Here is a 141,334-nt window from a genome sequence, read left to right on the forward strand (position 1 = left end):
CGTACCTTCCTCCAATGTGTCACAAGGAGTAAATTAATTGTAGCATTTGGCATGACCAGGAAATTATTAACATTGGCCTTGGAATCTCAGAAAGAAGAGAAGCTACATAAAAAGGACCTAGTGAACTACGGTGACCAATGGGAGAATGACAATTTTTTAAGTTTCATGGTTTTAAGAGATTGTTTTGAGCTAGAGCTTCCGGGAGAGGGAGCATGGACAGTCATAGCCAGGAGGATAGCTCAACAAAGGGAGACACTCCCCACCTCCTCCCAGTGGCTGAAGGAAGAGGAATGGGTGGGCATTTTCTCGGATGAAACTACCAAGACTCCCTTGGTGGTCTTGCAGAACTTCGCTGCATACGTTGTTAACTTACTTTCCACAGAGTTTTGGATCCCACCCCAGGTCCGATTATATAAACCAGGTGGAGGAACACTCACCTCATTCGAGCTCAAACTAGGGTGGAGGCACTGCACTGCATGGCAGCAAACGGAGTCGACAGCGGAACATATATCACAAGCAGACTGAAGAGGGTATGAATTATCCCAATTACGAACGGGCAAAACAAAAAGACAACATACTTATGCTACGGCAGAATTGACCGTCTAGGATGGGACCCAGGACGGTATCAGTGGACCGGTCAAATCCCATTCATGCAATTTATTGCACAGCTGGGCCGAGCATTGCTTAAAAAACAGGCATGTGTTTCCCAATGTAATTTCGCAAAAATGGGGCGACATTCTTCCACAAGGGAGCCAGATTGAGGTGGGCTAATGTATGGGACGCGAAGAGAGCCAGAAAAGAGGCAGGGCTCATGTGGTTGACATGACACAGAGCGGTAGCGGTGAATGCTTGGAGGGGGCGAGTAAACCGAGATGTTGACCAGTGTTGTCTTGTCTGCCTGGAAGGAATTCGCAAAACAGTGCTTCATTCGTTCCGGGAGTGTAACTCCGCAACCCGAGCATGGGGGTGGGGTACTCACCTTCTTCATCTCCTAACCCCAGAGATCGAACAAAGAACGAGACGAGGACAGGGGGGCAGTGGTAACACAACTAATACGGCCTACATGGGTGGTCGGTAGCGATTACGAGTTGTCACACAGGGTGGTAATATGCAGGGAATCAGACTTATGCAATTCACACCGTCGTGGATTCACTGCGTCTTCGCATATAGGATACCTAGGCGATACAAGAAGGTGAGTCGAATTTTGCTATTAATTCGAGGAATAGTCATGTGGGTGCTCTGGATTGAAAGGAACGACACCGCGTTCAACGTCATCTTCTGGCCACAAGAACAAGTATTTCATCGCATGTAGTTGCAACTGGTAGACAATGGGAGGAACGCTTGGTTCAAACCACAAGAAAACATGAAACGAAGACCGCTCCAGGCAGTAGATTACGTTGAACAGTTTCGCCAGATATGGTGTACGAACCACATGTTAGCAGCATGGAGAGTAAACAAACCTGAGTGGAAGTTATCTTGGCCTAGGAACAGTGTAGTAAGTAGTTAATGTATGTAAACTAATATACCTGACCGGACCTGGTTGGAGATATGTACCTTTTACTTACCTGCAATAGAGCAATAACTCTATTTGTGTCAAAAAAATAAAATCAAATCAAATCAAAAATAAAATAAATCACACCAGAATCTCTCTTTGCTAATCCACCCAAAGACCACCACGCGATTGCAAAACCTCAAGCTTATCTAATCAGATCCTTCAGTAGAAACTGAGTGTAGTCATTCCTCATATTTTCAAAGGCCAGACCGATTTAATACTCATGGCCTATACCTCTGAAACAAATCTACAGTGTCAGAATGCACAAGAATGAATGAAACCCAGTTAATAGAACACCACTTCCCCGAAACAAACGCTCAACCCTCCTACAGAATTCAGTTACGGGAGTGCATTAAATGAGGCTGTAATCTAACCGGATTTAAGACAGCACCTACATACCTCAAGGTTTAGGAATGGCGGTGAGATGAGAGCCTCACCGAGAAGTCGGTGGAAACGTTCGGGTCAGCGCGAGCACTAACTAGAAGTCAGTCCTCCAATAACGCTTTTTTCTTGTGGAGCCCGTCAAAGCGAATACCCGCCATTGGTCGCGGCGGGTTGCATATCCGCCTTGTAACCAACCACCCGCCCAGGGACGGTCTTGGATAAAATAGACTTGCCGGCCGGGCAGATCGGGTAGCCAGGTCAACATGGCAGAAGAAGAAACACTGGTGGGGGGGGGGGGGGTCGTAAGTGGTGAGTGCGGGGAATTTTTTGAAGGGGTAGACCGCTCGATGGACTGCGCGTGTTGGTGTTAGGACGCGGGGTTGCAGGGGAGGACAATTTGATGTTTCGAAGGAACGAGGTGTAGCGAGGAAGCGCGCGTCGCGTGGTAAGAGAGGGAGTACTGGGTGAGTGAGTGTGAGGGGTGTGCGGGAAGCGAGGGTTATGATCGGATTCTCCATTGGGGTGAATTTTGCGTCTGCAACTGGAGGTGGGTGTGGACTCGGTTGCGCGTTGAAGAAGACTGGCAAGTCAGAGGTTAGATGTTTTTGTTGTACCTCGACGGTAGATGGCTACATTTCTGCGCCTGTGGTCTTTCCGGTGTTGTTTTCGAGCTGTAGAGTGAGCCCAAGGCCATTCGCATTGCGGGTGCCGAGGACATGGAACTCACATGTGAACTGGTATTGCCGAAGTAGTTCGACTTGGTTAGAAGACGAGCGGGCTCGTGGTGAAGTTGAAAACCACCCCGTGGTTGTATGGCGACTGTTCCACGGACATTTCTTGGCGCTTGTGTCTTTCGTAGACGCAAAGGAGGTTGTGACGGGATTGTTATGCGGAGGTAGAGGTCGTGGACGCAGGTCACAACTTTCCAGTGTGGAGCTGATGTGGCAGAGGTGTGTGTCGGCATTGGAAAACCTGAGGTGTGGTTGGAGCATGCTGCGTCTTCGTGTGTGTCGATTGTGTCGGGGGTGCTGGTGAGCGGTATCGATTGCGATTCGGTCCTGTATGTGTCAGAGGCCTCGGATCCGGTGGGTGTCAGATGCTTGAAGAATGTCAGCGACGCAAATGGTGTGTGTTTGACGGCTTAAGTGTGCATCAGAAGCATTTGGCCCGATTCTGGGTTTGGATACGGGACCCGTGGACGCGCGATGCAGAGACTTGACCGTCGGGATCGAACTTGCGGAGCAGGGTCGTACTGGCCTTGCTGCGAGGGGAGTTTGGGAGGGCCGACTGAGTGTATGACGTTAGAGATCTGTGGGCGGGTCCTGCAGGTAACAAGCTTTCACAATTAAGCAGGGGCTGTGAGCGTGCTATTTGTTCCTTTTCGCTCTTGTGTTTAGCGGCAGAGTGTGTACTGCGTTCCAGCAAGAGTTTTCGACGGTAACGTTCAGTCCTCAAATGACGCTTCTGGTGCTTGGCGACGGCGTGCCGTGGCGTGTCCAAAAGAGGATATAAGCGATGTAATGTTTGCGAGGGTGTGTTGACTGGGACGGTTGTGTAACGGAATGAACGAAGGTTCGCGGAGGTTTTGGCGGGGTTTTCACGTTGGAGCAGGGGTTATTGCGGGAGGTTGATTTCGTAACACCTCTTAAGATCTTGGCTGTGTTGTGCGATTTGCGTTACCGATGCAGTTTGGTAACATGTGTCGACTGAGCCTAAAAAACTTGTTACAAAGTGCTTTACACCTTACTGACTGACGCCACAGCTAGGTCCATGTCGGGGTTTTAGTGGACTAGTCCTCATTCGAAAGGCGTTCGCCAACCTCGTGTAAACTTTCCCGATCGGTTTAATTTACAAAAACCACGCAAAAGCGCAGAAGTAAGACTCGATTCGAGACGACCGCCGTGTAAAGGTGTGCCGAATTACAGAAGAAACGATCAGTGAGGCGTGAATGTGTTGGCGGGAGAAGCTCGCATGAGTGGCGTCGGGTTTGCGTTCGCTTCGTGCGTTGGACTTTCTACAGTTACTCCGGACATTCGAGGTCCCGAGAATGCTCAGGGTGACCTCAATGTGGAGGTTGGTTGCGTATCGAAGGGAACTTGGAGAGTTGAGGGCCGATCTTAGGATGCGCAGGCTGTGGATCGAGGCGAGAGTGTAATGGTGCAGGGTGTCGTCGAGAGGTGGAATACGGATACGCATACGCTAGATTACAGAAGCTTGGCAGTAGAGGGACGAGGATCCATCGTAACCTCCCTGGGCGGTGATGATGTGAGGGTTCGGTTGTGGACTGGGCAGAGGGTCGTCCCCGAAGTCCATGGTGGAATGATGGAGTGGAGGACAGTTGATTGCGTGCGTGCCGTGGTAGCGTCGGACGCTGTGATGCTGTGGTGCGATGGAGTGTGGTTGTTAGCGGAGGGCTGAGGAACGTTGAGGGGCGATGAGCGTGATTGCAGAGTGTTGGTCGATGCGGAAAGCGCGCGAATTGTGTGGTAGGTGTGTGGAACATTGTGGCCGAGGGTGGGCGGCATGAGTTGGACCTGCGCATGGGATGGTGAAACGAGATGGGGGTGGAATGCCGAGTCAGGCGTGTTGTTGCAAGTCGCGGACAGGGTTTGAGGGATGTCCGAGTGAGTGGACGACAGGAGTGGTGTGCATGTGTTGGAGGGATGGCGAAGAAGTTCCGACGAGGTCCAGAATAGAGGAGGGGTTTGATATGGTGGCGAGTTGGCGTGGGGGGCGGTTGAGGCGTAGGATAAGGAATGGTTGTGTGACATGATTGTTGTGCGTGGGTTTGCAGGGAACGAGAGTGGTGTGTGGTTGAGAAGCAAGTGAAACCTGTAAAGATTTTGGTAGGGGACGTGGAATCGATGCAGCGCCTGGTTGGGAAACGGAAGAGTTTGAGGATGGGTGGTGTATGAGGGTGGTGCGAGCAAGAATGGAGGCTCGGATTCGAAGAGTTGGTGGTGGCTTTCCCGGATACGATGGACCTGCGCTGCCGCGGGGTCTGCGGTCGCAGCGGGTACGATGGTTTGGTCGCGGTCGGATGGAAGGAGTGCATGCTGAGTAGTATGTGGATGGTTTGTGTGTCGCAGAAGAAATGGTTGGGACGTGTTACGACGTGGTTACATGGAGCGGGCGAGTGGATGTAGGATTCTGACGTGATGTGATTTGGTGGAACAGCAGGGGCGAGGGGGCGACGCTGCGAAGCGGGAGGCCAAGACCCTGGGTCGCGGCGGGGTGTTCGAACTGTTGGCCACCGTGGCGGGGCAGATCCTGCAAGGAGCGGGAGGGGAGGATGGTAGCAGGACGAATCGGGGTGACAGGGAAGGTGCGAAGGGAGAGTTGGAGGTTGGCGTGGATTGTGTGAGGGCGAGTTTGGAGAGCAGGAAACGATCGACGTCGGGAGGTAAACCCCGGTCAAGTGGAGACGGGAGGGCGAAAGGCGAGGGTGTGGCGCATGTGGGATGGATTGGGGATGTGTGTGGCGAAGGGTGCAACGATGTGGAAAGCACGAGTGGTGTGGTGCGGACCCCGTCGCAGGAGGAGGAGCGGACGAGCTCGGTGAAGGATGTGGCGGTGGACGAGAGCAATGCGACGGCAGCGCGGATGGATGCGTCAGCAATGGAAGACGTGGTAAGCATGGTGATTATGTTGTCGGTGAGGGGTAGGGGGTGGTTGTGTCGGTTTGGCACCCCGCAGCCCATGTGTGCTGGAAGTGGTGGATGTGGACGATGCGTGCTGATGGCAGAGTTGGCGTTGTGGCGCAGGTCATGAGTCCGCTGTTGGGTGGTGACATGTCAGCGGCGCAGGGTGGAGGTGGATCGGGGTCCCCATCGTTGGAGGCGAAGGAGACGGGGGTGGTTTGGGAAACGGACGGGGGAAGGAGGGACGTGGAACGGGTGGTGGTGGAGGAGGGTTGTGAAGGTGGGAAGCGCGAGGAGTTGGTTTTGGAGGTTCGCGATGGAGCGAGGAAGGCAGCGGAGGCGGAGATGGTGGGAGACGCGGCGGTGGTTGCAATGCAAGCGTCGTCGAACTCGTGCGAGGTGTCATGCGAGGAGTTGGAAGAGTGGAAGAATGCGTTGGCGTGCTGCAAGGCGATGGAGGCAGAGGGCAGATGCGGGCAAGTGGAAGAGGGTGTGTGTGAGGCGTCGAAGATGTCGTGGAACTCGAGTGCGGAGGTTCGCGTGCAGTGCAAGATGTCGGAGAGCGGAGAGTACGGAGAGTCGGCAGAGGTGACGGAGGGAGGGGAAGCAATGGACGATGGAACGGCGAGGAGGGGAATGGAGAAGAAGGGTGTGGGGGTGTCCGTGAGGGAGAAGGGTGCGGGAGGTTATGACGTGGGAAGTCCCGGGGCAGCGGAGTGCAAGAGCAGGAGGCCGATGGTGAAGAGGGTGATGAGCAGAGTGGAGGGGAAGTTGTTGAAGCGGGAGTACGGGTTCCGGTCGGCTCAACGGCTGGACCCGGAGACGATGACGAAGAAGCTGGAGTCGTACAGTAGGAGCTTGAAGGTGCGGAGGGCGGTGAAGGTGGCGAAACGCAACCACGTGGGCGGAACGAGGGCGAAACGGCAGCACGCAGACATGGAGTCGACAGATTCGGGTTCCGGCGAAGGTAGTAGCAGTGGGTGGTGGTTTGGTGCGGTGATTGCGGTGGCCGGTGGTGTGCGGAGCGGGTGAGGAGGATAAGTGAGGGGGGAAGCGAATTGTGCATAAGTGCATTGGTTTGATAGTGAGTGACGAGATTGGTGATGGGGGGGGGGGGGGGCAGACGTTGGCGGGGTAGAGCTGGGGAGGAGAGTATGTGGTTGTGGAGGGATGGTGATGGTTGGGAGTGGGGGGGTTGTGTGAGGCGTGCGGTGGGGTAGGTAAGGAGGTGTGTACTGAGGTGCGTGGTTGCGTGTTGTTGTGGTAGAGTGTGAGTACGGGAGGAAGTCGTACTTCGGCGGCAGCGGTGCATACACTCGGCAGCGGACGACGCGCGGGTTGAGCAGCAAGAGGAGGAAGGTGGCGGATGGTAGCCCCAGGACCGGTGCGAGTTTGCATTTGAAGAGCAGTGATTTGATGGGAGTAGAATACGAGTGTGTAGATGGTGGGCCTCCTGCGGGTGCGGCCAAGCTACGGAGTGGTACGTTTGCGCTGCTTAAGCTGGAGTTGGTGGAGTTGAGTGTGTTTATGGGGAGTGGTGCGGGTGACGAGCGAGGAGGGGCGGATGGTTGTAGGGTGGGAAGGAGTGAGAGAGTTGGGGTGCGAAAGAGGCGTGAGTGGATATGGGTTTGAAGTGGGTTGCTGTGGAGAGTGGATGGTGAGGTGCGTGAGTGGGTTAGGGGTTGAGGGTTGACAGGAGCGGGATCGGAGTCGGGGAGGGGCGATATTGACGTGGTGTAGTGTGGGTTGATGCAGCGAAATCAGCGAGCGTGGCGTCTTCTCCGACGTCGAGGTCGGCTAGATCGGGTGCGAGGAAGTCAGTGGAGCCGCACGGTACGTGGGCGAAATGTAGGAGAAGCAGTGGGTTGGGTTGATGGTTGGGGAGGGTGGGGGTTGAGCGTGAGCTAAAACGGGGACGTGGTTGTGTGTGTGGGGGGGGGGGGTGCGGATTGTGCAGTGAAGCTGAGCATAAAGTCGTTCACGGTACCGGAGCTTTTCGTGGACTTACCGGAGACGGCAAGTGTGGCAAGTTTGAAGGTAGGGTCCCTAACCGTGGGCGGGCGCCCGGTGTTGGAGGTGAGGTAGAGGAGGAGTTGGGAGATGATGGTGGGAACGGGGCTGGACGGATGCGGTTGGATGCGTAGTGGGAGGGGTTGCGATGCAGTGGAGGTTGACGGTTGTTGGGTGGCGGTGTTCAGAGAGCGGTGATGGATGCAGCGATGAGCTTGCTGGGAGGCGGGCTTCGAGTGCGAGTGCTGATGCAAGGGAAGAAGGTTCCGGACGAGGGTGCGACGCTGGCGCAGATGGGGATTTCCCAGAACGCGAAGGCGGAGTCGCTGGGGTTCATGCTGGAGCCGAGCCCCGCGCTGACTTCGAGCTTCGCGACGGTGGAGGATCCTTTGCTGGTTCTGTCTCGAGCTGCGAATCAGCCAGCACCCAGGTACGCACGTGTTTGGATCCGGGGAGAAGTGTGAGCGAGTGGATGGTTGCGGAAGGGTGGCGATCGGGAATGGGGACGCGGGATGCGAGGGGGCGTGGTGGAGGTGCGAGGACGGAGAGGTTGGGCGTGTGGAGCGGAGGGTAGAGAGTGGCGATCGGCGGGATTGGTTGTGGTTGTGACGGAGGAGCGGGTTTGGATGCGTGCAGGTATGGCGCGTACGGAGTGGGCGACGGGGGAGTCCGGTGCGGGATGAAAGGGCGGTCGAGCAAGTCGGGTGGGGCGGTGGTGGATCCAGATCCATCGTTCGTGGCAGCGTGCGTGTCGAGGGAGGAAGAAGGGTACGCGGATGGGAAGCGCAGCGGGGTGACATTCTCGGGCGCGGCGGAGGAAGGCGCGAAGAGCAACAAGCAACATGGGAGCGAGCGAATGGCGATGTTTCCTCATCCGACCCGTGTGGCTGCAGCAGGGGCACTGGCGGCGATACGGGCGCAGGCGGATGCGAGCAGGCGTGGGTGGAAAGAGGCGGATTCAGGATGCGGGTCGCCACGGAGTTGTTGTCAGGAATCTGTGGTGGCGGGATCCGGGGCCATGATCGTGCATCCCGGCGTGGGGACGGGAGACAACGCGGGTGGGATGGCACTGGTGCCGATGCGGAACAAGATGTCGCGCGCGTTGGACAACGGGAAACGACGAGTGCGGCGTCCTTTCAGCGTGTCGGAGGTGGAGGCTCTAGTGCACGCGGTGGAGAAGCTTGGAACCGGGAGGTAAGGGATGAAACGGATTGGGCAGTGGCGGAAGGGTGAGAGACATGCGGGCAGAGTGGTGGTTGGGAAGTGGTAGGTGGCGGCAGATGGGAGTGGGATAAAGCGGGCATGGTTGACGCGAGGTGGTGCGTGGGAGATGGTGGTGGTGGGAACAGGGTGGAGAGGTTGTGAGTGTGATGGAAAGATGACGGGCGATGAGAGAGTGGGTTGGAGAGGTGGAGGCAAAGTGGGTGTTTGGTGTTTTGGTGTTTTGGTGTTTGGAGGAATGTGGATGAAGGCGAAGCGGTTGTGGGGTGTGGGCGCAGGTGGCGCGACGTGAAGCTGCGGGCTTTCGAACAAGCGAAGCACAGGACATACGTGGATTTGAAGGTAGGCAGAATTGGTTTCTGTGGAGGTGGATGATGTGATGAGGAGGCAGGTGTGGTGGCAATGTTGTGTTAAGTGGCGTTGGTGATGGTGGAGCTGACGCGGTGCGAGTTGTGGGTTTGCAGGATAAGTGGAAGACGTTGGTTCACACTGCCCGCATCGCCCCGCATCAGCGGAGAGGAGAACCCGTTCCTCAGGAGCTGCTGGAGAGAGTGACCCGTGCGCATGCGTTTTGGACTGCGCATGCAGCCAAGCAGCAGGCGGAGCTGGACTTGTGAGTGCAGCGCCGGTGTGAGGGCTCGGGGCGCGGGGATCGGGGCGCGGGTGGGGAGGATGAGAGGATTCCGTGTGGATTCGTGGGTGTAATGGTGTGGGTTCCAGCCCGAGTTGGGCAAGGGAGACGTCGGATGACGTGGTGCGGTGCGATATTCGGTCGGGCAGGGCGAGACGATTGGTGACGAGGAGGGGTGGGCGTGTGTGGGAGGGGAGGATGGGAGTGGGTGCGATGGCAGGCAGGGTGGTGTGTAAAGTGTAAGTATGAAGAGGCGAGTGATGAGATCGTAGGTTTGCGCGTGTACCATCGATTGGAAAGCCGGTAGGAGTAGGTTAGGTGCGACAATTGTGAATGTTCATTCTTGGCGTGGAGAGGTCGCAATAAGAAGTGCGCGAGTGTGGAGGACCGAGGCGTGCACCCGGAAGCACGGGAGATGGTCCGCGAGGAACCGAAGATGGCACCACATGCGTGGCATGATGTTCGGTAGTAGTCGGGGAAGGTTGGAGCAGTTGGAGTTGGTCGGGGCCGAGCTCAGCTGCGGTAGAACGCAGAGAAGGGCGGTTGGCATGGAGGGCGCGGATGGGTAACGAAGTTGATGCCGTGGACGTGGATAATGAGTCGGGCGCTCCGCGTGCAGGTTAGACCGTAGGTTGTATGTTTGCATTCAGTAGACACCGAATTTGCCGACACCACAGGTGCGCACTGGCGTCCGGCATGGCCCCACTGCAGGCGCAGTCCAGTAAGTCTGGGAAGGGAGCTGTGCGGATGCGGTGCACCTCGCTAACCCTTGTACAGGGGGTCGAACCCCAGGGATAATATAATTGAGCTTTTATGTTTCTGCGCATGGTTGGCACTTGGTACTGAGTCGTGTCATGGTCTGGGAAGCGGGCATGGTGAGATGGCATGAGCAGTGTGCCACTGTCGTATCGGGGGTTGCCTCGGTCCTGCGAGTGGCTGCCATCGCCACCGAGGTTGTTAAATGATGTGGGTGTTGGGGTGGACCTCGGTTGCCTGAATTCTGCTTCTCACAGCACGAGACTGGAGGTGAGTAAAGGCGATGCAGAACCAACGTTGCGAAGTCGGTGGAATGGGCTTTGAGCAGCCCAGATGGCGGACAGATAGGGATGTGGAGTATGCATGGCGATGTGAAGGTGCTGAGAATTACGTGAAGTGTACAGAGGAAACGTAAGAAATAAGGGAGACATGGGAACAATTTTAGGAATTTATATCAACACTGAATGGTGGTGTCAGGTGGGGAATGATGTGAGCATGATTTACAATTTTGTTTCGATTCGATTGCGTGGAAATTAGTGGACTAATTAAGTCTATATTGCAAGACATGTTCGTCTTTTGCAAAATTTCGACTATCCTTAAATTAGGAACTAAGGTAGTTTCTTATATAATGGCACAAAAAAACATTTTTGAGCCTTTGGCTTGTGGAAGCTTATGTTGTAAACATTTAAGTAGTAGGTGTTTTTACAAGTGATGATCTTTTTTAGGAATTGTTTTAGGAATTGTTTTAGTATCAAGGATAGTACAAATATCATATTGATTTTTTAACCAACACAAAATAAGACTTTGATTACAAGAAATAGTTTTACAGATTCCTAATGTTGTTGGATTGCATTTACTTGGGACAAATTATTTGCTTCCTAGTTTGATATTAAAACTCTTGTTTTGATAACCAAATTCTTGTTGCACTAAACTACATAAGAATTTGAAGATATATTTTGTTATTGAGTATATAATTGTAGATGGAGGATCTTTTGGTATTTTCTATTTCTATTGGTTCATTCATGACTCCTTAAGCAATAAAACTAAAAATTGTAAAACTTAACAACTACCTTGCATCTATAAATAAAAAAAAACCATTATTTAAGTTACAAATATGCTAATAATAAGATTGAAAAAGTTATAAATATCTATTTTTAAAGTGCAACTTTGTTGAAAAAAGAAAGGAAAGCAATAAAAATCTAAATTTTAACAATTTAGTGGAGGCAGATTTCTTGTATTCTATCAAGTTTATTTACATTCAATATTATTTAAAAGAAGTAAAATAATATGAATTTTTAAGATTATAATTAGTTGATAGTAATATATTCATTGATGGGTATGTAATATATTGTTGAATATGAAAAACATAAATAATAGTATTAATATGATTGTTAAATATCAAAGAATATTTTAAGATGCATAAAGTTTCTTTTTTTCTTTTTTTCTTTTGTATACCATATTATTTGAATTTATGTTTTATTATTCAAATATGTATGTACATATATAAATATATGTGTTACTCTACTATAAAAAAAAAAAACCATAACTAAATATATCATCTATTTATAAGAATAAATAAGAGGAATTCATTTTTTATATGATTTTTTTTTTCTTTCTAAAAATTTTATTTTGCATTTCAAATTTTATTTTGGTAATTTAAGATTATTAAAAACCTTATTTGATTTATGACGAATTCTTGGACTTGTTTACATAACACAATGCTTTTAAATCATACAATGCAATAGAATCACTATATAATACAACTTTTAAGTCTTGCTCATAATTTTTTGATGGTTTAGGATTTAGTGTTAATTCAAAAAATTAGGATTAATATTTTTTGAGTTAAATTTTGCAAAATTTTGTAGCATTTTGATTTTTGTCTTTATTATTCTAAAGTCGTATTTAGAACATATCTATATATATTTATATGTAGAAAAATTAAATATTTATAAATATATATATATATATATATATATATAAGTTTATCTATGGTCTTTTAAAAATACCTATATCTGTTTTATTTTATTTTTTGTACTTTTAAAGTCTAATGTACTACATGTTTTATCTCTTTAAGACATCAAGTCATAAATCCAACATACCAGCTTATTTGAATTCATATATTGTATAGTATATTATTTAATAAAAACAGCCTACTATTGTCTAAATAAGTCCTGCCATTAAACAATGTAATATTTGTTAAATTTTAACTCTAAAATTTATTTCCTATTTATACCTTTAATTGCTTTATTTTTATATTTTTTATGTATTAGTTTTTTAGTAAAATTATAAAATTGAATAGTAAATTTTAGTATATTATATATAACTAATTATATTTTTATTAATATAAATCTATATATCTATCGGTTTTATGAAATAGTTTTAATAAAAATACATAAAATAATGGATGCATTTAGAATTGTTTTGTAATTCTGATTTTAAAATACTACGAGGTTTTAAGTTACACTTCTTAAATTATGTTATTGATTGAATATTTTATAAATTTTTGCAATAAATCTTATATTATTTTAATTGAATTTTATGCTTAATAATACATATATTTGTTAACTAAAATGAAATAAATACAAAATTTGACAAATTAACTTGACTCTTATTAAATTTGACAAGATTTAACTCTTATTAAATCTTAATATGCATGAAATGTAAGCTTCTAAAGTTCTCTTTAATCCGTATTTTTACCATTCATTGGAGCTTAGCATGAAAATAAACCTTCAAATTTAATCTATCTTTTTAGAAGAATTTGTATTGAATAAAATCTAAACCTAGTATCTACTTAAATATAGGTGTAATTCACCCTAACTAGACAACTTTGATTCTAAATCTAATCTAAAAGAAAGCCCTACTCTTGAAAAAATATTAAATTCTAAACAAATCTTATAGTTTAATAATTTCTAATCTAATTACAATTTGATTTTAGAATTTTTTAAGAGATTTATGAAAAAATATTTATTCGTAAAAAATATATAAATATTTAATTTTTTAAAATTATTAATCCTAATTTTAATTTAGTGCTTTAAAAAATATCCTTAAAAAAATCTTAAATTAAATAAATTCTATATCTTAGCATTAAAAAAATCTCAAAATTTAGAAATTTTCTAATTATAAATTTTGATTAAAAATATTATTATACTAGTCAATTTGATACTTTTGTAATCATCTATTAAACCAAAATTTGAATAAAAGTTACTTGATCAAATTAAAACCATAAAAATCTAGAATATTGTTTAAGGAAATAAAATTGATTTATAAACCTTATTTTTAATTTAGATTAGTTAGAAACATTTATTTAAATTATAAATAGAAGAAAATTTTGCTATAAGAGTTTATCAAATTTATTCTTAAAAATTTAAGAATTTATTTATAAATGAGTATTATTGAATAAAATATTATGTATAGAACATTGAGTTTAAAAAGAATTTTTTTAAATTATATATTTTTTATATTAAAAAAAATTGTATTAAAAAAAATTGTGAGCATGGTAAATATGATTCTTTATAACTAAAAAGTATTAGATTTAAAATTATGTAGAAGTACATGATTTAGTATATTTCATGCATTAATTAGACCAACTTTATGACATTATGCTCAAACTTTGCGTTTCTCTTGTGTTACCTTTTTTTAGATTATTCTCATCATTCATTGGCTATCAATTTAAATAGGTATACTTAAAATATTTAAAAATGCTAAAAATCTTAATTTAAATGAATATCAATTTTAAATATTTATATTCTTTAATTTTAAAATTAAAAACTAATTCTCAATGGAATTAAAAGCAGTTGTTATCTACCTACAATAATCACAGCCTATTACAAAGATATTACCCGCATTACATTGAGAACAATGATGTGTATTGTCTTTTGAATTCATTTAGCAAGATTGGTTTCAAAATTTGATTAAGCTGCTTTCATGATAAGGTGTTCTTGTTCTATTTGTTGAGTCTTTTGCTCTAATTCCTTAGCCATCATCTCTCTTCATTCTTTAGCTTTACATATCTTTTGACATAATTGGGCATTGTAATGAGAAGTTTGTTGTGGTGTTGTTTAGTGATTTCATTGGCTATTTCAAATGTTGTGACTTATTAGTATATGATATAGAAGGTAGCCTTGTGAGCTGCAATTGTACCTTAGGCTACTTTAAGCTCATTTCTAGTAGATGTTAAAATAGTCTCATAAACTACAACCATACCTTTGGCCACTTTGGACTTGTATTTATTACATATTAAAGCATATTGAAGTTCTCCAATGGTATTTTCTTAGTAGTCAATGATGTACTTTTAATCTTCAATTTTTGCCTGTAATGTGGAGGATTTTAAAGTACAATCTACTATGCCATGTATACATTGCTCTATAATCTTGTTGGTTGTTATGAGCTAGGTTGTGTGGTCTTTGTTATTATTAGCAAAAGAATGAAGATTGGTTGTTGTTTGGAATCACTTTATCAAGCATTTTTAAATGAATTCTTAAAAGGAATAAAATAATTTGAATGTTGGCTTATTGTAGACTACTAAAACTTAGATTATATATATATATATATATATATATAATTTGCATTGAATTAATCCAATGTTTTTGCCTCTTGCTTGCATGATTTGAGGATTAAGCATGTTTCTTTGTATTGCTTTGATGGCTATGTGGCTCTCTTGCATTGATTGTAGTATTAATATAATTCTTGTATTTATACAATGAACTTTAGTCAAGATAGTACATTGTGTTTACAGTAATAGGCTAGATAGTAATAGATGTATAAGCTGAAGAATAGACCAATGGAATTGTTAGCATGTAGATTGCAATTGAAATGATGCAATTCAATATAAAGACATTTGTTTAGAATCATGCCCTAATTGATGTATTTTTTATTGCATATCAACAAGTATATTTGCAGTCAATCTTCTTAAATTTATTTACAATTATTGCAAAAATAAATAGTGATTAATATATTGCAAAGTCAAATAAATATGGACTCTAAATTTTGTTGTCCAAGCTTGAAGGTGTTAGATCCATAGTTTTTATGGTGCACTCTTTTTGTAAAGTATTCAATGTCTAGGTAGAAATGCTTATAAGTAGTTTTGTTCCATGCAATGACATCTTTAAAGTTCCAATCAAAAACAAATTCAAATATTGAGTTGAATATTTGATCTTGATTTTCTTGATAACACCTATAGGATATTTTTTATCAAGAGTTATAGTTCAAATGAATTTGTTGCACTATTGGAGATTGATCTTCTTCTAAAAGTAATTGTAATACTTTAACAAATTTGCCTTCTTAGTCTAGGTTGTATTAGATTACAACTTCTATTGAATCCATGCCTTGTGGATATAAAACTTTGGCATTGGCTTGGTGGACAAATATGCCATCCTCTTTAAATCATCTACTATATGATAAACAAAAGAAGAAAAAGAACTATAAGGCATTACAATAAGTATTTGAAATTCTATTGCTATACTAGTATTTCAAATACTTATTTCAATTTTTATTTCAAAACAACTTCTAATGAGTTAATTACTAATATTAATATTGGAATTCGTTTCCCAATTTCAAATGATTATTATAGAGAATCTAAAAAATAAGCACATATTCAATATATGGATTAAAAATTAATAGATGTGTCAAATAAATATAAGAAATCACAAAGAATTAAAGTAGATGTTCAATTGACTAATAAAAAGGTGATTAAAATATAAGACATTAGTCATAGAATATTGTGATTTTTTTTTTATTCTTATAAAAACTTCAAATGTATCTTTCTAAAAGTAATTCAATATTATGTGTTGTCATGTTCAATGCCAATTAGGTAAAATGAGAAGAAAATAAATATCAAATTATACTTGACAATAAACACAAAGTTTTAAAATTTATTACAAATAGAATTTATCTAACTATACGGTATCATTGATTGGATCTCATCTATGGTCTTGATAAAGAAGAAGAATGGAAAACTTTGGATCCATATTCATTATAAAAAATTCAAAAAGTGCATATAAAAAAGACCACTTTCTATTATCTTTTATTAACATAATTCTTGATGATGTAATAAGCTATAAATTAAATATATTTATAGATAGATATTTAAGTAATAATGAGATTTTTATAGTACCTAAGGATTACCATAAGTATGCCTTTATTGCACTTTAGGATGCCTTCATCAATATAGTAATATGTTTTAGACTTTATAATGATCTTATAACATTTTAAAAGATCATGACTTATATATTCTTTGACTTATTTTACAAATCAATGACTATATTTGTTGATGATTTAGCATCTAACCTACTAAAGAAACATACTTTAATTATAAAAGAAAGAACTTTTGGCACTGTAGAAAGGCAAAAATTGCACTCAATTCTAATAAAATCTTTTTAGTAGTTAAAAGAGAGTTTTACTTAAACATATAGTATTAGATAAGGACAAAGAATCAAATATATAAAAGATAAAGATCATTATATACTTGGTACTACCTTCAAATATAAAAGATGTAGAAAAGACCTTAGGCCATATAAATTGGTATTTAAAAGTTATACATAATTATGCTACTAATTCTATGCCTATCATCAAACTTTAATAAAAGGTTCTGAAGTTTGAATGGATCACTAAATGTGAATGAGCCTTCAATATACTTCAAAAAAAAATTAAGAACTTATCTAATTTTAAGACCACCAAATTGATTTTTTTTTTTTTCATATGTATTATGATGCTTCTTTTGTAGGAATAAGTAGTATAATATGTCAATCTATATGTGGTTATGGCAAAGACTATCCAATAACATTTGATAGTAAACAATTTAATATGGTAGAGAAGAACTATACCATTATTGAAAAATAATATTCTTAATTAAGAAGTTTAAAAATTACATTTTCTTTGTAGATTTCATGGCAATCAAGTACCTTGTAAATAAAACCAATTTTAGTGATAGACTTGTTAGGTGGATCCTTCTTTTAGAAATATTTGACTACATTGTTGAATGTAAACATGAAAAGATGTATAAACAAGCAATTTATCTTTTTTAATTGTTAAAGATAACCAAGGTTGTTTTTATTAATAATTCTTTGATTAATGAGAATTTATTTAATATTGCATATTCTCTTATTTTCTACGAATTCATTACAAAGTTTTTAATCAGACAAGGCCTACTTCCAAACTTGTTAAAAATGAGCATAGAAAAAATTGCATCAATAACAAACGTTTTATCACAATTGGATGCAAATTATACCATTACAAAGTAGATAGAATATTGAAGAGATATGTCATAGGTTTGAAGATTCCATCCATTATTTCTATATATTATAATAATATATATAGAACCTACTTTTTTAATACTTTGACAGGCCAAAAAGTACTGAAGATTAGTTACTATTGGCTTAAATTATTTTAAGATGCTTATAAATATATCAAAAAATATAATGCAAGTAAAAAATATGCTAAGAATGACCTTCAAATATATCAACCTCTTCAATTGTTATTACCTTTAGTTCTATTTGAAAAATAGAAAATTGATTGTATAAAAAAAACAATTCTTTTAATAGAATAAGATATATTATAGTAGCTACTAAATACCTCATTAAGTAAATCGAGGCTAAGTTAGTCAAAACCAATGATGTTATTTATGCTATTATTTTTTTGTTCAATCATATCATCATCTAATTTGAATGTCCAAAGAGCTTCATTCGTGATAGAAGCAAATACTTCTTAAATCAAGTAATAAAAGATATAATATTACAATTTAGAATTAACCACTATTATAGTATTGTAATACAATGTGAATTAAAAAAAACTTCTATTAATTTGAAGTCTATCCCAATTTAATAACTGTAAAAATTATTATTATTTAATCAATATCTAATAAATCCTATAACTTCTCAATTATGAACTAAACAAATCTGTTTAGTGGAAAATTTATTCTAATTCACAACTATGAATTAACTTATGAATTAATTATATAAAATGACCTTTTACTTATTAAAACCTTTAATTCACTAACTAGTTAAAATTCACACTTACACATCTGTAACAACGTAAGCTACTTAACAATATAAAAACCATACACTTGAAAGAAATTTTTTTTATTATTTTATTTTATTTTAGTTTAATTTTTTTTCTTTTTTTATCTAATAATAATAATCATCTAAGTTTAAAATTTCATCCAAGAATAATTTCTCATTTGCAAATGAGTTTTCATCCACAAATGGTTTTCATCCATGAATGAAAATTCATCCCCTTTTAACCGAGTTCATCCATCAAGTTTCATCCCATTCAACCTAACTTCATCCTAGCCATCTCATCTATCATACGACCTAGGCTCACCACGGTTCAATGTTGATTGATCAAACATTCAATTATAAAAAAATTGTGCTCTAAGCAGTTGATCTGAAAATTCTCATAGAATGCAAAGGTGTCAATAACAAGTCTAGACAAGGAAGAGAAGCCTATCCGGACTTGATTCATTCCGAAGCTTCATTGTGGCTAACCTTCCATGATTGACGATGGCATATTACTGAAGTTCTTGTTATTTCCGATGTCTGCTTGGCAACAATGCTCTCCTGCTATTGCTTAAATTACACCACAAAATGGTGCAAACAAGCTCGCAATCATCAACTAATCCAATTCTATCCTACAAACGAAATGAATACAGGGTGTTGAGAGATGGTACCTCAGAATTCCTACTTTATATGGCTCTCCAAATGTACTCAATGGAGATCTCAGCTTTTGTCGTTGATACTTCTGCACTGAATCTCAAAAATCAAATGTGTTAGATGCATTAGATACACCAAATATTAGAGCACTCTAAGCCCCATTCCTTAATAGTTGGATTACTTGACCAGATATTGAATTGCCAAAAAAAGAAAAAAAAAAAAAAAAAAAATGATGATGATCTAAGCCGTAGTGACTGATGATGGTGGAACAAAGTTGAAGTCACATGAGTGGAAATTCAAGGAGGCAAGTTTAAGCCAACCAAAGGTGCATAATTAGTTGTTGACTGGCTTGCTCAATTGGTCATACTCGTATCACCTTCTACTTGAAGAATTTCCTTTTTGTGTTCTTAATAATTTTCCGCCAACGGTGATAGAAGAATCTCTTGAAGAGAAACCAAAGGAAGAACAGACCACTTTGTCTTCTGATATAAAAAGTACTTCCTACTATTTTTAAGGCAAGGCCGCTAAGGCCAAACTTAAGCAATCAAGTTTGAAACGGAACAAGGAGCGCCACTGAACTCTTTGTCGCACCAAAACAACCTAGTACCGGGAGATTCCACCATCGTTGAAGCGATTGGCATTAGGGGTCCCCCGCTCGATCGAATTCTCCCTCTTCTTTTCCTTGTGTTTTTTCATTCATGATTTTTGAACTCCGCATTTTTTGGCGGTTTGCGCCTCTCTCTGCTCCCTAGGTTTTGTGCGTGCGGCAATTCTAGGAGGGCTGTGGTTCCTCTGGCTTTGTTGCTGTGGTGGCAGAGGCTCAACTTCAGCCATAATTTTTTTTCTTCTTCATGTTTTTTTTGCTTCTCTTTCGTCGGTGGCAGTATTAGTGGTTCGTGCTGTAGTGAAGCTACAACCTTGTCAAGGCCTTGCCTCCTTGTAGTTTTACAAGGCTGCGTTGGTGCCTTTGTTTTCTATTTTGAGGAGTCGACTCTCCCTCGACAATCCATTGCGACATTCCAAAGAATCACAACTTGCCTTGTGACGATCCATCTTACTGTGGGGTTGTTGGTGTTAATGAAGTGTGACCAGAACGTGCTCCTAAATGACATGTAGTAATTGAGGAGCGTCAAAGATGATGCACACTCGGGTTTAGTATGTAAGCTTGGACAATGTGGCTTGTTTTGGTAGCTCCACAAGTTGTGGGTGATGCAGCTGTTGAGCTCCGCACTTTTCTTGCGGTTACATATCGCAACCAATGGCATTGTTTGTCTCTGTATTTGAAGTGAGCTTGTTATTGAGGAAGTTGGTGGCTATTGGATGGGTGGTTGGTACAAAGAGAAGCTTAGTCTTTTTTTAGGCGGGTTTACTAGACTTTCCAACAAGATCGATAAGGCAGTACTGGAATTGCAACAACGGGTTAAAGGTTGTCGGTGGCATTGGTTCAAAATACGAAAATTTAATTGTTAGGGGAACTAGTCTTCAAGCGACATTCTTACGTTGTCTTTTAGATTTCTTTTTAAGCTGTAATAGAGCGGTTTTTCTCTTGGTCCTGTAGTTGAAATGTGGTGTGACAAAGGAATTTAGATTTGAGTGCTAGTGGTGCGACGGTTGGCTTGATTTTATTTTATCCGACGGTCGAGTTGCAGCGGTACTTGAAGGCAAAACACTTGTCGGTGGTTGCTGACTCTGATTTTTGATCAAAACTTGCTCAAAACCTGCCACTAGATAATCCTTGTTACTCAGTATATAACTGACAACGTATCCAATACAATACGTCAACCTATGGTTGATTCCAACTTGCTTAACTTTCACACAAAACAAACAACAAATTGACACCATCTACAATATGCACAATCTCATTGATATGGCTCTACTCCATACTTCAAGCCATATTTGGTTGCATGAAATGGTGTGTTAGGTGCCTCGGTCATTGCAACTAATCCAAAAAAAAATGAGGAGCAGTTAGCATGACAAAACACCACATGCATTGTGTATGCCAATATTAGTTTAGGTCATTCATGAGAGCTTAATGGAGGGTCGCTGAGATGTTCTGTTGTAGGACTCATGGGCAAAATTATCGATTTGCCTTATATAATAGTGGCCTGGTGATGCCACGCTCTCAGGATCCTCCGCCAGATCCAAGTTCGGCAAGGTGCTGCAGGATACGTGGCGTTGTTGCTCAAGTTCTAATGTCGTCTCGAGACTTCTCGCTGGCTTCGGTTTCTGCCTCTGCGAAGTCTTCCCTATCAACATCGTTAATTGTGGAGCTAGATTGATAAGCGGAGGAGGGAGAGGTAGCAACTTTGCGTTGGTGATGCAGTAGTTGGAATTTTACCAGGATTACTTAGTGATGATCAGTGTTGAAGCAGCGAGATTGACCGTTGGAATTACGGCTGATATCTTGTACGAATTGCAGGCGAAACTTTTCCAAGATCCGGAAGAAAGACAGACCTTGTTTGCCATCCCAGGTCATTAGATTTCAATAATTTTAAGTTTAAATTTGTGGCGGGGTGCATCACACTTGAGCTTGGCAGTGGTGGGTTGGGAAGTCTCAAAGTATATTTATTACTAAGAGTCTGGCGCGCTCATGTGCATCAACTGCCAGGGTAAAGGTACACAGACTCGCAACCTCGACCACTTGGAGTGCAAGGACGACGAGTAAAGTGAAGATAAGGAATTGGACACTTGTATCATGTTTGGACCAGGAGCTTGTCAGCTGAATTATTGACACCAGTCGACTAGAGTAAATCGTGACAATTTGCATACGGTTAGGGTGGAGGTATGAAAGTTTTGGAAGTTTGGGATAAATTGTTCCGAGGCTGTCAGTGTTTTGCGATATTTTAATAAGATGCTCTTATCTCGATTTTGAAGCTTAATGGAGTTCAATCTATTTGAAGACACTGTACTTGAATAAACCTACCAATGGAAAGCTACAAATGGACAATCTTAAGGTGGCTCATTAGTGGCTTTTGTGGTAGTTCAATCATCATTGCACAGAAACATGCATAAGAAAGCACAGCTTACAATGCAAGTACCGAGAGCTGTTGTGGTTCTTGGAAAAGGTTTCTCTAATTGAAATTTTAATTTACACCGAAATTGATCTTGCTTGTATAGGTGACCCAGCCTCGAGCACGGGACTCACACAACCAATCACATTCGCAAGGTGTTGAATTCTTACTGACCTTGAATGAACTATCAACTTGGCGGAATCAACAGCCAGGATGCAGAAGTACTCGCCTTTCTGCTTGTGTACTTAGAGATGACTTTTCCCATTCAGAACCTAATGAAAGGCAGAGCCCTAACAACAGGAACTTAAGTACAAGGTGCAGCGTGCTCAGATTTTGGATTTTTGTTCGAAATTCTAGCATTTGTTTTGCAAGTAGCACCACTCATGTACATTCCTTTCTTGTCAATTCTATCAGTTCTCAACATCTCAGTACTTTGCGTATTACACGAAGATCATTCCTCGCGCCGGTCACCTTCTCTCTCTCTCTCTCTCTCTCCCCATCCCTCAGGCTTCCAATGTGTTTTGATACACCTCCAGTCCGTATACAATGTTGCTCTGTTCTCGATTCGTTCTGAAGCTTCCGCAGTTAAACGTACATGACGGTACTGCACTCGTCTCTTCGACCATGAGAAGCCGCTTGGTTTGTTCGCAGATTTTTTTCGTATTCTCGGTATTCTTTCGAAGATCTCCACGACGTTGAGCATCGCACTGCAGCTGTTCCATCGCCCTGCTCTGGCCTTGAAAGGACTATCAGACAGGTCAATGAACTCGCCGGTTTTTAGTAGCCACTAGCGATGTCAAAGTAAATAGAAAACCAGCTAACATTAGGAGTAAATGAAATTGAGATTGGTGTGCTGCACGTGTCCTGTCTCTCCCCACGATCGCTGCCTGCTCTAACCGTTGCTAGCGAACTATCGAACTGTTCAAGTTAGTCACGAAACCCACATGTCTCAAGTGCAGAATACATGAGAACCCAATTTCAATTTCCTATAAAAGTGCTATAGTAAATTAGAGGTTCAGGGGAGGTACTGGGCGCCCGTGAGGAGCGGATCGCCTCAAGAGTGGCTCCATCGAAGTATCAAACGCGACGATGCCACATTGTGAAGACAACGTGCCCGTTTTGGACCATCCCCTCTTCAAGCTCTGGCGCGGGTACCTCACTTCATCAAAGACACTGGTTATGTTTGCTACGTGCCGAGCATCAGTTAATTCGTCGAGGACACCCAAGGCTGGAATATTGTACGTGCACCAAGCGTAGCCTTGATATCATTCCCATGATGGATAGCAAAGATTCAAGAGGTAGAGTAATGAGTTAGCTAGCCATGAGAGCACACACATGAACTTTTGAACTTAACCAGCACAAACTTCGCCCAATTGGAAATTACTAACAAGCACCCTCCAGCCAAAACCCTGAACCCAAGTTTCTGCGGTTTATTTGAAATAGTTCGCAGTTCTACAATTCACGAATTCCCACTAGGTTAAATATTTGATACACCATCACATCTGGGATGGTTCACTCACATTTGCTGATTTGTTATCAGCCACTGATGCATGGTTTGCCGTGGACAGAAACTGCGAATTGGACCACAACCAGGCCTGACTGATGAGGCAAGACAGATTAGTCATCATTTGTGTAGGAAGCATGTTAATTTACGTGTGATGTCTGAGAAGATGCTTTTTAAGCTGCCATCTGTGCGAGCAGTGGGCTTCACCAGAGGATGATGAGAAATAGTCAATTCTCTGGTGTACCATCACTGAGGCAGATATTATCCAGGTCACTTTTCTTTTCTTTTCTTTTCTCAGGCGTTGCCATTTGTCTGTCAACAAATCTGACCCAGTCTAGCGAAGAAGATGGCGTTTCCAGCACTCAACTACAGTTGCCGTCAGTCAATTTTTCGCTCGGTACATGCACTGCCAATGCTCACGATCCTATGCCTGGCTAGTGATCAGTTGCCTGCCTATGCTAACGATCCTCTGCCTGCCGTTTCCTGCGGCCCAACTTCGTCGTGACCTTGGTTTCCAGATAAAATTCTCGAGATCCTACATGGTTCGTCTGCGAGTTGTGTGCATCACCCGTTGGAAGCATTATCTGTGCCGTTTTGCAACCCAGAGCCCAGAACAATCATGGTCAGCTGCAGTTGAGGGTGGTGCCACTGGAGAGGGATACACTAGGAATCTACAATGTGATCCGCCGTTATATACTCTGCAACATTTGAGCAGTGTAGAGATATCAGTTTAGTATTCGATAGAGTAGCTTTTTCCCGTTGGATCCAGAGATACCGCATGGGTTGCCGTGGGATTACAGTCTGTGGGGCCGAAGACTCAGGCCACTTGAAAATGTGACGATAGAGACGAAATTCCTGTGACGGCTCCTGTCAGTGAAATAACAGTCATTTTCGCGAAACCAATTCGAAGATCTATTAGGGGATCAAGCGAGAACATTGTGGCGGAGCCCTAGCGTTTCATGTGAAATGCACCACCGCTGACTCTGTATATTCCAGGCTAAAGACCGTTAGTTGAGATCATAGTGTGAAACGTCAACATCCTCAATTAGGGCTTCTCCCCAGGTTACGCTAGATGGACATAGGCGCTCTGCAACTTCTGTGGCGGATCTTCAATTTTGGCTCTCGCCCTAGAATTGTGCAAGCTCGAAAAACTGTCCTGACTCGGTGATTTAATTAACCGACAGACAACGCACCAACAAACCTGGCACGCCTGCCCGCATCCCATGCAACCATTACAGGAAGGAGCTGGAGAAATGGCTCCATGGGTTTTCCTATAACGAATCATTTCCTTAAGTAATAATATTCTTCTCTGAGATTGTTCCCGTCGTCTTTCTTTTCGAAGTATGCCCTGAATCCTGTCCAGAACATTAATTGGGGTGATAAAGTTCTGATTTGTTTACATGAGGAATTACGGGTTAAGCAACAGAGTGTCTTCTAATAAATTTCCGCTCGAGTTTACTTTACAGTTGTGTGGTTCTCATGGTCAGCACCCTTGGTAAAAATAACTTGAACTATGCACGAAGTCACCATACATCCGAGATCACGGCACCCGTCCGAGTGGAGATTCACACCAATTCTGCCTCCCAACGGTACCGTTGCGACAGAATTGCTCTCATCAGGACGTGTTTTTGGGAGATCCAATCGAACCCAGAAGCTTCGGGTCGATTGAAACTAAACAATCGGTTTGCCATGCCTGAGCGATGAACTGGTTTTTGAAGTGCTGAACATAGTTATTTACCGCGGGGTACAGCTAGATAGATGAGAGCAAGCGGCCGCGATCTGCTCAGACGTCGCACTCATTTTCTGCACTGCAGGCGTAGTCTGGTCAGACTTTGGAGTAGAGCCACTGTAATTAGCTGGCGATAGTCTGCATCTTTCGTTCATCTTCTCAAGTTCCACACTTTTTAATGTACGAAGGGCAGTAGCAGCATCCTAAGCTACCACTGTGGACCCATTCCTCTTCCTCCTTCTCCTGCTCTGCTGCTCCTCCATCGCTTTCTAGTGTATCGCCTGCCGTCCCCTTCTACCCTCTTTCCTTGAAAGCATTCAAAGCGTGTCCCGGATCCTATTCTCCCATTTCTGTCACAACTCCTTGCATCGCGGCTGCTCGAAGGACTGGAGGTTTTGTTAATCTGATCCCAATCGGCGACATCGGGGCTGTAACATTGTCTTTATTCTCTGTGTAGGCGGACGATTTTGTCAACAACCCACCTGAGCCGAGCTGTATCAGGCTTTAGCGATTCAGTTCTGGACTTTCAGAATATTCACTGTGGTGCGGCTTGAGATTTGCGTGCACATCACAAGCTGGTGGAAAAAATAACCGGGTGATGGGAAGGGGAGTGGACTTCGAACTTTAGTCATTCTTCCGCATGCTCTTGTAAACATAGCTCAGGCGAATTGTGAGCTCAACGTGGATTCGCGGCCGATGGCAAGGGTAGTGATGATGAATCCATGTGTTGTCGCTCTGTTCGCTCTCCTATTCCCCCCGCTTCTCCTAGGTACATCTCTCTCTCTCGCTTTCTCTCTTCTGGAGGGTTTCTCTATTCTAAATTGTAAGTCGATTATCATTCAAGTGGGTTAAGTGTTTGCACATTGGCTCCTCAATAGAAGGTATCAATGCAAACTGTTGCCAATTAGCAGAATTCTCATATCACAGAGAATCACAAGTATTGAAGAAGTTGAAGTCAGTGTACGTTGTCAGAGATGTCGCGTGCTTGCTTGATTAACCAATTGTTCTTGACAATTATATAGTAGGTGCTAGCAACTTGACTAACAGCAGTTAACATAGCTTGTCAGACTCAGCGTAGCCCTTGGGTTCGTCGGGAAGGGATACACCTCAATGGCAGTTAATTGCTACATGCTTGGTCCAGATTGAAGAAACTGAAAGCCATTGATCAACTAATCAACATGTTCGTTCTGGGGATTCTTCCCCCAATCTAATCTCGTGTGATCTTCTTCTTCTGATCCAGGAGTAGTAGGGGATAGCTCCGTAACACATGCCAGTCTCGACTACGGTCCAATGATTACACTAGACCAGAAGTTATATGAAAGCGGCAGGCCTCGAGGACGGAAACTTGCCACCGCGATGGTATGGTGCATCGCGAAGTCGAACGTCTCCTCCACAGACTTGCAAGGAGCTTTGGACTGGGTTTGCGGACCTTTACCTACTCAAGGTCAGGTCAATTGCGGTCTAATCAATGACGGCGGGAGCTGCTACCAACCGAACGACGTGCAAAGCCACGCTAGTTGGGCGTTCAATGTCTATTTCTCCACTCACAATGCCACCAATGATGCTTGTGACTTCCAAGGAACTGCTCAGCAAGTAACAGTCGACCCAAGTAAGACGCTGGCTACCAACTTCTCAGTACTCAATTTGTTTAGGTTTCACGTGCAATCCTTTGTGTTTTGCTCACAGCACTAATCGATCAATTAATCTGTCTCCATTGGCAACAGGTACCGCGACTTGTGTATACACAGGAACAATGAAAGAGTAAGTTGTCTGAATCCTTCTTATTGTTTTAGGGTTTTTTGTTTTTCCGAATGCACTCTAAGATGCTGAAATTAGACAAGAGCGGTTACGTGAAATAATCTTGAGGCTGATGTCCACGGGTTCTCTATTTTTCTCTCGCAGAGTGAACGGAACGATTGGTGGCAATGGGACAATTATTCCAAGCCCTCCTGGATTCCAGAATACAGCATCAATTGGATATGAGCCACACTTCCTCTTCCGCATGTCAACTGCAGCGGTACTCATGACATACCTCTTGGTATGACAATCAGTTTGTGAAGTCGTAAAGAGCTGCGATTGATTCAGACGCCAACGGAAATGCTCCCCTCTCCACTCCAAGCTCCTTTGGCCCTGGTTGAAGGTGCAATCGTTTCCCCTTTTTTGTTGCTGATTTGGAGCTTTAACGCTTATACCCAACAATTTTGCTCGAGTTGTATCGAAAGTGGCATCATCCGGCCGTCCCGCTTCCTAAGCCAGAGGGCAGCTCAGGGGAATGCTCCCATTACTGACATCAAGTGGAGATTGCTTTGCATTGCTTAGCTTGGCTGTCTTCAGATGCATTTAGGTTGCAATGGCGGAGAATAGAACTCATTTCAGATCGTTTTTACAGATTTCTCGGAATTGCCTCGCAGAGCAGTGCCCTCAGCGCGCAGCATTGAGGGCACCCATTCTACCTTAAACCATATCCTCAATCGTACTAGGCATTTACTACACTGGATTAACCATGGTCAAGCTTGTTCCCCGACATACATTCTTTAGTAAATGATCCATAACTCTCTCACACCCACTTGTCCAAGTAGTGCATCACTTTCTAGCAATGCTGCATCTCCGAGTTCTTCACGTCGAAGTTTGGCTATCTCATGAGGGCGATGTGCTCCAGTCTTCGCTTTTTTGGAGTAGGGCCCGCTTATGGTCTCATTTGTGAAGATTGCTTGCAGCTTTTGTGGTTTTTGTGTTCCGTATCTGAGACACTTTGAAAGGGTTTATGTTTTCAAGTTACATGGAATGCTTTCACTACAAATTTGATGAGTAGTAGCATTTAATAAAATGACATGATTCCACTATTTATATTCTTGCGCCTGAACGCCATTGATCACGTGTTTGTTCAGGTTCATTAGATTCTTCCGCTCCCATTGATTACATCCTGTCGTAATTCAATTAGAGTCACTTTGGACAAATCCTCTGATGGGAAGTTTATCATAGAACTTCAGGCGTTATAGACGTGAAAGCTGTCGATTCCAATCCGAGTCGAAGTTGAAGTAGAAATACTGATAAATGTGTACCTCAATCTAGTTTCCAAATTCGTTGCAACCAAGTCAATTCCAATTGATATGTTTCCAGACGGCCACCTCAGATGGATGGTTGTGCTAATGCAAAACATATTGTACATTGTTGATTGGAAACTTTAATGCTTGACTTTAAAATATCAGTGTTCTAGAGACAACAACTTGTGATTGTATGTGCAATGAATGGTAGAACAATGGGTTTACTAGTTTGAAACGAAATCTGGAAGTTTCTTTGCTTTTAAGGACTGTCACACAAAAAAATGTAAGTGGGTGGATTTTTCCACTGGTTATAATTTACTAGTCGTTGATTAAAGCATAAGAAGGTGAATTTTTGAGTTGGTGAGGTGGAAAATTCAAAAAAAAACTAGTATTTTTATGTATTTTAAATGTCACCTCTTCTGGCTCCAAGTCTTCAAACTATGTTGAATTTAATTTTGACACATTTTTATTTATATTTAGATTTTCTACATAGTAGGACTTCACTTTTCAGTAAACATGCTTTTCCATAATCAGTTATCTTTAGTCAAATTATTCTTTCTACTTTAACATCATTCCATAGTTTGTACCAAAAAGATTATCATGATATTGTTCTTATATTGTGTAGAAACCTGCATCTGTAACAAAAAGTCACACTAATTCTAATTTAAGGTTGTGGTTCCTTATGTCTAAATTTTTTAGAGTTTTGGGGCACTCCCAAAATACATATAAGATTATCATAGATATTTTTAGAGAATGTCTAAAATATATAGCATTGACCTTTTGCTAAAAATTAATTACTACTCTTTTATTTTAAATAAGCCAAATAAAAAGTATTGCAAAGTAATTACTAATTTATGCTAAAGTCACAAAACAATATACTTTGTTATTTGATATTTGGATGGAAGTAGGAAAAAAATTATTCTACAATAATTTATAATTTGTTCCAGTGTTAATTTTTTTTTTTTAAATAAATTTTATCTTGAAAAGTATTTTGAATCAAATCTAACTTGTCTATGAGACTACAGAATACTAAATATGTATTTGAAACATTAATTAGAGATCATTATATTTTATATACGTTTTTCTATATTCCATATTTTATGCAGAAATTTAAACTAAATTTAATCATCCAATATAAATTTGATGATAATTAATCAACCTTTTATAAAAGTTGTGTGAATTAGCATTTGTATTGGATAAAATTACCTGTAAGATGATTTGCTAATGATAAAAGCTTTTAGCATCTAATGAATTGCACAAGCATTAGATTTTATTTTAAAATTTATTAGATTCAATGCTCCTTTTTATTAGCAATTATATGAAAAATTCTAAAAATATTCTTGTTTAAGTATCAGTTTCTCTCACAATTTCAAGAAAATTTCTTGTTAATTTTTTAACATTTCTAGTGGTCTTAAGAGATGTATTCCAGATTTTAAGAAAAATAAATGATAGGTGCCAAGATAAAATAATTTACTATAAGAGTTCTTATAATAGCTCAATTTAGTGGAACACCAATATTTTAATTTCTTTTGCATTCTTCAGATAAAAAATTGCATAGTGTAAAACACAATATATCTAACAAAGAGACTTAGATTGCCTTAAATTGCCTTGAATTGCTTAAATATATTAATACTTGTGGCCTTATCTTTGAATAGAAATGTAAGAAAATCATATAACAATTGGTTTCTACCAATTGAAAGTGTTGATAATTTGAAGAACATTGTCAATATATAGTTTTGGATCTTAAAAAATAAAAAATAAAAAATAAGAAAAAAGAAAAAAGAAAAGAAAAGTTAAAGCTATTAGCATACTATTTGATGGTTAATTAAGTTTTAATTCTAGATAGAGATAATCTATCAATTTAGCTTTATATTTTTGCTAGTTTAAAGTTAAAATTGAGAATTTCTCTTACAAGAATAAATAATTAAAGATCAATAGAAAATTATGTCTAGTTATAATCAAATAATTGTTATTGTATTGATACCTTTTATTTAATAATGTTTCATTTTCTTTCTAATTTTTTATTTTGTTGTTTCATAAAAAATAATCATGTTTTTTAAAAAATTTAATACATTTCTTTAGATATTACAACTACATGTTTTTTGAAATTGATTTTTTTTAACCATTTTCGGATAACACATATTGTAAAAAAATAAAATTTGTTCTTGGATAATGTTTTTTTAGTTTTCTTTCTATGTTAGATGAAGTTTATTTCAATTTATTTTTTTATATGTGTATTCTTCTTAGTTTATATATATTATTCTTGATTTCTCTATTTAAATTTTAAAAACTTGCGTGAATTTATTGTATAAAAAATAAAAATAAAAATATTGATTCAGATTTTTAGAATGGAAAGTTTATATTTGTTATTTTTGAGATCACTGCTCTTTTTTGATTGTCTTTTAAATATATTTCGAAAAAAATTTAATTATTCTAAACCTGCAATCAAAATATATGTTTGAAATTAAATAAAATTAAAAAATACTCAAATTTTAATAATTTTTTTCTTTTCTCTTCTTTCTTTTTGTAAAAGAGTTATAATGCAGAAATGGTTATCAAAATTGCTGACGCAGTTCTACGTTGCAACGTGTTAGCAACTGTTGGTTCCCAGTTCCCAGTTCCCAATTGGTGCCCTTCCTGGACTCGGTCGGACATTTCCCACCGTCGATCGATGCCCTTCCATCGACGGCCATAAGGCAGAAAGCACATCAGACACCAGAGTTCGAAACCGAGCAGCAGCACGACACCTGAATGCTGGCACTCTTTCACTCTCTCACTCTCTCACTCCCTCGATAGGGGGGGGGGGGAACTTCAATAGCACCGAAATGAATGTCTTTGCGTTTCCGGAATAATCCAGGTTGACGGTTTTGCTTGTTTGTTTGCTTGCTTGCTTGGATTCCAATCGCAGCTTCATTCTCGAATTCATTACCCCTTTCTTTCTTTCTTCCTTTCTTATCCTTCTTCTTTCCTCCCATCTTTTTGTTGGAAGCAGTTTGCGCTGCTTCACACTGCGTTGTCACTATGAAATTGTAAGGTTCCTCACCATGACTTCCTGCTTGCTCTTCAAGTCCGGATGTTTTCCAATGAATTCATGGGTGGGCTCATAGTTTCCAATGCAGGATTTCGATTTGATTGTATTGTACATGAGCTGTGTAAGATTTTCGTTACTTTTTAGGGGCCGTTGGATCGTGTCTAGTGCGAGAAGAGCAATGCCGGGCACCTGGATTTAGAGATTGAGGAGGAATTGAGGATGGGGAGAGAAAGAGAGCGAGAGAGAGAGAGAGAGAGAGAGAGAGAGAGAGACTCTGCTTCTGAGTTAGTGTGAAAACTAATTCTCAACTTGGGTGGAATGATTGGTGATTGGGTCGTAGGAAAAATGGAAATGCGGGTCTTTTGACAAATTTCGAGCTGATGGATTTGTTCAAGTCTCGTGGGGCGGACAGAGGCAACCTCGGCGTTGCCAACACCCTATCTCCTGCCGAAATGAAGGTCTTCGGGTTCATATTGTAACTTTGTTTTGTTGTTCTTTTTATTTTTGTTTGTGTGTGTGTGAATGCATAAACTCTTGACTGCTCCATTGACCTGCCTCAAGGGTTTAGGGTTTTATTTGTCTAGGGTTTTGCCAAACCTCGCAAGGGCTGACGCAAACACCCCCTTTTGGAATTCATTTCCTTGCTGCAAAGAATAGAACATATGGAAACTGATGTTATTGTCGGCGTAGATGCTTATTGATAATTAACAGGACTTTGATCGTTAATGCAGGTTTACGATTATCTGGAAAAGACGCCTGCTGGCTCACAGACAAGAGAGAATATAGTGGCGTTCTTCAAGGCAACGGAGCAGTACAAGCTTACTAAAGCTGAGTATTTGCAAGTTAGCAATTTGCGTCCAGCTTCTGCTGTTGAAGTCCATCTTGTATGCTGCTCTTTTTCTCTTGCTCCTGAATATGTAGATTCAGTCGCATAATCTAGGTGGGTTTTGTTTAGCACCTGCAGTAGGACCCCTCGATTTCTGCTTACAAGGCATGTAAGCAGGTTGTAAGCATTTATTTTGAATTAAGAAACTTCAAGGATTTGGCTCAATTCAATGTGTCTAGTCTTGTTTGCACCTTGTAGTAGTCTCATGTTTATTCAAGAAGTGCTATTTCTTACTCACCGTAACTTGCTGGTATTACTTCTGCTGGTTCATGTTACAGATTGTGGAGGACTGCGATGAGCGGTTGTCAAGTGATGCTGTGGATCAGTTCTTAGGGGCGATAGAGGAAATTTTACCACCAATCCCAGAACTTGAGGAACCCGCAGCAGAGGGCGACGCTGGTGAGGAGGATGCTGAAGCTGACGGTGATGAGATGGAAGCTTAGCAGGCTCAGTAATTTCTCAAATTGTACCTGCCCTTTTCGATAGCGCATCAAGAAGCAGCGTTTCTGGTTAATGACCTCAAAGAACCGCCTCTTGGGGGAATGGAGATGGATGTACTCGTTAAGTAGCACAGAAATAATCTTCGGTCCGTAGCATGACAACTCTGCTAAGATGCAGGGCCGGACAGTGAAGTCTGTATGACCTTGATGCGTATGGTCAATCCGTTTCCGGATCAATGAGAAACGGCAATATTTCATGTTTCTGAAGACGAGAAGCAGAAGTACTGCTGCACAGAAGCTGGGGCGATGTTCTATTTGCACGTGTGGTCCTTTTCTGCTCGCATCGATTCTCTTGTATCCGACAGTTCAAGCGCGTAGATTGGAGACCCTTAAGATGAGGTGAGGACTTTGGGTTGCTCATGCACTGGTAGTTTTTAGGTATAGTAATTTGTGTCTACTTTTTCAGGTCTAAGGCCGAGGTTGCAGAGGCTCTCTGCTTTGGTTTCAAGTATTGTTGTGCAACTTGTTTTCTACTCAATTAGAACCATTAGTATCACAATCACAACAACCAGCAGAATATCTCAAGAGACATTTTAGCGACAACATATCTTGGACCCGGTTGATGTGCACCTCATTCCCAAACACGTATCAAGAAATAGTGAAACTTTGAAAATTCTGTTGGACAATCACTTGATTTGAAGAACCAGTTGATTTCTTGAGTATTCTATTTTCACACATTAGTTGGACCACGTATCTCTCCAGGTTCTTCACGTCGGCGGCACCGTAGGTGGCGGGGGATACTCTCACCTGTTTTTAGTCTCAAGCAGCGTGTAGGAAGTGCCGAATGTCATTAGATCCTTCCTTTTCCTGTGACCTTTGAGAGCCGTGAGGTGTCTTGCAAGAAGATTCAAGTACACTTGTTCAGCCACACAAGCATTTCAGCAATATCTTACAAAGTTGCAGTCTGCGGAGAGTCAAACTGCGTGACATGCCGCCCTGCGCTTCACCTTTTCATCCCCTTTTCCATGTTCGCGATATTCTTGATTTAAGAGCATCTTGATGAAGTGTAGAAGTTCTTTACTAAAGAGTATATTTTACGAAAAGAAGCTGATTGAGGACGTTAAGATTTAACTCGCGTTATTCACATTGTTTGGAAGTGGGGACAGTTTACCTGCGTGAGGAGCTAGCTTATCTGGGTCTCTGTACAACGATTTCTCCTCATCACATACTACGGATATCATGTTCCTTTCTAGCATCGGCAGGGTGTGAAGTTTTGTGTCTCTAGCCAGCGGATCTGAAACATTCCGGCATAAATAATATCAAGGTACAACCAAGATCGTACTGCTCTGTGAGGCTGAGTTCTGTGGAAGTGCTGTTAAGTGTTCGTAGCTGAAATCTCACGATATTTGGACACTTTCTCGGAACTGCAATACATCAAGTATAGAATTCGCTATTGTTCGCCTTATTCCCCAACTGGAGAATGAAGTTCGGGCATCAAAATTATTTGCATCTTATAGCCTTGGCTGCCTCTGAAGTACACCTCACCCCTTTAGTGACAATTGTACAATTGATTTCCTTCTCAGATGATTCATTCCAAGCGGTAGATACTTCGACCAAGTCTCTCAAACATATATATATATATATAGTTGTCCTCATCCTTTCATTCCGTTTGTTCGTTCGCAAGGACTGTAAATAATCAGTGATCTGCTTTCTAGTTGATCTTCAACTTTCTTCCTTTTCCTGATTTCCTGACCTCTCAGCAGCGTTTCAGAAGATGATTCGCCCTGACACCCAATTAAACATGCCTCGGTACAACATTTTGGGGTTGCTGAGCAAACTTTTTGAGGTTTCCTATCAAGTGAAGCAGATGCTATTTTCTTTTTTCTCTTTTTTATGTTTATAATTATTAATTGCCTTCGTACAAGGATATACATAAAGCATGGAAACCGAGAGTGAAAGGGTCTGGATTGTGTAATGGAGTTTTTGATGTGAGGTCTATAGATAATAGAAGATGATCATCCACATGTTTAGATATCCTGCAGGGTGATTGCAAATCCTCATTCCTAAAAGAATCCTCTGCCCTTTCTATACACGCTGAGAGGTTTTATCATAGTGTTTTCTTGTGAGCCCTCATTGTAATACCAACTTCTAAGTAATTTGAAGGGACATTGATTTGGATGGGAAATGATCAAAGATAGGAAAAGATTGGGTTCTTAACACAAGGTGGGTTGTGGTACTGTGTTGGCATGAATGCATGGCGTAAAAACTACTTCCCCTTTTCGCTACTGCTGATTAAACTTCACATGAAAACTAAGTTGTAAGCAAGTTCTTGATCCCCTAAGCTTTAAGGAATTATCACTAAACATACAATGTAATAAGAAATTATATCGTCTCATCTACTTCTATACTTTGAATTCCATTGTTATGTCATTTTTTGTTTTCAGCATAAGTTGGAATTTAAAAAATTATTATTATCAAACTAGGATTTTTAAATTTACAGTTCAATAGTATGTACATATAAATTGCTAATTTGAAGTTCTTGCACTTGAAAACTCTTAAGGAAGAAATCAATTTGTGTGTTTATTTGCTTAAATGCAAATAAAAAGAATAATCATTCAATTTTTAATTCATATAATTGCATTAAATATAAAAAAAAAATCTTGATGTAACTATGCAAAGATTTATGTACTCAATAGATCTCATAATGGAATTACATATATTTGATACAATATTATATAATCTACAATTGAAAGTCTCAATTTAATTGTAAAAATAGCTTTTCTCTGTGATAGTTGCAATATCTTAACAGTGAAATAGAAACAGTTGCAATATGGAATAACATTCTGGTAATCAAACAATATAATAATAGTATAATAAATGGCCTTCAGTTATAAAATAATTTTCAATTCTATTTTTAAAACTAATACTCAAGTTAATTAGAAAAAACAACAAGATTTTATTTGCAATTAGTTATATGTTGTAACTGTCTTGCAAAAAAACTTGATTATATATTGCAATTTATGGCCAGACACTAAAATAAAACAAAAGTCTTAAGACAAGTCATTTGAAAGAGTTTATGTATTATTAAGTATTTTTTCTAGAATAAAAGGAGGTTAAATTGAACAGAAGAAGAAGGAAAAAATAAAATAAAATAAAATAACACTTAGAAATCCGAACGGGAAGATAAAAAAAACTTACATGTATTTGTAATTATGATATAAAAATCTATTGTGTAACTTAAACATTAAAATGTATCCTTGGTCTTTAACAAACTAGCCTTTATGTTTAAAGAATGGATACAGTGTAATAAGAAGAAGTTCAAATTAGCAGAGTCTCAAGATTAAATATAATTAATAAAGTTAAACCAATTCTCAGTAATGATTTCAATCATTTTAAGGAACAATAACATAAAGAGGTTTTTTATATTAAAATAAATAAATAAACGTAAATTTTAATTAACCAAAATTTTCAAGTTTATTTGCTTTAAAGTATGAGACATTTTTTTATAGTCTTTAAATTATTAATAGCATATGGTCTTCTGTGATCCTTGTCATACTGTGATAATATAATTTTAGTTATTATAAGATAATTCATATAATTTCTTTTACTTAAAATTTCCAATGTGCAATAACTCCATTTCAACAAAAATTAAAAGTTATGCTTGTTCCCCGTTCCTTAACTTCAAGAAAGGACTACATTAATCCGTATTTAATATGTGGTAATCTTAAAAACTAGTATGATCCACTCACAAACCATTACAATCGGCAATACAAACTCACAGCAATACTATTAAAACATTAGACTACAATTGAATATTGATATTATTAGTACTTCAGCAACAAATCTAAAGTTAATCTACATGTACTTAATTAATATTTTTTGTTTTAAAATTTGCAGTGCTTACTCCAGATCCGTAATGCGATTAAATATACAGTGTAATTGAAAAGCTTTTCATAATATAAAATGTTGGCATTGGAATTTTCCAACAATTAGTCGCCATATCAATAGGTTGGCAGTGTTTGTAAGATTTGTGTCACCAACATTGCAATGATACACTCAGTTGAATAACTACAGCAGCAGCATTCATTGTAAGGTTTCGTTTGGACTGGACTGGTCACCTTATCACAGAACAGACACCATCTCGGAGTTTACAAGAATATGAAGTGAATGACAACCATTGCTATATGCAGCAGAAACAATTTTTCACTCATCAAATTTCAGAGTCAAAACTATCTTTTTATGTCAACCACTAAGGCTACAATAAATAACTCGAATACCAGATAGCTGGTCAAACTGAAGTCCTACCAAACATACTTTTATGTAAATGATGCCAGGTAGGAGCAGTCCGTTGGACCACCTTCAAATAAAATGCTCTCGCTAGATGCCGGATGTCTATGATAGAAACATGCCCTCAGAACCGTCGTGATAAAGACCTGGAGACACAAAAAGGAGAAATCTATTTCAATACCTTTCGAGCGCCTCTTTTATTTCTCTTTTATGTTTTACAGCAGAAATTTAAATTCCCAGCATTCTGTTTGATCACCATTTCACAAGATGCCCTCCAAATTCACCCCAACTGCGGTTCCTTCTGATTCGGTCCAGGTCCTAACAGTGTAAATCAGCTCCCTTTTGCCAATCTGTGACACAAGCAGTGCTTGATACTGTGGGATGGTTCCAGACACAAAAATTTGGTTTGGCAGGTCTAAAATATGTCTTTTAATGTTGATGTGCACTGTATATCACACAGACCAAAATGACATTCCACATCAATCTTAACTTAAGAGGGTGCTTTCAAAATTTTATTGGAATTGTGAATATTTAAATGAAGCTAGTCTACATTGGAGTAGAGAGAAGCAAATGAAAGGCACCAAAGGTCAAGCAAGTCGGTACTTGAATTTAAGCTTGTGTACGCGCGAGTAGCATGTTGCCATTGCGCATCCCAAGCTAGCCAAGCCAATGCTCACAGCAGCCCAATAAGGCACCACCACTGATTTCTCACTCGTCACCACTTTTGAATAACGATATTGCAGTTCAGCACCCTTGAGTCCGTAAAATTCCAACAAAAAATAGTACACAGCCTCCTCATCCCACTCAGAATCACCGTTGGGGATGTCTCGGCATGGAGGACACTCGTTTTCAGGTGGCCACAACTTCCTGGGAGAGTGCCCTTTCACTCTGGATTCCTCTCGTGCAACAAGCTCAGTGACCTGTGGTGTGGCAAGCAAATCCTCTTTAGAACTCAAACATTGTTCACAAAAAATGACCACTTGAGAAAACAAAATAAAATAAAAACTGATTAGATGATCAAAAACGATAGCAACTTCGCAGTGATAAGTGAACCAGCAGTGAACAGAAGAGAAACATATTGCGATTATCAGGCACAGAGTACACCTTGTTATGAGTTCTCCATAGCCATAGGACGACGTCTTTCTTTGTGGATGTTGACTCATGAGTTATTCTGGTAACAGCCATAGCACGGAGTGAATTGCACGCGAAGTCCATAGGGTCAATACCTTAAATGTTATCTCTTGAATAAATGAAAGCTTGTTGCGTGTTCTCATCACGTATCAAGTACTAAAAATAAATCGATTCCCGTCCCAATCAAACAGCGAAAGGATCTTTCTACGGCCAATACCCTGATCACGCTCACTCGCACATGAAACCTTCATACGTTGTTCCCATAAAAACCAGATCAGATGTGGAGACTGGCATTTATCTACTTGATAGTCACAAAACACACCTTGACGTCATATTTCGAAATTGATTACGACAGTGATCGCATTTATAGAAGTCGTCAACAAATGCTTCTATTGCTGTGAGAGCAAAGCTACCTTCAAAGTCCTCCACTCGCACCGTCAAGGAATGAAATAACATCCATAATCCACAGCTGCGAAAAAACAAGCACAACATGAGACAAAAAAGCGCCCTGAAATATGTGTATATTAAACCACAATCCAAACAACGAACAACTACACTTCCAGCAGAAATGTTTTCACCTGTAACCACGACCTACGCCATCGCAGCTATCCTGAAACACATAACACTTTCATGAGAATTGCAGTCTGGAAGTATGGTCTAAATAGCCTGCATGATTAACAAACGTCATTTCTAGGTCACTGGATCATGATACGCAGCAGAGAGAGGAAATGGAGTGTTTACATTTTAACTGGGTGGAAACAGATTAAATTAGAAATCTGATTATATACATCTAACTGAACATGGAAAAGAATATTGTTTAGACAAACCCAGAAGCCACGAGGTAAGCCTGGACCGCACAACTGTTGCTTCTTCAACACACTCCTAGGGGGTTGGCGAAGGGGCCAAAACTCAACCAAGTTCTGCAGAATCTTCGCGCTTCCTTTCCGGCACCTGATTATGCATCATATGACCATATTTTTCCAAGATTAAATAGAGTTATGAAAAAAACAAAAAAAAAAAAAAAAAAAAAAAATCTACCTACCTACCTACACGGAAGTTAATTTCAGGACTAAAACCTGGTGCTAAAAGCATTGCATCCAACTAGAACATACAAGCTGCACTGTTACTAATACAATGGAGAATCTGCTTCCTACTGATACTGAAATTTAATAGCAAAAACAAACATCAAAAGATCAGTACCTCTCTGATGGATGATGTCTTTCCAAAAGATGCATAAATTGGATAAAAGAGCCGCGACTGGATGACCGCATCATCTGCATGGGCAATGAAAAGAGACTTCAAGATCATCAAGAAATACCTGATTCATGCTTTGGTCACCCAAGTGCCAATAAGAATAACTAGAGCTAACAATAATATCAGTACGTTTCAAAACAAAAAAATTGGACGTAGAACAGAATGAAAATGTATAAGAAACATAAGCCATTCTCATATGCGGTTCGAGGACTTACCTTCTCATCCATCATATATGAAAAAGCTTGCGCGGTTGCTTCTTCCACATCATGAAGTGTTGCAGGATTCTTCAAATATGAAGAAGGCACATCCAAATTCACGTCAGGTAGAAAACAAAATTTTAAAATTTTGAATTTTGAAAGACATCACTCCATGCGCTCGTTTGTTGAAGTAACTATTACACTTTCGATGCCTCGACATATTTCCTATCCTTGCTCGAGGAAAAACGCATCACTGAATAGTGTAAAAAACACTTAAAACTATTCATGATTGTGAAGATGAGATGCTAAACCTTCCAAATGCCATAAACGCCTGGAGATTGCTTCATTTCTAGAATGGGTTTGTGGATTTCGGGTTCCGGCTTTGCGTCCGTCAGAGAGTACTTTCTATTTTCAAATAATGCCATAGTTAAAGGATGTAATTGAGGAGAGATGAGCGAAAACATCAACTAGGAAACGCAAAACAAAAGCGGTTCACAAGCGTGATCCCAAGTGTTTATTCTCAGACTAAGTCTGTTGTGCACAAGGTAGACCTCCACAAACTACGCAAGCAAAGTGCACAGATGCTAGTCAATCGACGATGTCAACACAAGTTCCACAACTTCACTTCATACCAAGATGACCGCAGCAGAGATCATGTTATCTTGTGGATGACATTGGGCAGTAATCTACCAGTTTTGGAAGAAGTAAAATCGCTTCAGCATTTCTTGACCTTTTGAAGGGCGTTAATGAGAAACAAGGTCTAATGAAAGCAGAAACTCACTTATTAAGCCGCTTGTTTATCCACTGAAGCAAATCTTCAGCAGTGCTCACAGCACTGCCACTAACTGACTGCAGTCCCGAATCTTCTTTAGAGAACGCACTCCCAGATGCCACAACTTCTGAAGGACCCCAGTACAAAGTTGGGTACGATTGAATATCAAATCGCGCGCAGAGCATCTTATTAGACTGCTCCAGTTTAAGCCAGTGGATTACGAAAGACCAACACAAATTAGCTATTGCTGAAGTGGCAGGACAAGCATGGGCGACTTGTAACGATGTAAAAGAAACAACAACGAACCAAAACAAAAGCATCTAAAATTATTAGCATAGCAAGGCAATTTTATACAGCAACCAGGAGATCTATAAACAGCACAGACATCTAGCAGACATATGAGGAGTATATAGCAACAGAAGTGACCATGAATTTAAATAGATTTGTTCAGACAATGATTGAAGCGGGGGACAACAAAATATTACCTCTAGTGCGCAATCAACTTTTGTAACAAACACCTCATTCGCATGAACTGGGTCTGGCTCGTTAAACATACACGCCACACGATCGTAATGAGGCTGCAGTACCGGTATTACAAATTAAACTTAGAAAGTGCTGGTTTACATGTGTTGGTACAAGTGTAGAAGATGCTCTTTGTCATATTTAACCATCCTCTTAATAAACAATCACACCGCTTGCCAGTCTTGATTATACGAGTTACTCAGAACTATAATAATTGGACCTCTCCTTCAAAGCCCGCAAAAAACTATGCTAACGTTCAGTCACACCAAAATCGAAAAAAATTAATTAGCAAACTCACCTTGAATTCCTTACTCGGCGGACTCCTGCACACACTCTTCCAGTTCAGAATTTTTAAACAATATCATAAAAGACTACAGAAGGTATTGTGATAGCGATCCTGTAGATTCAAACCCAATCCTACAACATTCCGGACCTTTTTACCCTGGAATTACATTCTTCGACAACACTAGAGAGCAATCCTAAAGCTTCACTAGATGATGGTATCATACATCACATATATGTATACTAGTCATAGTATCATGCATACAATAAAAGATGAATACCAATTCTTGACATTGTCAGAGCATCAAGACTTACCTTTCATGCCTCAAAACAAACAAATAAAAGTACAGGAGTTTAAGTGGTATTAGAATATGCAACGTGGTTTCAGGAAACCAGAGTGCCAGATCAGAATGTAAACTTACCAAGACGCAAAAAATTCCACGAGGACATATGGATTCTTGATTTGACCTAAAGCCGGCTTGAATATCTTTTCGTAAATCTCAACAGCACATTCATCTTGCATACTCTGTGTGCTTACAATGGCTCCCACAAAAAGCAGGATACCTACCCACCACCTCAGGCTCTCGCCTGCCATCTTTCCTCCCCTTTCCTTCCACGGCCGCGATTTATCAGCCTTCTATGGCCCCTCTTTCAATGCTAAAGCCTCTGTTGTTCCAAGACATACAGTTATTGAACATGAAACGTGGGCAGGTAAAGTCCACATGGAATCTTTGAGCAATGTGACGACCCTACACTTCAACCACAATTTAACAAATCGCACAAAATCTCGTAAACAGTAGTTCTGTATGCTCATTAGTCTGCATGACGAACTCAGAAAATCTAAAAGCAAGATTAACAAAAAAAACCCTGACAAAACCCTTGATCTCGAATACACTATCGCGCGGCAGTAAGTGAACTAATCTACTTCCAGCTTCACTCTGCGTCTACATCCAGCTTCTAGGTTACCAAGGAAGCTTCAGATTCCGATGAATCCCTGGATTTTCAAAACCAGCAGCTGCATGAACCTGTGAAATAATTTGCTACTCCAGACGAACATCCAGTTATGGTCCAGATCCACACCTCGAGATCCGTCAAATTCCAGCCATGACCTCCAAATACCACTCCAAAATGTGGATCAAAATCAGCACCGTCCTAGAAGCTAAAGATGGAGCCAGCCTGAACCAGTGAAACATCAGGTTCAGCTGCAAAATCGCGAAAAGCAATAAATTCCCAACACCACCTACTCTAAAAACACAACCACGACTCTATGCTTAGGCAATCCAACTTATAACCTCTCTATAGAGATCTGCGCGCACACACACATACACACAAAACAACTCCCCTCTAGAATCTCAATGCCAAATGGATGCCCATTGTCAATATCACAAGAAATGTACCATGCACAATAATCCTACCAAACGCATGATTTAAGGAATTCGCATTAGGTACCACTCCATGTGCCCCGAATACGACACACCACTAGACTAACGACATGGAAACGTAGCCCACTATCCAAATAACAATAATCCAACGACTAACAGTGACAATCAAAGGTCTCAAACTGCCACAGAGAGCAAAACTCCTCTCCCTGTGGAACTGACAGCAAGATCTCAACCCCAGTGTGTGTTGCACCTCGCCTTGGAAAGAGGTGATTGTGACGATGGGCGAGAAGAAGAAGAAGAGAGAAAGGATGTCAGAAAAAATGAGGGTGTAAGCAGCAAGGATGAAACATGGTGCTCCGTGTGAGCAGTGACTGATATTTTTTTTGAAAGTTTTCTTTCATTTTTCCCTCTCGGAGTGGATTTTGGCCATCCGGGGCGCCATTTCACAAAATCAGCAGCGGAGTAGGCGATGGGGAGCTGGTCGCTCGCCTTCAATTCCGGATACTTTTTGAAGCTGTGGTTTTGATTTGGAATTGGTGCAGCAGGTTCTCTGTGTGCGACTAGCTCAATAATTGAACCGAAAAGAAGGTGGTGACTGATCCTTGAAAGATGAACCAAGCCAGCATTTTTACACAAGATTATCGATTCTAGAATCTGTTCTTCGTCAAATCTCAAGCATCCATCTCGAGTTGGCGTTTAAATATTGGTTAAGAAGCCTGTGGTGCACACTTCGAAACTGTGCATATTCCACCGACAGTCGGTCAACGGGATGTGTGTAGTCAGGGATTGTTGCCATAACTAAGAACGTGATTAGTGTGATGTTCATTATGTCTTCGAAATTCTCAATGAATTGCAATATATTCTTTTCATTTATTATAATAATAATAATTATTATTATTATTGATTGATTTTTCTTATTCATTTCCAGTTATAGTGTATGTAAAGATAATAAGTTTTTCACGCCTTGTCTATTGAAATTTTAGTGAGGCTTTGGACACATTTAAGGATGCAAAACAAAAAATATATACTATTTTAAACATATATATATGTATATATACATATATGTCATATGTATATTTGTATTTTTATTCATTTTTTATTTGTATTTAGAAATGATTTATTATATATTTATTATGTAATAAGTTCTATTCTCATGTCCAATAATATGTTTCTGTAGTATGGAACTTGTTATCTGTAAAGACTTATTTCCACACTGCTAAATAAAAACATCATAAAATCCCATATTTGTTCATATATTCTATTATGGATTAGATTGTTGAATACTCAAAATCAACGAATTAAACTAAACACATGAATATTGTAAATTAAATCTCTTAAGATACTCAAAATGAAATATTTATTTATTTAATTTCATTTAAATTCCACTAACTTTATTTTCTCTTCTTTGCTCTATAAACACATGCATGTGTACGTTTATTTTTTGATTTATTACCATGCTTCTCTAGATCCCAATAATAAATCCGAAAACACTCATATTAAAAAATATATATATAAATATATAAAAAAATTACCCATCATGTCATTCCAAGCTTTTCCCAACCATGACTATGATCATGTTTTATATATAGTCATAAGTTACACACAAATCAAACCCATTGGTCCCCAAAAGTAACCGCACATTATAACAATAATAATGGTTGGAGACACAAAAGGAAAAAGTCTTTGAAAACGATTGCACCTACAAAACTATCCTTACATTGAGCAAAATCCAATTTGCTTTGCATTAGCATTTATCTCAATGCATTTGGTAAAACCAATTAGGAAGCATAGCTTAACCACTAAGTAGGGGAACCAAGTACTTTTTTTAAAAACAAAAAGGCCATGAATGCCATAAGACCCATAATGAAGCCAAATGATTTTGCACAGTTTTTGTACCTGGAGTGCATGCCAATCCAACCATAAGTTGGTCACACAAGGGCCATGATTCCGCATAACCCTAAATTTATGGTGCAAGAGTCAACACAATATATGTACAAATCTTTGACAAGGAGCAATCACCCACAAAGACTGACATGCTAAATAAGTCTTTTGAAATGAAGCCAAACTTGTAGAACAGTTTAAAACTAAATCTCAACCCACAAAAAAAGAAAGAAACATCACAATTATAATTACTTACAGATTCAATAATGCAACAAAAGATCAAACCCTAATCTTCAATTGAAGTAAAACAACAACAATTTGAACTTGAATATGACTTTGATGGCAGTAGGGATTTTTCCTCTTCTTCTTCTTCTTCTTCTTCTGCTACTGCTTATCTTTTTTATTTCTGATCTCAAAGGTTGTCACTGTAACTATAATTCATGGTTCACTGTGCTCTGTAGCTATGAAATATATTGTATATACGTTTATATCTATGTACCCATCTAGAGCCTTACTTCATCCCCTAAATAGATCCCCTCCATTTGGCAGGTGTAGTACCCTCCCAGATCCATGCTGCCAGTCAGAAACCCTAATTCTACACCCCCTGTTCCGTGCAGAATTTGCCTGTAGGGAAGGGGGGGGGGTGTTCATGGATTATGAATCAAAAGAGTTCCCTTGTATTCAATTTTTATTTTAATTTAATTTTAAAAAAAAAAAATAATAAAATCCTTTCTAGGGGTTTAATTCAAAGTTGAGTATGGAGGCTGCAGGTATCCTGTTATGGGTTTATTTCTCCCACCCATTATTCTAACCCATGTGGTACAATTTTTTAGCTTGTTGTGAGGGACTTTGTGCTTTTCATGGGAAATTGAATGGGACAATAAACCCTTTTAGTTTTGGTTCATGCTTAGAGGAGCCTATACTCATGCTAATGGTAATATTAATAATTAGTATTATTGTTATAATACTTGGATTAGAAGACCAAGTGCTACTTTTGGCCAATATTAAAGAAAACACTCGCATTGAAATCAACAACAATAGAGGAGGTATTTGAATATGATGAGTTAGAAAAGTGTTGTGCTGCAAAATTAGTACTATTTTCATTAAAATATATGGAGAGAAAGAAAAGGTACCATGTGTTGGTAAAAAAAAAATTAAAATAAAATGATGTGGAGTAAATACCTTCGTCCTCATTATTTATGTATTTAGTTATTTAATTATTTAATCCAAGGTGTAAAGTTATGCCCCACCCCTTACAATATTGTACAGAGATGATAATGTTGCAAAGGGTACACAATCACAATTTTTTTTTTTTTTTTTTTTTTTTTTTTTATGGTTTAAAAAAACCAATAAAATTGTATATGCTAATAGTCACATTTAGTGTGGAATATTTCTTATCCTTAAGAAAGATAATTTGTACAATGATTTGTTACAGGCTATTAAGTAACAAGAATATGAACATTGAAACCTAATCTCTTGTATTTATTTGTGAAGATGTTCTCAACAAATGTATTTGTAAATGTCGTCAAATCAAATTCTTGAAGTCATAACTAAAGTGGTGTAATCTTTTAGACTTTCTTATGCAGATGAAAATAATACTTTCATATGTGCATGCGCACATACAAACTCTTGCATACTTCAAGTGGGATTTGAGAAAATAATGAATTATAACATGATTAGTGAGCCTCAAACAACAAAGTTATTTATTTCAATTTTTCTGTGGCTTTTCTTTTCTTATTCCAATATTAAGCTCATAGCATTAGTGCAAGATTGATAATCATGCATTAAGGGCAATGTTAGTGAAAAAATAAAAATAAAATAAAATAAATTATGATGACTTCATAGATTTTTTTTTTTTTTTTTTTTTTTTCAAATGAATATATAAGCTGTGAAATAATAATTAGTTAGTAAGCTTTTAATTTTAAAACTGTTGGCAGTTTATTTTAACAATTAAAAATGTCTCAATGATTTTTTTCCAGAGCTCCAAAAATTGCAAAACAATTACAATCAATTTGATAGTTCAGTTTTTTATTGTAATATTTTAATTTTGATTTTATTTAATTTTATTGCTTTTTGCATGGATGAGTATTAAAAGGGGTGAATTTATGAAGGAGCATTGTTTTTAATTCAAAATAAGCCACAATCTTTTAGGTATTAAGTTATAAAGTGTGGAATGTTTAAAACTTTCTCATACCCTCAAATTATGAATCAAGTATGAGTGAACTTTCACTTTCATGTTGTAATTTGTAAGAGTTCTGAGTAATTTCCGCACATTACTGAAATAGAAAATAAATTTCATTCATTCCACCATGGTGTATGATTTTAAAGTGTAGACTGATTCTATAAAATAAAGTTGAGCATTCTTCATTCATTCAGTACATGGTTTTAATTTGTCTAATTTGGTATGGTATGTTTTAATTCTAATTAGATTCTTAGAAAGTTTTAATTACTTTGTGATTAGGAAGTGATCTACATACTGTGGTAGCAACACATTTTATTTTTTGCTTTCCTATTTGTGTGTAAAAAATTACTACCAGTTATGAGTTTATTATATATATATATATATATATATATATATCATTATTATTATTTCTAATGTCCTTGATTATGAAAACATCCCAATCAATTCTTGCCACCAATAACGAAAATTTAAAAACTTGCTAAGTTAACAGAAAAAAGCATTAAACCAACAATGAACAATTGATGCATACGTTGACTCAAAGCTATGCTTACAAGTAGATGATTAACGGAAAATTTAACCTGGAACAAAGCACATGCAGTGAATTTCACCACTAAATAAAAAAAGGAAAAGAATAAAGAAAAAAAGAAAAACATTAGATGTAGAAGTCTATGTGATGAAGAAAATTATAATTGTAATCAACCCACATCAGTTAGAATAACTAATACATAAGTGATATTTTGATAATAAGCTAATTAATAAATATATTTTCTGACTTTTGAATCAGAAAACAAAGTTGGTGAGAGATTTTTTTTTTCTTTTTCGCATCAAATGATTGTAAGGTCCCATTAAACAAAGTTGTAACAATCAACATCCTACTCAAAATGTGCCAACAATAAAGTACTTTCCCAGCGTGCTTGAGCACAAACCCTAATTTTCATCATAACCACAAAAGATGATCAACCTCAATTTTCAACACACATGTCCAAAACCATTCATCCAGGTTCCAACATGTCCCTTGAAGCTTAAACACTAAAACCCTAGACCCTAAAACCTAAAAAGAGTTCAAAAAACTAACGTGAAGTTGGTGGCGAAAACCCACAAACTATTATAAGGCGGGGTTGTCACCACAACACGGGAACACGTTCCCATTCCAAAAGGCAGTGTATACTTTTTCACTTCGACTTTTGCCGTTTTCGCGGCTTCTTTGAACTCGAAAAGGGACTGCCGGTGTGAACGCGGATTGCCGCGGTGCCCGGTCCCAAGCCACTAAACCCAAAACCCTTCGTCTATAAAAGCTCTTGTGGCTGCAGTGGATGCTCCGTGAAATCCCGTTTCCTGCAGTTTTCGAGTCATCGTTGCCTCAAGTTCCACCGAATTTGCGACCAGTTTAACAGTATTTGCATCGAGTAGCAGTAGCAGTAGCGGCGTTGGGAGATGAGCACATGAACTGTGTCGGTGAAGTGTTCAGAAAACAATCTAGAAATCTTTGTGGGTTTGTAGTGGTGCGTTTCCTTGCGCCTCGCCGGTGCTTGGATTGCGTTCAACGTGTGAGGTTGCTGCTTATGGTGCCTGAGAACCTGCGAAGATCACACATTTTGCGTTGCGGTGGAGGCGTCGCTGGGTTTATTTGTTTTTTGGTTTGTGGAAGGGAGTGCGATTGTTCTTTGATGGTGCAGGTGTGTCGTGAAATGTTCTCATGGTAACAGGTCTTGTGCAAGGTTGGTCGCTCATTGACCAGCGTGAGACTGTTCGTCTGACATTTTGGGAGCTGTGGTAAGTGGTCAATATACCATGAGCCACGGGACAAGTGTTCGTAGCGTAGAGTGATTGTTCGAATCTTACTTTCTTTACAACATACAGATTGATCAACAGTTAAGAAAGAAATATGGATCAGCAGTTACTCGTGATTGGGACCCAGTGATGATTACCTCAGATAAGGCTAGCATGCATGCAGGTTGACGCGTCGCCATGCCTCAATGGACAGGTTACAGAATGGATCTCCGCGTTTGGACAAGCTGTTGAAGCAAAAGCTTGTATGTGGCTTGGTTTTCTTCGGATCACAGAAAGGCCACACCCTCTGAGTCCACGTGAAATAGTATCAAATGTTTTTATCTGAAGCTGAACGATGTGGCAGAGTTTCAGCAAATGTTGTGAAGAGGAATCGTATGTAAAATCGAAGCGCCATGCGGGGAATGCTCTTCGTTGGAAGCTGTCCAGTGATTGGTTTTTTTTGCCGGTTGAGGGCATGAGAAAACACTTAGTTTGAAAAATTAATAATCAAAACCGACAGCGATAAAGTGGAATTTATCTTCTGAAAGATACAAGGGTGAGCTTGACAAGGCTAAGACGGCACTGAAACATACACCAGAGACTGATTAGTTGCAGCCTGCATCGATTCTACGTAGTATACGGTATTCTGAGAGGGGATAAACGACTCCCACAAACCGACGAGTCTTTTGAAAGAAATAATATGGCGCTGAATGGGGGGAACGGCGAGGCAGGGCTCGCACAGAAAGAGGGACATTATACCACAACTCCGGTGGAAACTGCTGCAGAAAAACTAAGCGATCCTGAAGGAGGTAATTCATTCAAAGCAGCCGATGCAGTGTCCAAAGAAACAGCTCACCGGGTCGGAGAAGGTAATAACGCTGCTCTCCATTGTGGTATTCATACGAATCAATCGCAACCGTCTTGTGTTCATTGAGGAACACATGCAGGGATCCTCAGAATTCATTCAAATTCGATTTCAGAGCTAGGGTGACTAGGTTGCACACCCGAAGAGCTCAAGATCATTAACGTGGCTCAGTTGCGATGAATTCATCATGGCATATGCGTGGTACACAGTGGCATTCCACATCGTGACAGCTTTAAATTCGGGTTTTATTCTTGGGTACCCCGCTCTGATCATGGCGTACCTGGGCTGGACTGCCGGTGTCCTCTGCCTGCTCGGAGGGGGTATCATCTCTTTTTACAAAAATTGTCTTCTCGGAGAGCTGCATGAGACCGGCGGCAAGCGCCAAGTTCGCTACCGGGACCTTGCAGGCCACATCTACGGTACTCTCATCGCTTGTATCACAATCCGGATGATTTTGAAGTTTCAATTGCATTCAGTCCCTTGCAGCTCAGACAAATCGATAGGAAAGTCCAACTTTCCCCTTGCGCATGTGCAGGCCCGCATATGTACCGCGCAACCTAGTTTGTGCAGTACTTGTATCTCTTCATAGGAAATATTGGAACCATCGTTTTTTTTTTGGGGGGGGGGAGTCTCTAAAGGCTATAGCTGCAGCCTTCACAGTTGGAAGACATGTGACGTTGCCTGGATGGGTGGGCGTCGCCGGAGCAGTGATATGCGTCTTCGCATTTTTGGTTCCCACCCTTCACGCATTCCGGTTCTTCTCCACTTGCTCTTTGCTCCTCAGCTGTGTCTACATATTCACCAGCGTCGGCATCGCTCTCACTGACGGTATAATTTCATGCTCCAATACCTCCCTCCATCCGGGTGCTTGTAATTTTTCTCCAAGGATCTAGCAACATCGTTGCGCCTTCTTCTGTCTGCAAATTGGGAATGTAAGTTGTATGGTTTGTGTTCCAGGTGTGAAGGCGAAGTTTTCTCGAGACTACTCTCTGAAAGGTAGTAACACTGAAAAGGCGTTCAATGCATTAGGAGCCATGGCAACAATAGCATTTGCATTCAACACGGGCATTCTTCCAGAAATGCAGGCAACAGTGAAAGAGCCATCAGTTAGGAACATGAAGAAGGCACTTGACCTTCAATTCACAGTGGGGACACTCCCAATCCTGATGCTCACCTTTGTTGGATACTGGGCATACGGCAACGACGTCGTCCCATACATGTTGAATTCTGTCTCTGGGCCCAAATCTGCAGTTACAGTCGCTAACGCCGCTGCCTTCTTGCAAACGGTCGTTTCTCTCCATGTAAGTGACCAGTGATCTTGTAATTGAGCGAATTGCACATGTTGCTCATGTTAGGACTGTTATTCTGAACCAATTGAATTCGTATTACAGATTTATTGCTCGCACATTTACGAGTTCATGGATACCTCCTTCAGTAAGAAAGGACGCCATGAATGGTCTTTCTATAGCATAACCGTGCGGTTGATCAAGCGCACGACGTATATCTCTCTCAGCACTTTCCTGGGAGCGTTGCTTCTCTTCTTCGGAGACTTCATTGTTCTCACCGGAGCAGTGGCTGTGTTTCCTCCAGAGTCTGGATTGGTTCACCACATGTATACAAAGGTACACACACTGATCACTCAAGGCATCTCGCATGCGCAGCCACACTTCGCTCATTTCGCTGCGACTGAATTGAACCAATTTTTGCAGGTGAAGGGTAACAAGTTCGGTTAGCAGCGACTGATTTGGCACTGGGGTATGGTGATCATCTCGGCAGCCTTGACTGTTGGAACCGTCGCTGTGGGTTTCCGATTCATTGTTGTTGACTCTATCAACTACCCTGCATTCGCCGACTTGTAATGGGTCTAATTAAGCAAACGAGGCGAATCCAAGCATCAACAGTTGGAGAGACTACAGGCGGTCAACAATTCCAAGGCCACGCAACACGTGGGTTGTAACTATGTATGTACACAGTAGAATCTTTTAGCCTTCTAAGAGCTTGCAGATTAGACGAGAAGTTCTGTCCAAGATGTGATCTTATAATAATATCAAACAACCAAAAAGATATCAAAACGTGTTTATCTTGTGAATATACATGACTTTTGATCGTCAATTGTGAAATCGGAAGAACAAGCACAATATCAAGCATTCACATCATCTTCGTTACAGTTGTCTTTATGGAGATGATTATAATTTCTCTCCCAAAGTATACGACCTTCTACGAAATTGCGAGTAACACAGTCCATTTGCAGAATACTTCAACGTCGCTGTCAAATGTGCTATCAAGTCAGCGCCTACATGCAGACACAAAGCCAAGCAGCTTCTGAAATCAAGTTGCACTCAATTAAGTGTTCTCATTGAAGATAAAAAGAGCCTGATTTAATGCAGGAAAATGTATTAGGAAAACATTAACAATTTCACAAATCGGTATGAACATTTCTTCACTACGAGTGTAAAAATCAATAGAAGCTAAAATTCCTTCTTCAAAGGCCACCATAGGTGCAGCTAATCTTCAAGGCCCTCAAGCATCCTAAATACGATGTGCATTTTTTTCTTTTTCTTTTTCTTATTTTCGCCGACACCAATTAACCTCAATTTTTAACATTAGAATCCTAGATCTGACAGAGGAAAATACTGCAGCAAAATTGCACAAGATAGAATAAGTTACATGACTCTTTTTTCATTGCAAAAAATAATCCTCCGGACTGTAGTATTCGGCAATGAGCCTGTAGACATACGATGGATTATGACCACCTCTGCAAAACATAACCGAAAGAGCTCGTCAACTGAGAGGACAAGGAACAAACAGGTGTACTGGACTATACTAAATGATAAAAGTAAAAAGATTGAAATACAAAGAACATTGCTGCTAGATACCATTTTCATTCGGTATCACCGAAATTAAAAGAGCAAATCTCAAGGAAACTTTCTTAAGGAAACTTACGTATCCGTAATGAAAATGCTAACAAGATCCGGAGGAATGTAGTCAAAAGTTGGATTCACGACATAGGTGGTATGATCACCAGTCCCGGCAGCAAAGCATTCAGATAACTCCCCAAATTCTACAACCTCAGCTGGAGATTTCATGTCGTTAAGTAGTGTGTATGGCTTGTGTGGATATTGTGGGCATAACTGCAGCACAAAAACAACCTCCGTTAAGTCTTGGACATGAAAATCTCCACCGCTTGACTAAACGGATTACCTTAGATATTAACGAGGCATCAAAACGACAATGTATATAGATATATATATAGGAGTCCTTTACAATTAGCATACCTTGTGAACACCAGCAAGAACAACGAAAGGAACTGCATGCCTGCGAGCTGCAAGAGCAACCATGTGCATGCCAACTGGAGCCAGCACTCCTCCATTTGCCATCACAGCGTGTGCTCCAATTATGACCTAAGTTAGTTTTGGAGCAAAAAACGACCAAAAATATCAGAAGTCAAAACATCCAAGCAAATAAAAAATCACAGACAGCTTGATGATCCTTCAACCTCCTGCTATATTTATCCATATGGCAGGTCGTATAAGAATATCATGTCCTTGGTCACTACATTTCACGAGTGAAATACTGACCACAATAATTAAATGATATACTTTCGTGTGCACACAAAACTACTATCATCCTCATAAAATTTTGCTGCTGTGATCACAATCTACCTTCAGTATAACATAGTGCGTCCAGAAGTGCAAAGCGTACCATGTTCACACGTGATATCATCGCGAAGACGGCTGAATCTGTGATTACAGTAGTTTGTAGCCCTTTCTCTGCAAGCTCTTTCGCAAGTGTATGTCCCTGGTACCTAAAGAAAAGGTATGACATGAGAGAAGGCACTTTATTATAAAGACTATAAAATTTCAGATATAAACCTCTGCAAATGAAATTGACCACTCAGCTACAGGTACTTGCAACACATTTCTGCTTTCTTAGGAAACACAGTTACGCGATGTTTCAATTCAACATCGTACCTAGGAGCACCCTCTGCTACTACCACTTGGAACGATCTCTTCTTCTTCGCCTCCAAAAGGAATTTAAGCAGAGATCGTGACCGCCCAAGCGTCAAGATCACCTCACTTTCAACAACAACCAAGGCATCAGATAATATTCCTAACAAAAAGTACCACCAGACTTACAAGAGTTGGAAAAACGCCAGTCAACACAAGTGGGAAAACTATACAACACTGAATAACCTGTAGAGATATAAGGTAATGGTTCATGATGAGCAGCATATATAGCAAGTGCCAAGGACAATTATATCTAATAGTTCTCACATACTTTTGATGAATGTGTTCAAGTGCCTGCTCAGCAACATGCGTATGATAATCATCTAAGTCTTGAAGTAACTCGGTAATGCCTTCAATCACATTGTGCTTCAGCTTCCAGCTTACAGAATTCCTGTCTCCAGCTATGCAACCCACCATAAAAAAATCATAAGTCCATGACGGATATACTATGTACAATATAAAAAAAGATGTCCGTAATAACGTTCGTGTGCTATTCCAACCTTAGTAATCACGTCAACAGATTCAATCAGCAAGTCACTCGAAACCATTAAGCTACTAATTAGCCGACTTTGTACTTCCAATGCACAATTTATGAGCCATACATAACAGTCGAAGATTGCAATAAACCAAACAACGTTGTGATGGTAAATGGGAGGATGTTCACAAGGAGAAGCAACCAAACTTACATCGGCTTTTTGAATCTGAGTCCCCAACGGACGCTGCCGGAGCTTCAGGAGTTTTAACTGGATCAGGTATCGATTCTAGCAGATTGTGCAATGAGGGTGCTCGCAAAGCACTTCGGTTAGCAGCAGCAATGGCTGCAGCAGAATAACTAGATTTAGAGTCACTTTCGTCGTCATCGCTCTCAACACTGACTCCTGGAATTGCGGAAGATGTCAACGACACATCTTCTTCCCTGATGATGTGAAGAACTCTTCTCACCATATTTCCGACTGCCAATTCTGAAACCATTAAGGAATTCAATAAGAGCAAAATAGTTGCTCCAGTACAGTTTGAATAGTTTGTATGGCACACATTGAAAACCCGCAAGTGAAATAGTGAATCTGCGTGTCTCTGAACGAACTCCACATGTTCTCACTAAGAAAAGCAGAAGCATGTGTAACACTAGGCCAGGATTTTTGACTGACCAATTGGATTTGCTGCAATCATGCGAAGACCCACAGATTTCACAACATCTATGAGCACAGCTGCTTGACCGACATTTGGTAAACGTTGGTGTGAGACGACTTGGCGAAGAAGCTCAGCGGTCAGCTTCGCAGTAATGAGAGAGCCCTCCACCTGCCTGAACAAAATCCTTCATCCATGTCACTGTATGCAAGGACAGAACCCAAACTTAATGGTCTACGAAGGATCTCTATGCAGCTTGTATATTATCAAGACAAGTGGCGACGCCAAGTCAGGTACTAGAAACTTTCAAAATCTACAGAAGTCTGATTCCCTTAAAAAACCTGTATACGCTATAGATTCATGTGGATACACTGAACTAAAGATGAGAGATTAAAACCTGCGTCTCAATCTCGTGACGAAATCATCAACTGCTGCCTGATAGTCCGGCATTGCGGCAATCATAAACTTTCCACACAGAGGAGAATTATGCTCCTTTCCTGAAGGGATACTCTTAGCGTTCAGCTAAGCATCCAATTGAGACTCGAAAATGGTGTAAAAGGGCCAACTCAATAACGCTCCTAACAGGCTTCTCTGTGAAATTTGCGCACACAGTTTCGTCACTAGGACATTCTACAAGTAATCAGCTAAACATAGAAATCCACAATTCTCTAGCCGAAAAACAATTGTTAATCTTGAAGGATAATCTACTTGTCAATAGCATCATTTTGATCTGATGATCGATATCTGATACACCTCCCAAGCGATTTTGCTTTAAACCTGAGAGGTTAATAGAAATGCAGGCTCGAAAGTCAATCTTGAATTCACTTCAAACTCTCACTTCAATACACCCTGGGAGCAAGACATTTACAGACACATCCATCATAAACCACTCCACCACCAGGGGAGTACAGAGTCACCATACAACCACAAACCATCCCAGAAACTACAACCAATTTCGAAACCCTAAAAGCTCCATGAGCAAAACCAATTAACGTGCAAGAATCCCCAATTAGAACACTCAGGCCAGCAAAAACTAAAAATAAAATAGAAACGAAGGAATCCCCAAACAACATCCAGACCAAGATAAGCGATGAAATCTAGCTCTCCGCGACCGCAGTGAAGCAAGGAACCCCAATACCTGCTGAGAGTTAAACAACAATGGTTGAAATATATAACTCAGGACACAGAGTTTGGAGGATTGAAGCTCCAGCCCTAAGTCCCCCAACCTCAGCAATACGATACTCAAATTTATTTTCACATTTACGAGTCTAGGCGTGCAATGCAGTCTGAGGTGGGCAGTGCTGGGCCTCCTGGTTATCACCAGAGTATAAACCGAAGCCCACGCAGGGTATCTCGCGCGTTGGAGTTACTTTGCTCAGCCGATACCCGCTTTGGGATGGAATCATACACCGTTGACAACCTGGTCCAGATTCGTTCAACTCTTGGCGACGCTGACTTAGAAGTGGTATGAGTGATGTTTACTGATTAATTAAGAATTTATTTGGGTTTGTGGGTGTTGTTGTGCAGGTTGAGGAATAGAGGCGAAACCTCGAATTTTTTATTTGCTGTTCTTGGATGTGTGGTGGTGGCCGTTGTTTGTCCGAACCTTTGTAATGTTTGAGGATTTCATGCTTTGATGCCAGTCAAATAGACCTAAACCGGTCTGTTTAAAATTAGTGTTATAATTGAAAATGGGGAGAGACGCATTAGACAAGTATATATATTATAAAATGAACATAAGATGAATGTGTATTTTTTTTTTTTTTTTTTTTTTTTTTCTTGTTTTTATATAACTTCTTGTTCTTATTTGGCGCTAGGAGTCAAAAATATTTACTAAGATTAAATATTACTTCGAAGCATTATATATTTGCAAGTGAATACATATATATATATATATATATATATATATATATATCAGCATGGCATCAGAACCTATTCTCAATTTTTAGTTTCTCACGTGAAACTAACTTCAAGATCCATATCAATTTTTATAAATTTTAATACTTTATATAATAACATTTTTTGAGAAGTTAAACGTGGCTCACTCAAAAAAGGCATTCTAAAAAATTGGATTGATATTTTTTACTCCTTGCATACCTTTTGTCAAGACATTTACTTGCACATCTTTGATCTAAATCCTATCCAAAAAAATAAAATAAAAATCATAAAATGTTGTTATTTTTAATCTATAAATTATCAAATTGAATTTCTTTAAAAAAAATTAAATAAAAAAATGAACCTGGTTGATAATTTAGTTCTTGATACATATTAGTTTAGTTCCATATATATACATATATTTAAAAGCTAGATAGATTTGAAATAAAGAAGTTTGCCGACTATTATGTTTTAATCTTTTATAATGCAACTTTTAGCAATATTCTATATTTATCTATTGATCTAAACAAATCAACAATGTACTTACATTTAGTTATTTTCCTACCAAGATTCTATATTTTCTTTTTGCACTATATTTTATGATGTAGCAAATTGTACCAATATTATTCAAGCAGTTTTTATTTAGATTCAAAATTCTAATTGAATAGCTTACATAACTTGAGAAGTAGACACATATTTTTTATATATATATATATATATATATATATATTAAATCACTCACTTCTACAAATGCAACCATAACATCAAAATATTGGTATTTGCTCTAAGACTACAAAACATTGTATCCACATTATTATTTCTGACCAAATTCCTATTTTAGCCACAACAACAAGTTACACTATGAATAAAATTTGGATGTAACTACTTTTTATACTTATACTATTGTTAAAGCAATTTATTTTGTAATGCATCATAATTGGACAACAAATATATGAACAATCTTAATTTTTTATTTTATTTCTAATTACATAGAGATCAACGGCTTTATATTGTTGAAAAGTTAATTTTCTCTATTTTACTCCAATAAGTTCAAACAACTATTTAATAATAATAAACTATTATTTCTAGCTATTAATTTAAAATCCTACCACTTTTTTGAATATATACAATTTATTATTTAACAATCATGTTGTTTATTGATTTAAGTTTAGAGATCTTTTAAAATAAAATAATTTCAAATGTTGTTGCATTGTAAGATGGCTATTGAGTGAAAGAAATAGAATATTATAATTTTATAGAAGAGCTTACATTAAAATTTAGTAGCAAATCATCTTTAAGTTAAAAGTAGCAATCAGCAGAAATTACTTACATAAATCTTAAATTGATACCTATAGAGAACAAGTTATAAAATAAGGTCAAAACTTGACCCTAAGGCACAAAACCACATGTCCATGGCAGACATGGTTCTTTTTTGTTCATTGGAGTAAGGGATTTGAAAGCAAAATTGATAAGGTTTCTACAAGAATTAGTTTTAAAGGATTTGAATTCATACTGACTTTGTGAGAGCTTTGTAAAATTTGGATGTTTTTGGGTGACTTTGTTTCAAGTTTGATAAAAAAGTGGTTATATTTTGGTAAATTGTGTGAATTTTGTAGTAAATCTATGGATGAATTATTGTAAAGTTATGACTATAGATGTATTCAATTTATGTTGTGAATTTAGCTCAATTGGACAATTAGATAAAAATTGTTCCATAAATTTAATTAATCCATGGATTCTATATAGAGAAAAAAAAAAAAAGAGAAGAAAAAAAGAAGAAGCAAGCAAACAAACAAAACGTGAAACAAATTGATTCGTGTTCACCCAAAAATCTATTCATTTATGAACGAGAGCATGGAGATGTACCAAAAAAGAATTTCAATTAATACCATCAACTGTACAAATTCCAAGAACTTCTGAGTCCGAATGCTTCAATGAAGAGATATAAAATTGAAACTATATTACAACGGAACGGAGCAATAACTGAACTATTCAGCTGTCCATTTAGGAGCTGTTGATCAGTGTGGCCCCAGGTTTTAGCTGCACAATCGACTCCTGAAGCTCGGTAACCTTGTTTTGCAACGACATCACATAATCCATGGTTTCGTCCAGCATGGTAGCCGTGTTGGTCGTCTTCTCCATGCCGGGGACCAAGTCCTGCAGCTTCTTCATGCGCTCACTGATTCCAGTCCGCCTCACACGCTCCGCGATGCTCCTCGGATGGGTGGCGCATCCACGCTTGGCTCGAAGTCGCATCTGGACGTAACGGTCGTCAGGGTTTGAGTCCATGTTTACGCCCTCTCCACTTGTCGGGAAGCTTGCATGGCGGATGAAGCCGGTGGACTGATTGATGCCTAACCGGAATGACTTGAAGTTCAACTCTGAGTCATTTGATGTAGTGTACTCTCCAGCGAACCCCCGCTGCCGCTTACCTCCTGGAATGCAAGATGAATAGCCATATAAAATAGACTGTCAGTAAATCAAACTTCTATCACACGCCAACTTGTGCTAACCAGTCTGAAGCAGAAAGGAAAAAATGTCAGAAAGTTGTGAGTGTCACGAAGCTGAGATTAGCTCGGCACCTTGACTTGTTGGCATAGAAGTCATGGTATCGGTTCTGAAAAAATCATCTTGTGAGTACATCGCTACATTGAATCCATTCCTAAGGCTATTAACTTCCGAAGTCCCTGAGATGCTGTCTTCTGAATGGTGATCCTCTGAAATCGTAATTATTTCTTGATTTGGTATAATCTTTTCTGCAATTGACACTCTCTTCTCACGCACTGACCGAGTCTCCTTCGCAGGTGGGAAGAAACTCGCAAATGTGTCTGTCAACAACCCCACCCCAGCTCATCAACGTCATGTGAAAACTTGTAAATTGAGATTACGAAGTCCTCGACGAAACAATTTCACTAAGTCAGGAATCGAATTTGTACCAACATTCTCAGATTTGGCAACACCAAGGGCAGACATGGCAGCTCTCTCGCTGAAATCGCTGTCGAGCGGCAGAAACTGTTCGAACTCCACCATGCTGTTGCCGCTGTCCATCTGTTCCATGTCTGTCTGCTCTGTGATGGGCGGCAGCCCACAGTCGCCGAACGCGGAATCCACATCGGAGTTTTCCAAGGGAAGGGGAATCTGGGAGAATGCGTCATCTGCTGCTGCTTGTAGGAAAGCACCAGGCGCAGAGTGGTAGCGCTGGAGACCAACGCCAGGAGCTGCAGGAGTAGCTGTTAACAGAGTTAGCTTTTACCTCGAACTAGTTTCTCCTGGAACCAGTTACTATTCACCTTGCTGTGACGGCAGAATCAGGAGTCAGTCCACGTATAAGACGTGCACTTTCGCTCCTCGATCACTCTCTTATTTTCTTATCAATATATGGCACAGTAGTTCTATTCAATACTACATTATGCCTCTGAGCTATGGAAAAGTAAGACAAACAAATATTTTAGCCGGGAAGAAAGGAAAGAAGAAGTAAGATAAAATAAAGCATTTTTTTTTATCGCGTTAGATTTCCTGCCTGAAATATGTCCAATTCCGGGTGAATAGTTCAGCATTTCTTCAACCTTGAGCACCGTTGCAAACAGCTATGAAAACTGGAGATGTAATTTGGAGGCTTCGTCTAGGGTACTTAAGGAACCTTTTTCCAGGTGTCTGAGAATCCTGTCACCAATATTCGAAAAAAAATCGTCGCGAGATATCAAATGAATCGACGCAGATAATTTGTAGAGCACAATTACCTCACTAATTTGGGTCTCTGGAAAGGTAAGAAATCAGTTTCTTGAAACTCCATCTTTTCACCGCATCTCTTTCCTTTTGGACATGCTGGACTGCAGACCCCTTTCAAATATCTCGAACTTTTCTGCCTCAATTAATCAAGCGTCACCTTCCCTTTACTGCACGCCCATCAATACAAATCCAGCTGTGAGACTGCTGATCAATCACCTTGTAACAAAGTTATGGGATTGTATCAGAAAAGACAACTTCTGAGCATTCCCAACTGACACGAGGTCAAGTTTCGCGAATACTAATCACTCATGGAGGAGATGCGCCCTGCTGCTTTAACGAAAACTTTGAAGAAAACAACGGACTCACAACAAGCGGAAGGGAACAAAAGTCCATCTCCCCACAACGGAACGCAACCAGAACCACTGGACGATGCTTCTAGTTCCAAGGCTACCATTGTCGGTCTCAAATTGGTTCAAGATCAGCAATCACGGTGTCACGGGACTTCCAAGACCAAATCCGTTGAACAGAACGCATTACGTTTTCTGCTGCTTTGAGTACCACAAAGCAGTATTCGAAGATCGTGAAGACAATAGCCAACGCTCCCAAACTCCACTGAACCTCTGTGCAACCCCGTCTGTGCCCATCGGGCTAAGAATCCTAATGAAACTATGCTGCGAAACAGCTGACACTGCGGGTGGGTTCCGCTCGGGATGACGACAATGTTCCGAAAATGCCATAATTTCAAAGAAAGGCCAACTCTGAGCTTCAATTTGAAATTCGATTCTTAACAGCAAGCATCGAACGAGAATCTTCTCGACAGAATTAATCCATGGTCCTCTTGCCTAAGTCTCTCCCCTTGAATTCCGAGCTAAGATGAGTACTCCTACGCAACGCAGTCGCCAAAATGTAAACATACGCAATTGCTAGAAAGTTAAAAAAGCTTCGGTAACAACCAGGTAATTATATCACTGAGGAACGTAAGTTAGTAACCCTGAGACACACCATCAGTAACCCACTCCACATCGCCTCCACTGCAACCTTCCAGAAGCCAATTTAACCTTCAGCGAACGATCTAAGAAAATCAATCACCTCCCTCCTACTACCCAAACTTCAAATCTCACATGAGAATCTCGACACATACACAAAACCGCGACTCCATCTAGTTACAAAATCCTGCAAAAGCCAACAGTGAAGGTGCAACGCAGTGACAAGCGCACCGTTATGTCCATGAGAATCTACCACAGCACCGCACCGCACCGCACAGCACTGCACTACACTACACTAAGGCACAAAAACTTCACAATCGGTAAAGCAATTCAGAATTAAACATGGCCAAGCCCGGGGGCTTACATTGCACGATGCGATGGATACACAAGGAGACTCCTAACTAAGCTGCACCTCCTTGGACGCTCTAATTCTGCATCAATTCATGTGTGTATAGACCCATCACAAGACTGGACTGATGCCCCCAGTCTGCAACCAAGAAAAACGAAAGGGGGGGGGGGGGGGGCACTGACCTTAGACGGTTGCTCCACGTCTGCTGCATGCGTTTGCTCGATGGTCGAAGCATGGAAACCTTGGGCAAGGAAACTGTTGTGGAGGCACTCTTGGGGCCTCGAAGTGGCAGTTTCGGAGTTCAGACCTAGCGACGCCTGGCGCGTCACGGTCCCCTCTATACAATCGTCGCAACCAGGATCTTGTCTTTCCAATTCCGGGAATAGAATGATCCGCTTCCATGGGCCCTCGCAAACAAACTACTCCACCACACCACGCCGCGACGACACGGTGATGGGTAGCTGTAGAGAGAGACAGATAGATAGGAGGGGCTCTCATGGCCGTGGGTGCCCTAATTTTGTTGCTCCTAATTTCGTTGTCACTGCAGCAAAAATCTCAAACGGGTCGTTAATTGTGCATTGGAATAGTTTTGCAGCTTTGTGCACTCTTTCCTACCCTTCTAAGAATATTAAATTAATAATAATAATAATAATAAGGGCTTCTATTCCTCTGTTGAACATTGCTAGAAGGGCAAGATTATAGCCAAGATTTCTCTCATCAGTTTGCTATTTTTCCAGTTAATTTATAATTTTTCTTTATGTGGTTCTTGTTTATTTCTAAGCTTGAAACTTTTTTGTATCTTGATTCAATTATTGGATTATCTTCTTGACTTATGATAGAATTTTTAGCATGTTTTTTTTTGGAATATAATGATTAAATATAGTACCTATTCTAATTTAATAGTATTTATATATAAATCTATGATTATAAGAATTTATATATAAATCTATGATTATAAGAATTTATATATAAATCTATGATTATAAGAATTTATAAAATGGCCACAAAAAACTACAATATTAAGACCAAAATTTATTATTTTGATATAAATACTATTTAATTTCAAATCGATATTAAAATACTTGTATTCATTAGTAATTTCTATTAGACATTGTGTTTTTAAACAATGTATAGATAATGGATAATTTATCAGAGTTGACTCCTTGAAACTATCAAAAATTAACAATATTTTTGAAGAAGTATAGTTATTTATTAAGATTAGAATTTTCACTATACATAGGTCTTTTAGATAGGTTGATTGGTAAAACATTTGTAAAAAAAATTCCTTGACTTATGCCATAAACTTATGCTTAAAAATATAAGTTTAAATTTTTTAATATATATAATTGTTAAAGCCACACCTCCTCTTGTCATATCATGATTAATTTCATCCATTTTTAATCTCTATCACCGATTTCTAATCATCTATTATTATTTTTTTCCTTCTTCATTCTATGCTCTTCATCTCAAATACACACCCCTTCTTCTTCTCCTTCTTATTTCTATTCTTGTTCTTGTCTTTGATTCTTTGTTTCTAGTGTTCCTACCAAGCAATCAACATAAACTAGTAAACTTTGACTTTAATTCTTCTAAGTTCCATGCATCATAATGTATTGACTAGTTTCATTTTCACATTCCTAGTATAGATGTTATGACTACTCAGTCCACATTATAAATGCATCCCACACCTCTTCTAAGTTTATCAAGAATTTCACTTGAGCTTGCAATAGAAAATAAGTGTAATCGCGACCATAGTGGTGGTCAATCAAGTGGAGCTTGAATAGCTTCAACAAATACTTTTTTTTACCCCATATTCCAAAAAGATGAAAGAATGACTTAATAATACCAAGATCATTATTTCTTGCCAAAAGTAGTTACCAATTCTTTGGACTTGCTACAAAATTATGCATATTAGTAAAAACCAACCCTCTTTTCTAGTTGCTTGTCACCAAAAAATTAGTAGCAAAATTCACTATCCTTAATAGCCAATTTACTATATAATATTCAATAATTTCCTGTTAGACCTCCTTAGAAGATCAAGTTGCTACAGAACTAACTTCCACTTCTTATTGATCCAAGTAACATATACCAAAATTATATAGATTACTTGAGTAATGTCCAAGTATTCCCATACAAATATCAATATTGGCTTAAAGAAGGCAATTAGTAGTCAATAGAAGGAATGAAGGAGGAAAATGAAGATGTATAGATTTGGAATGGACACATGAGACTACAAATAGAGATTGGAAGGGAGTAAGTAATTCTAAATAGAAGACTTGGAATGGAAATGGAGAATTAGGAATAAGAATGGACAAAATCAATCATGATATGCCAAGGGAGGTGTGGCTTTAACAACTCTCTCTCTCTCTCTCTCTCTCTATATATATATATATATATATATATATATAACTATTTTGTTCTTATATATATATATATATATATATACATAAAAAGAAATTAAAATATAAAAGAAAATAAATTGAATTGTAGATTATTTGTATTTTCTATTATGGAATTTGTAAGTGACTGTGGAATAAAATATTATGTATATAAAAACAAAGCAGATTGTGATCTTACATTTTCATATATATAAATTTTTGTAGAAAATTTGATGCTACACAATCCACATTGATACATTTTGGTTACCTTTATATTGTCACATGTGAAGATATATGAAGTAGGTTAAATTTTTATTATATTTTTCAATCAAATTTTATTTGACTTCTTAAAACAATTGCAAAAAAAAAATAAAAAATGGATTGATTTGTCACAAATTTTTGCAAAAATATGGATTGATTTATTACAAATTTTTTTTATCAAAATAGTGCATCTAAATGTTTATCTACTACAATGTTATATCATCTTTGCAGTCTTGAATAAGGTAAATATTTAAATTTTGTTCTGAAAATTTATTTTCAGAAGTCTAAATATCTAAAAGAGTATCACTTCTGTACTGCTGTTTTTTAAAATTAAGAGATTTTTTAAGGATTTTGGAACAATCATTTAAAAAAAAAATGGTCCAACCATTTTTAGATATATTCAAAAGTTTACAAGAAAAATGTTGTGAAAGTGGAAAGAAACGTTATAAAGCCTTTGAAATAAGCAAGAATTGAAGCTCAAAATCATTTGCTTGAAATTGAAGCATTTGTTTGTGAAGTGGCAGGATTTCAATAAACGGTACTAAAGACATGATAGTCAAAAAAAGAACATGTTTGACTTGAGAAACTATAGGCTGATATTCAATATTAAAAACAGAAGAACAAATAAAAGAAGTGCGAATTCTGTGAAGATATTAAAAGTTTGATTAGTACTTTTGTGGTAAAATGTGGTGCTAAAATAGTAACAATGCAAGAATATTGCAAATGGAACTTCCAGATTAGCAGTATAGTGGCAGTTTTTATTTTTCTTTTCTTTTATTATTAATAAAAAATTTAGACGATAAATATAATATTTCTTCTAATTTCATGCACTTTACTTAATTAAAAAGAAACATTTAAGAAAAAGGTCGTAATGACATATTTTATTTTTATTGAAATTTGAATTCATGTGGTGTCCTTAAACTTGGATTGAAGTGGCACATATGACTAAGTCCTTTAAGAAAATTGAAAGCAAAATGTGAACCTTGATCCACTTTATTTAAAAATTTACACATCAACTTTGTATGTCATCAAAATGATTCTGCATGTAGTTTTTAGAAAAATATATACATCACCTTAATTTTAAGTTTCTCTCATATTATTTATCATGTCCATATGATTCAAGGTAGATAACCTCATTAGTATAGAGGCTATATAATTATAAATTAACTCACCACAATTAGATATTCAGTGTACCACCTAAGTAAAAGATCACATCACTCTACATTATTAATGTTTGAAATGATGTTATACAATTGCTCAAAAGTTCAAATTAGCTGTTTCACAAAGTAGCAATTAAGGATGCATATATCTAATTAATTTCAAAAATAATATATATATATATATACATACATCAATGTAAATATAAGAAAAGATACTCATAAAACAAATGTGTTATAAAGTCCAAGAAAAAAGAAAAAAGAAAAAATCAACATTTTAGTTAAGATGATAATTGTAAAGAATCAAATTTACATAATAAGAAAGTATTAATCAAATCACAAAAGATATTTTCTATATTTTCTATTTTTAGTAAAACACATGAATATATAAGAATTTTAAGTTCATATTCTTTATTAAATCTTTTGTGGATTGCATATATTTGTCTCAAAGACATTGGTGGAAATGTTCTCAAAAGCTCAAAAGGTCCACCCATACATGTGGTCAAATAATTTTTTCAAAAAATAATTATATAATTAGTTAAAAATATCAAGAGTTGAAAGAGTATATTTTTATTTCTATCTTTATTCTAAAGAAAGATGAATGGCATCCAAAAGTGGTGCATGCCCCTTTCAAATGTAGAATTAGATTTATTAGAACTCTTATAAGCAGATTAGGTGACCACATGTATGCCACGTCAGTCATATGTTATTCCAACTTGTATAGCTCAATGTTGGTTCCTCATGACATATTACGGAATCAAGATACCACCTAGACATGATGATGTAGGCACAGTCAAGTGACTCGGATAATATAGAGAAGAGAAGACATAGACTAAAAAATTGAGCATCATTTATCTTCATTGGGCTGGATTTGGATGCTAGTGATGTTCATTGTATATTATAAAAACTTAGGAATATAAGACTATATGCCAAGATGGCAAAGTGTATATTTCACACTACTCAAATTGACTTCTTAGAATATATTATTTCAAATTATGGCCTTATGATAGATCCTAAGAAAGTTCAAAATATCATGAATAGGAAGGTTCCAAAAAGAGTAAGAAATATTTAATGTTTTCTAAGATTTGCCAATTACTATCGGATCTTTATTAAGGATTTTTTTAAAGTTGTAGCTCCACTTATACATATACCAAATAATAAGACTCTCGATGTATTTATTATTTGTATATCATGAAGATAAAAATTGATTTAAAATAAAATATTCTAGAGATTTTTATTTTGTTCTTTTGGCTTGGTATATATAATTTAAGAACATATACTAGATTTATATATGAGAACACAAAATTATATTTATTTAATTAAAATTCAATGATATTGGGATTAAAAATAAATAAAAAATATTTTTTATTAGATATTTTATTAAATTGTATTATTATTGTTTGTTTCATCAATATAAATAATTAGATTTATTATAATTATTTAGAACCTAAATTAATCAAATTATGCTTCAATCACAACTTTAGTTCTTCTTTTGATTTATCAATAATAATAATATGAATCAATATTTAATATAAATAAAATATAAGACTTAATTAAAAATTAAAATCATCAATTAATTAAATATATGATTTTTAAATTAAATTTTGATATGTATGTAAAGAATTATATATTTTAATGCATTAATTCAAAAAAATAGAATTTAAAAATTATATTATATTTAAATTTTTTTGTGGTAGAATTTTTCTTATAAGATTAATATAAATCTTAGATAATCATTCTTAGAAATAAAAAATTCTATTCAATATGTTAGTTTTAAAATTTATAATAAAAAATTTTGAAACTTAAATTTCTTTTTCTAATCAAATAATTACTTAATTTATTATAAATTTTAAACTAAAAATAAAATAATTTGTTAATTGTGGATGTAATAGAAAATATTTCAATAAATACCTAAGTTATTAAATTAATATATGATAATGGAAAAATAGTAAAAAATAAGTTAAAATAAGATTAAATATTTGTAATGACTAGATCTTTTATAAGGCTAAGAGGATTAATTATTATAAAATAATAAATAAATAAAAACTAATAAATTAAATAATAATTAAATATTTAATAAATAGATTATATATATATATATATATATATATATATAGTTATAGTTATAAAGAACCATTGATACTACCTAACAAATAATAAGACAAAGATAAAATTACATGCATAATATAATTGAATACATTATAAAATAAATTAAACAAAGTCAAAGATGGAGCTGATATTGACTTTGTCAATGATGATCCTCATGGATGGGGAGCCGGCAGTGCAGCAGATGGAGAGCAGACAAAGACATACGGCGAGCAGGGTGAAGGACTCTCTAGACCTGGACTAAGTGAACAACCTATCTATCGGAGATTGCTTTGGATAAGTAGAGTTCTATACACATTTAGACTCCATATACAGTTCTCACATCAAAACAAATATAAAAGTCAGATCTCTAATCAAGGTGTGAAGACCCTAATTAGGGTTTATAATTCATAAATTATAAAAAACAAAACACATATTTTTGAAAAATAAAGACATTTATAGAGGTCTTTGGGACACTCTAAGTCTTGACAAAATTTAAGAACAGAAAAAACTGTGATACATTGAGAGATATTAAGGATAAAAAACCTCTAAGATACCTTTGTAACCCTAAACACTAAATCCTAGAACCCTTAAGACCCTAAGACCCTCAAACCCTAAGACCCTAAGATCTTAAGATCCTAGAACCCACAACCCATCTAGTCAGCCTAGACGACAAATTTTGCAATGCCAAAATCTCAAGTTTTATTTTGGTGCAGCGAAATTTAGTATGTATTCCAACTCTATATACAATTCTCACATTATAACAAATATAAAACTCAAATTCGGAATTAGGATCTTCAAACCCTAATTAGGATTCCTAAGCCCTAAAACATGAAAATTGAAATACATATTTTTGAGAAACAAAAACATTTATAGAGGTCTTTAAAACAATGTAAGGCTTGGCAAAATTTTAGAATAGAAAAAACTGTGATACATTGAAAGATATATATGATCAAAAACCTCTAGGACACTTTTGTAACCTCAAACCCTAAATCCTAAACTTGGTCTCTGTAATTTCCACAATCTAAGATAAATACCATATGAGGCCTATATTCTTCGGCCTCAAATCGGCGTGGAATAAAGCTATGTCACATTTCTTCACTCTTTAGATCACTGCAATCACTCAGTGCATGATGTGCATGCGTGCATCACGTTCCAAGATAAATGCCCTACAATGGCTCTTTTAATCTGACTCTCCGTACATGGTGCATGGAATAGCACCATGTCACGCCTCTCTCCTCGTTACATAATGTAGTCACTCCTCTTGTTGAGTGCATGCATGTACTACAATCTACAACAAATGCCCTACTGTGCTTGTTCCCTTCCGCCTCTCCGTCCATGATTTGTTGGATCTCTTTCTCCTCCATTCTCTCTTCCCACCTCACCCAGATCGTTGATTCACAGTGCTTCCCTTCGCATGACTTGAACCTTGACCATAAAGACGATAAGCAAGATAAGGACCAACTCCAAGAAAGGGAGACTACTCTGAATTGGACGTCACATGCATGGTCGTCGAGTTCTCTCAGACTGAACTGGACGATGTGAAGAAAGGGGACAACTTTGAATTAGACGTCACATGCATAGTCGCCTAGTTCTCTCAGACTGAACTAGATGATGGTGTACATGGGCTTCCCAATGTCACCCTTTGTCTAGCTAGTCTCGAATGCAAGTTATACTAAAATAAATGTAGCACTTTCATACTATGTGCTAATAGTCAATCTTTTTTGGTAAAATAAAAAGGGGATCACCTAACTACGTACTGTCCCAGTGTGGTGCCTTGGCCGCAAGTTGATCTATTTGTTGTATCCTGTTTGCAGGTCAAATTTCAACACTCAAAAAATTGAACAATCTTATGTGGAGCCACTTCTTTCAATTTCACGAATTTCATGCATGTTTGTGTACTAAAATTATACCAAATGTTTTGTTAGCTCATAAACATTGGAATTCTTCTTCGAATCGTAGGTTATTATTGGAAGAATATTGTGTCCATCAATGTCCAATCATCGACAGGACCCTGACCCTGAGCTTTCATGACTTATATTTTGAAGGTTATAAATTGTGTCATCCTTTGTTGTATTTGGTGTGAGAAGCATGCAGTATCTTCCTTCGTTGCATGTCATGCATGCAGGTGGATGCTTTCTGTTTTAAGATTATTTTCTATCTCCATGATATTAGACTAAAATTTTTTTCACCGGGATATGGTTTTCTACATAGTCGTGTTATGGAAATCAATTAGAGTTTTGGTGGAAAGACTTGATTCTCATGTTGGCCGGACTATGTTAGAATAGATTATATTGGGTGTAATCATAGAATTATATGGCATGAGATCTGTTAAACCTTGGTCATCTCATTGAGCCTAGTGTACAATCCATCGACCTTTGCCAATTGGGAATCATACACACACACACACACAAACATGGAAGCATGTAGAATTTTAGACGACGTTTTATATGTTATGCAGGTGGTGGAGTAGACAAGAGTTGACCTAATAAAGAACATGCGAAGCGATGTAATATCCCTCTATCTCAAGCTCCTATTTCAACCTAAAACATAACAAAGGAACACAATTACTCATTATAGAAAAAAAAAAAAAAACAAAACAAAACAAAAAAATAAAATAAAATAAAAAACAAAAAATAAAAACAAAAAAATCAAATCATCCCAAGAATGCCTCAACTTCACTTTGAAAGAAAGTTAGATCAACACATGGCATCTGAATTTTGATCCTGCATAGGATCACCTCCAATGCTTGGAGTTCGAGCTTGGAGTGTGGCTCACCTCGCCTTATATCACAACTTCATCTTTGATTGGATTAGACTTAAGATTTAGGATTTTAGGATTTTAGGATTTAGGAGTTTTGCAATACTCGCAAATTGTGAAGCTGAGTTCTCAATTGCTTTCATACCTCCACTCATTCTCAACTCCACAATTCAAGATTACTGGCTACTGCATACCTCAGATTGCAATAGCTTTCATCATTTCATGTGAGCCAAGGGAAGCCACACCCCTTTACAAATAATCAACACATTCTATATAACACAAAACAAAAAAATACAGACAAAGCCAAATATACAAAATTGACCAATAGCCTGAACAAAGCAACAAAATATATAAAACAAATATGTCATATAAAACTTGAAAACCTAAAAATGAACAAAAAGTCCACATTCTCCATCAATTCCAAATCTGGTCGACCAACCAAACAACAACAACAATACAAAAAAAAAAAAAAAAAAAAAAAAAACTTGAAATACCTTCCCAGAGAGCGCAGGCAAAATCTTGCACAAAATATATTTCTAAATAAACCCACATGCATTCGAGGACGGCAAATACATGCGACAACTCATGAACTTGAGTAGTAAATCTTGTCCTCGCATCCATAATAAGAGCCCACAGATTTGTACAAGATGCCACACTGCTTATATACAGACCGTCTTCATTACCCTTTTCCATATACTTCGTAAGCTGAAAATCAACTACATCGTAGTGATACCTACACATCAAAATAAAATAGGAATAAAAGTTCAGTAAATGGGTGTGTCCAAATCTAAATTGCTTGCTAAAAGTAAATGCATGTCGTAGAAATTGGAATCGCTGATCGACATCCACAAGGATAAAGTCAAAATCGACAATGCAAATATGACCGGGCTGATGTCTAATTGAGCAACATCACACCACATCAATGATGAAAGCTCACACCGCCTTACCTTTGCATTACCCTTGGTTGGTGGTTTTGTCCTTGGATGGTGGTTTTATCTTTATGGATTATTCCTAAGGCTGCAAAAAAATCTTATATCTAAATAGTTAAACATTTTGATATGGAAAAGAAAAAGAGTAAGTATGTTTCATCACGAAGTGAAATTGGTCATAGAAACTATCACATAAAGGGAGAAGGAGTGATGAAGCATAGCTATGGCCTTGATATTATACAAGTAGCATTTGACTTTATTTTTGCATCTTAAAATTTAGCAAACTAGAAGAAGTTGGTGGCAACTATATAATAATCTCCACCTAAATGAGGATTTGAGGTTCACATTTAGAGGATGTTTTTAGAATTGGTCTTTTGTGTTGCATGACACTATTGCGCTATATAATTCTTCCTACATGATTACGTTTTTTTTTTCTCCTTCCTCCCAATGAAAGTTTAGAATTACTTATTCAAAAGATCTAGCCATGGATTCTATTTTTGACTAATCTAATTGATTATTTTAAATTTTAAAATTTAATATATTTAATATTATATTATACAATCCATATATTTAATATTTGATATTTTATTTTATTTTTTAATATAAATACACATTTTTTTTTAAAATGTACAAAAAATATTTTTAAGACACAAATCGAATAATTATATTGAAAAATTGAATATTTATAAAAAAATAAAAAGGATAAAAAAATACTATATCATAGCATAGAACTTAACTCTTGGATAGAAAAAACATATGTTCCCAAAAAAGAGAGAACTTGAAAAAAATATGCAATAAAAAATATAGAAGCCAACCAAGATTATAGAAGGAAAATTCAATTATGGTGGAAGAAGCTGGAAACTGCATAGAGGCAAAGCCTAACATGAGATGCACAAATGTAGAATTGTGCATCAAAATCTTGGTGAGGTCTGCTCCTGCCTCCAATCTCAGCTCTATGCACCCACAAGATACTGTGTTGAAGGCACATCTTAGTGATTGTGAGCTTCAATAGCAACAAGATTGATGGATCTACTCTTCAAATCCAAGTTCCCACTAGCATTCATCCAAATTCTCTGTAGGGTGTCTCCGATCTCAATGCTAATCTTTAGACGGAGTTATCAATGTCATAGGATAAATGCATGCCATATGAGAGTGTTGAAGGTATTAGCAGTGTAAATAAGTATTGCAAATAATCAAAGAGATTAGTAGATTTGATGTATGTTAGTACCATGAATATGTTAGAATGAGAAATAAGACATGGAGATATTTCATATTGTTTGAGAGTGCTAATATACTTGATGGAAAATAAAGAACAAGAGTTAAAAGAGGGTTGTATCTCACTTGAAGCATTTGTTTGCATACTTTTATGTTTTAAGTGCTTGTGCTTCTACATTCTTTTATATTGTATTCTAATATGTTATGGGCCCACTTATATGAGTAGTGTTACTAGAAATTTGAGTTGAAACTTGTTGGCAGAGAGGTCTTCAGTGTTTTTATTTGTTGGACGTACATTCATGCATATCTAGAGTATTGGAGGTGCATTCATGCATATTTAGAACATTGGAGGTGCATCAATGTGCATTTAGAGGTCTTAGATGGTATTTGGAGTTTTGGAGGTGCCAAAGTCATTATTTGGAATATTGTGGAGCCATTTGAAGTATTAGAGGTATATTTTGCAAGGTTAAAGGTTGTAAGTATTTGATTGGTCTTGCTTTGAGTGATTTGGGTGTATGAATGTACATTTTGGCCACTTTAGGACTGATTTGAAAGATTTTGGATGTAAGAGTATTCATTTGAATCAAATAGGGCTGATTTGAGTGATTGGGATACATAAATGCATATTAGAACTCTGGTATGGGCTGATTTGAGTGTTTTGGATGGATAAGTGCACATTTGAGCTATAAAAGGATTGATTAGAGTATTTGAGGTCTAAAGATGCCACTTTGAATTAAAAATAGGCTAATTTGGAGTATTTGAGTACAAGAGTGCTTCTTTAATACAATGTCAGGATTATTTTGAATACATTTGAGATATATTTGACTGAGAGATGGCATCTTTTGAAGGTGAGAGGGCTAGAGTCACTAATAAGTTTAATGGCGAGAACTTCAATCTTTGGAAGTTCAAAATTGAGATGCTTCTAGCTTCCTTGGACATTTAGAAGATTGTAGAGGGCACCAAGGAGACTCCACCCTTCGATGCGGACTCCAAAGTTAAGATTGAGTATTTAAAAAGCATTCATTTGACTATGTGCGCTAACGGATTGAATTTGGTGGATAGTCCACTCCGGCACATCAAAGTTTACAAATGATCCTTCGAGGCATGGAACATGCTTTGTAACATCTACAAATCGAAAAGCTTGTTCAGCATCCTTTTCATTTGACGCAAGTTCTTTGGTGCTAAGATGCAAGAAAAGGAGGATTTATTGGATCATATTAACAAGGTGAAAGTACTTGCCAAAAAATTAGTTTGTTTTGAGGTGCCCATGAGAGATGAAGATGTGGTCATAACCTTGCTTGCAATCTTGCAATCATCTTTTAACAACTTGATCACCGACTTGGAGACCATGCCCATCAAAGAACTCACCATGGAGTTTGTGATGGCACGGTTGATGCATGAGATGACCAAGAGGAAGGAGAAGGAATGCCAAGGTGAGGATATCGCCATGGTATTACGTCAAGACAAGGGCAACAATCTATCCACATGCAAAAATATCAAGACTTGTTACTATTGTGGCAAACTGGGCTACATTGCATGCTTTAGCTTCAAAACCAAATACAACAACAAGGAGAAGGTGGATGCCAAAAACACCAAGGATGATGATTGCGATTATGAATTTGTAATCCAAGATAAAGTATATTCTAAGGCCATATACAAGTGGAACATGGACTCAAGAGCTTCGAAACATATGACTTCTCATTGGGAGGCATTCCATACTTATGAGATAATTTTCAAACGAAATGTGTATTTTGGTGATAATAGGATTGTGGAGGCCATTGGCATGGACTCTATTGTTGTGGAAGTGGTGGTGAAAGGAATAACCATAGGATTCAAATCATGGAGGTGTTCCATATGTCCAAGTTGCAAGTAAACTTGCTTTTGGTGAACAAACTCGTATCAAGTGGGTTGAAGGTACATTTCAACGTAGATGGATGTATTGTGTGTGCACCAAGTCGAGAGTTTATTGCAAGAGTGCCACGTAAAGGCAACTTGCACCAAATCATGTTTTCAAAGGTGTACATCAAAGATGTGATAAATAAGGCATAATTTCTATTAAATCAAGAGGCATTGGAGCTTTGGCATCATGGACTTGGTCATTTCAACGTGAAACGAATGTGTGCACTCTAAAACATGGTGAATGGCATGGACCTTGGCAAATCTCCATGTTCCACATTGGATTTAATTTATGAAGGATGCATCAAGGACAAATACTATAGAATAATTTTTTTAGAGATGAGACAAGGCATGCCACCAAAATTCTTGAGATTGTACATTTGGATGTCTATGGTCCCATGAAGACCACATCTTTTGGTCGTGGAAGATATTTCTTGACCTTCATTGATGATTTTTCAAAAAAAGTGTGGATATACATCTTGAAATCGAAGAGCAAGTATTTGGAGAGATTCAAGGAATTAAAGGTACTTGTGGAAATCCAACCAGAGTATAAAATCAAGGTATTTTTATCGAACAATGATAGTAAGTATATTTCCAAGGGATTTGGGTGCTTTTTGAAGAAACATGGCATCAAAAAGTAAACATCCACCTCATACATGCCTCAACAAAATGGAGAGGCGGAGCATGCAAATGGTACCATTATAGAGATGGCAAGGAGCATACTCTATGCACAATATTTCAAGCTTGAGTTTTGGGCAGAGGTGATTGTGAACAGAGTGTACACATGCTACCAGTGTCCAACAAAGGCATTAGAATCCACCACACCAAATGAGGCATGGAGTGGAAGTAGGCCCCATATGGAGTACATAAGGATATTTGGATGTATTGCATATGCCATGGTGCTGGATGAGAAGAAGACCAAACTCAATGCCAAAGGTATGAAATGTATTTTCCTTGGCTATTGTAAAGGCACCAAAGCATATAGGCTCATGTGTATTGAAACCAAGAAAATCATCAAGTATAGAGATATTATGTTTATAGAGGATAAGACTAGTATTGGCAATATTTTGGAAATACACCCAAGTGGAAGAAATGTGGCTCCATCCTTATAGTAGTGATTGTAGATGAATCTTCCAAATCACTTTCTTTTAATGATAATGAGGATAGGAAAGACTTAAAGGATTCTAATAAAATAAGGAAGTTGAGAAGCAAGATGCTCAAGAGTGTTCTTCAACACCTCAAACTCAAAACAATTCAAGAAAAGTAACAAAGCCTCTATTAAGTGTCCTTCAAGAAGGACAATCCATCGAAGAGCATTGTTATCCTCAAAAGAGGCGTTGGCTCCCAAGAAAGTGGTGGAAAATTCATATCTTGTCACAACATGCTGTGAAACGTGCTAATGTTGCAATGTTGGATGATCCCTTGAGTTTATACGAAGCCATGCGATTGAACGATGCAAGTAAGTGGGAGGTGCCTATACAAAAGGAGTATGGCTCATTCATGCCCAATGGAACATGGAAGTTGACCTCCGTTTAAAAGAGCTTCAAAAGTATTAGATGCAAGTGGATGTTTCATACCAAGAGGGATGCAACAAGTTAAGTAGTGAGGTACAAAGCCAAGTTAATTGTAAAAAAGTATTTCCAAGTTGTCAAAGTTGATTTCAAAGAGATATTTGTTCTTATTGGAAAATTCACCACCATTCAATGCATGCTTGTGATTAGGGTGGCGATGGAATTGGAGATCCATCAAATGGATGTGAAAATCACATTTTTGAATGTAGAGTTGGAGGAAGATATCTATATGGAGCAATCCAAGGAATTTGTACAAAAGGGTAAAAAGTATCTTGTGTGTAAGCTCAAAAAATCATTGTATAGGCTCAAGCAATCATTAAGAACATGGTACCAAAAAATCAATTTGTTCTTCACCAATGAGGGCTTTTGTAGGAGCCAAGTGGATCATTCCTTGTACATCAAACAATTGAGTGAGTCATTATTGATGGTGATCATCTATATAGATGACTTGATTATCTTGGCAAGCAATTTGAGTGCATTGAAATATATGAAGATGAAGCTTGAAGATGAGTTTAAGATGAGCGATCTTAGAAATTTGTACTATTGCCTTGGAATTGAATTTGAGAGGAATAGAACTGGCCACACAATCACCATAAACCAAAGCAAGTACATTGAAGAGGTACTCAAGCAATTCAACATGGAAGAGTTCAAGCTTATTGGCACTCCACTTTATATGAATTCCAAGTTGTTGAAACTCATGGAGGAGGAGTTTAAAGAAATTGAAAGAGAGATATAAGGAGTTTGATACAAAGTAGTGGTGGACTCATTGATGTATGCCATGGAAGGCACACAAGTGAACCTTACATTTCGAGTGAGTATGGTGAGTCAATTCATGTCAAGGATTGATTCATCACATTGAAGCACATCATGCGGTATTTGAAGAGTACTTAGTACTTGAAGTTGTATCTTAGAGGCACAGATGTGAATTTAAGAAGATTTTGTGATGCGATGTGAGCCAAAATCTTGGTTCACAATGTTGATTTTAATAAAACTTAAAGGAAATAGAAGTAATGGAGTTAAATTAGATAAAATTAAATGAAAGGTTAAGAATGTAGAGGATATAGGTTAGTATGTGGTTAGAAACTATTTAGAACTATTTGGGATGACAATTGGATGCTCATACATTTCTTAGAATTAGATTTAGAATTTTTAATTTAACTTTAATGATTTAGAATTAGACTAGAAATTTTTGCATTAGTTTTTGAGTGAGATCTAGGTTAGAATAAGCATTTATAATACTCCATAGAAGCATGGAATTAGAGTATAATTGAGACTTAAAAAAAAATTAAAAAGATTAGAATAAGAGTCATTAATCGTAACTACCAATTGATATTATTTTTATAGGGACAGGGTTTTGTCTTTGACCATGGTAGTGAGGGTTTCTACAAACTAGTTGTGGCGGCTAGGATTCTGTCAATGACTAGCATAGGTAGCCCTTCTTGATAGCTAGGTTTTTTGAGAGATCAAATAGCGCTCTCCGGGCATTTGTCGCGAGCTTTGTTTTTCTGTGGACTATAGAAAGGGTGGTGGTAGGCACTATTCATGTGTCGGAGGACAGTTTTGATAAAATTGGCAAGATTGAACATGGTGAATGTGGGTATGAATGTTTTTTCCCAATCAAGAAAAGAGTATGCCATCATTCCAAAAACAGAGTTGCTCAAAGATTTGAAGATGATGTCATTTATTAACTATAATAATTCTAAGTGGCCAAAGGATCTACAAATGCCTCATCTTAAAGTTTGCATACTTCGGAAAATACCTGATATGCAAAGGAAATTGTTGACAAATTAATTTAAAAAGATGCCAAATTTGAAATTTTCGGATCTCTCACGCAACAATCTTTTAGATAGAAAGGTTCTGTGTTTTAGGAACTTAGTATCTCTCACGTACTTAGAATTATAATGGAATCTATTTCACGAGTTTTCAATGAGTGTTGTCAACTTGTACAAATTAGTATCCTTAAATGTCGCTGAATGTAGATCTTTGGAGGCACTTCCAGAGAACATTGGCAATTTGAATTTTCTTGAGGACTTAGATTTGTTGAGATGTGAATCCTTAAAGGTACTTCTAGAGAGTATCAGCAATTTGAACTCTCTAGTGAAGTTGGATTTGAGAGGTTGTGATTCGTCGGAGGCACTTCCAGAGAGCATTGGCAATTTGAACTCTCTTGTGAAGTTGAATTTGTTTAAATGTCAATCCTTGAGGATACTTCCAAAGAGCATTGGCCATTTGAACTCTCAAGTGGACTTAAATTTAAAATTTTGTCTATCCTTGAAGGCACTTCCAGAGAGCATCGGCAATTTGAACTCTCTTGTGAAGTTGGATTTGAGAGGTTGTAAATCCTTGAAGGCACTTCCAAAGAGCATTGATAATTTGAAGAGTCTTAAACTTTTCAAATGAATCATGTAATAATATATTGTGAAATCATTTGTAGGGATGAAATTAGGATGTAGTTATTTATTAACTTTTTGAAGACCCTATTGTGGATTTTTTTTAATAACTTTTAGAAAAATTGTAGAAAATTTCATGGTCTCATGTAGTTGAATTTTTTTTTTTTTTTCAAATTTTGTTGTTGGAGTAAACGAGTTTATTTTATTTTTGCTTTTCAATAATAATCACATCCTTATCCAATGTGGTTTGTAACTTTTTAATATTCTCTTATTATCTCTTAAATATTATGATTATTATTTTATAAATTTGGTCTTAAATGGTTTGATTAAGTGTAATTTGTTATGTTGAAATATCATATTATTCCTTCAAAACAAACAACTATATTTCTCAAAATGATAATTATATTTTATGAATCCAATCTAATTTTAAATGTATTTTGATAGCATTAAATATTAAAGTACTAGAAATTTAAAAGAAGAGTCATGAAGGGCAATCTTTTGAAAAGTTAGTCATTGTCATGGATATATTTTATAGAGAACAGAAGAAGCTAAACATAGATAGTACTATGAGAAAGTTAATATGAACTTGATTAAATCCAATGAGTACAAGAATAACACCAAGAGGTGTGAGTTAGAGTTCTAAGAGATATATTGTTGAGACTAAAGAGCTCTTCAACCTCAACTTCTATTTATACTTCTAAATAAGAAGCTTCTCAAGTGGCTTTTATTAGATAAGAAGCTTCTCAAGCAACTTCCTTTAGCTAGAAAGATTTTAGGAGGTTTTGAAGACTTCCAAAAAGTATGTCCTTGACAGCCACTTGATTTTTTATTACATATATTCAATTTTGAGAAGATTTTTATAGCTTAATGTGAATAATTTTTTTGAAATTTTAAATTATTTCCAAAATAATATATTGGTTAAGTTTATGAAATGATGATACAAAAATAAAGTCTCTTATAATATGGTGGTTAAAAAATCAAGATGGATTTTTAATAATTTGAATATAGGTTTTTTAAGCTATTTTAATTGATTCACTAGCCATTAGTATATTAGTTAATTCAAGTGATTTTGATTTGATGACATAAATTATGTTAGATTTCCTTGTATACTTTATTGTTTGGTTTTTAATGATATATGTAGTTGGAGTGAATATATGTTAAATTTTTTACTATAAGAATTTCATGATTCATGTATTATAATAAAAAAAAATTATTATTTTTATTATACTTGGTTGTTTTGGCTATTATCAAAGAATTTCAATATTCGTTTTTTATAAGGAAAAATCTCTAGTTATTTTTATGTTATTTGATGATATAGGATTTCAAAATCAAATATTTTATTAGCATTAATTATCTTAAATTAGATATTGCTTTATTTTAAAATATTATTTATTTTTTGAATTTTGTGAATAAATAGAACTAATGAAATATGAAAAAAATATTAAAAGATACTTATACATTATTTTTAGAATGAATTAAATTTAAAAAATCATTTCATTTATTTTGGCTTCATTTTTATTCATTTGCATTGATACTTCCATATAAGATGGACGAAGAGGTTTGTCGAATGACTACAGTAAAACTCTCTATCACCACCACCATAAGAAAAGTAGCTAGTTTTGATGTTGCTGTTTCGGAATTAAGCTGCCGTGAGGGTTCAAATTACTCACGATTTCACACTAACGATTCCAATGATTACGAGTTTAACAAATGAAAAGTGCATGACGGAGCAGACTTACGAATTGGTCAATTACGAGTTCCACCTTGACTTGTTGGCCCTCGTTTGACGTCCACGGCGTGCTCGCCTTCCGCTTTGTCCTCTCTCCCCGATTTTCCATGCGCAGAGTGCGCACTGGAGACTGCGGATCTCCCAAATCACTATGTCCAGAAGATTTTTGGGCCACTTCCAGGCTGGAGCATCTGAGGTGAATGAAAGCGACTCCATTCTCGCCGAGGGGTGCAGAGAATCGTGCATGGAGCAGTGCGAAATGGGAACAGAAAATTGCACTGCTGGTAAGCTTTCATCGCCCTCACGCGGACCTCTCTTCGATGGCGTGCCGGGGCTCCCCGACTCTCTGCTTCACTGCCCCAGACTTCGTCTTATTCGTCTCCGGCTACTCCAGCGGGTGCTGAGAGATGTGAGAGGTGTTGCGCGCTGTTAATCCACTGATCGCATGTATGCTTTGTATAGTACGAGTGAAGCGAACGTTTGCGAAGATTGTACTGTGCGCTGCTGGTAGCGAGAGGATCCGACAGCACCGTGGAGGGAGGCTCGGACGCTCTGTTTTTCAGGTGAGTGACGGTGCCTTGCCCTCTGATCGGATGGTATGCACCATCTTCATGCTTGATAAGTTGTGAATGCTTAGACGTCGGAGGCGGCTTGTGAGCTTTCGTGGTCGCGAGCTGATCTCTGGTGCGGTTATGACCCAACTGAGAAAGCCGCTTCGAGTTTGCTCAACGGGAGCTTATCACGTGGATGTAGCGCTAATTGTTGGAGTTGTGCTCACTGTTTCTGGGGTTTCGAGTGCAGTTTGGAGCAGAGTAAGGAGTAAGAAGGAATAGCCGGTGCTTGAACGCTGATGTTAAATCTGTCCACTTGAGATTGGATAGTGTCTCTCCTTCTAAGGTGGGTGCGGGAGATGCTGGGGTTTCATTACTGCGTCAACGTCAGAAACTTTTTGCCGTCACAGCAGATTTTACGGGGACAGCAGACGGACTTGGGAACGCTTTTCAGCGTCGGTGGCTGCTTGCACCGTCGGCTGTGTGAGCTGTCTGGGCGTTCGACGTGTGGCTTACTGCTCGTCTTGCCTGGGCCGTTGGGTATGTGTTGTGTCTTGTGTTCCAGGCTCTAAGACCCGAGGTCTATCTCTGTTGCAATCGGAGCTTGGCCTCGAAACAGGCGTCGGGGCGGGGATGTGGAGCCTTCTACTGTAACCCTGGTCCCATGGTTTATCTTTAGTCTCCTGGACTGCTTCAAGGCCTGCAAACTGGAGTAGCTGTGCTATGTGGACGGGGATGGGGCCCCCACAGCCGCTCTAAGAACATGTGTGCCGTGCCGGGAGCAAACATTCAGCGTGGAACAGTAGTCTGGAGGGTGGGAAGGGAGCTCGTGGTGTGGGGAACTTGGGAGGTGAGGTTTGAAGTATTCGTCAGTGGTGCCTTCAGGTCCTAACTAGTGACACGATCGAAGACATCGTATTGCATTTGGAGTTGTTAGAATCCCGTTTAGATTTGCTTCTGAATGAAGCGCCTTTGGTGGAATACCAGAATGAGGTCCTCTGCTTGACGTTGCGGTTGTCATGGGTCTCTAGTGCTGGCTCTGCTGACATCGCCGTTGGAGCTTAGTGCTCAAGTTTGTTTTCTAGTGCAAGAAGCACAGTGTTTCTGCAGGTACGGAATGTTGGACTTTGACCTTATGGCTGGATCAGTGTTGTGTTGACATTAGTACCCATGTTGTGTGAACAGATTAATGTTGTTCATGTGGGTTTACCTTTCATGTGTGAATCGAGTTTGTGAATCCTGTGGTTGATGTTTTACTGGAGTGAATTGCAGCTTTGTTGTGATTTGCAGGCGACTCTCTTAAGACTGATATAGCATGATCTATTTAGTTACAAGGCGCATGGATATCGTTGTTGGTGGAGTTGAATACGACGTGAATATTTTTGTTTAGCTACGAATTGTTACTTCATTAGTGATGGAGTGCCTTGATATTCAAATGAAGTATGAAAAGGATTCTGTTATCTGGATGACTGTGGGACTTGACGCAAAGGTTTCTGATCTGTATGAAAAGTTAGGAAGGTGTTGCATTTTGGACAATGGAGTATCAGAGAAGTTCAAATTGATCAAGAACCAAGAAGAGCAACGCACGTTTTTGAAGAATGCATATGCTGAGAAGAAGGTATTTTTGATTTTGGATGATGTTTGGGAGAAGCCAAAGTATGATCATCATGACATGCTGTATTGGTTAGATATCTCGCGAGGTCCAGGATCTGCAACATTGATAACAAGCCGAAGTAAGTCAGTGCTTTGCAAAGTGCAAGCAAAAGTGGAAGTGGTGCTATCGCTTCCGAAAGAGGAGAGTTGGAAATTGTTTTGTTGTCATGCATTTGAGAGTGATGGTGCTCTTCCGACTACTTTGGAGGAGTTAGCTCGAGATGTTTGCGAAGAATGTAAAGGCCTCCCATTAGCCTTGAAGGTAATCGGTAGTGCAATGGCGGATAAAGCCACTGTGGCAGAATGGAGGTGTGCCTTACATGATTTGAGGCGGTCGAAACCCATTGTGGATTCTAATGTGGATGATGAGCTCTTTGGTCGTCTTGAACTGAGCTACAAGGAATTGAAGGATGATGCAACGAGGATTTGTTTCTTGTACTTCGCAGCATTCCCCGAAGACTATGAGATTGAAGCGGACAAACTTTTGAGGATGTGGGTTGCAGAGGAATTGTTTGGTTTGGATCTTAGTGTAGAGGAAGCCAAGGATAAGGCGAGGGCACATTTGGAAATCCTTGTAAGGCGGTCTCTGATCGATTGGAATCAAGGAAGTAAGTATGTCCACATATATGATGTTCTTCGAGATCTTGCAATGCACATAATTGGCAAGGCTGAACGTGGTGAATGTGGGTATGAATGTTTTTTCCAATCGAGAAAAGAGAATGCCATCATTCCAGAAACAGAGTTGCTCAAAGATTTGAAGAGGATGTCATTTATGAGTTGTAACATTTGTAAGTGGCCAGAGGATCTACAAATGCCTCATCTTAAAGTTTGCATACTTAGGGAAATATCTGATATACAAAGAGAATTGTTGACAGACATATTTAAAAAGATGCCAAATTTGAAATTTTTGGATCTCTCAAGCAACAATCTTTTAGATGGACAGGTTCCCTATTTTGGGAGCTTGGTATCTCTCACGCACTTAGAATTGCAAAGGAATCCATTTCATGAATTTCCAATGAGTGTTGTCAACTTGTACAAATTAGTATCTTTAAATGTTGCTAAATGTGGATCCTTGGAGGCACTTCCAGAGAGCATCGGCAATTTGAACTCTCTTGTGGACTTGGATTTGAATATATGTAGATCCTTGAAGGCACTTCCAAAGAGCATCGGCAATTTGAACTCTCTTGTGAAGTTGAATTTGAGAGATTGTCAATCCTTGGAGGCACTTCCAAAGAGCATCGGCAATTTGAACTCGCTTGTGGACTTGGATTTGTTTAGATGTCGATCCTTGAAGGCACTTCCAGAGAGCATCGGCAATTTGAACTCTCTTGTGAAGTTGAATTTGTATGGATGTCGATCCTTGGAGGCACTTCAAGAGAGTATCGGCAATTTGAATTCTCTTGTGGAGTTGAATTTGTCTGCATGTGTATCCTTGAAGGCACTTCCAGATAGCATCGGCAATTTGAACTCTCTTGTGGACTTCGATTTGTATACATGTGGATCCTTGAAGGCACTTCCAAAGAGCATCGGCAATTTGAACTCTCTTGTGAAGTTGAATTTGGGAGATTGTCAATCCTTGGAGGCACTTCCAAAGAGCATCGGCAATTTGAACTCTCTTGTGGACTTGGATTTGTTTAGATGTCGATCCTTGAAGGCACTTCCAGAGAGCATCGGCAATTTGAACTCTCTTGTGAAGTTGAATTTGTATGGATGTCGTTCCTTGGAGGCACTTCAAGAGAGTATCGGCAATTTGAATTCTCTTGTGGAGTTGAATTTGTCTGCATGTGTATCCTTGAAGGCACTTCCAAAGAGCATCGGCAATTTGAACTCTCTTGTGGACTTCGATTTGTATACATGTGGATCCTTGAAGGCACTTCCAAAGAGCATCGGCAATTTGAACTCTCTTGTGGACTTGGATTTGAATATATGTAGATCATTGAAGGCACTTCCAAAGAGCATCGGCAATTTGAACTCTCTTGTGAAGTTGAATTTGGGAGTTTGTCAATCCTTGGAAGCACTTCTAGAGAGCATCGGCAATTTTAACTCTCTTGTGAAGTTGGATTTGAGAGTTTGTAAATCCTTGAAGGCACTTCCAGAGAGCATTGGCAATTTGAACTCTCTTGTGAAGTTGAATTTGTATGGATGTCGATCCTTGGAGGCACTTCCAGAGAGTATCGGCAATTTGAATTCTCTTGTGGACTTGAATTTGTATGGATGTGTATCCTTGAAGGCACTTCCAGAGAGCATTGGCAATTTGAACTCTCTTGTGGACTTGGATTTGTATACATGTGGATCCTTGAAGGCACTTCCAGAAAGCATCGGCAATTTGAACTCTCTTGTGAAGTTGAATTTGGGAGATTGTCAATCCTTGGAGGCACATCCAAAGAGCATCGGTAATTTGAACTCTCTTGTGGACTTGGATTTGTTTAGATGTCGATCCTTGAAGGCACTTCCAGAGAGCATCGGCAATTTGAACTCTCTTGTGAAGTTGAATTTGTATGGATGTCGATCCTTGGAGGCACTTCAAGAGAGTATCGGCAATTTGAATTCTCTTGTGGAGTTGAATTTGTCTGCATGTGTATCCTTGAAGGCACTTCCAGATAGCATCGGCAATTTGAACTCTCTTGTGGACTTTGATTTGTATACATGTGGATCCTTGAAGGCACTTCCAAAGAGCATCGGCAATTTGAACTCTCTTGTGAAGTTGAATTTGGGAGATTGTCAATCCTTGGAGGCACTTCCAAAGAGCATCAACAATTTGAACTCTCTTGTGGACTTGGATTTGTTTAGATGTCGATCCTTGAAGGCACTTTCAGAGAGCATCGGCAATTTGAATTCATTTGTGCAGTTGAGATTGTATGGATGTGGATCCTTGAAGGCACTTCCAGAGAGCATCGGCAATTTGAACTCTCTTGTGAAGTTGAATTTGAGAGATTGTCAATCCTTGGAGGCACTTCCAGAGAGCATCGACAATTTGAACTCTCTTGTGGACTTGGATTTGTATACATGTCGATCCTTGAAGGCACTTCCAGAGAGCATCGGCAATTTGAACTCTCTTGTGAAGTTGAATTTGTATGGATGTAGATCCTTGAAGGCACTTCTAGAGAGCATCGGCAATTTGAACTCTCTTGTGAAGTTGAATTTGTATGGATGTGGATCCTTGAAGGCACTTCCAGAGAGCATCGGCAATTTGAACTCTCTTGTGGACTTGGATTTGAATATATGTAGATCCTTGAAGGCACTTCCAAAGAGCATCGGCAATTTGAACTCTCTTGTGAAGTTGAATTTGGGAGTCTGTCAAACCTTGGAGGCACTTCCAGAGAGCATCGGCAATTTGAACTCTCTTGTGAAGTTGGATTTGAGAGTTTGTAAATCCTTGAAGGCACTTCCAGAGAGCATTGGCAATTTGAACTCTCTTGTGAAGTTGAATTTGTATGGATGTCAATCCTTGGAGGCACTTCAAGAGAGTATCGGCAATTTGAATTCTCTTGTGGACTTGAATTTGTATGGATGTGTATCCTTGAAGGCACTTCCAGAGAGCATTGGCAATTTGAACTCTCTTGTGGACTTGGATTTGTATACATGTGGATCCTTGAAGGCACTTCCAGAAAGCATCGGCAATTTGAACTCTCTTGTGAAGTTCAATTTGGGAGTTTGTCAATCTTTGGAGGCACTTCCAAAGAGCATCGGCAATTTGAACTCTCTTGTGAAGTTGGATTTGAGAGTTTGTAAATCCTTGAAGGCACTTCCAGAGAGCATTGGCAATTTGAACTCTCTTGTGAAGTTGAATTTGTATGGATGTCGATCCTTGGAGGCACTTCCAGAGAGTATCGGCAATTTGAATTCTCTTGTGGACTTGAATTTGTATGGATGTGTATCCTTGAAGGCACTTCCAGAGAGCATTGGGAATTTGAACTCTCTTCTGGACTTGTATTTGTATACATGTGGATCCTTGAAGGCACTTCCAGAAAGCATCGGCAATTTGAACTCTCTTGTGAAGTTGAATTTGGGAGTTTGTCAATCCTTGGAAGCACTTCTAGAGAGCATCGGCAATTTTAACTCTCTTGTGAAGTTGGATTTGAGAGTTTGTAAATCCTTGAAGGCACTTCCAGAGAGCATCGGCAATTTGAACTCTCTTGTGGACTTGGATTTGAATATATGTAGATCCTTGAAGGCACTTCCAAAGAGCATCGGCAATTTGAACTCTCTTGTGAAGTTGAATTTGAGAGATTGTCAATCCTTGGAGGCACTTCCAAAGAGCATCGGCAATTTGAACTCGCTTGTGGACTTGGATTTGTTTAGATGTCGATCCTTGAAGGCACTTCCAGAGAGCATCGGCAATTTGAACTCTCTTGTGAAGTTGAATTTGTATGGATGTCGATCCTTGGAGGCACTTCAAGAGAGTATCGGCAATTTGAATTCTCTTGTGGAGTTGAATTTGTCTGCATGTGTATCCTTGAAGGCACTTCCAGATAGCATCGGCAATTTGAACTCTCTTGTGGACTTCGATTTGTATACATGTGGATCCTTGAAGGCACTTCCAAAGAGCATCGGCAATTTGAACTCTCTTGTGAAGTTGAATTTGGGAGATTGTCAATCCTTGGAGGCACTTCCAAAGAGCATCGGCAATTTGAACTCTCTTGTGGACTTGGATTTGTTTAGATGTCGATCCTTGAAGGCACTTCCAGAGAGCATCGGCAATTTGAACTCTCTTGTGAAGTTGAATTTGTATGGATGTCGTTCCTTGGAGGCACTTCAAGAGAGTATCGGCAATTTGAATTCTTTTGTGGAGTTGAATTTGTCTGCATGTGTATCCTTGAAGGCACTTCCAAAGAGCATCGGCAATTTGAACTCTCTTGTGGACTTCGATTTGTATACATGTGGATCCTTGAAGGCACTTCCAAAGAGCATCGGCAATTTGAACTCTCTTGTGGACTTGGATTTGAATATATGTAGATCATTGAAGGCACTTCCAAAGAGCATCGGCAATTTGAACTCTCTTGTGAAGTTGAATTTGGGAGTTTGTCAATCCTTGGAAGCACTTCTAGAGAGCATCGGCAATTTTAACTCTCTTGTGAAGTTGGATTTGAGAGTTTGTAAATCCTTGAAGGCACTTCCAGAGAGCATTGGCAATTTGAACTCTCTTGTGAAGTTGAATTTGTATGGATGTCGATCCTTGGAGGCACTTCCAGAGAGTATCGGCAATTTGAATTCTCTTGTGGACTTGAATTTGTATGGATGTGTATCCTTGAAGGCACTTCCAGAGAGCATTGGCAATTTGAACTCTCTTGTGGACTTGGATTTGTATACATGTGGATCCTTGAAGGCACTTCCAGAAAGCATCGGCAATTTGAACTCTCTTGTGAAGTTGAATTTGGGAGATTGTCAATCCTTGGAGGCACATCCAAAGAGCATCGGTAATTTGAACTCTCTTGTGGACTTGGATTTGTTTAGATGTCGATCCTTGAAGGCACTTCCAGAGAGCATCGGCAATTTGAACTCTCTTGTGAAGTTGAATTTGTATGGATGTCGATCCTTGGAGGCACTTCAAGAGAGTATCGGCAATTTGAATTCTCTTGTGGAGTTGAATTTGTCTGCATGTGTATCCTTGAAGGCACTTCCAGATAGCATCGGCAATTTGAACTCTCTTGTGGACTTTGATTTGTATACATGTGGATCCTTGAAGGCACTTCCAAAGAGCATCGGCAATTTGAACTCTCTTGTGAAGTTGAATTTGGGAGATTGTCAATACTTGGAGGCAATCCAAAGAGCATCAACAATTTGAACTCTCTTGTGGACTTGGATTTGTTTAGATGTCGATCCTTGAAGGCACTTCCAGAGAGCATCGGCAATTTGAATTCATTTGTGCAGTTGAGATTGTATGGATGTGGATCCTTGAAGGCACTTCCAGAGAGCATCGGCAATTTGAACTCTCTTGTGAAGTTGAATTTGAGAGATTGTCAATCCTTGGAGGCACTTCCAGAGAGCATCGACAATTTGAACTCTCTTGTGGACTTGGATTTGTATACATGTCGATCCTTGAAGGCACTTCCAGAGAGCATCGGCAATTTGAACTCTCTTGTGAAGTTGAATTTGTATGGATGTAGATCCTTGAAGGCACTTCTAGAGAGCATCGGCAATTTGAACTCTCTTGTGAAGTTGAATTTGTATGGATGTGGATCCTTGAAGGCACTTCCAGAGAGCATCGGCAATTTGAACTCTCTTGTGGACTTGGATTTGAATATATGTAGATCCTTGAAGGCACTTCCAAAGAGCATCGGCAATTTGAACTCTCTTGTGAAGTTGAATTTGGGAGTCTGTCAAACCTTGGAGGCACTTCCAGAGAGCATCGGCAATTTGAACTCTCTTGTGAAGTTGGATTTGAGAGTTTGTAAATCCTTGAAGGCACTTCCAGAGAGCATTGGCAATTTGAACTCTCTTGTGAAGTTGAATTTGTATGGATGTCAATCCTTGGAGGCACTTCAAGAGAGTATCGGCAATTTGAATTCTCTTGTGGACTTGAATTTGTATGGATGTGTATCCTTGAAGGCACTTCCAGAGAGCATTGGCAATTTGAACTCTCTTGTGGACTTGGATTTGTATACATGTGGATCCTTGAAGGCACTTCCAGAAAGCATCGGCAATTTGAACTCTCTTGTGAAGTTCAATTTGGGAGTTTGTCAATCTTTGGAGGCACTTCCAAAGAGCATCGGCAATTTGAACTCTCTTGTGAAGTTGGATTTGAGAGTTTGTAAATCCTTGAAGGCACTTCCAGAGAGCATTGGCAATTTGAACTCTCTTGTGAAGTTGAATTTGTATGGATGTCGATCCTTGGAGGCACTTCCAGAGAGTATCGGCAATTTGAATTCTCTTGTGGACTTGAATTTGTATGGATGTGTATCCTTGAAGGCACTTCCAGAGAGCATTGGGAATTTGAACTCTCTTCTGGACTTGTATTTGTATACATGTGGATCCTTGAAGGCACTTCCAGAAAGCATCGGCAATTTGAACTCTCTTGTGAAGTTGAATTTGGGAGTTTGTCAATCCTTGGAAGCACTTCTAGAGAGCATCGGCAATTTTAACTCTCTTGTGAAGTTGGATTTGAGAGTTTGTAAATCCTTGAAGGCACTTCCAGAGAGCATTGGCAATTTGAACTCTCTTGTGAAGTTGAATTTGTATGGATGTCAATCCTTGGAGGCACTTCAAGAGAGTATCGGCAATTTGAATTCTCTTGTGGACTTGAATTTGTATGGATGTGTATCCTTGAAGGCACTTCCAGAGAGCATTGGCAATTTGAACTCTCTTATGGACTTGGATTTGTATACATGTGGATCCTTGAAGGCACTTCCAGAAAGCATCGGCAATTTGAACTCTCTTGTGAAGTTCAATTTGGGAGTTTGTCAATCTTTGGAGGCACTTCCAAAGAGCATCGGCAATTTGAACTCTCTTGTGAAGTTGGATTTGAGAGTTTGTAAATCCTTGAAGGCACTTCCAGAGAGCATTGGCAATTTGAACTCTCTTGTGAAGTTGAATTTGTATGGATGTCGATCCTTGGAGGCACTTCCAAAGAGTATCGGCAATTTGAATTCTTTTGTGGACTTGAATTTGTATGGATGTGTATCCTTGAAGGCACTTCCAGAGAGCATTGGGAATTTGAACTCTCTTCTGGACTTGTATTTGTATACATGTGGATCCTTGAAGGCACTTCCAGAAAGCATCGGCAATTTGAACTCTCTTGTGAAGTTGAATTTGGGAGTTTGTCAATCCTTGGAAGCACTTCTAGAGAGCATCGGCAATTTTAACTCTCTTGTGAAGTTGGATTTGAGAGTTTGTAAATCCTTGAAGGCACTTCCAGAGAGCATTGGCAATTTGAACTCTCTTGTGAAGTTGAATTTGTATGGATGTCGATCCTTGGAGGCACTTCCAAAGAGTATCGGCAATTTGAATTCTCTTGTGGACTTGAATTTGTATGGATGTGTATCCTTGAAGGCACTTCCAGAGAGCATTGGCAATTTGAACTCTCTTGTGGACTTGGATTTGTATACATGTGGATCCTTGAAGGCACTTCCAGAAAGCATCGGCAATTTGAACTCTCTTGTGAAGTTGAATTTGGGAGATTGTCAATCCTTGGAGGCACATCCAAAGAGCATCGGTAATTTGAACTCTCTTGTGGACTTGGATTTGTTTAGATGTCGATCCTTGAAGGCACTTCCAGAGAGCATCGGCAATTTGAACTCTCTTGTGAAGTTGAATTTGTATGGATGTCGATCCTTGGAGGCACTTCAAGAGAGTATCGGCAATTTGAATTCTCTTGTGGAGTTGAATTTGTCTGCATGTGTATCCTTGAAGGCACTTCCAGATAGCATCGGCAATTTGAACTCTCTTGTGGACTTTGATTTGTATACATGTGGATCCTTGAAGGCACTTCCAAAGAGCATCGGCAATTTGAACTCTCTTGTGAAGTTGAATTTGGGAGATTGTCAATCCTTGGAGGCACTTCCAAAGAGCATCAATAATTTGAACTCTCTTGTGGACTTGGATTTGTTTAGATGTCGATCCTTGAAGGCACTTCCAGAGAGCATCGGCAATTTGAATTCATTTGTGCAGTTGAGATTGTATGGATGTGGATCCTTGAAGGCACTTCCAGAGAGCATCGGCAATTTGAACTCTCTTGTGAAGTTGAATTTGAGAGATTGTCAATCCTTGGAGGCACTTCCAGAGAGCATCGACAATTTCAACTCTCTTGTGGACTTGGATTTGTTTAGATGTCGATCCTTGAAGGCACTTCCAGAGAGCATCGGCAATTTGAACTCTCTTGTGAAGTTGAATTTGTATGGATGTAGATCCTTGAAGGCACTTCTAGAGAGCATCGGCAATTTGAACTCTCTTGTGAAGTTGAATTTGTATGGATGTGGATCCTTGAAGGCACTTCCAGAGAGCATCGGCAATTTGAACTCTCTTGTGGACTTGGATTTGAATATATGTAGATCCTTGAAGGCACTTCCAAAGAGCATCGGCAATTTGAACTCTCTTGTGAAGTTGAATTTGGGAGTCTGTCAAACCTTGGAGGCACTTCCAGAGAGCATCGGCAATTTGAACTCTCTTGTGAAGTTGGATTTGAGAGTTTGTAAATCCTTGAAGGCACTTCCAGAGAGCATTGGCAATTTGAACTCTCTTGTGAAGTTGAATTTGTATGGATGTCAATCCTTGGAGGCACTTCAAGAGAGTATCGGCAATTTGAATTCTCTTGTGGACTTGAATTTGTATGGATGTGTATCCTTGAAGGCACTTCCAGAGAGCATTGGCAATTTGAACTCTCTTATGGACTTGGATTTGTATACATGTGGATCCTTGAAGGCACTTCCAGAAAGCATCGGCAATTTGAACTCTCTTGTGAAGTTCAATTTGGGAGTTTGTCAATCTTTGGAGGCACTTCCAAAGAGCATCGGCAATTTGAACTCTCTTGTGAAGTTGGATTTGAGAGTTTGTAAATCCTTGAAGGCACTTCCAGAGAGCATTGGCAATTTGAACTCTCTTGTGAAGTTGAATTTGTATGGATGTCGATCCTTGGAGGCACTTCCAAAGAGTATCGGCAATTTGAATTCTCTTGTGGACTTGAATTTGTATGGATGTGTATCCTTGAAGGCACTTCCAGAGAGCATTGGGAATTTGAACTCTCTTCTGGACTTGTATTTGTATACATGTGGATCCTTGAAGGCACTTCCAAAAAGCATCGGCAATTTGAACTCTCTTGTGAAGTTCAATTTGGGAGATTGTCAATCCTTGGAGGCACTTCCAAAGAGCATCGACAATTTCAACTCTCTTGTGGACTTGGATTTGTTTAGATGTCGATCCTTGAAGGCACTTCCAGAGAGCATCGGCAATTTGAATTCATTTGTGCAGTTGAGATTGTATGGATGTGGATCCTTGAAGGCACTTCCAGAGAGCATCGGCAATTTGAACTCTCTTGTGAAGTTGAATTTGAGAGATTGTCAATCCTAAGAGGCACTTCCAGAGAGCATCGACAATTTGAACTCTCTTGTGGACTTGGATTTGTATACATGTCGACCCTTGAAGGCACTTCCAGAGAGCATCGGCAATTTGAACTCTCTTGTGAAGTTGAATTTGTATGGATGTCGATCCTTGGAGGCACTTCAAGAGAGTATCGGTAATTTGAATTCTCTTGTGGAGTTGAATTTGTCTGCATGTGTATCCTTGAAGGCACTTCCAGATAGCATCGGCAATTTGAACTCTCTTGTGGACTTCGATTTGTATACATGTGGATCCTTGAAGGCACTTCCAAAGAGCATCGGCAATTTGAACTCTCTTGTGAAGTTGAATTTGGGAGATTGTCAATCCTTGGAGGCACTTCCAAAGAGCATTGACAATTTCAACTCTCTTGTGGACTTGGATTTGTTTAGATGTCGATCCTTGAAGGCACTTCCAGAGAGCATCGGCAATTTGAATTCATTTGTGCAGTTGAGATTGTATGGATGTGGATCCTTGAAGGCACTTCCAGAGAGCATCGGCAATTTGAACTCTCTTGTGAAGTTGAATTTGAGAGATTGTCAATCCTTGGAGGCACTTCCAGAGAGCATCGACAATTTGAACTCTCTTGTGGACTTGGATTTGTATACATGTCGATCCTTGAAGGCTCTTCGAGAGAGCATCGGCAATTTGAACTCTCTTGTGAAGTTGAATTTGTATGGATGTGGATCCTTGAAGGCACTTCTAGAGAGCATCGGCAATTTGAACTCTCTTGTGAAGTTGAATTTGTATGGATGTGGATTCTTGAAGGCACTTCTAGAGAGCATCGGGTATTTGAACTCTCTTGTGGACTTGGATTTGAATATATGTAGATCCTTGAAGGCACTTCCAAAGAGCATCGGCAATTTGAACTCTCTTGTGAAGTTGAATTTGGGAGTTTGTCAATCCTTGGAGGCACTTCCAGAGAGCATCGGCAATTTGAACTCTCTTGTGAAGTTGGATTTGAGAGTTTGTAAATCCTTGAAGGCACTTCCAGAGAGCATTGGCAATTTGAACTCTCTTGTGATGTTGAATTTGTATGGATGTCGATCCTTGGAGGCACTTCCAGAGAGTATCGGCAATTTGAATTCTCTTGTGGACTTGAATTTGTATGGATGTGTATCCTTGAAGGCACTTCCAGAGAGCATTGGCAATTTGAACTCTCTTGTGGACTTGGATTTGTATACATGTGGATCCTTGAAGGCACTTCCAGAAAGCATCGGCAATTTGAACTCTCTTGTGAAGTTGAATTTGGGAGATTGTCAATCCTTGGAGGCACTTCCAAAGAGCATCGGCAATTTGAACTCTCTTGTGGACTTGGATTTGTTTAGATGTCGATCCTTGAAGGCACTTCCAGAGAGCATCCGCAATTTGAATTCATTTGTGCAGTTGAGATTGTATGGATGTGGATCCTTGAAGGTACTTCCAGAAAGCATCGGCAATTTGAACTCTCTTGTGAAGTTGAATTTGGGAGATTGTCAATCCTTGGAGGCACTTCCAAAGTGCATCGGCAATTTGAACTCTCTTGTGGACTTGGATTTGTTTAGATGTCGATCCTTGAAGGCACTTCCAGAGAGCATTGGCAATTTGAACTCTCTTGTGAAGTTGAATTTGTATGGATGTTGATCCTTGGAGGCTCTTCCAGAGAGTATCGGCAATTTGAATTCTCTTGTGGACTTGAATTTGTCTGCATGTGTATCCTTGAAGGCACTTCCAAAGAGCATCGGCAATTTGAACTCTCTTGTGGACTTCGATTTGTATACATGTGGATCCTTGAAGGCACTTCCAGAAAGCATCGGCAATTTGAACTCTCTTGTGAAGTTGAATTTGGGAGATTGTCAATCCTTGAAGGCACTTCCAAAGAGCATCGGCAATTTGAATTCTCTTGTGGACTTGGATTTGTATACATGTCGATCCTTCAAGGCACTTCCAGAGAGCATCGGCAATTTGAACTCTCTTGTGAAGTTGAATTTGTATGAATGTGGATCCTTGAAGGCACTTCCAGAGAGCATCGGCAATTTGAACTCTCTTGTGAAGTTGAATTTGAGAGATTGTCAATCCTTGGAGGCACTTCCAGAGAGCATCGACAATTTGAACTCTCTTGTGGACTTGGATTTGTATACATGTCGATCCTTGAAGGCACTTCCAGAGAGCATCGGCAATTTGAACTCTCTTGTGAAGTTGAATTTGTAAGGATGTGGATCCTTGAAGGCACTTCTAGAGAGCATCGGCAATTTGAACTCTCTTGTGAAGTTGAATTTGTATGGATGTGGATCCTTGAAGGCACTTCCAGAGAGCATCGGCAATTTGAACTCTCTTGTGGACTTGGATTTGAATATATGTAGATCCTTGAAGGCACTTATAGAGAGCATCGGGTATTTGAACTCTCTTGTGGACTTGGATTTGAATATATGTAGATCCTTGAAGGCACTTCCAAAGAGCATCGGCAATTTGAACTCTCTTGTGAAGTTGAATTTGGGAGTTTGTCAATCCTTGGAGGCACTTCCAGAGAGCATCGGCAATTTGAACTCTCTTGTGAAGTTGGATTTGAGAGTTTGTAAATCCTTGAAGGCACTTCCAGAGAGCATTGGCAATTTGAACTCTCTTGTGATGTTGAATTTGTATGGATGTCGATCCTTGGAGGCACTTCCAGAGAGTATCGGCAATTTGAATTCTCTTGAGGACTTGAATTTGTATGGATGTGTATCCTTGAAGGCACTTCCAGAGAGCATTGGCAATTTGAACTCTCTTGTGGACTTGGATTTGTATACATGTGGATCCTTGAAGGCACTTCCAGAAAGCATCGGCAATTTGAACTCTCTTGTGAAGTTGAATTTGGGAGATTGTCAATCCTTGGAGGCACTTCCAAAGAGCATCGACAATTTGAACTCTCTTGTGGACTTGGATTTGTTTAGATGTCAATCCTTGAAGGCACTTCCAGAGAGCATCGGCAATTTGAATTCATTTGTGCAGTTGAGATTGTATGGATGTGGATCCTTGAAGGCACTTCCAGAGAGCATCGGCAATTTGAACTCTCTTGTGAAGTTGAATTTGTATGGATGTGGATCCTTGAAGGCACTTCTAGAGAGCATCGGTAATTTGAACTCTCTTGTGAAGTTGAATTTGTATGGATGTGGATTCTTGAAGGCACTTCTAGAGAGCATCGGGTATTTGAACTCTCTTGTGGACTTGGATTTGAATATATGTAGATCCTTGAAGGCACTTCCAAAGAGCATCGGCAATTTGAACTCTCTTGTGAAGTTGAATTTGGGAGTTTGTCAATCCTTGGAGGCACTTCCAGAGAGCATCGGCAATTTGAACTCTCTTGTGAAGTTGGATTTGAGAGTTTGTAAATCCATGAAGGCACTTCCAGAGAGCATTGGCAATTTGAACTCTCTTGTGAAGTTGAATTTGTATGGATGTCGATCCTTGGAGGCACTTCCAGAGAGTATCGGCAATTTGAATTCTCTTGTGGACTTGAATTTGTATGGATGTGTATCCTTGAAGGCACTTCCAGAGAGCATTGGCAATTTGAACTCTCTTGTGGACTTGGATTTGTATACATGTGGATCCTTGAAGGCACTTCCAGAAAGCATCGGCAATTTGAACTCTCTTGTGAAGTTGAATTTGGGAGATTGTCAATCCTTGGAGGCACTTCCAAAGAGCATCGGCAATTTGAACTCTCTTGTGGACTTGGATTTGTTTAGATGTCGATCCTTGAAGGCACTTCTAGAGAGCATCGGCAATTTGAACTCTCTTGTGAAGTTGAATTTGTATGGATGTCGATCCTTGGAGGCACTTCAAGAGAGTATCGGCAATTTGAATTCTCTTGTGGAGTTGAATTTGTCTGCATGTGTATCCTTGAAGGCACTTCCAGATAGCATCGGCAATTTGAACTCTCTTGTGGACTTTGATTTGTATACATGTGGATCCTTGAAGGCACTTCCAAAGAGCATCGGTAATTTGAACTCTCTTGTGAAGTTGAATTTGGGAGTTTGTCAATCCTTGGAGGCACTTCCAGAGAGCATCGGCATTTTGAACTCTCTTGTGAAGTTGAATTGAGAGATTGTCAATCCTTGGAGGCACTTCCAAAGAGCATCGACAATTTCAACTCTCTTGTGGACTTGGATTTATTTAGATGTCGATCCTTGAAGGCACTTCCAGAGAGCATCGGCAATTTCAATTCATTTGTGCAGTTGAGATTGTATGGATGTGTATCCTTGAAGGCTCTTCAAGAGAGCATTGGCAATTTGAACTCTCTTGTGGACTTGGATTTGTATACATGTGGATCCTTGAAGGCACTTCCAAAAAGCATCGGCAATTTGAACTCTCTTGTGAAGTTGAATTTGTATGGATGTGGATCCTTGAAGGCACTTCCAGAGAGCATCGACAATTTGAACTCTCTTGTGGACTTGGATTTGAATATATGTAGATCCTTGAAGGCACTTCCAAAGAGCATCTGCAATTTGAACTCTCTTGTGAAGTTGAATTTGGGAGTTTGTCAATCCTTAGAGGCACTTCCAGAGAGCATCGGCAATTTGAACTCTCTTGTGAAGTTGGATTTGAGAGTTTGTAAATCCTTGAAGGCACTTCCAAAGAGCATTGGCAATTTGAACTCTCTTGTGAAGTTGAATTTGTATGGATGTCGATCCTTGGAGGCACTTCCAGAGAGTATCGGCAATTTGAATTCTCTTGTGGAGTTGAATTTGTCTGCATGTGTATCCTTGAAGGCACTTCCAGATAGCATCGGCAATTTGAACTCTCTTGAGGACTTCGATTTGTATACATGTGGATCCTTGAAGGCACTTCCAGAAAGCATCGGCAATTTGAACTCTCTTGTGAAGTTGAATTCGGGAGATTGTCAATCCTTGGAGGCACTTCCAAAGAGCATCGGCAATTTGAACTCTCTTGTGGACTTGGATTTGTTTAGATGTCGATCCTTGAAGGCACTTCCAGAGAGCATCGGCAATTTGAATTCATTTGTGCAGTTGAGATTGTATGGATGTGGATCCTTGAAGGCACTTCCAGAAAGCATCGGCAATTTGAACTCTCTTGTGAAGTTGAATTTGGGAGATTGTCAATCCTTGGAGGCACTTCCAAAGAGCATCGACAATTTGAACTCTCTTGTGGACTTGGATTTGTTTAGATGTCGATCCTTGAAGGCACTTCCAAAGAGCATCGGCAATTTGAACTCTCTTGTGAAGTTGAATTTGTATGGATGTCGATCCTTGGAGGCACTTCAAGAGAGTATCGGCAAGTTGAATTCTCTTGTGGAGTTGAATTTGTCTGCATGTGTATCCTTGAAGGCACTTCCAGATAGCATCGGCAATTTGAACTCTCTTGTGGACTTCGATTTGTATACATGTTGATCCTTGAATGCACTTCCAAAGAGCATCGGCAATTTGAACTCTCTTGTGAAGTTGAATTTGGGAGATTGTCAATCCTTGGAGGCACTTCCAAAGAGCATCGACAATTTGAACTCTCTTGTGGACTTGAATTTGTATGGATGTGTATCCTTGAAGGCACTTCCAGAGAGCATTGGGAATTTGAACTCTCTTGTGGACTTGGATTTGTATACATGTGGATCCTTGAAGGCACTTCCAGAAAGCATCGGCAATTTGAACTCTCTTGTGAAGTTGAATTTGGAAGATTGTCAATCCTTGGAGGCACTTCCAAAGAGCATCGGCAATTTGAACTCTCTTGTGGACTTGGATTTGTTTAGATGTCGATCCTTGAAGGCACTTCCAGAGAGCATCGGCAATTTGAACTCTCTTGTGAAGTTGAATTTGTATGGATGTCGATCCTTGAAGGCACTTCAAGAGAGTATCGGTAATTTGAATTCTCTTGTGGAGTTGAATTTGTCTGCATGTGTATCCTTGAAGGCACTTCCAGATAGCATCGGCAATTTGAACTCTCTTGTGGACTTCGATTTGTATACATGTGGATCCTTGAAGGCACTTCCAAAGAGCATCGGCAATTTGAACTCTCTTGTGAAGTTGAATTTGGGAGATTGTCAATCCTTGGAGGCACTTCCGAAGAGCATCGACAATTTCAACTCTCTTGTGGACTTGGATTTGTTTAGATGTCGATCCTTGAAGGCACTTCCAGAGAGCATCGGCAATTTGAATTCATTTGTGCAGTTGAGATTGTATGGATGTGGATCGTTGAAGGCACTTTCAGAGAGCATCGGCAATTTGAACTCTCTTGTGAAGTTGAATTTGAGAGATTGTCAATCCTTGGAGGCACTTCCAGAGAGCATCGACAATTTGAACTCTCTTGTGGACTTGGATTTGTATACATGTCGATCCTTGAAGGCACTTCCAGAGAGCATCGGCAATTTGAACTCTCTTGTGAAGTTGAATTTGTATGGATGTGGATCCATGAAGGCACTTCTAGAGAGCATCGGCAATTTGAACTCTCTTGTGAAGTTGAATTTGTATGGATGTGGATTCTTGAAGGCACTTCTAGAGAGCATCGGGTATTTGAACTCTCTTGTGGACTTGGATTTGAATATATGTAGATCCTTGAAGGCACTTCCAAAGAGCATCGGCAATTTGAACTCTCTTGTGAAGTTGAATTTGGGAGTTTGTCAATCCTTGGAGGCACTTCCAGAGAGCATCGGCAATTTGAACTCTCTTGTGAAGTTGGATTTGAGAGTTTGTAAATCCATGAAGGCACTTCCAGAGAGCATTGGCAATTTGAACTCTCTTGTGAAGTTGAATTTGTATGGATGTCGATCCTTGGAGGCACTTTCAGAGAGTATCGGCAATTTGAATTCTCTTGTGGAATTGAATTTGTATGGATGTGTATCCTTGAAGGCACTTCCAGAGAGCATTGGCAATTTGAACTCTCTTGTGGACTTGGATTTGTATACATGTGGATCCTTGAAGGCACTTCCAGAAAGCATCGGCAATTTGAACTCTCTTGTGAAGTTGAATTTGGGAGATTGTCAATCCTTGGAGGCACTTCTAAAGAGCATCGGCAATTTGAACTCTCTTGTGGACTTGGATTTGTTTAGATGTCGATCCTTGAAGGCACTTCCAGAGAGCATCGCCAATTTGAACTCTCTTGTGAAGTTGAATTTGTATGGATGTCGATCTTTGGAGGCACTTCAAGAGAGTATCGGCAATTTGAATTCTCTTGTGGAGTTGAATTTGTCTGCATGTGTATCCTTGAAGGCACTTCGAGATAGCATCGGCAATTTGAACTCTCTTGAGGACTTCGATTTGTATACATGTGGATCCTTGAAGGCACTTCCAGAAAGCATCGGCAATTTGAACTCTCTTGTGAAGTTGAATTTGGGAGTTTGTCAATCGTTGGAGGCACTTCCAGAGAGCATCGGCAATTTGAATTCTCTTGTGGACTTGAATTTGTATGGATGTGTATCCTTGAAGGCACTTCCAGAGAGCATTGGCAATTTGAACTCTCTTGTGGACTTGGATTTGTATACATGTGGATCCTTGAAGGCACTTCCAGAAAGCATCGGCAATTTGAACTCTCTTGTGAAGTTGAATTTGGGAGATTGTCAATCCTTGGAGGCACTTCCAAAGAGCATCGGCAATTTGAACTCTCTTGTGGACTTGGATTTGTTTAGATGTCGATCCTTGAAGGCACTTCTAGAGAGCATCGGCAATTTGAACTCTCTTGTGAAGTTGAATTTGTATGGATGTCGATCCTTGGAGGCACTTCAAGAGAGTATCGGCAATTTGAATTCTCTTGTGGAGTTGAATTTGTCTGCATGTGTATCCTTGAAGGCACTTCCAGATAGCATCGGCAATTTGAACTCTCTTGTGGACTTTGATTTGTATACATGTGGATCCTTGAAGGCACTTCCAAAGAGCATCGGTAATTTGAACTCTCTTGTGAAGTTGAATTTGGGAGTTTGTCAATCCTTGGAGGCACTTCCAGAGAGCATCGGCAATTTGAACTCTCTTGTGAAGTTGAATTGAGAGATTGTCAATCCTTGGAGGCACTTCCAAAGAGCATCGACAATTTCAACTCTCTTGTGGACTTGGATTTATTTAGATGTCGATCCTTGAAGGCACTTCCAGAGAGCATCGGCAATTTCAATTCATTTGTACAATTGAGATTGTATGGATGTGTATCCTTGAAGGCTCTTCAAGAGAGCATTGGCAGTTTGAACTCTCTTGTGGACTTGGATTTGTATACATGTGGATCCTTGAAGGCACTTCCAAAAAGCATCGGCAATTTGAACTCTCTTGTGAAGTTGAATTTGTATGGATGTGGATCCTTGAAGGCACTTCCAGAGAGCATCGACAATTTGAACTCTCTTGTGGACTTGGATTTGAATATATGTAGATCCTTGAAGGCACTTCCAAAGAGCATCTGCAATTTGAACTCTCTTGTGAAGTTGAATTTGGGAGTTTGTCAATCCTTAGAGGCACTTCCAGAGAGCATCGGCAATTTGAACTCTCTTGTGAAGTTGGATTTGAGAGTTTGTAAATCCTTGAAGGCACTTCCAAAGAGCATTGGCAATTTGAACTCTCTTGTGAAGTTGAATTTGTATGGATGTCGATCCTTGGAGGCACTTCCAGAGAGTATCGGCAATTTGAATTCTCTTGTGGAGTTGAATTTGTCTGCATGTGTATCCTTGAAGGCACTTCCAGATAGCATCGGCAATTTGAACTCTCTTGAGGACTTCGATTTGTATACATGTGGATCCTTGAAGGCACTTCCAGAAAGCATCGGCAATTTGAACTCTCTTGTGGACTTGGATTTGTTTAGATGTCGATCCTTGAAGGCACTTCCAGAGAGCATCGGCAATTTGAATTCATTTGTGCAGTTGAGATTGTATGGATGTGGATCCTTGAAGGCACTTCCAGAAAGCATCGGCAATTTGAACTCTCTTGTGAAGTTGAATTTGGGAGATTGTCAATCCTTGGAGGCACTTCCAAAGAGCATCGGCAATTTGAACTCTCTTGTGGACTTGGATTTGTTTAGATGTCGATCCTTGAAGGCACTTCCAGAGAGCATCGGCAATTTGAACTCTCTTGTGAAGTTGAATTTGTATGGATGTCGATCCTTGAAGGCACTTCAAGAGAGTATCGGTAATTTGAATTCTCTTGTGGAGTTGAATTTGTCTGCATGTGTATCCTTGAAGGCACTTCCAGATAGCATCGGCAATTTGAACTCTCTTGTGGACTTCGATTTGTATACATGTGGATCCTTGAAGGCACTTCCAAAGAGCATCGGCAATTTGAACTCTCTTGTGAAGTTGAATTTGGGAGATTGTCAATCCTTGGAGGCACTTCTGAAGAGCATCGACAATTTCAACTCTCTTGTGGACTTGGATTTGTTTAGATGTCGATCCTTGAAGGCACTTCCAGAGAGCATCGGCAATTTGAATTCATTTGTGCAGTTGAGATTGTATGGATGTGGATCGTTGAAGGCACTTTCAGAGAGCATCGGCAATTTGAACTCTCTTGTGAAGTTGAATTTGAGAGATTGTCAATCCTTGGAGGCACTTCCAGAGAGCATCGACAATTTGAACTCTCTTGTGGACTTGGATTTGTATACATGTCGATCCTTGAAGGCACTTCCAGAGAGCATCGGCAATTTGAACTCTCTTGTGAAGTTGAATTTGTATGGATGTGGATCCATGAAGGCACTTCTAGAGAGCATCGGCAATTTGAACTCTCTTGTGAAGTTGAATTTGTATGGATGTGGATTCTTGAAGGCACTTCTAGAGAGCATCGGGTATTTGAACTCTCTTGTGGACTTGGATTTGAATATATGTAGATCCTTGAAGGCACTTCCAAAGAGCATCGGCAATTTGAACTCTCTTGTGAAGTTGAATTTGGGAGTTTGTCAATCCTTGGAGGCACTTCCAGAGAGCATCGGCAATTTGAACTCTCTTGTGAAGTTGGATTTGAGAGTTTGTAAATCCATGAAGGCACTTCCAGAGAGCATTGGCAATTTGAACTCTCTTGTGAAGTTGAATTTGTATGGATGTCGATCCTTGGAGGCACTTTCAGAGAGTATCGGCAATTTGAATTCTCTTGTGGAATTGAATTTGTATGGATGTGTATCCTTGAAGGCACTTCCAGAGAGCATTGGCAATTTGAACTCTCTTGTGGACTTGGATTTGTATACATGTGGATCCTTGAAGGCACTTCCAGAAAGCATCGGCAATTTGAACTCTCTTGTGAAGTTGAATTTGGGAGATTGTCAATCCTTGGAGGCACTTCTAAAGAGCATCGGCAATTTGAACTCTCTTGTGGACTTGGATTTGTTTAGATGTCGATCCTTGAAGGCACTTCCAGAGAGCATCGCCAATTTGAACTCTCTTGTGAAGTTGAATTTGTATGGATGTCGATCTTTGGAGGCACTTCAAGAGAGTATCGGCAATTTGAATTCTCTTGTGGAGTTGAATTTGTCTGCATGTGTATCCTTGAAGGCACTTCGTGATAGCATCGGCAATTTGAACTCTCTTGAGGACTTCGATTTGTATACATGTGGATCCTTGAAGGCACTTCCAGAAAGCATCGGCAATTTGAACTCTCTTGTGAAGTTGAATTTGGGAGTTTGTCAATCGTTGGAGGCACTTCCAGAGAGCATCGGCAATTTGAACTCTCTTGTGAAGTTGGATTTGAGAGTTTGTAAATCCTTGAAGGCACTTCCAGAGAGCATTGGCAATTTGAACTCTCTTGTGGACTTGGATTTGAATATATGTAGATCCTTGAAGGCACTTCCAAAGAGCATCGGCAATTTGAACTCTCTTGTGAAGTTGAATTTGGGAGTTTGTCAATCGTTGGAGGCACTTCCAGAGAGCATCGGCAATTTGAACTCTCTTGTGAAGTTGGATTTGAGAGTTTGTAAATCCTTGAAGGCACTTCCAGAGAGCATTGGCAATTTGAACTCTCTTGTGAAGTTGAATTTGTATGGATGTCGATCCTTGGAGGCACTTCAAGAGAGTATCGGCAATTTGAATTCTCTTGTGGACTTGAATTTTTATGGATGTGTATCCTTGAAGGCACTTCCAGAGAGCATTGGCAATTTGAACTCTCTTGTGGACTTCGATTTGTATACATGTGGATCCTTGAAGGCACTTCCAGAAAGCATCGGCAATTTGAACTCTCTTGTGAAGTTGAATTTGGGAGATTGTCAATCCTTGGAGGCACTTCCAAAGAGCATCGGCAATTTGAACTCTCTTGTGGACTTGGATTTGTTTAGATGTCGATCCTTGAAGGCACTTCCAGAGAGCATCGGCAATTTGATTTCTCTTGTGAAGTTGAATTTGTATGGATGTCGATCCTTGGAGGCACTTCAAGAGAGTATCGGTAATTTGAATTCTCTTGTGGAGTTGAATTTGTCTGCATGTGTATCCTTGAAGGCACTTCCAGATAGCATCGGCAATTTGAACTCTCTTGTGGACTTCGATTTGTATACATGTGGATCTTTGAAGGCACTTCCAAAGAGCATCGGCAATTTGAACTCTCTTGTGAAGTTGAATTTGGGAGATTGTCAATCCTTGGAGGCACTTCCAAAGAGCATCGACAATTTCAACTCTCTTGTGGACTTGGATTTGTTTAGATGTCGATCCTTGAAGGCACTTCCAGAGAGCATCGGCAATTTGAATTCATTTGTGCAGTTGAGATTGTATGGATGTGGATCCTTGAAGGCACTTCCAGAGAGCATCGGCAATTTGAACTCTCTTGTGAAGTTGAATTTGTATGGATGTGGATCCTTGAAGGCACTTCCAGAGAGCATCGGCAATTTGAACTCTCTTGTGGACTTGGATTTGAATATATGTAGATCCTTGAAGGCACTTCCAAAGAGCATCGGCAATTTGAACTCTCTTGTGAAGTTGAATTTGGGAGTTTGTCAATCCTTGGAGGCACTTCCAGAGAGCATCGGCAATTTGAACTCTCTTGTGAAGTAGCATTTGAGAGTTTGTAAGTCCTTGAAGGCACTTCCAGAGAGCATTGGCAATTTGAACTCTCTTGTGAAGTTGAATTTGTATGGATGTCGATCCTTGGAGGCACTTCAAGAGAGTATCGGCAATTTGAATTCTCTTGTGGACTTGAATTTGTATGGATGTGTATCCTTGAAGGCACTTCCAGAGAGCATTGGCAATTTGAACTCTCTTGTGGACTTGGATTTGTATACATGTGGATCCTTGAAGGCACTTCCAGAAAGCATCGGCAATTTGAACTCTCTTGTGAAGTTCAATTTGGGAGTTTGTCAATCTTTGGAGGCACTTCCAAAGAGCATCGGCAATTTGAACTCTCTTGTGAAGTTGGATTTGAGAGTTTGTAAATCCTTGAAGGCACTTCCAGAGAGCATCGGCAATTTGATTTCTCTTGTGAAGTTGAATTTGTATGGATGTCGATCCTTGGAGGCACTTCAAGAGAGTATCGGTAATTTGAATTTTCTTGTGGAGTTGAATTTGTCTGCATGTGTATCCTTGAAGGCACTTCCAGATAGCATCGGCAATTTGAACTCTCTTGAGGACTTCGATTTGTATACATGTGGATCCTTGAAGGCACTTCCAAAGAGCATCGGCAATTTGAACTCTCTTGTGAAGTTGAATTTGGGAGATTGTCAATCCTTGGAGGCACTTCCAAAGAGCATCGACAATTTCAACTCTCTTGTGGACTTGGATTTGTTTAGATGTCGATCCTTGAAGGCACTTCCAGAGAGCATCGGCAATTTGAATTCATTTGTGCAGTTGAGATTGTATGGATGTGGATCCTTGAAGGCACTTCCAGAGAGCATCGGCAATTTGAACTCTCTTGTGAAGTTGAATTTGTATGGATGTGGATCCTTGAAGGCACTTCCAGAGAGCATCGGCAATTTGAACTCTCTTGTGGACTTGGATTTGAATATATGTAGATCCTTGAAGGCACTTCCAAAGAGCATCGGCAATTTGAACTCTCTTGTGAAGTTGAATTTGGGAGTTTGTCAATCCTTGGAGGCACTTCCAGAGAGCATCGGCAATTTGAACTCTCTTGTGAAGTAGCATTTGAGAGTTTGTAAGTCCTTGAAGGCACTTCCAGAGAGCATTGGCAATTTGAACTCTCTTGTGAAGTTGAATTTGTATGGATGTCGATCCTTGGAGGCACCTCCAGAGAGTATCGGCAATTTGAATTCTCTTGTGGACTTGAATTTGTATGGATGTGTATCCTTGAAGGCACTTCCAGAGAGCATTGGCAATTTGAACTCTCTTGTGGACTTCGATTTGTATACATGTGGATCCTTGAAGGCACTTCCAGAAAGCATCGGCAATTTGAACTCTCTTGTGAAGTTGAATTTGGGAGATTGTCAATCCTTGGAGGCACTTCCAAAGAGCATCGGCAATTTGAACTCTCTTGTGGACTTGGATTTGTTTAGATGTCGATCCTTGAAGGCACTTCCAGAGAGCATCGGCAATTTGAATTCATTTGTGCAGTTGAGATTGTATGGATGTGGATCCTTGAAGGCACTTCCAGAGAGCATCCGCAATTTGAACTCTCTTGTGAAGTTGAATTTGAGAGATTGTCAATCCTTGGAGGCACTTCCAGAGAGCATCGACAATTTGAACTCTCTTGTGGACTTGGATTTGTATACATGTCGATCCTTGAAGGAACTTCCAGAGAGCATCGGCAATTTGAACTCTCTTGTGAAGTTGAATTTGTATGGATGTGGATCCTTGAAGGCACTTCCAGAGAGCATCGGCAATTTGAACTCTCTTGTGGACTTGGATTTGAATATATGTAGATCCTTGAAGGCACTTCCAAAGAGCATCGGCAATTTGAACTCTCTTGTGAAGTTGAATTTGGCAGTTTGTCAATCCTTGGAGGCACTTCCAGAGAGCATCGGCAATTTGAACTCTCTTGTGAAGTAGGATTTGAGAGTTTGTAAGTCCTTGAAGGCACTTCCAGAGAGCATTGGCAATTTGAACTCTCTTGTGAAGTTGAATTTGTATGGATGTCGATCCTTGGAGGCACTTCAAGAGAGTATCGGCAATTTGAATTCTCTTGTGGACTTGAATTTTTATGGATGTGTATCCTTGAAGGCACTTCCAGAGAGCATTGGCAATTTGAACTCTCTTGTGGACTTGGATTTGTATACATGTGGATCCTTGAAGGCACTTCCAGAAAGCATCGGCAATTTGAACTCTCTTGTGAAGTTCAATTTGGGAGTTTGTCAATCTTTGGAGGCACTTACAAAGAGCATCGGCAATTTGAACTCTCTTGTGAAGTTGGATTTGAGAGTTTGTAAATCCTTGAAGGCACTTCCAGAGAGCATTGGCAATTTGAACTCTCTTGTGAAGTTGAATTTGTATGGATGTCGATCCTTGGAGGCACTTCCAGAGAGTATCGGCAATTTGATTTCTCTTGTGGACTTGAATTTGTATGGATGTGTATCCTTGAAGGCACTTCCAGAGAGCATTGGCAATTTGAACTCTCTTGTGGACTTGGATTTGAATACATGTGGATCCTTGAAGGCACTTCCAGAAAGCATCGGCAATTTGAACTCTCTTGTGAAGTTGAATTTGGGAGATTGTCAATCCTTGGAGGCACTTCCAAAGAGCATCGACAATTTGAACTCTCTTGTGGACTTGGATTTGTTTAGATGTCGATCCTTGAAGGCACTTCCAGAGAGCATCGGCAATTTGAACTCTCTTGTGAAGTTGAATTTGTATGGATGTCGAACCTTCGAAGCACTTCAAGAGAGTATCGGCAATTTGAATTCTCTTGTGGACTTGAATTTGTATGGATGTGTATCCTTGAAGGCACTTCCAGAGAGCATTGGCAATTTGAACTCTCTTGTATACTTCGATTTGTATACATGTGGATCCTTGAAGGCACTTCCAGAAAGCATCGGCAATTTGAACTCTCTTGTGAAGTTGAATTTGGGAGATTGTCAATCCTTGGAGGCACTTCCAAAGTGCATCGACAATTTCAACTCTCTTGTGGACTTGGATTTGTTTAGATGTCAATCCTTGAAGGCACTTCCAGAGAGCATCGGCTATTTGAATTCATTTGTGCAGTTGAGATTGTATGGATGTGGATCCTTGAAGGCACTTCCAGAGAGCATAGGCAATTTGAACTCTCTTGTGAAGTTGAATTTGTATGGATGTGGATCCTTGAAGGCACTTCCTGAGAGCATCGGCAATTTGAACTCTCTTGTGAAGTTGAATTTGGGAGATTATCAATCCTTGGAGGCACTTGCAAAGAGCATCAGCAATTTGAACTCTTTTGTGGACTTGGATTTGTTTAGATGTCGATCCTTGAAGGCACTTCCAGAGAGCATCGGCAATTTGAACTCTCTTGTGAAGTTGAATTTGTATGGATGTGGATCCTTGAAGGCACTTCCAGAGAGCATCGGCAATTTGAACTCTCTTTTGGACTTGGATTTGAATATATGTAGATCCTTGAAGGCACTTCAAAAGAGCATGGGCAATTTGAACTCTCTTGTGAAGTTGAATTTGGGAGTTTGTCAATCCTTGGAGGCACTTCCAGAGAGCATCGGCAATTTGATCTCTCTTGTGAAGTTGGATTTGAGAGTTTGTAAATCCTTGAAGGCACTTCCAGAGAGCATTGGCAATTTGAACTCTCTTGTGAAGTTGAATTTGTATGGATGTCGATCCTTGGAGGCACTTCAGAGAGTATCGGCAATTTGAATTCTCTTGTGGACTTGAATTTGTATGGATGTGTATCCTTGAAGGCACTTCCAGAAAGCATTGGCAATTTGAACTCTCTTGTGGACTTGGATTTGTATACATGTGGATCCTTGAAGGCACTTCCAGAAAGCATCGGCAATTTGAATTCATTTGTGCAGTTGAGATTGTATGGATGTGGATCCTTGAAGGCACTTCCAGAGAGCATAGGCAATTTGAACTCTCTTGTGAAGTTGAATTTGTATGGATGTGGATCCTTGAAGGCACTTCTAGAGAGCATCGGCAATTTGAACTCTCTTGTGAAGTTGAATTTGTATGGATGTGGATCCTTGAAGGCACTTCCAGAGAGCATCGGCAATTTGAACTCTCTTGTGAAGTTGGATTTGAGAGTTTGTAAATCCTTGAAGGCACTTCCAGAGAGCGTTGGCAATTTGAACTCTCTTGTGAAGTTGAATTTGTATGGATGTCGATCCTTGGAGGTACTTCAAGAGAGTATCGGCAATTTGAATTCTCTTGTGGACTTGAATTTGTATGGATGTGTATCCTTGAAGGCACTTCCAGAGAGCATTGGAAATTTGAACTCTCTTGTGGACTTCGATTTGTATACATGTGGATCCTTGAAGGCACTTCCAGAAAGCATCGGCAATTTGAACTCTCTTGTGAAGTTGAATTTGGGAGATTGTCAATCCTTGGAGGCACTTCCAAAGAGCATCGGCAATTTGAACTCTCTTGTGGACTTGGATTTGTTTAGATGTCGATCCTTGAAGGCACTTCCAGAGAGCATCGGCAATTTGAACTCTCTTGTGAAGTTGAATTTGAGAGTTTGTCAATCCTTGGAGGCACTTCCAGAGAGCATCGGCAATTTGAACTCTCTTGTGAAGTTGGATTTGAGAGTTTGTAAATCCTTGAAGGCACTTCCAGAGAGCATTGGCAATTTGAACTCTCTTGTGAAGTTGAATTTGTATAGATGTCGATCCTTGGAGGCACTTCAGAGAGTATCGGCAATTTGAATTCTCTTGTGGACTTGAATTTGTATGGATGTGTATCCTTGAAGGCACTTCCAGAGAGCATTGGCAATTTGAACTCTCTTGTGGACTTGGATTTGTATACATGTGGATCCTTGAAGGCACTTCCAGAAAGCATCGGCAATTTGAATTCATTTGTGCAGTTGAGATTGTATGGATGTGGATCCTTGAAGGCACTTCCAGAGAGCATAGGCAATTTGAACTCTCTTGTGAAGTTGAATTTGTATGGATGTGGATCCTTGAAGGCACTTCTAGAGAGCATCGGCAATTTGAACTCTCTTGTGAAGTTGAATTTGTATGGATGTGGATCCTTGAAGGCACTTCCAGAGAGCATCGGCAATTTGAACTCTCTTGTGGACTTGGATTTGAATATATGTAGATCCTTGAAGGCACTTCTAAAGAGCATCGGCAATTTGAACTCTCTTGTGAAGTTGAATTTGGGAGTTTGTCAATCCTTGGAGGCACTTCCAAAGAGCATCGGCAATTTGAACTCTCTTGTGAAGTTGGATTTGAGAGTTTGTAAATCCTTGAAGGCACTTCCAGAGAGCATTGGCAATTTGAACTCTCTTGTGAAGTTGAATTTGTATGGATGTCGATCCTTGGAGGCACTTCAGAGAGTATCGGCAATTTGAATTCTCTTGTGGACTTGAATTTGTATGGATGTGTATCCTTGAAGGCACTTCCAGAGAGCATTGGCAATTTGAACTCTCTTGTGGACTTGGATTTGTATACATGTGGATCCTTGAAGGCACTTCCAGAAAGCATCGGCAATTTGAACTCTCTTGTGAAGTTGAATTTGGGAGATTGTCAATCCTTGGAGGCACTTCCAAAGAGCATCGACAATTTGAACTCTCTTGTGGACTTGGATTTGTTTAGATGTCGATCCTTGAAGGCACTTCCAGAGAGCATCGGCAATTTGAACTCTCTTGTGGAGTTGAATTTGTATGGATGTCGATCCTTGGAGGCACTTCAAGAGAGTATCGGCAATTTGAATTCTCTTGTGGAGTTGAATTTGTCTGCATGTGTATCCTTGAAGGCACTTCCAGATAGCATCTGCAATTTGAACTCTCTTGTGGACTTCGATTTGTATACATGTGGATCCTTGAAGGCACTTCCAAAGAGCATCGGCAATTTGAACTCTCTTGTGAAGTTGAATTTGAGAGATTGTCAATCCTTGGAGGCACTTCCAGAGAGCATCGACAATTTGAACTCTCTTGTGGACTTGGATTTGTATACATGTGGATCCTTGAAGGCACTTCCAGAAAGCATCGGCAATTTGAACTCTCTTGTGAAGTTGAATTTGGGAGTTTGTCAATCCTTGGAGGCACTTCCAGAGAGCATCGGCAATTTGAACTCTCTTGTGAAGTTGGATTTGAGAGTTTGTAAATCCTTGAAGGCACTTCCAGAGAGCATTGGCAATTTGAACTCTCTTGTGAAGTTGAATTTGTATGGATGTCGATCCTTGGAGGCACTTCAGAGAGTATCGGCAATTTGAATTCTCTTGTGGACTTGAATTTGTATGGATGTGTATCCTTGAAGGCATTTCCAGAGAGCATTGGCAATTTGAACTCTCTTGTGGACTTGGATTTGTATACATGTGGATCCTTGAAGGCACTTCCAGAAAGCATCGGCAATTTGAATTCATTTGTGCAGTTGAGATTGTATGGATGTGGATCCTTGAAGGCTCTTCCAGAGAGCATAGGCAATTTGAACTCTCTTGTGAAGTTGAATTTGGCAGTTTGTCAATCCTTGGAGGCACTTCCAGAGAGCATCGGCAATTTGAACTCTCTTGTGAAGTAGGATTTGAGAGTTTGTAAGTCCTTGAAGGCACTTCCAGAGAGCATTGGCAATTTGAACTCTCTTGTGAAGTTGAATTTGTATGGATGTCGATCCTTGGAGGCACTTCAAGAGAGTATCGGCAATTTGAATTCTCTTGTGGACTTGAATTTTTATGGATGTGTATCCTTGAAGGCACTTCCAGAGAGCATTGGCAATTTGAACTCTCTTGTGGACTTGGATTTGTATACATGTGGATCCTTGAAGGCACTTCCAGAAAGCATCGGCAATTTGAACTCTCTTGTGAAGTTCAATTTGGGAGTTTGTCAATCTTTGGAGGCACTTACAAAGAGCATCGGCAATTTGAACTCTCTTTTGAAGTTGGATTTGAGAGTTTGTAAATCCTTGAAGGCACTTCCAGAGAGCATTGGCAATTTGAACTCTCTTGTGAAGTTGAATTTGTATGGATGTCGATCCTTGGAGGCACTTCCAGAGAGTATCGGCAATTTGAATTCTCTTGTGGACTTGAATTTGTATGGATGTGTATCCTTGAAGGCACTTCCAGAGAGCATTGGCAATTTGAACTCTCTTGTGGACTTGGATTTGAATACATGTGGATCCTTGAAGGCACTTCCAGAAAGCATCGGCAATTTGAACTCTCTTGTGAAGTTGAATTTGGGAGATTGTCAATCCTTGGAGGCACTTCCAAAGAGCATCGACAATTTGAACTCTCTTGTGGACTTGGATTTGTTTAGATGTCGATCCTTGAAGGCACTTCCAGAGAGCATCGGCAATTTGAACTCTCTTGTGAAGTTGAATTTGTATGGATGTCGATCCTTCGAAGCACTTCAAGAGAGTATCGGCAATTTGAATTCTCTTGTGGACTTGAATTTGTATGGATGTGTATCCTTGAAGGCACTTCCAGAGAGCATTGGCAATTTGAACTCTCTTGTATACTTCGATTTGTATACATGTGGATCCTTGAAGGCACTTCCAGAAAGCATCGGCAATTTGAACTCTCTTGTGAAGTTGAATTTGGGAGATTGTCAATCCTTGGAGGCACTTCCAAAGTGCATCGACAATTTCAACTCTCTTGTGGACTTGGATTTGTTTAGATGTCAATCCTTGAAGGCACTTCCAGAGAGCATCGGCAATTTGAATTCATTTGTGCAGTTGAGATTGTATGGATGTGGATCCTTGAAGGCACTTCCAGAGAGCATAGGCAATTTGAACTCTCTTGTGAAGTTGAATTTGTATGGATGTGGATCCTTGAAGGCACTTCCTGAGAGCATCGGCAATTTGAACTCTCTTGTGAAGTTGAATTTGGGAGATTATCAATCCTTGGAGGCACTTGCAAAGAGCATCAGCAATTTGAACTCTTTTGTGGACTTGGATTTGTTTAGATGTCGATCCTTGAAGGCACTTCCAGAGAGCATCGGCAATTTGAACTCTCTTGTGAAGTTGAATTTGTATGGATGTGGATCCTTGAAGGCACTTCCAGAGAGCATCGGCAATTTGAACTCTCTTTTGGACTTGGATTTGAATATATGTAGATCCTTGAAGGCACTTCAAAAGAGCATGGGCAATTTGAACTCTCTTGTGAAGTTGAATTTGGGAGTTTGTCAATCCTTGGAGGCACTTCCAGAGAGCATCGGCAATTTGATCTCTCTTGTGAAGTTGGATTTGAGAGTTTGTAAATCCTTGAAGGCACTTCCAGAGAGCATTGGCAATTTGAACTCTCTTGTGAAGTTGAATTTGTATGGATGTCGATCCTTGGAGGCACTTCAGAGAGTATCGGCAATTTGAATTCTCTTGTGGACTTGAATTTGTATGGATGTGTATCCTTGAAGGCACTTCCAGAGAGCATTGGCAATTTGAACTCTCTTGTGGACTTGGATTTGTATACATGTGGATCCTTGAAGGCACTTCCAGAAAGCATCGGCAATTTGAATTCATTTGTGCAGTTGAGATTGTATGGATGTGGATCCTTGAAGGCACTTCCAGAGAGCATAGGCAATTTGAACTCTCTTGTGAAGTTGAATTTGTATGGATGTGGATCCTTGAAGGCACTTCTAGAGAGCATCGGCAATTTGAACTCTCTTGTGAAGTTGAATTTGTATGGATGTGGATCCTTGAAGGCACTTCCATAGAGCATCGGCAATTTGAACTCTCTTGTGAAGTTGGATTTGAGAGTTTGTAAATCCTTGAAGGCACTTCCAGAGAGCGTTGGCAATTTGAACTCTCTTGTGAAGTTGAATTTGTATGGATGTCGATCCTTGGAGGTACTTCAAGAGAGTATCGGCAATTTGAATTCTCTTGTGGACTTGAATTTGTATGGATGTGTATCCTTGAAGGCACTTCCAGAGAGCATTGGAAATTTGAACTCTCTTGTGGACTTCGATTTGTATACATGTGGATCCTTGAAGGCACTTCCAGAAAGCATCGGCAATTTGAACTCTCTTGTGAAGTTGAATTTGGGAGATTGTCAATCCTTGGAGGCACTTCCAAAGAGCATCGGCAATTTGAACTCTCTTGTGGACTTGGATTTGTTTAGATGTCGATCCTTGAAGGCACTTCCAGAGAGCATCGGCAATTTGAACTCTCTTGTGAAGTTGAATTTGAGAGTTTGTCAATCCTTGGAGGCACTTCCAGAGAGCATCGGCAATTTGAACTCTCTTGTGAAGTTGGATTTGAGAGTTTGTAAATCCTTGAAGGCACTTCCAGAGAGCATTGGCAATTTGAACTCTCTTGTGAAGTTGAATTTGTATAGATGTCGATCCTTGGAGGCACTTCAGAGAGTATCGGCAATTTGAATTCTCTTGTGGACTTGAATTTGTATGGATGTGTATCCTTGAAGGCACTTCCAGAGAGCATTGGCAATTTGAACTCTCTTGTGGACTTGGATTTGTATACATGTGGATCCTTGAAGGCACTTCCAGAAAGCATCGGCAATTTGAATTCATTTGTGCAGTTGAGATTGTATGGATGTGGATCCTTGAAGGCACTTCCAGAGAGCATAGGCAATTTGAACTCTCTTGTGAAGTTGAATTTGTATGGATGTGGATCCTTGAAGGCACTTCTAGAGAGCATCGGCAATTTGAACTCTCTTGTGAAGTTGAATTTGTATGGATGTGGATCCTTGAAGGCACTTCCAGAGAGCATCGGCAATTTGAACTCTCTTGTGGACTTGGATTTGAATATATGTAGATCCTTGAAGGCACTTCTAAAGAGCATCGGCAATTTCAACTCTCTTGTGAAGTTGAATTTGGGAGTTTGTCAATCCTTGGAGGCACTTCCAAAGAGCATCGGCAATTTGAACTCTTTTTTGAAGTTGGATTTGAGAGTTTGTAAATCCTTGAAGGCACTTCCAGAGAGCATTGGCAATTTGAACTCTCTTGTGAAGTTGAATTTGTATGGATGTCGATCCTTGGAGGCACTTCAGAGAGTATCGGCAATTTGAATTCTCTTGTGGACTTGAATTTGTATGGATGTGTATCCTTGAAGGCACTTCCAGAGAGCATTGGCAATTTGAACTCTCTTGTGGACTTGGATTTGTATACATGTGGATCCTTGAAGGCACTTCCAGAAAGCATCGGCAATTTGAACTCTCTTGTGAAGTTGAATTTGGGAGATTGTCAATCCTTGGAGGCACTTCCAAAGAGCATCGACAATTTGAACTCTCTTGTGGACTTGGATTTGTTTAGATGTCGATCCTTGAAGGCACTTCCAGAGAGCATCGGCAATTTGAACTCTCTTGTGAAGTTGAATTTGTATGGATGTCGATCCTTGGAGGCACTTCAAGAGAGTATCGACAATTTGAATTCTCTTGTGGAGTTGAATTTGTCTGCATGTGTATCCTTGAAGGCACTTCCAGATAGCATCTGCAATTTGAACTCTCTTGTGGACTTCGATTTGTATACATGTGGATCCTTGAAGGCACTTCCAAAGAGCATCGGCAATTTGAACTCTCTTGTGAAGTTGAATTTGAGAGATTGTCAATCCTTGGAGGCACTTCCAGAGAGCATCGACAATTTGAACTCTCTTGTGGACTTGGATTTGTATACATGTGGATCCTTGAAGGCACTTCCAGAAAGCATCGGCAATTTGAACTCTCTTGTGAAGTTGAATTTGGGAGTTTGTCAATCCTTGGAGGCACTTCCAGAGAGCATCGGCAATTTGAACTCTCTTGTGAAGTTGGATTTGAGAGTTTGTAAATCCTTGAAGGCACTTCCAGAGAGCATTGGCAATTTGAACTCTCTTGTGAAGTTGAATTTGTATGGATGTCGATCCTTGGAGGCACTTCAGAGAGTATCGGCAATTTGAATTCTCTTGTGGACTTGAATTTGTATGGATGTGTATCCTTGAAGGCACTTCCAGAGAGCATTGGCAATTTGAACTCTCTTGTGGACTTGGATTTGTATACATGTGGATCCTTGAAGGCACTTCCAGAAAGCATCGGCAATTTGAATTCATTTGTGCAGTTGAGATTGTATGGATGTGGATCCTTGAAGGCACTTCCAGAGAGCATAGGCAATTTGTACTCTCTTGTGAAGTTGAATTTGTATGGATGAGGATCCTTGAAGGCACTTCTAGAGAGCATCGGCAATTTGAACTCTCTTGTGAAGTTGAATTTGTATGGATGTGGATCCTTGAAGGCACTTCCAGAGAGCATCGGCAATTTGAACTCTCTTGTGAAGTTGAATTTGAGAGTTTGTCAATCCTTGGAGGCACTTCCAAAGAGCATCGGCAATTTGAACTCTCTTGTGAAGTTGGATTTGAGAGTTTGTGAATCCTTGGAGGCACTTCCAGAGAGCATCGGCAATTTGAACTCTCTTGTGGAATTCGATTTGTATACATGTGGATCCTTGAAGGCACTTCTAAAGAGCATCGGCAATTTGAACTCTCTTGTGAAGTTGAATTTGGGAGATTGTCAATCCTTGGAGGCACTTCTAAAGAGCATCGACAATTTCAACTCTCTTGTGGACTTGGATTTGTTTAGATGTCGATCCTTGAAGGCACTTCCAGAGAGCATCGGCAATTTGAATTCATTTGTGCAGTTGAGATTGTATGGATGTGGATCCTTGAAGGCACTTCCAGAGAGCATCGGCAATTTGAACTCTCTTGTGAAGTTGAATTTGAGAGATTGTCAATCCTTGGAGGCACTTCTAGAGAGCATCGACAATTTGAACTCTCTTGTGGACTTGAATTTGTATGGATGTGTATCCTTGAAGGCACTTCCAGAGAGCATTGGCAATTTGAACTCTCTTGTGGACTTCGATTTGTATACATGTGGATCCTTGAAGGCACTTCCAGAAAGCATCGGCAATTTGAACTCTCTTGTGAAGTTGAATTTGGGAGATTGTCAATCCTTGGAGGCACTTCCAAAGAGCATCGGCAATTTGAACTCTCTTGTGGACTTGGATTTGTTTAGATGTCGATCCTTGAAGGCACTTCCAGAGAGTATTGGCAATTTGAACTCTCTTGTGAAGTTGAATTTGTATGGATGTCGATCCTTGGAGGCACTTCCAGAGAGTATCGGCAATTTGAATTCTCTTGTGGACCTGGATTTGTATACATGTCGATCCTTGAAGGCACTTCCAGAGAGCATCGGCAATTTGAACTCTCTTGTGAAGTTGAATTTGTATGGATGTGGATCCTTGAAGGCACTTCCAGAGAGCATTGGCAATTTGAACTCTCTTGTGGACTTCGATTTGTATACATGTGGATCCTTGAAGGCACTTCTAGAAAGCATCGGCAATTTGAACTCTCTTGTGAAGTTGAATTTGGGAGATAGTCAATCCTTGGAGGCACTTCCAAAGAGCATCGGCAATTTGACTTCTCTTGTGGACTTGGATTTGTTTAGATGTCGATCCTTGAAGGCACTTCCACAAAGCATCGGCAATTTGAACTCTCTTGTGAAGTTGAATTTGGGAGTTTGTCAATCCATGGAGGCACTTCCAAAGAGCATCGGCAATTTGAACTCTCTTGTGGACTTGAATTTGTATGGATGTGTATCCTTGAAGGCACTTCCAGAGAGCATTGGCAATTTGAACTCTCTTGTGGACTTCGATTTGTATACATGTGGATCCTTGAAGGCACTTCCAGAAAGCATCGGCAATTTGAACTCTCTTGTGAAGTTGAATTTGGGAGATTGTCAATCCTTGGAGGCACTTCCAAAGAGCATCGGCAATTTGAACTCTCCTGTGGACTTGGATTTGAATATATGTAGATCCTTGAAGGCACTTCCAAAGAGCATCGGCAATTTGAACTCTCTTGTGAAGTTGAATTTGGGAGTTTGTCAATCCTTGGAGGCACTTCCAGATAGCATCGGCAATTTGAACTCTCTTGTGAAGTTGGATTTGAGAGTTTGTAAATCCTTGAAGGCATTTCCAGAGAGCATTGGCAATTTGAACTCTCTTGTGAAGTTGAATTTGTATGGATGTCGATCCTTGGAGGCACTTCCAAAGAGCATCGACAATTTGAACTCTCTTGTGGACTTGGATTTGTTTAGATGTCGATCCTTGAAGGCACTTCCCGAGAGCATCGGCAATTTGAATCCATTTGTGGAGTTGAGATTGTATGGATGTGGATCCTTGAAGGCACTTCCAGAGAGCATCGGCAATTTGAACCTTCTTGTGAAGTTGAATTTGAGAGATTGTCAATCCTTGGAGGCACTTCCAGAGAGCATCGACAATTTGAACTCTCTTGTGGACTTGGATTTGTATACATGTGGATCCTTGAAGGCACTTCCAGAGAGCATCGGCAATTTGAACTCTCTTGTGAAGTTGAATTTGTATGGATGTGGATCCTTGAAGGCACTTCCAGAGAGCATCGGCAATTTGAACTCTCTTGTGGACTTGGATTTGAATATATGTAGATCCTTGAAGGCACTTCCAAAGAGCATCGGCAATTTGAACTCTCTTGTGAAGTTGAATTTGGGAGTTTGTCAATCCTTGGAGGCACTTCCAGAGAGCATCGGCAATTTGAACTCTCTTGTGAAGTTGGATTTGAGAGTTTGTAAATCCTTGAAGGCACTTCCAGAGAGCATTGGCAATTTGAACTCTCTTGTGAAGTTGAATTTGTATGGATGTCGATCCTTGGAGGCACTTCCAGAGAGTATCGGTAATTTGAATTCTCTTGTGGACTTGAATTTGTATGGATGTGTATCCTTGAAGGCACTTCCAGAGAGCATTGGGAATTTGAACTCTCTTGTGGACTTGGATTTGTATACATGTGGATCCTTGAAGGCACTTCCAGAAAGCATCGGCAATTTGAACTCTCTTGTGAAGTTGAATTTGGGAGATTGTCAATCCTTGGAGGAACTTCCAAAGAGCATCGGCAATTTGAACTCTCTTGTGGACTTGGATTTGTTTAGATGTCGATCCTTGAAGGCACTTCCAGAGAGCATCGACAATTTGAACTCTCTTGTGGACTTGGATTTGTATACATGTCGAACCTTGAAGGCACTTCCAGAGAGCATCGGCAATTTGAACTCTCTTGTGAAGTTGAATTTGAGAGATTGTCAATCCTTGGAGGCACTTCCAGAGAGCGTCGACAATTTGAACTCTCTTGTGAAGTTGGATTTGAGAGTTTGTAAATCCTTGAAGGCACTTCCAGAGAGCATCGGGAATTTGAACTCTCTTGTGAAGTTGAATTTGTATGGGTGTCGATCCATGGAGGCACTTCAAGAGAGTATCGGCAATTTGAATTCTCTTGTGGAGTTGAATTTGTCTGCATGTGTATCCTTGAAGGCACTTCCAGATAGCATCGGCAATTTGAACTCTCTTGTGGACTTCGATTTGTATAAATGTGGATCCTTGAAGGCACTTCCAAAGAGCATCGGCAATTTTAACTCTCTTGTGGACTTGGATTTGAATATATGTAGATCCTTGAAGGCACTTCCAAAGAGCATCGGCAATTTGAACTCTCTTGTGAAGTTGAATTTGGGAGTTTGTCAATCCTTGGAAGCACTTCTAGAGAGCATCGGCAATTTGAACTCTCTTGTGAAGTTGGATTTGAGAGTTTGTAAATCCTTGAAGGCACTTCCAGAGAGCATTGGCAATTTGAACTCTTTTGTAAAGTTGAATTTGTATGGATGTCGATCCTTGGAGGCACTTCCAGAGAGTATCGGCAATTTGAATTCTCTTGTGGACTTGAATTTGTATGGATGTGTATCCTTGAAGGCACTTCCAGAGAGCATTGGGAATTTGAACTCTCTTGTGGACTTGGATTTGTATACATGTGGATCCTTGAAGGCACTTCCAGAAAGCATCGGCAATTTGAACTCTCTTGTGAAGTTGAATTTGGGAGATTGTCAATCCTTGGAGGCACTTCCAAAGAGCATCGGCAATTTGAACTCTCTTGTGGACTTGGATTTGTTTAGATGTCGATCCTTGAAGGCACTTCCAGAGAGCATCGGCAATTTGAACTCTCTTGTGAAGTTGAATTTGTATGGATGTCGATCCTTGGAGGCACTTCAAGAGAGTATCGACAATTTGAATTCTCTTGTGGAGTTGAATTTGTCTGCATGTGTATCCTTGAAGGCACTTCCAGATAGCATCTGCAATTTGAACTCTCTTGTGGACTTCGATTTGTATACATGTGGATCCTTGAAGGCACTTCCAAAGAGCATCGGCAATTTGAACTCTCTTGTGAAGTTGAATTTGAGAGATTGTCAATCCTTGGAGGCACTTCCAAAGAGCATCGACAATTTCAACTCTCTTGTGGACTTGGATTTGTATACATGTCGATCCTTGAAGGCACTTCCAGAGAGCATCGGCAATTTGAATTCATTTGTGCAGTTGAGATTGTATGGATGTGGATCCTTGAAGGCACTTCCAGAGAGCATCGGCAATTTGAACTCTCTTGTGAAGTTGAATTTGAGAGATTGTCAATCCTTGGAGGCACTTCCAGAGAGCATCGACAATTTGAACTCTCTTGTGGACTTGGATTTGCATACATGTCGATCTTTGAAGGCACTTCCAGAGAGCATAGGCAATTTGAACTCTCTTGTGGACTTGGATTTGTATACATGTCGATCCTTGAAGGCACTTCCAGAGAGCATCGGCAATTTGAACTCTCTTGTGAAGTTGAATTTGTATGGATGTCGATCCTTGGAGGCACTTCCAGAGAGTATCGGCAATTTGAATTCTCTTGTGGACTTAAATTTGTATGGATGTGTATCCTTGAAGGCTCTTCCAGAGAGCATTGGCAATTTGAACTCTCTTGTGGACTTGGATTTGTATACATGAGGATCCTTAAAGGCACTTCCAGAAAGCATCGGCAATTTGAACTCTCTTGTGAAGTTGAATTTGGGAGATTGTCAATCCTTGGAGGCACTTCCAAAGAGCATCGACAATTTGAACTCTCTTGTGGACTTGGATTTGTTTAGATGTCGATCCTTGCAGGCACTTCCAGAGAGCATCGGTAATTTGAACTCTCTTGTGAAGTTGAATTTGTATGGATGTCGATCTTTGGAGGCACTTCAAGAGAGTATCGGCAATTTGAATTCTCTTGTGGAGTTGAATTTGTCTGCATGTGTATCCTTGAAGGCACTTCCAGATAGCATCGGCAATTTGAACTCTCTTGTGGACTTCGATTTGTATACATGTGGATCCTTGAAGGCACTTCCAAAGAGCATCGGCAATTTGAACTCTCTTGTGAAGTTGAATTTGGGAGATTGTCAATCCTTGGAGGCACTTCCAAAGAGCATCGACAATTTCAACTCTCTTGTGGACTTGGATTTGTATACATGTCGATCCTTGAAGGCACTTCCAGAGAGCATCGGCAATTTGAATTCATTTGTGCAGTTGAGATTGTATGGATGTGGATCCTTGAAGGCACTTCCAGAGAGCATCGGCAATTTGAACTCTCTTGTGAAGTTGAATTTGAGAGATTGTCAATCCTTGGAGGCACTTCCAGAGAGCATCGACAATTTGAACTCTCTTGTGTACTTGGATTTGCATACATGTCGATCTTTGAAGGCACTTCCAGAGAGCATAGGCAATTTGAACTCTCTTGTGGACTTGGATTTGTATACATGTCGATCCTTGAAGGCACTTCCAGAGAGCATAGGCAATTTGAACTCTCTTGTGAAGTTGAATTTGTATGGATGTCGATCCTTGGAGGCACTTCCAGAGAGTATCGGCAATTTGAATTCTCTTGTGGACTTAAATTTGTATGGATGTGTATCCTTGAAGGCTCTTCCAGAGAGCATTGGCAATTTGAACTCTCTTGTGGAATTGGATTTGTATACATGTGGATCCTTAAAGGCACTTCCAGAAAGCATCGGCAATTTGAACTCTCTTGTGAAGTTGAATTTGGGAGATTGTCAATCCTTGGAGGCACTTCCAAAGAGCATCGAAAATTTGAACTCTCTTGTGGACTTGGATTTGTTTAGATGTCGATCCTTGCAGGCACTTCCAGAGAGCATCGGTAATTTGAACTCTCTTGTGGACTTGGATTTGTATACATGTCGATCCTTGAAGGCACTTCCAGAGAGCATAGGCAATTTGAACTCTCATGTGAAGTTGAATTTGTATGGATGTCGATCTTTGGAGGCACTTCAAGAGAGTATCAGCAATTTGAATTCTTTTGTGGAGTTGAATTTGTCTGCATGTGTATCCTTGAAGGCACTTCCAGATAGCATCGGCAATTTGAACTCTCTTGTGGACTTCGATTTGTATACATGTGGATCCTTGAAGGCACTTCCAGAAAGCATCGACAATTTGAACTCTCTTGTGAAGTTGAATTTGGGAGATTGTCAATCCTTGGACGCACTTCCAAAGAGCATCGACAATTTGAACTCTCTTGTGGACTTGGATTTGTTTAGATGTCGATCCTTGAAGGCACTTCCAGAGAGCATCGGCAATTTGAACTCTCTTGTGAAGTTGAATTTGTATGGATGTCGATCCTTGGAGGCACTTCAAGAGAGTATCGGCAATTTGAATTCTCTTGTGGAGTTGAATTTGTCTGCATGTGTATCCTTGAAGGCACTTCCAGATAGCACCGGCAATTTGAACTCTCTTGTGGACTTCGATTTGTATACATGTGGATCCTTGAATGCACTTCCAAAGAGCATCGGCAATTTGAACTCTCTTGTGAAGTTGAATTTGGGAGATTGTCAATCCTTGGAGGCACTTCCAAAGAGCATCGACAATTTGAACTCTCTTGTGGACTTGGATTTGTTTAGATGTCGATCCTTGAAAGCACTTCCCGAGAGCATCGGCAATTTGAATCCATTTGTGCAGTTGAGATTGTATGGATGTGGATCCTTGAAGGCACTTCCAGAGAGCATCGGCAATTTGAACTCTCTTGTGAAGTTGAATTTGAGAGATTGTCAATCCTTGGAGGCACTTCCAGAGAGCATCGACAATTTGAACTCTCTTGTGGACTTGGATTTGTATACATGTGGATCCTTGAAGGCACTTCGAGAGAGCATCGGCAATTTGAACTCTCTTGTGAAGTTGAATTTGTATGGATGTGGATCCTTGAAGGCACTTCTAGAGAGCATCGGCAATTTGAACTCTCTTGTGAAGTTGAATTTGTATGGATGTGGATCCTTGAAGGCACTTCCAGAGAGCATCGGCAATTTGAACTCTCTTGTGGACTTGGATTTGAATATATGTAGATCCTTGAAGGCACTTCCAAAGAGCATCGGTAATTTGAACTCTCCTATGAAGTTGAATTTGGGAGTTTGTCAATCCTTGGAGGCACTTCCAGAGAGCATCGGCAATTTGAACTCTCTTGTGAAGTTGGATTTGAGAGTTTGTAAATCCATGAAGGCACTTCCAGAGAGCATTGGCAATTTGAACTCTCTTGTGAAGTTGAATTTGTATGGATGTCGATCCTTGGAGGCACTTCCAAAGAGTATCGGCAATTTGAATTCTCTTGTGGACTTGAATTTGTATGGATGTGTATCCTTGAAGGCACTTCCAGAGAGCATTGGGAATTTGAACTCTCTTGTGGACTTGGATTTGTATACATGTGGATCCTTGAAGGCACTTCCAGAAAGCATCGGCAATTTGAACTCTCTTGTGAAGTTGAATTTGGGAGATTGTCAATCCTTGGAGGCACTTCCAAAGAGCATCGGCAATTTGAACTCTCTTGTGGACTTGGATTTGTTTAGATGTCGATCCTTGAAGGCACTTCCAGAGAGCATCGACAATTTGAACTCTCTTGTGGACTTGGATTTGTATACATGTCGAACCTTGAAGGCACTTCCAGAGAGCATCGGCAATTTGAACTCTCTTGTGAAGTTGAATTTGAGAGATTGTCAATCCTTGGAGGCACTTCCAGAGAGCGTCGACAATTTGAACTCTCTTGTGAAGTTGGATTTGAGAGTTTGTAAATCCTTGAAGGCACTTCTAGAGAGCATCCGCAATTTGAACTCTCTTGTGAAGTTGAATTTGTATGGGTGTCGATCCATGGAGGCACTTCAAGAGAGTATCGGCAATTTGAATTCTCTTGTGGAGTTGAATTTGTCTGCATGTGTATCCTTGAAGGCACTTCCAGATAGCATCGGCAATTTGAACTCTCTTGTGGACTTCGATTTGTATAAATGTGGATCCTTGAAGGCACTTCCAAAGAGCATCGGCAATTTTAACTCTCTTGTGGACTTGGATTTGAATATATGTAGATCCTTGAAGGCACTTCCAAAGAGCATCGGCAATTTGAACTCTCTTGTGAAGTTGAATTTGGGAGTTTGTCAATCCTTGGAAGCACTTCTAGAGAGCATCGGCAATTTGAACTCTCTTGTGAAGTTGGATTTGAGAGTTTGTAAATCCTTGAAGGCACTTCCAGAGAGCATTGGCAATTTGAACTCTTTTGTGAAGTTGAATTTGTATGGATGTCGATCCTTGGAGGCACTTCTAGAGAGTATCGGCAATTTAAATTCTCTTGTGGACTTGAATTTGTATGGATGTGTATCCTTGAAGGCACTTCCAGAGAGCATTGGCAATTTGAACTCTCTTGTGGACTTGGATTTGTATACATGTGGATCCTTGAAGGCACTTCCGAAAAGCATCGGCAATTTGAACTCTCTTGTGAAGTTGAATTTGGGAGATTGTCAATCCTTGGAGGCACTTCCAAAGAGCATCGGCAATTTCAACTCTCTTGTGGACTTGGATTTGTTTAGATGTCGATCCTTGAAGGCACTTCTAGAGAGCATCGGCAATTTGAACTCTCTTGTGAAGTTGAATTTGTATGGATGTCGATCCTTGGAGGCACTTCAAGAGAGTATCGGCAATTTGAATTCTCTTGTGGAGTTGAATTTGTCTGCATGTGTATCCTTGAAGGCACTTCCAGATAGCATCGGCAATTTGAACTCTCTTGTGGACTTCGATTTGTATACATGTGGATCCTTGAAGGCACTTCCAAAGAGCATCGGCAATTTGAACTCTCTTGTGAAGTTGAATTTGGGAGATTGTCAATCCTCGGAGGCACTTCCAAAGAGCATCGACAATTTCAACTCTCTTGTGGACTTGGATTTGTTTAGATGTCGATCCTTGAAGGCACTTCCAGAGAGCATCGGCAATTTGAATTCATTTGTGCAGTTGAGATTGTATGGATGTGGATCCTTGAAGGCACTTCCAGAGAGCATCGGCAATTTGAACTCTCTTGTGAAGTTGAATTTGAGAGATTGTCAATCCTTGGAGGCACTTCCAGAGAGCATCGACAATTTGAACTCTCTTGTGGACTTGGATTTGCATACATGTCGATCTTTGAAGGCACTTCCAGAGAGCATAGGCAATTTGAACTCTCTTGTGGACTTGGATTTGTATACATGTCGATCCTTGAAGGCACTTCCAGAGAGCATAGGCAATTTGAACTCTCTTGTGAAGTTGAATTTGTATGGATGTCGATCCTTGGAGTCACTTCCAGAGAGTATCGGCAATTTGAATTCTCTTGTGGACTTAAATTTGTATGGATGTGTATCCTTGAAGGCTCTTCCAGAGAGCATTGGCAATTTGAACTCTCTTGTGGACTTGGATTTGTATACATGTGGATCCTTGAAGGCACTTCCAGAAAGCATCGGCAATTTGAACTCTCTTGTGAAGTTGAATTTGGGAGATTGTCAATCCTTGGAGGCACTTCCAAAGAGCATCGACAATTTGAACTCTCTTGTGGACTTGGATTTGTTTAGATGTCGATCCTTGCAGGCACTTCCAGAGAGCATCGGTAATTTGAACTCTCTTGTGAAGTTGAATTTGTATGGATGTCGATCTTTGGAGGCACTTCAAGAGAGTATCGGTAATTTGAATTCTCTTGTGGAGTTGAATTTGTCTGCATGTGTATCCTTGAAGGCACTTCCAGATAGCATCGGCAATTTGAACTCTCTTGTGGACTTCGATTTGTATACATGTGGATCCTTGAAGGCACTTCCAGAAAGCATCGACAATTTGAACTCTCTTGTGAAGTTGAATTTGAGAGATTGTCAATCCTTGGAGGCACTTCTAGAGAGCATCGACAATTTGAACTCTCTTGTGGACTTGGATTTGTATACATGTCGATCCTTGAAGGCACTTCCAGAGAGCATCGGCAATTTGAACTCTCTTGTGAAGTTGAATTTGTATGGATGTGGATCCTTGAAGGCACTTCTAGAGAGCATCGGCAATTTGAACTCTCTTGTGAAGTTGAATTTGTATGGATGTGGATCCTTGAAGGCACTTCCAGAGAGCATCAGCAATTTGAACTCTCTTGTGGACTTGGATTTGAATATATGTAGATCCTTGAAGGCACTTCCAAAGAGCATCGGCAATTTGAACTCTCTTGTGAAGTTGAATTTGGGAGTTTGTCAATCCTTGGAGGCACTTCCAGAGAGCATCGGCAATTTGAACTCTCTTGTGAAGTTGGATTTGAGAGTTTGTAAATCCTTAAAGGCACTTCCAGAGAGCATTGGCAATTTGAACTCTCTTGTGAAGTTGAATTTGTATGGATGTCGATCCTTGGAGGCACTTCCAGAGAGTATCGGCAATTTGAATTCTCTTGTGGACTTGAATTTGTATGGATGTGTATCCTTGAAGGCACTTCCAGAGAGCATTGGCAATTTGAACTCTCTTGTGGACTTGGATTTGTATACATGTGGATCCTTGAAGGCACTTCCAGAAAGCATCGGCAATTTGAACTCTCTTGTGAAGTTGAATTTGGGAGATTGTCAATCCTTGGAGGCACTTCCAAAGAGCATCGGCAATTTGAACTCTCTTGTGGACTTGGATTTGTTTAGATGTCGATCCTTGAAGGAACTTCCAGAGAGCATCGGCAATTTGAACTCTCTTGTGAAGTTGAATTTGTATTGATGAGGATCCTTGAAGGCACTTCCAGAGAGCATCGGCAATTTGAATTCATTTGTGCAGTTGAGATTGTATGGATGTGGATCCTTGAATGCACTTCTAGAGAGCATCGGTAATTTGAACTCTCTTGTGAAGTTGAATTTGAGAGATTGTCAATCCTTGGAGGCACTTCCAAAGAGCATCGGCAATTTGAACTCTCTTGTGGACTTGGATTTGTTTAGATGTCGATCCTTGCAGGCACTTCCAGAGAGCATCGGCAATTTGAACTCTCTTGTGGAGTTGAATTTGTATGGATGTCGATCCTTGGAGGCACTTCAAGAGAGTATCGGTAATTTGAATTCTCTTGTGGAGTTGAATTTGTCTGCATGTGTATCCTTGAAGGCACTTCCAGATAGCATCGGCAATTTGAACTCTCTTGAGGACTTCGATTTGTATACATGTGGATCCTTGAAGGCACTTCCAGAAAGCATCGGCAATTTGAACTCTCTTGTGAAGTTGAATTTGGAAGATTGTCAATCCTTGGAGGCACTTCCAAAGAGCATCGACAATTTGAACTCTCTTGTGGACTTGGATTTGTTTAGATGTCGATCCTTGAAGGCACTTCCAGAGAGCATCGGCAATTTGAACTCTCTTGTGAAGTTGAATTTGAGAGATTGTCAATCCTTGGAGGCACTTCCAAAGAGCATCGGCAATTTGAACTCTCTTGTGGACTTGGATTTGTTTAGATGTCCATCCTTGAAGGCACTTCTAGAGAGCATCGGCAATTTGAACTCTCTAGTGGAGTTGAATTTGTATGGATGTCGATCCTTGGAGGCACTTCAAGAGAGTATCGGCAATTTGAATTCTCTTGTGGAGTTGAATTTGTCTGCATGTGTATCCTTGAAGGCACTTCCAGATAGCATCGGCAATTTGAACTCTCTTGAGGACTTCGATTTGTATACATGTGGATCCTTGAAGGCACTTCCAGAAAGCATCGGCAATTTGAACTCTCTTGTGAAGTTGAATTTGGGAGATTGTCAATCCTTGGAGGCACTTCCAAAGAGCATCGACAATTTGAACTCTCTTGTGGACTTGGATTTGTTTAGATGTCGATCCTTGAAGGCACTTCCAAAGAGCATCGGCAATTTGAACTCTCTTGTGAAGTTGAATTTGTATGGATGTCGATCCTTGGAGGCACTTCAAGAGAGTATCGGCAAGTTCAATTCTCTTGTGGAGTTGAATTTGTCTGCATGTGTATCCTTGAAGGCACTTCCAGATAGCATCGGCAATTTGAACTCTCTTGTGGACTTCGATTTGTATACATGTTGATCCTTGAATGCACTTTCAAAGAGCATCGGCAATTTGAACTCTCTTGTGAAGTTGAATTTGGGAGATTGTCAATCCTTGGAGGCACTTCCAAAGAGCATCGACAATTTGAACTCTCTTGTGGACTTGGATTTGTTTAGATGTCGATCCTTGAAGGCACTTCTAGAGAGCATCGGCAATTTGAATCCATTTGTGCAGTTGAGATTGTATGGATGTGGATCCTTGAAGGCACTTCCACAGAGCATCGGCAATTTGAACTCTCTTGTGAAGTTGAATTTGAGAGATTGTCAATCCTTGGAGGCACTTCCAGAGAGCATCGACAATTTGAACTCTCTTGTGGACTTGGATTTGTATACATGTCGATCCTTGAAGGCACTTCCAGAGAGCATCGGCAATTTGAACTCTCTTGTGAAGTTGAATTTGAGAGATTGTCAATCCTTGGAGGCACTTCCAAAGAGCATCGGCAATTTGAACTCTCTTGTGGACTTGGATTTGTTTAGATGTCCATCCTTGAAGGCACTTCTAGAGAGCATCGGCAATTTGAACTCTCTAGTGGAGTTGAATTTGTATGGATGTCGATCCTTGGAGGCACTTCAAGAGAGTATCGGCAATTTGAATTCTCTTGTGGAGTTGAATTTGTCTGCATGTGTATCCTTGAAGGCACTTCCAGATAGCATCGGCAATTTGAACTCTCTTGAGGACTTCGATTTGTATACATGTGGATCCTTGAAGGCACTTCCAGAAAGCATCGGCAATTTGAACTCTCTTGTGAAGTTGGATTTGAGAGTTTGTAAATCCATGAAGGCATTTCCAGAGAGCATTGGCAATTTGAACTCTCTTGTGAAGTTGAATTTGTATGGATGTCGATCCTTGGAGGCACTTCAAGAGAGTATCGGCAATTTGAATTCTCTTGTGGAGTTGAATTTGTCTGCATGTGTATCCTTGAAGGCACTTCCAGATAGCATCGGCAATTTGAACTCTCTTGTGGACTTCGATTTGTATACATGTGGATCCTTGAATGCACTTCCAAAGAGCATCGATAATTTGAACTCTCTTGTGAAGTTGAATTTGGGAGATTGTCAATCCTTGGAGGCACTTCCAAAGAGCATCGACAATTTGAACTCTCTTGTGGACTTGGATTTGTTTAGATGTGGATCCTTGAAGGCACTTCCCGAGAGCATCGGCAATTTGAACTCTCTTGTGAAGTTGAATTTGAGAGATTGTCAATCCTTGGAGGCACTTCCAGAGAGCATCGACAATTTGAACTCTCTTGTGGACTTGGATTTGTATACATGTCGATCCTTGAAGGCACTTCCAGAGAGCATCGGCAATTTGAACTCTCTTGTGAAGTTGAATTTGTATGGATGTGGATCCTTGAAGGCACTTCTAGAGAGCATCGGCAATTTGAACTCTCTTGTGAAGTTGAATTTGTATGGATGTGGATCCTTGAAGGCACTTCCAGAGAGCATCGGCAATTTGAACTCTCTTGTAGACTTGGATTTGAATATATGTAGATCCTTGAAGGCACTTCCAAAGAGCATCGGCAATTTGAACTCTCTTGTGAAGTTGAATTTGGGAGTTTGTCAATCCTTGGAGGCACTTCCAGAGAGCATCAGCAATTTGAACTCTCTTGTGAAGTTGGATTTGAGAGTTTGTAAATCCTTGAAGGCACTTCCAGAGAGCATTGGCAATTTGAACTCTCTTGTGAAGTTGAATTTGTATGGATGTCGATCCTTGGAGGCACTTCCAGAGAGTATCGGTAATTTGAATTCTCTTGTGGACTTGAATTTGTATGGATGTGTATCCTTGAAGGCACTTCCAGAGAGCATTGGGAATTTGAACTCTCTTCTGGACTTGTATTTGTATACATGTGGATCCTTGAAGGCACTTCCAGAAAGCATCGGCAATTTGAACTCTCTTGTGAAGTTGAATTTGAGAGATTGTCAATCCTTGGAGGCACTTCCAAAGAGCATCGGCAATTTGAACTCTCTTGTGGACTTGGATTTGTTTAGATGTCGATCCTTGAAGGCACTTCCAAAGAGCATCGGCAATTTGAACTCTCTTGTGAAGTTGAATTTGTATGGATGAGGATCCTTGAAGGCACTTCCAGAGAGCATCGGCAATTTGAATTCATTTGTGCAGTTGAGATTGTATGGATGTGGATCCTTGAAGGCACTTCTAGAGAGCATCGGCAATTTGAACTCTCTTGTGAAGTTGAATTTGAGAGATTGTCAATCCTTGGAGGCACTTCCAAAGAGCATCGGCAATTTGAACACTCTTGTGGACTTGGATTTGTTTAGATGTCGATCCTTGAAGGCACTTCCAGAGAGCATCGGCAATTTGAACTCTCTTGTGGAGTTGAATTTGTATGGATGTCGATCCTTGGAGGCACTTCAAGAGAGTATCGGCAATTTGAATTCTCTTGTGGAGTTGAATTTGTCTGCATGTGTATCCTTGAAGGCACTTCCAGATAGCATCGGTAATTTGAACTCTCTTGAGGACTTCGATTTGTATACATGTAGATCCTTGAAGGCACTTCCAGAAAGCATCGGCAATTTGAACTCTCTTGTGAAGTTGAATTTGGGAGATTGTCAATCCTTGGAGGCACTTCCAAAGAGCATCGACAATTTGAACTCTCTTGTGGACTTGGATTTGTTTAGATGTCGATCCTTGAAGGCACTTCCAAAGAGCATCGGCAATTTGAACTCTCTTGTGAAGTTGAATTTGTATGGATGTCGATCCTTGGAGGCACTTCAAGAGAGTATCGGCAAGTTGAATTCTCTTGTGGAGTTGAATTTGTCTGCATGTGTATCCTTGAAGGCACTTCCAGATAGCATCGGCAATTTGAACTCTCTTGTGGACTTCGATTTGTATACATGTTGATCCTTGAATGCACTTCCAAAGAGCATCGGCAATTTGAACTCTCTTGTGAAGTTGAATTTGGGAGATTGTCAATCCTTGGAGGCACTTCCAAAGAGCATCGACAATTTGAACTCTCTTGTGGACTTGGATTTGTTTAGATGTCGATCCTTGAAGGCACTTCTAGAGAGCATCGGCAATTTGAATCCATTTGTGCAGTTGAGATTGTATGGATGTGGATCCTTGAAGGCACTTCCACAGAGCATCGGCAATTTGAACTCTCTTGTGAAGTTGAATTTGAGAGATTGTCAATCCTTGGAGGCACTTCCAGAGAGCATCGACAATTTGAACTCTCTTGTGGACTTGGATTTGTATACATGTCGATCCTTGAAGGCACTTCCAGAGAGCATCGGCAATTTGAACTCTCTTGTGAAGTTGAATTTGAGAGATTGTCAATCCTTGGAGGCACTTCCAAAGAGCATCGGCAATTTGAACTCTCTTGTGGACTTGGATTTGTTTAGATGTCCATCCTTGAAGGCACTTCTAGAGAGCATCGGCAATTTGAACTCTCTAGTGGAGTTGAATTTGTATGGATGTCGATCCTTGGAGGCACTTCAAGAGAGTATCGGCAATTTGAATTCTCTTGTGGAGTTGAATTTGTCTGCATGTGTATCCTTGAAGGCACTTCCAGATAGCATCGGCAATTTGAACTCTCTTGAGGACTTCGATTTGTATACATGTGGATCCTTGAAGGCACTTCCAGAAAGCATCGGCAATTTGAACTCTCTTGTGAAGTTGAATTTGGGAGATTGTCAATCCTTGGAGGCACTTCCAAAGAGCATCGACAATTTGAACTCTCTTGTGGACTTGGATTTGTATACATGTCGACAATTTGATCCTTGAAGGCACTTCCAGAAAGCATCGGCAATTTGAACTCTCTTGTGAAGTTGAATTTGGGAGATTGTCAATCCTTGGAGGCACTTCCAAAGAGCATCGACAATTTGAACTCTCTTGTGGACTTGGATTTGTTTAGATGTCGATCCTTGAAGGCACTTCCAAAGAGCATCGGCAATTTGAACTCTCTTGTGAAGTTGAATTTGTATGGATGTCGATCCTTGGAGGCACTTCAAGAGAGTATCGGCAATTTGAATTCTCTTGTGGAGTTGAATTTGTCTGCATGTGTATCCTTGAAGGCACTTCCAGATAGCATCGGCAATTTGAACTCTCTTGTGGACTTCGATTTGTATACATGTGGATCCTTGAATGCACTTCCAAAGAGCATCGGCAATTTGAACTCTCTTGTGAAGTTGAATTTGGGAGATTGTCAATCCTTGGAGGCACTTCCAAAGAGCATCGACAATTTGAACTCTCTTGTGGACTTGGATTTGTTTAGATGTGGATCCTTGAAGGCACTTCCCGAGAGCATCGGCAATTTGAACTCTCTTGTGAAGTTGAATTTGAGAGATTGTCAATCCTTGGAGGCACTTCCAGAGAGCATCGACAATTTGAACTCTCTTGTGGACTTGGATTTGTATACATGTCGATCCTTGAAGGCACTTCCAGAGAGCATCGGCAATTTGAACTCTCTTGTGAAGTTGAATTTGTATGGATGTGGATCCTTGAAGGCACTTCTAGAGAGCATCGGCAATTTGAACTCTCTTGTGAAGTTGAATTTGTATGGATGTGGATCCTTGAAGGCACTTCCAGAGAGCATCGGCAATTTGAACTCTCTTGTAGACTTGGATTTGAATATATGTAGATCCTTGAAGGCACTTCCAAAGAGCATCGGCAATTTGAACTCTCTTGTGAAGTTGAATTTGGGAGTTTGTCAATCCTTGGAGGCACTTCCAGAGAGCATCAGCAATTTGAACTCTCTTGTGAAGTTGGATTTGAGAGTTTGTAAATCCTTGAAGGCACTTCCAGAGAGCATTGGCAATTTGAACTCTCTTGTGAAGTTGAATTTGTATGGATGTCGATCCTTGGAGGCACTTCCAGAGAGTATCGGTAATTTGAATTCTCTTGTGGACTTGAATTTGTATGGATGTGTATCCTTGAAGGCACTTCCAGAGAGCATTGGGAATTTGAACTCTCTTCTGGACTTGTATTTGTATACATGTGGATCCTTGAAGGCACTTCCAGAAAGCATCGGCAATTTGAACTCTCTTGTGAAGTTGAATTTGAGAGATTGTCAATCCTTGGAGGCACTTCCAAAGAGCATCGGCAATTTGAACTCTCTTGTGGACTTGGATTTGTTTAGATGTCGATCCTTGAAGGCACTTCCAAAGAGCATCGGCAATTTGAACTCTCTTGTGAAGTTGAATTTGTATGGATGAGGATCCTTGAAGGCACTTCCAGAGAGCATCGGCAATTTGAATTCATTTGTGCAGTTGAGATTGTATGGATGTGGATCCTTGAAGGCACTTCTAGAGAGCATCGGCAATTTGAACTCTCTTGTGAAGTTGAATTTGAGAGATTGTCAATCCTTGGAGGCACTTCCAAAGAGCATCGGCAATTTGAACTCTCTTGTGGACTTGGATTTGTTTAGATGTCGATCCTTGAAGGCACTTCCAGAGAGCATCGGCAATTTGAACTCTCTTGTGGAGTTGAATTTGTATGGATGTCGATCCTTGGAGGCACTTCAAGAGAGTATCGGCAATTTGAATTCTCTTGTGGAGTTGAATTTGTCTGCATGTGTATCCTTGAAGGCACTTCCAGATAGCATCGGCAATTTGAACTCTCTTGAGGACTTCGATTTGTATACATGTGGATCCTTGAAGGCACTTCCAGAAAGCATCGGCAATTTGAACTCTCTTGTGAAGTTGAATTTGGGAGATTGTCAATCCTTGGAGGCACTTCCAAAGAGCATCGACAATTTGAACTCTCTTGTGGACTTGGATTTGTTTAGATGTCGATCCTTGAAGGCACTTCCAAAGAGCATCGGCAATTTGAACTCTCTTGTGAAGTTGAATTTGTATGGATGTCGATCCTTGGAGGCACTTCAAGAGAGTATCGGCAAGTTGAATTCTCTTGTGGAGTTGAATGGCATGTCGATCCTTGGAGGCACTTCAAGAGAGGCAATTTGAATCGGCAACTTTGAATTTGAACTCTCTTGTGGACTTGGATTTGTTAGAATCCTTGAAGGCACTTCCAGAGAGCATCGGCAATTTGAACTCTCTTGTGGAGTTGAATTTGTAGATGTCATCCTTGGAGGCACCAAGAGAGTAGCAATTTGAATTCTCGAATTTGTCTGCAATCCTTGAAGGCACTCTCTTGTTGTGGATCCTTGAAGGCACTTCCAGAAAGCATCGGCAATTTGAACTCTCTTGTGAAGTTGAATTTGGGAGATTGTCAATCCTTGGAGGCACTTCCAAAGAGCATCGACAATTTGAACTCTCTTGTGGACAATTTGAACTCTCTTGTGGACTTGGATTTGTTTAGATGTCGATCCTTGAAGGCACTTCCAAAGAGCATCGGCAATTTGAACTCTCTTGTGAAGTTGAATTTGTATGGAATTTGTCTGCATGTGTATCCTTGAAGGCACTTCCAGATAGCATCGGCAATTTGAACTCTCTTGTGGACTTCGATTTGTATACATGTTGATCCTTTCGTGTTAGAATCAATTTTTTCACATAAACTGTACGATTAAAGCAATTTGAACTCTCTTGTGGAGTTGAATTTGTATGGAAATTATCAATTTAACTCTTGTATGCAAAAAGTTACAATATTTGAACTCTCTTGTGAAGTTGAATATGGAATTCTATGAATTTTTAGTCAAAACTTGCTTTTTTTGAAAATTAGAGATGTCGATCCTTGAAGGCACTTCCAAGAGCATCGGCGATATCAACCATGTATGCACTAATATCGAGAGATATAACCATATAAGAAGGTATTGTAGAGGGTATTAATTATGCAATAGGTAATACATGGATATGAAATTTGAACAGAATATCATAAGGATATCGTAGAGATGGATATTACAAAAGTATCCAATTTGAACTCTCTTGTGAAGTTGAATTTGAGAGATGAATATCAACCATGCGGCAGATATTACAAAATATTGAAACTCTCTTGTGAAGTTGAATTTGTATGGAGATATCACAAGGATATTAATCATGCAGAAAGTATAATTGAGATATTAAACCGATATTTAACTAATTCTCGGATAATTTGAGTATAGTACATCTACATTATTATAATGACACAACCGTCACCGCTGCCCAGAGAAAATCATAAATTAGGATCCATATGCGCAGATCTACACCGCACCTTCATGAGGTTCACACCATCATTACGAAAATCCCTACATGTAAGTGAGAAGTCTCAAGAATCTTGCATGATGATGTCGTGGTATATTTTTTGCCAAAGATCTTGACAAGATTAATGTCATGAGATGTTCACACTTCTAATATCAACGACAAGTGAGTGATCATTACATGTGGATCCTTGAAGGCACTTCCGAAAGCATCGGCAATTTGAACTCTTCTATATACGAGACAAAACTTGAGGAATAGATTTGGAGACAATGGTTCATATACTAAATAGAAGTCAGATTATCGCAAGGTTTTATGGAATACAAGTGTAAGAGCGGCATTCATAAGAGACGATTTTCTGAGAGGATAGTAGCGGTATAAATTCGTTTCATATTGCCTTGGTTGGTAGGCGAGATAACTTTGCGGATTTCATGAGAAAACTTTGAATATGCACGATGGCCATTACCACTCGTTGAGCCGACGACTAGAAGAATGACATGCAAAAGTTTACTCTTGTGAAGTTGAATTTGTGATTATATCAAATCATCTTTGACCCCAACACCACCCTCACCTTCAAAGTCTCTCCCAAGTCTCCCCAAAGAGATTCTTCAATCTTTCTAGAATGATCAACAAAAGAGTACACTAAAGTCTTCTCAAAAAATTCTTCTCTTGTGAAGTAGAATAGCCAACAAAAGAGTACCACTAAATACCACTAAAGAGATTTTTACCTTGAATCACCTCAAGCATGGAGAAGCTTCGCGCACTACTTTATGATTGGCAACTCTAATAAAGATGCAATATTTAGGTAAGTAAAATATCAGCCACTCTCCTAACCATTGCTTATTAGACAACTCTTAAAATTTGAACTCTCTTGTGGACTTGGATTTGTATACATGTCGATCCTTGAAGGCACTTCCAGAGCATCGGCAATTTGAACTCTCTTGTGAAGAATGTTTACTTAGACGGTTAACAATAAAAAAATTGAATTTGTAGAAACAACCAAAAATCCACATCTAACTTCTACAATTGCTTCTTAGTTCTAGGTGAAAATTGCCTAAGTGCCAAGGCAACACAATCAAATATTTGAATTCTCTTGTGGAATTCATTTGGCGACATGCAAAGTCACCTCAACCTAGACACTCTACTTCATTACTTAAACAAATCCTCAACTGAATTGGGGTCTTAATGGATTAGAACATATGGCATTCTAAAGTATAATTGATTTTTCTTTCATTGGCTCTTGTGAAGTTGTCAAATTCTTGTGAGAATGTCTTTGACTTGTTGAATTAAAGGAAGTTTGTTGCTCACAAGAATATAGTCATCAACATAGGCGTAATTATGGACAATTTGAACTCTCTTGTGGACTTGGATTTGTTTAGATGTCAATCCTTGAAGGCACTTCCGAGCATCGGCAATTTGAACTCTCTTGTGAAGTTGAATTTGTATGGCTTGATTATTTTTTCTTTTGATATATATATGTTTGCATCGATTTGAGATTCTCTTGTGGAGTTAAGTATTGATCTAATTGTTGATACCATCTCTAAATGATTGTTTAAGACCATATAGGGATTTATTTAATTTACATACCTTATTAATATGTATAGAAGGTAATCCTTTAGATTTGAACTCTCTATATATTTCCAGGATTATGTTGAGTGGTTAAAGCGAAGAACTACGATAGAGCTAAGTTTGACGAGCATCGGCAATTTGAACTCTCTTGTGAAGGTATGTCTCTGTATAATCAATACCTTGAACTTGGGTGAAATCTCTAGCAACTAGCCTTGCTTTATATTTGTCAACACCTCTCTTGTGGACTTGGATTTGTTTAGATGTCGATCCTTGAAGGCACTTCTGAGCATCGGCTAAAAATCCACTTTGACTGATTGATTTTGTGAAGAGCATCAACCCTCTCTATTGCTTCTTGAATGGAGTTCGAGCTTCTATGAACTTGGATTTGTTTAGATGTCCATCCTTGAAGGCACTTCCGAGAGCATCGGCAATTTGAACTCTCTTGTGGAGTTGAATTTGTATGATTATATTGTCATTTATATTTCTTTCTACTGTATAGACTCCTTGTGGAGTTGAATTTGGTTGCATGTGTATCCTTGAAGGCACTTCCGAGATAGCATCGGTAATTTGAACTCTACTTCATCATTTAGAAGAGGTAAGATCTCAGTGATCATTTGGTAATGATAGTTGAGAAAAGTCTTCTATCAATGTGAGAAGGAGGTTGTTCTCCCACATTTGAAGGAAATTTGAACTCTCTTGTGAAGTAGACATGCCTTGAAAAAGGGAGGATTTGCTAATTGGTCCTTTTAGTTATTGAAGGGTGTTTTAATAATTCGAAATCTAGTAAGAGTTCTTCATTGTCCTTTGCAAGTATGGAGTGAGAGCATCGACAATTTGAACTCTCGATTCTTCACTATAGCCTAGAAAGATAGCCTCTTGTGAATGAGAGTTTAACTTCTTTCTTGTTTCTTTAGGAATGAATACATGAGCTTTGACCAAATATTCAATTTGAACTCTCTTGTGAAAATTCAAATGGTGTTTTGGTAACTTATGCAGATTTTGTAGGTCTCCTATTTTGGAGCTTTGGAATGCTTCACCTCAAAAGTTTTAACTAAGTTTGAATAGGATAGCATTGCAGTATTGCTCTATTAATGTTGAATTTCTTTTAGAAATACTATTTTGTTATGGTGTATAAGCCGCAATATATTCTGTTGTATATTCACCTCCACAATCAAATCTCTCTTGTTTAAGATCCATGTTGAAAACATCAAAGGCACTTCCCATCGGCAATTTGAACATATATATATGTATGTACCACTATGACATCAAGAGTCACAACTTTTATGAAGTTTAGATAGTATTTTACACAGAAACAAATGTATTATACATAATAATTCTCCCAATACTCCCACTAGTACACTAATCTTCACAATTTGAACTCTGCGTTGATGTAAAGGCTCTCTCACAACTCTCCCACTACTTCTTCAAATCGAGAAGGTATGTATTTCGTTGTTGATTTTGAATGTTGTTAGATTGTGTTTCATGATTGATTCGCATATACTCTTTTTTGTTCTAAAGTTGTTTTTCGATGTTATTGTTAGAAGTGCTACGATATTAAAGATTGATCTTTGTCGTAAAGATCGGCTCAGCCTTGCGTATACATTGATAAGAGGTCGGGTTGTCGATGTAGGCGCTTTAACGAGCTTTGTGTTGGGATTGATTGCCGTGCGGTCGGCCATGGCGGGCTCCGCGATTGCGGTGGAGTGGACCATGGTAGGCTCCACTATTGCTATGGCGAGCTCTGTTGTTGCTATGGCGAGCTCTATTGTTGCTATGGCGAGCTTCGCTCTTGCAATGGTGTCAATCTGTATATTTTGGCAATTTGAATTTCATGGATTTGGAGTGAAGTGAAACTACGTATATTCTTCGGCTCCATGATATACAATTTGAACTCTCTTGTGAAGTGATTTTGAGTAGACCAACAATGCTTAAATTGAATTTGAACTCTCTTGTGAAGTTTCTCTTTGGAAAGAGACTTTGTAAATACATCTGTTGTCATATGTGTCGTTGGCACATATTGTAATTTAATTTCCTTGACAAGTATCTTTTTCTCTTGTGGACTTGGATTTGTTTTTCATTAAAAGCAATTCTACATTGACTATCTAAGTCAATTTGAACTCTCTTGTGAACATATAATAATTTTTTCAACCATGTGGCTACGGTGGTTGCTTCTCTTGTGGACTTGGATTTGTTATTTCTTACCACCCCAAGAAATAATTCACTCTCTTGTGGAGTTGAATTTGTATGGATGCCTTATCACCTACCCAATCAATATCAGCAATTTGAATACATGTTGATCCTTGAATGCACTTCCAAAGAGCATCGGCAATTTGAACTCTCTTGTGAAGTTGAATTTGGGAGATTGTCAATCCTTGGAGGCACTTCCAAAGAGCATCGACAATTTGAACTCTCTTGTGGACTTGGATTTGTTTAGATGTCGATCCTTGAAGGCACTTCTAGAGAGCATCGGCAATTTGAATCCATTTGTGCAGTTGAGATTGTATGGATGTGGATCCTTGAAGGCACTTCCAGAGAGCATCGGCAATTTGAACTCTCTTGTGAAGTTGAATTTGAGAGATTGTCAATCCTTGGAGGCACTTCTAGAGAGCATCGACAATTTGAACTCTCTTGTGGACTTGGATTTGTATACATGTCGATCCTTGAAGGCACTTCCAGAGAGCATCGGCAATTTGAACTCTCTTGTGAAGTTGAATTTGAGAGATTGTCAATCCTTGGAGGCACTTCCAAAGAGCATCGGTAATTTGAACTCTCTTGTGGACTTGGATTTGTTTAGATGTCCATCCTTGAAGGCACTTCTAGAGAGCATCGGCAATTTGAACTCTCTAGTGGAGTTGAATTTGTATGGATGTCGATCCTTGGAGGCACTTCAAGAGAGTATCGGCAATTTGAATTCTCTTGTGGAGTTGAATTTGTCTGCATGTGTATCCTTGAAGGCACTTCCAGATAGCATCGGCAATTTGAACTCTCTTGAGGACTTCGATTTGTATACATGTGGATCCTTGAAGGCACTTCCAGAAAGCATCGGCAATTTGAACTCTCTTGTGAAGTTGAATTTGGGAGATTGTCAATCCTTGGAGGCACTTCCAAAGAGCATCGACAATTTGAACTCTCTTGTGGACTTGGATTTGTTTAGATGTCGATCCTTGAAGGCACTTCCAAAGAGCATCGGCAATTTGAACTCTCTTGTGAAGTTGAATTTGTATGGATGTCGATCCTTGGAGGCACTTCAAGAGAGTATCGGCAAGTTGAATTCTCTTGTGGAGTTGAATTTGTCTGCATGTGTATCCTTGAAGGCACTTCCAGATAGCATCGGCAATTTGAACTCTCTTGTGGACTTCGATTTGTATACATGTTGATCCTTGAATGCACTTCCAAAGAGCATCGGCAATTTGAACTCTCTTGTGAAGTTGAATTTGGGAGATTGTCAATCCTTGGAGGCACTTTCAAAGAGCATCGACAATTTGAACTCTCTTGTGGACTTGGATTTGTTTAGATGTCGATCCTTGAAGGCACTTCTAGAGAGCATCGGCAATTTGAATCCATTTGTGCAGTTGAGATTGTATGGATGTGGATCCTTGAAGGCACTTCCACAGAGCATCGGCAATTTGAACTCTCTTGAGGACTTCGATTTGTATACATGTGGATCCTTGAAGGCACTTCCAGAAAGCATCGGCAATTTGAACTCTCTTGTGAAGTTGAATTTGGGAGATTGTCAATCCTTGGAGGCACTTCCAAAGAGCATCGACAATTTGAACTCTCTTGTGGACTTGGATTTGTTTAGATGTCGATCCTTGAAGGCACTTCCAAAGAGCATCGGCAATTTGAACTCTCTTGTGAAGTTGAATTTGAGAGATTGTCAATCCTTGGAGGCACTTCCAGAGAGCATCGACAATTTGAACTCTCTTGTGGACTTAGATTTGTATACATGTCGATCCTTGAAGGCACTTCCAGAAAGCATCGGCAATTTGAACTCTCTTGTGAAGTTGAATTTGGGAGATTGTCAATCCTTGGAGGCACTTCCAAAGAGCATCGACAATTTGAACTCTCTTGTGGACTTGGATTTGTTTAGATGTCGATCCTTGAAGGCACTTCCAAAGAGCATCGGCAATTTGAACTCTCTTGTGAAGTTGAATTTGAGAGATTGTCAATCCTTGGAGGCACTTCCAGAGAGCATCGACAATTTGAACTCTCTTGTGGACTTGGATTTGTATACATGTCGATCCTTGAAGGCACTTCTAGAGAGCATCGGCAATTTGAACTCTCTTGTGGACTTCGATTTGTATACATGTTGATCCTTGAATGCACTTCCAAAGAGCATCGGCAATTTGAACTCTCTTGTGAAGTTGAATTTGGGAGATTGTCAATCCTTGGAGGCACTTCCAAAGAGCATCGACAATTTGAACTCTCTTGTGGACTTGGATTTGTTTAGATGTCGATCCTTGAAGGCACTTCTAGAGAGCATCGGCAATTTGAATCCATTTGTGCAGTTGAGATTGTATGGATGTGGATCCTTGAAGGCACTTCCACAGAGCATCGGCAATTTGAACTCTCTTGTGAAGTTGAATTTGAGAGATTGTCAATCCTTGGAGGCACTTCCAGAGAGCATCGACAATTTGAACTCTCTTGTGGACTTGGATTTGTATACATGTCGATCCTTGAAGGCACTTCCAGAGAGCATCGGCAATTTGAACTCTCTTGTGAAGTTGAATTTGAGAGATTGTCAATCCTTGGAGGCACTTCCAAAGAGCATCGGCAATTTGAACTCTCTTGTGGACTTGGATTTGTTTAGATGTCCATCCTTGAAGGCACTTCCAGAGAGCATCGGCAATTTGAACTCTCTTGTGGAGTTGAATTTGTATGGATGTCGATCCTTGGAGGCACTTCAAGAGAGTATCGGCAATTTGAATTCTCTTGTGGAGTTGAATTTGTCTGCATGTGTATCCTTGAAGGCACTTCCAGATAGCATCGGCAATTTGAACTCTCTTGAGGACTTCGATTTGTATACATGTGGATCCTTGAAGGCACTTCCAGAAAGCATCGGCAATTTGAACTCTCTTGTGAAGTTGAATTTGGGAGATTGTCAATCCTTGGAGGCACTTCCAAAGAGCATCCACAATTTGAACTCTCTTGTGGACTTGGATTTGTTTAGATGTCGATCCTTGAAGGCACTTCCAAAGAGCATCGGCAATTTGAACTCTCTTGTGAAGTTGAATTTGAGAGATTGTCAATCCTTGGAGGCACTTCCAGAGAGCATCGACAATTTGAACTCTCTTGTGGACTTAGATTTGTATACATGTCGATCCTTGAAGGCACTTCTAGAGAGCATCGGCAATTTGAACTCTCTTGTGAAGTTGAATTTGAGAGATTGTCAATCCTTGGAGGCACTTCCAAAGAGCATCGGCAATTTGAACTCTCTTGTGGACTTGGATTTGTTTAGATGTCGATCCTTGAAGGCACTTCCAGAGAGCATCGGCAATTTGAACTCTCTTGTGGAGTTGAATTTGTATGGATGTCGATCCTTGGAGGCACTTCAAGAGAGTATCGGCAATTTGAATTCTCTTGTGGAGTTGAATTTGTCTGCATGTGTATCCTTGAAGGCACTTCCAGATAGCATCGGCAATTTGAACTCTCTTGAGGACTTCGATTTGTATACATGTGGATCCTTGAAGGCACTTCCAGAAAGCATCGGCAATTTGAACTCTCTTGTGAAGTTGAATTTGGGAGATTGTCAATCCTTGGAGGCACTTCCAAAGAGCATCGACAATTTGAACTCTCTTGTGGACTTGGATTTGTTTAGATGTCGATCCTTGAAGGCACTTCCAAAGAGCATCGGCAATTTGAACTCTCTTGTGAAGTTGAATTTGTATGGATGTCGATCCTTGGAGGCACTTCAAGAGAGTATCGGCAAGTTGAATTCTCTTGTGGAGTT

The 141,334-nt window shown here is 39.7% G+C and overlaps 10 protein-coding genes, 2 long non-coding RNA genes and 1 pseudogene across 30 annotated transcripts; 9 read left to right on the forward strand and 4 right to left on the reverse strand.

Moving 5' to 3' along the window:
* The first annotated feature begins 2,254 nt into the window (after positions 1–2,254).
* LOC112274163 (uncharacterized) lies at positions 2,255–5,255 on the forward strand. 4 transcript variants are annotated; one of them, XM_073530008.2, is made up of 3 exons: positions 2,255–2,886; positions 4,731–4,952; positions 5,114–5,255. In XM_073530008.2, exons 1-2 carry the CDS (start codon positions 2,438–2,440, stop codon positions 4,849–4,851), a joined length of 570 nt encoding a protein of 189 aa, XP_073386109.1. In that variant the 5' UTR covers positions 2,255–2,437; the 3' UTR covers positions 4,852–4,952; positions 5,114–5,255. The 4 variants fall into 4 exon arrangements, with proteins under 4 accessions (XP_073386109.1, XP_073386110.1, XP_024359169.2 ...); XM_073530009.2 differs by having other exon boundaries at positions 5,117–5,250; XM_024503401.3 differs by lacking the exon at positions 5,114–5,255 and having other exon boundaries at positions 2,255–3,562; positions 4,731–5,042.
* LOC141044672 (uncharacterized) lies at positions 4,869–10,263 on the forward strand. Its single transcript, XM_073529793.2, has 10 exons — positions 4,869–4,952; positions 5,114–5,566; positions 5,701–6,544; positions 6,845–7,057; positions 7,333–7,410; positions 7,535–7,614; positions 7,776–8,017; positions 8,224–8,781; positions 9,087–9,150; positions 9,273–10,263. Exons 1-10 carry the CDS (start codon positions 4,869–4,871, stop codon positions 9,423–9,425), a joined length of 2,769 nt encoding a protein of 922 aa, XP_073385894.2. The 3' UTR covers positions 9,426–10,263.
* An 11,624-nt stretch (positions 10,264–21,887) lies between these two features.
* Positions 21,888–23,502, reverse strand: LOC149986750 (uncharacterized). Its single transcript, XR_016499651.1, has 2 exons — positions 23,372–23,502; positions 21,888–23,109 (listed from the first exon to the last, which is right to left on the reverse strand). It is a non-coding gene; the product is annotated as an uncharacterized LOC149986750 (long non-coding RNA).
* Positions 23,503–23,991: 489 nt separating this feature from the next.
* Positions 23,992–27,644, forward strand: LOC112274392 (PLASMODESMATA CALLOSE-BINDING PROTEIN 5). Its single transcript, XM_024503852.3, has 4 exons — positions 23,992–25,853; positions 26,325–26,693; positions 26,809–26,845; positions 26,987–27,644. Exons 1-4 carry the CDS (start codon positions 25,781–25,783, stop codon positions 27,126–27,128), a joined length of 621 nt encoding a protein of 206 aa, XP_024359620.1. The 5' UTR covers positions 23,992–25,780; the 3' UTR covers positions 27,129–27,644.
* A 3,266-nt stretch (positions 27,645–30,910) lies between these two features.
* LOC112273926 (uncharacterized) lies at positions 30,911–33,171 on the forward strand. Of its 3 annotated transcripts, none has more exons than XM_024502985.3 (4): positions 30,911–31,157; positions 31,500–31,617; positions 31,891–32,043; positions 32,324–33,171. In XM_024502985.3, exons 1-4 carry the CDS (start codon positions 31,150–31,152, stop codon positions 32,486–32,488), a joined length of 444 nt encoding a protein of 147 aa, XP_024358753.1. In that variant the 5' UTR covers positions 30,911–31,149; the 3' UTR covers positions 32,489–33,171. The 3 variants fall into 3 exon arrangements, with proteins under 3 accessions (XP_024358753.1, XP_090101677.1, XP_090101678.1); XM_090245551.1 differs by having other exon boundaries at positions 30,921–30,985; XM_090245552.1 differs by having other exon boundaries at positions 30,994–31,157; positions 31,891–31,986.
* Positions 33,172–36,644: 3,473 nt separating this feature from the next.
* LOC112274470 (sulfhydryl oxidase 2) lies at positions 36,645–42,713 on the reverse strand. Of its 9 annotated transcripts, XR_012216381.2 has the most exons (16): positions 42,346–42,598; positions 42,011–42,106; positions 41,353–41,596; positions 40,947–40,971; positions 40,612–40,704; positions 40,136–40,320; positions 39,666–39,759; positions 39,373–39,441; positions 39,104–39,177; positions 38,731–38,854; positions 38,482–38,513; positions 38,226–38,372; positions 37,877–37,943; positions 37,376–37,692; positions 37,029–37,122; positions 36,645–36,918 (listed from the first exon to the last, which is right to left on the reverse strand). XR_012216381.2 is itself a non-coding variant. In XM_090245685.1 (15 exons), exons 3-15 carry the CDS (start codon positions 41,523–41,525, stop codon positions 37,104–37,106), a joined length of 1,419 nt encoding a protein of 472 aa, XP_090101811.1. In that variant the 5' UTR covers positions 41,526–41,596; positions 42,011–42,106; positions 42,328–42,713; the 3' UTR covers positions 36,645–37,103. The 9 variants fall into 9 exon arrangements, 8 of the variants coding, with proteins under 8 accessions (XP_090101811.1, XP_073386076.1, XP_024359785.1 ...); XM_090245685.1 differs by having other exon boundaries at positions 36,645–37,122; positions 42,328–42,713; XM_073529975.2 differs by lacking the exon at positions 37,029–37,122 and having other exon boundaries at positions 42,568–42,706.
* A 5,260-nt stretch (positions 42,714–47,973) lies between these two features.
* On the forward strand, positions 47,974–48,595 carry LOC149986751 (uncharacterized). The gene is made up of 2 exons (XR_016499612.1): positions 47,974–48,148; positions 48,360–48,595. It is a non-coding gene; the product is annotated as an uncharacterized LOC149986751 (long non-coding RNA).
* A 473-nt stretch (positions 48,596–49,068) lies between these two features.
* On the forward strand, positions 49,069–51,074 carry LOC112273880 (proline transporter 3-like; annotated as a pseudogene). Its single transcript, XR_016499613.1, has 4 exons — positions 49,069–49,838; positions 49,968–50,311; positions 50,402–50,632; positions 50,720–51,074. The product of XR_016499613.1 is annotated as a proline transporter 3-like (transcript).
* A 292-nt stretch (positions 51,075–51,366) lies between these two features.
* On the reverse strand, positions 51,367–55,395 carry LOC112273878 (uncharacterized). 5 transcript variants are annotated; one of them, XM_024502904.3, is made up of 11 exons: positions 55,284–55,395; positions 54,923–54,994; positions 54,543–54,736; positions 54,166–54,320; positions 53,704–53,835; positions 53,289–53,418; positions 52,982–53,086; positions 52,713–52,815; positions 52,286–52,411; positions 51,954–52,141; positions 51,367–51,765 (listed from the first exon to the last, which is right to left on the reverse strand). In XM_024502904.3, the coding sequence occupies exons 3-11, from the start codon at positions 54,605–54,607 to the stop codon at positions 51,690–51,692; spliced, it is 1,080 nt and encodes a 359-aa protein (XP_024358672.1). In that variant the 5' UTR covers positions 54,608–54,736; positions 54,923–54,994; positions 55,284–55,395; the 3' UTR covers positions 51,367–51,689. The 5 variants fall into 5 exon arrangements, with proteins under 5 accessions (XP_024358672.1, XP_024358668.1, XP_024358669.1 ...); XM_024502900.3 differs by having other exon boundaries at positions 53,704–53,979; XM_024502901.3 differs by having other exon boundaries at positions 53,704–53,979; positions 55,225–55,362.
* Positions 55,396–57,882: 2,487 nt separating this feature from the next.
* LOC112274055 (uncharacterized) lies at positions 57,883–61,408 on the reverse strand. The gene is made up of 5 exons (XM_073529746.2): positions 61,267–61,408; positions 59,541–59,916; positions 58,957–59,238; positions 58,603–58,848; positions 57,883–58,455 (listed from the first exon to the last, which is right to left on the reverse strand). The coding sequence occupies exons 2-5, from the start codon at positions 59,575–59,577 to the stop codon at positions 58,025–58,027; spliced, it is 996 nt and encodes a 331-aa protein (XP_073385847.1). The 5' UTR covers positions 59,578–59,916; positions 61,267–61,408; the 3' UTR covers positions 57,883–58,024.
* Positions 61,409–79,525: 18,117 nt separating this feature from the next.
* On the forward strand, positions 79,526–82,332 carry LOC112274165 (uncharacterized). The gene is made up of 3 exons (XM_073529992.2): positions 79,526–79,739; positions 79,918–80,018; positions 80,257–82,332. The coding sequence occupies exons 1-3, from the start codon at positions 79,607–79,609 to the stop codon at positions 80,269–80,271; spliced, it is 249 nt and encodes an 82-aa protein (XP_073386093.1). The 5' UTR covers positions 79,526–79,606; the 3' UTR covers positions 80,272–82,332.
* Positions 81,421–93,999, forward strand: LOC141044673 (uncharacterized). The gene is given in 3 exon segments (XM_090245719.1): positions 81,421–87,390; positions 87,393–91,658; positions 93,312–93,999. Coding segments are annotated over 3 exon segments (10,803 nt in total). The 3' UTR covers positions 93,879–93,999.
* A 17,690-nt stretch (positions 94,000–111,689) lies between these two features.
* LOC149986752 (uncharacterized) lies at positions 111,690–119,370 on the forward strand. The gene is made up of 3 exons (XM_090245720.1): positions 111,690–111,710; positions 112,262–112,912; positions 114,686–119,370. Exons 1-3 carry the CDS (start codon positions 111,690–111,692, stop codon positions 119,360–119,362), a joined length of 5,349 nt encoding a protein of 1,782 aa, XP_090101846.1. The 3' UTR covers positions 119,363–119,370.
* The last annotated feature ends 21,964 nt before the right edge of the window (positions 119,371–141,334 follow it).

The sequence above is a fragment of the Physcomitrium patens genome, chromosome 21 (assembly GCF_059467195.1).
Source record: "Physcomitrium patens ecotype Gransden chromosome 21, ASM5946719v1, whole genome shotgun sequence".
Classification (NCBI taxonomy): Eukaryota; Viridiplantae; Streptophyta; class Bryopsida; order Funariales; family Funariaceae; genus Physcomitrium; species Physcomitrium patens.

What these genes read in the sequence shown, in the direction of transcription:
- LOC112274163 (XM_073530008.2), top strand. Translation starts at nt 2,438, where the DNA reads ATGATCGGATTCTCCATTGGGGTGAATTTTGCGTCTGCAACTGGAGGT. An exon ending in GTGGAGCTGATGTGGCAGAG is followed by an intron (nt 2,887 to 4,730) that starts GTGTGTGTCGGC and finishes GTGGGTTTGCAG; the next exon opens with GGAACGAGAGTGGTGTGTGG.
- LOC141044672 (XM_073529793.2), top strand. Translation starts at nt 4,869, where the DNA reads ATGGAGGCTCGGATTCGAAGAGTTGGTGGTGGCTTTCCCGGATACGAT. An exon ending in CGTCAGCAATGGAAGACGTG is followed by an intron (nt 5,567 to 5,700) that starts GTAAGCATGGTG and finishes GTTGTGGCGCAG; the next exon opens with GTCATGAGTCCGCTGTTGGG. An exon ending in GCGAATCAGCCAGCACCCAG is followed by an intron (nt 8,018 to 8,223) that starts GTACGCACGTGT and finishes GGATGCGTGCAG; the next exon opens with GTATGGCGCGTACGGAGTGG.
- LOC112274392 (XM_024503852.3), top strand. Translation starts at nt 25,781, where the DNA reads ATGGCAAGGGTAGTGATGATGAATCCATGTGTTGTCGCTCTGTTCGCT. An exon ending in ATTCCCCCCGCTTCTCCTAG is followed by an intron (nt 25,854 to 26,324) that starts GTACATCTCTCT and finishes CTTCTGATCCAG; the next exon opens with GAGTAGTAGGGGATAGCTCC. An exon ending in TACACAGGAACAATGAAAGA is followed by an intron (nt 26,846 to 26,986) that starts GTAAGTTGTCTG and finishes TTTCTCTCGCAG; the next exon opens with AGTGAACGGAACGATTGGTG.
- LOC112273926 (XM_024502985.3), top strand. An exon ending in TATCTCCTGCCGAAATGAAG is followed by an intron (nt 31,618 to 31,890) that starts GTCTTCGGGTTC and finishes TCGTTAATGCAG; the next exon opens with GTTTACGATTATCTGGAAAA. An exon ending in CTGCTGTTGAAGTCCATCTT is followed by an intron (nt 32,044 to 32,323) that starts GTATGCTGCTCT and finishes TTCATGTTACAG; the next exon opens with ATTGTGGAGGACTGCGATGA.
- LOC112274470 (XM_073529975.2), bottom strand. Translation starts at nt 41,525, where the DNA reads ATGGCAGGCGAGAGCCTGAGGTGGTGGGTAGGTATCCTGCTTTTTGTG. An exon ending in GCTTACCTCGTGGCTTCTGG is followed by an intron (nt 38,514 to 38,730) that starts GTTTGTCTAAAC and finishes TATGTGTTTCAG; the next exon opens with GATAGCTGCGATGGCGTAGG. An exon ending in GGCGTAGGTCGTGGTTACAG is followed by an intron (nt 38,373 to 38,481) that starts GTGAAAACATTT and finishes GTTTTTTCGCAG; the next exon opens with CTGTGGATTATGGATGTTAT.
- LOC112273878 (XM_024502902.3), bottom strand. Translation starts at nt 54,607, where the DNA reads ATGATTGCCGCAATGCCGGACTATCAGGCAGCAGTTGATGATTTCGTC. An exon ending in TGATATCACGTGTGAACATG is followed by an intron (nt 52,412 to 52,712) that starts GTACGCTTTGCA and finishes AAACTAACTTAG; the next exon opens with GTCATAATTGGAGCACACGC. An exon ending in AGCATTTTCATTACGGATAC is followed by an intron (nt 51,766 to 51,953) that starts GTAAGTTTCCTT and finishes TATGTTTTGCAG; the next exon opens with AGGTGGTCATAATCCATCGT.
- LOC112274055 (XM_073529746.2), bottom strand. Translation starts at nt 59,577, where the DNA reads ATGCTGAACTATTCACCCGGAATTGGACATATTTCAG. An exon ending in TGCCAAATCTGAGAATGTTG is followed by an intron (nt 58,849 to 58,956) that starts GTACAAATTCGA and finishes GGTTGTTGACAG; the next exon opens with ACACATTTGCGAGTTTCTTC. An exon ending in TTCTATGCCAACAAGTCAAG is followed by an intron (nt 58,456 to 58,602) that starts GTGCCGAGCTAA and finishes CTTGCATTCCAG; the next exon opens with GAGGTAAGCGGCAGCGGGGG.
- LOC112274165 (XM_073529992.2), top strand. Translation starts at nt 79,607, where the DNA reads ATGTCCAGAAGATTTTTGGGCCACTTCCAGGCTGGAGCATCTGAGGTG. An exon ending in AACAGAAAATTGCACTGCTG is followed by an intron (nt 79,740 to 79,917) that starts GTAAGCTTTCAT and finishes TGCTTTGTATAG; the next exon opens with TACGAGTGAAGCGAACGTTT.
- LOC149986752 (XM_090245720.1), top strand. Translation starts at nt 111,690, where the DNA reads ATGGGCAATTTGAACTCTCTT. An exon ending in TGGGCAATTTGAACTCTCTT is followed by an intron (nt 111,711 to 112,261) that starts GTGAAGTTGAAT and finishes GCACTTCCATAG; the next exon opens with AGCATCGGCAATTTGAACTC. An exon ending in TGGAGGCACTTCAGAGAGTA is followed by an intron (nt 112,913 to 114,685) that starts TCGGCAATTTGA and finishes TATGGATGAGGA; the next exon opens with TCCTTGAAGGCACTTCTAGA.